Source organism: Xyrauchen texanus, chromosome 9, assembly GCF_025860055.1.
Source record: "Xyrauchen texanus isolate HMW12.3.18 chromosome 9, RBS_HiC_50CHRs, whole genome shotgun sequence".
NCBI lineage: Eukaryota > Metazoa > Chordata > Actinopteri > Cypriniformes > Catostomidae > Xyrauchen > Xyrauchen texanus.
In genome coordinates, this window is record NC_068284.1 from 17889349 (window position 1) to 18033527 (window position 144179).

At 39.8% G+C, this 144179-nt stretch overlaps 2 protein-coding genes across 3 annotated transcripts; both read right to left on the reverse strand.

The window, feature by feature from the left end:
- Nucleotides 1-10344: 10344 nt before the first annotated feature.
- Nucleotides 10345-99289, reverse strand: LOC127649261 (pre-B-cell leukemia transcription factor 1-like). Of its 2 annotated transcripts, XM_052134289.1 has the most exons (9): nt 98359-99289; nt 97043-97116; nt 33075-33319; nt 31553-31743; nt 31014-31149; nt 30617-30776; nt 27784-27893; nt 22407-22496; nt 10345-13395 (listed from the first exon to the last, which is right to left on the reverse strand). In XM_052134289.1, the coding sequence occupies exons 1-9, from the start codon at nt 98544-98546 to the stop codon at nt 13303-13305; spliced, it is 1287 nt and encodes a 428-aa protein (XP_051990249.1). In that variant the 5' UTR covers nt 98547-99289; the 3' UTR covers nt 10345-13302. The 2 variants fall into 2 exon arrangements, with proteins under 2 accessions (XP_051990249.1, XP_051990250.1); XM_052134290.1 differs by lacking the exon at nt 27784-27893 and having other exon boundaries at nt 98359-99284.
- Nucleotides 99290-140384: 41095 nt separating this feature from the next.
- Nucleotides 140385-143266, reverse strand: LOC127649259 (uncharacterized). The gene is made up of 2 exons (XM_052134283.1): nt 141286-143266; nt 140385-140539 (listed from the first exon to the last, which is right to left on the reverse strand). Exon 1 carries the CDS (start codon nt 143141-143143, stop codon nt 141614-141616), a length of 1530 nt encoding a protein of 509 aa, XP_051990243.1. The 5' UTR covers nt 143144-143266; the 3' UTR covers nt 140385-140539; nt 141286-141613.
- Nucleotides 143267-144179: the final 913 nt, after the last annotated feature.

The window sequence follows — 144179 nt, forward strand, 5'->3', positions numbered from 1 at the left end:
TTTTCTTGATCACAAACAACAGCTACTACAACACAGAGAGGTGCTTCACGAGCGTCATCTTGAGCGAATAACACTTACCCCGACAGCTGCATCTTGTTCCTCAGCTCCAGACATTGCTTCAGCCCTGGTTGCACCTGTTTCTGATCCACCGATTCCCCCTTCTCCATATCCGATGGACATCTGTCCTTTGGCTTCACCCAAGATTTATTCTGGCAATATGAGATACAACCCAAACATTTCAATACGGATCACTCGAAGATCGTTTACATTATCTCTCTTCTCACTGGAAAGGCTCTTCAATAGGGATATTACATTTGGAATCAGGGAGGCCCCATTTCACAGTCCATCAAAGCATTCACTACCCATTTCCATGAGGTTTTTGAGTCTGCCACTGGAGTCTCCTATGCCAGCAGACAACTGAGCCGTTTTCATCAAGGAAAACTGTCGGTATCTGATTACGCCTTACGAGTCAGCACGCTCGCCTCAGCCAGTCACTGGAACAAGCAAGCACTGATTACCCTTTATCGCCAGGGATTAAATAAATCTCTTCAAATCCATGTAGCCAGTGTGGATGATTCTCTCGGATTAGAATCCCTCATTCAGTTCTCCCTACGTGTAGATCGACGACTCAAACAGTGGAACTTGACTATTCTGTTCCACCTATTCCCATGCCGAAAGCTGAGGAGGAGGAGCCAAGGCAATTAGGGCAGAGGTTTGGATTAACCAGTGTGTCTGCTTCCTGACCTGGGCCCCTGTTAGTCAAAAAAAATCATTATTTAGACTATGAGCCAAATTAATAGAGAGGAGAGCGGCACCTTCCCTGGAGGGATGGAGTCCATCTCTCTTTAGTGGTCAGGTCTACCCTAAAAATCCTATGCTACTCTCTGGACACCACTCAGACATCCAGCTATTCAGTGACACTAATCTACTATAAACCTCGTCACCACAAAGAGCAGGGAGGGGGCTCGAGCATATTACAGTGTATGACATAATTTTTGCAAGTTCCTAAGTCAAAATAAATTTTTGTGGTAAGCAATAAAATTCTACAAATTATGTTGATTGTGCTTAACTTAAATTAATATTCCTTAAATGAAAATGTTTATATTAATGATTATATTCACAGACTTTTATTTTCAAAATTTTGTTTCATGAACCAAATCATGCTTTCAACTAAATTGAAGTAAACTGTGTATTCTGCTCTCCGGAGCTGGTGTGAGTGGACTGTGTGTGTGTGAACATGTTATCGTGTGTGTATATTGATGTGTGCATGTGACCCCACTGATGGGCGAGTGAGGGTAAGATGCTGATCAGGCCTGACAGGGTGTGATCATTACTGGGCCAGGCCAGCAAGGTCTCAACCCCGCTGCTGTAATGAGATCAACAGGAGTCATGGCTGCTGCCACGCTGCATGACCCTGCTCTTGCGACAGCAGTGCACTGAGATGGCTAATGTAGTGGCGTTCACCCAGGCGCCCACCACCGCTACTGCTTGTGTAGTGTGACCCCAAGCATGTAGAAAGCACATTCATGGGAAACTGACATTTGAGTGACTAAATGCGAGGTATAAATAGTATTTCCATAGAAATACTTCAAATGGAGGTCTTGGGAACATTCTTTCGTAATGGGATGTCAAGGACATCAAATAGTCACTGGCAAGTGTATTCTGTACAAATGAACAGTCAAGGTCCGTTGTATAATTGTATATATATATATATATATATATATATATATATATATATATATATATATATATATATATATTTTTTTTGAGGTCTCATTGTATAATGCTACAATAAAATTTACTATTTAACAAAATAGTAAAATGTGAGACTATTAATGCACAATTTAGTAAAGGAGCTTGAATTGAAAAGAAAGTAAACAGCATATTGTATATATAATATTTATAATTATTATATGGTACGGCCAAGATAATCTTGGCAAAGGCAGGGTGTTAAACCCCTTCATTCATGACTAAATTTACAACACAGCACAGCTTTGAGTGCCTTATTGCTTTTATAGAATATATAAAATATTAATGACACAAATTTTCATTAAAGTAATTTTATTATGCAAATTCATGAGGTGCCATACTTTCACTTGAAGATATTCCTATGTAAACATATAATGCAAAGGTTAATAGTCAGCCTCTTTGGGTGCTGTGCAGTTAAATACATAATAGCTGTAAACAGGTATTTTTCATCATAGCAGTTACTGTATTGTGTATTTTACTGTGTCTGGTATGCTGTATTGACCAATCAGCATCCAGGACCGAACTATATATTTTATTATTAAATTTAGCTTAGAACTAAAACTTTCTACACTCAAAACATTAAGTCATTACCCTTACTTAAATTAATTTGAGAGTTTTTACAAGCAATTTAATTTCTTTCATTTAGACAATTTAGTTGGATTAGGTCTAATCAATGTACTATTGTAGTTTTAATTAAACATAATTAGGTTTGGCAAACAAAATTTTCTAATGTTTAATTTAATACATTTTCTTATGTTGGTCCAACTTAATTTATTTTATTAATCATGAGTATATGCCAGGTGAGCAAGTGTTGGGACAGTGAAACAGTCAATTTGATAGCAACTACTTATAATCTAAGCAACACTTGAATTAAACATCACTTGAAAGTGAACATCCATCCTCATGTGCCAATATTCACTATAACACCATTCCAGTGAGCTACAGTACATTGGTCCTTACATTAGTTTTGTGGGGAAAGACATTGACTATATCATTTAAAGATGGCTGGTAACTGCTCAATATTTGACTGCACCAAATCTTTGTGTGAGCAGAGCTCAGATAATTCAGCAGGTTTCACAAAGAAGCCTTTGTGAGTGTCAGTAAGGGGATTACTCATCCCTCCTGTGAGTGGCTGATATGCAGAGCCCACGTGTCTGGTCCAGTCAGCCTATCTCTGGGTTTTGTACTGTCCTTTCAAACCTGAGAAGATCAGTCATGAGATGAAATGCCAAATGACACAGAGTTGACTGGGGAGGCTCCTACAGCTGCAAACAGATGAAGAGAATTAAACTGAACCAACCACAGATGTTCCTCATGCACAGTGCCCTTTATAATTTCCCAATACACAGTGCTGGATGTACTTTACTGTCAATGGCATTGAATGTATTTTACAGGTATATGGATACCGGAAAAAAAATAGCTCATAATCAGAGAGGTAACAGTGGTCATGTCACGAACCCCGCTCCTCTGCCCCATCCCCGCTTCGTCGCACACACACACTTACTCCTCAAGCTCGCACGCTCGTTCTGCCCCCTCGAGCTCGCACGCTCGTTCCGCCCCCCTCGAGCTCACGCTCGTTTTGCTCCCTCGAGCTCTCACGCTCGTTTTGCTCCCTCGAGATCTCCTGCTCGTTAGCAGGTCTCTCTCCTCGAACTCCCGAAGCCTGTCACGGCCCCAGTCTCAAAGCCTGGCACGGCCAGAGAGTCAGCGCCCATGCCCGCCACGGCCAACGAGTCAGCGCCCATGCCCTCCACGGCCAACGAGCAAGCGCCCATGCCCGCCACGTCCAACGAGCCAGCGCCCATGCCCGCCACGGTCGGCGAGCCAGCGCTTGTAGCCTCGACTGTCCCCATGGCCACGTCCCCTGTTGGCCGAGGACGCAAGAGAAGGAAGAGGGCCCCTTCTCCCCAGTCTCGTCTTGTGCTCAAGACCGCAGAGGTTCCCTCAGAGTCTTCCACGGCTCTGCCGGGTTCTGCTCCGCCCCAGAGTCTTCCACGGCTCTGCCGGGTTCTGCTCCGCCCCAGAGTCTTCCACGGCTCTGCCGGGTTCTGCTCCGCCCCCAGAGTCTTCCACGGCTCTGCCGGGTTCTGCTCCGCCCCCAGAGTCTTCCACGGCTCTGCCGGGTTCTGCTCCACACCCAGAGTCTTCCACGGCTCTGCCGGGTTCTGCTCCGCCCCCAGAGTCTTCCATGGCTCTGCCGGGTTCTGCTCGCCCCTCAGAGCCCTCGCGGCCTCCGCCTCACGAGCCTCCCAGGGCTCCTCCTCCTAAGCCTCCCAGGGCTCTTCCTCCTAAGCCTCCCAGGGCTCTTCCTCTCAATCCTCCCAGGGCTCTTCCTCTCGAGCCTCCTATGGCTCCTCCTCTCGAGCCTCCCAGAGCTCTACCTCCCAAGCCCCCCAGGGTTCTGCCTTTCAAGTCTCTTGAGCCTCCCAGAGCTCTACCCCTCGAGCCTCCCAGAGCTCCGCCTCTCAAGCCTCTCAGGGCTTCTCCTCCCGAGTCTTTCAAGGCTCCTCCTCCCAAGCCTCCCAGGGCTCCTCCTCGCGAGCCTCCCAGGGCTCCACCTCACGAGCCTCCCAAGGCTCCTCCTCCCAAGCCTCCCAGGGCTCCTCCTCTCGAGCCTCTCAGGGCTTCTCCTCTCGAGTCTTTCAGGGCTCCCCCTCCCAAGCCTCTCAGGGCTTCTCCTCTCGAGTCTTTCAGGGCTCCACCCCTCAAGCCTCTCACGGCTTCGCCTCTCGAGTCTCTCAGGGCTCCTCCCCCCCTCAAGCCTCTCAGGGCTCCGTCCCTCGAGTCTTTCATGGCTCCACCCCTCAAGCCTCTCACGGATTCGCCTCTCGAGTCTCTCAGGGCTCCTCCTCCCCTCGAGCCCCTCAGGGCTCCATCCCTCGAGTCTTTCATGGCTCCACCCCTCAAGCCTCTCACGGCTTCGCCTCTCGAGTCTCTCAGGACTCCTCCCCCTCTCAAGCCTCTCAGGGCTTCCCCTCTCGAGTCTCTCAGGGCTCCTCCTCCCCTCAAGCCTCTCAGGGCTTCGTCTCTCGAGTCTTCCAGGGCTCCTCCTCCTCCCGAGCCTCTCGGGGCTCCGTCTCTTGAGTCTTTCATGGCTCCCCCCCTCGAGCCTCTCGAGCCTTCCAGGGCCCCACCTCTAGAGCCTCTCGAGTCTTCCATGACCTTTTTCCCCGAGCCTCTCACGGCTCTACTCCCAGAGACTCCAGAGCTTCCTAGGGCTCCGCCTCCCGAGCCTCCTACGGCTCCGCCTCCCGAGCCTCCTACGGCTCCACCTCCCAAGCCCCTCACGGCTCTGCTCCCAAAGACTCCAGAGCTTTCTATGGCTCCGCCTCTCGGGCCTCCTACGGCTCTACCCCCCGAGACTACAGAGCCTGCCAGGTCGTCGCCTCGGGGACCTCCCACGGCGCCACCTCCATTGGCTCCATCTCCTGAGCTTTTCAGGCCTTCACCCCTAAAGCCTCCTTCGGCTCCACCTCCAGAGCCTTCCAGAACCCCATCTCCAGAGCTGCTTACAGTGCCGCCTCTGATGGCACCGCCTTTCACGGCTCTTCCCTGGCCCCCTGACCCTGTCCGGTGGCACCCTGACACTCTCCCTGTCCTGTGGCCTCTTCCCTGGCCTCCTGACCCTGTTCCTGTCCGGTGGTCACCTTCCAGACCCCCGGACCCAGTCCCTGTCCTCCAGTCGCCTTCCAGACCCCCTGACCCAGCCTCTGCCCTATGGCTGCCCCGTAGATCTCCCGACCACCTGCCTGTCCGCTATGTTCCCCCTGACCTTGCCTTGAAACTGCCCATTGACCCCATGGACTGTCTCATTTCCCTCTGTGCCCCTTGGACTGCCCTCAATTTTGTTTGTGTGTTTTGTGGGTTGTCTGTTCAGGGTTTTTTGTTTGTTGGGATCGCCCAGCACCACTTCCTCGCAACCGAAGCGGCCGTCAGGAGCCAGAACTGTTCTAGAGCTGGCGAAGTACAGTACGAACCTCTGCTGGCCTCTGCTCCAATCCCGCGCATGTCGTATCACACACTTCAGGTCCTGTGAGCTGGCACGCAGTACAAAACAAGGCGCAACTCCAGCTCACGAATGGTCAGCGTGCGCTTTAGCTCCAAAGCTCGGGAATCAAGATACTAAACAAGTGGCAATCCCTCGAGAGTCGTCACTGCTGCGTAGCAGGTCTCTGCTCGGGCTACACATGCTAACAAGACTCCGATGGCCAAAGACATTGGGACCACCTGCACTGGCGCTCAATCACCCCATTATTCGCTTCACCTGCACTCGACTCATCACCTTTCATTGTTTACACCTGCACCTTCACCTATAAATACCACAGCACATCACGCTTCGATGGCTGTTGGTTATTGTACTAGGTTACGCTGCAGGTGTAAACAATGCTAGGTGCTGAGTCTAGTGTTGGTGAATCCTCGATTAATGCGGTAGCTTGAGCCGAGCCCCGCTTGGTCATCATGTCTTTGCCTCATCGCTTGTCTTGTTAGTATATGTAGTCCGCGGCGAGCGACCTCACGCTCGCTAGGAGTACTCTCTCGCGGATTGCCCACTTGTTTATATCTTGAGTGCCCGAGCTTGTGACCTAACGCCACCCTGAGCCATTCGTGGCTGGATTTGCCCTTGTTTTGTACTGTTGCCATCTCACAGGACCTGAAGTGGGAGATGCACATCGACTCCATTGTGAAAGAGGCCCAGCAGAGGTTCGTGACAGTACTCGCCAGCTTAGAAGTTCAACCTGCCACCAGTGCTGCTGAAACAGTTCTACTCAGCAGTCATTGAGTCTGTCCTCTGCACTTCAATAACTGTCTGGTTTGGTGCAGCTACGAAATCAGACATCAGAAGAATACAAAGGACAGTTCGGTCTGCTGAGAGGATTATTGGTTGCCCCCTGCCCCCCCTTCAAGAACTATATACTTCCAGAGTGAGGAAAAAGGCTGGTAAAATCACTCTGGACCCCACTCACCCTGCCCAATACCTTTTTGAACTGTTGCCTTCTGGCCGGCGCTTCAGAGCTCTGAACACCAGAACCGTCAGACACAGGAACAGTTTTTTCCCCCTGGCCATCCATCTAATGAACAATTAAATTGCCCCATTGAGCAATAATTATGTGCAATACACAGTTTAATTTTAATTTTAATTTATATTATCCAACATATCCACTTCTGCCATTACTTACATTGCTCTGTACATAATATACAGGTTTTTGTTCTTTATATAACAGATTGTATTAGATTTGCACTACGTGTGTGTGTATGTGGGTATGTATGAAGGTGAGTGTATGTACGTATATGTATAATTATTTATTTTTGTGTTCTTTTTTGTTTTTAATTACCTATGTCTTGCTGCTGTTTTTGGTATTGTTTGTATTGTTGTTGACTGGAAGCTCCTGTCACCTAGACAATTTCCTTGTATGTGTAAGCATACTTGGCAATAAAGCTGATTCTGATTCTGATTCTGATTTTATTTAATAAAGCAGTTTTTCCCCGACATTGTGACTGTCTCAACTTGTGTTCGCTACAGGTCAACAGGATTTATCTCAGTCATATTATGTAGTTGTAACTTTCCAACATAAAATTACTACAATACATGAATACACAGGGGCGTAGATTCAGGAGCGCAGACACAGGGACGTACTTGCTTGTTCAAAACAAGTTATAAAAAAACAACATATAAAATAAAAACTCCATGAAACTGCACAGAACTGTCATGTCTTCAATTTTCCGTGATGCACTTTTCATAAAGACAGTAACCATATTAGCAGTGTCCTTATATATGCAAAGGGTTTGAATAGATACTTAAGGAAGAAAAATATACTCAAATACTATATAATACTATTTTGTCAGGATTTCTGTCTGATCCGTTGGTGAGTTCGTCTTTTGTCTGTGTGCTTCATGTTACCTCTTGTGTATCTATTGTTTGTTTTCATTCGCCATGTGTTCGCCTCGTGCGGGCTTCCTGGTTGAGATTGCGGGCTTATTTCCCTGATTACTTTCACCTGTTCCTTATTATCCCTTTGTTCTCTCTCCCTATTTAAACCCCTCTTGTCTACTGTCTTGAGCCAGATTGTCTCGTATTTTTCGCTATGAGCCTTTGTGCCCTGCTGAACTCTTTCAGCTCTGTCGGTCGTTTCTTGTTGTGTTTTTCGCAACCTGTCTGTTTCCCTGTTGGTGCTCTTCCCAGACTTACCCCCTCGTTTTCAGCAAGACTGCCAGATCTGTTATCCTTGTCATTCCCTCTCCAACTCCTCTGGTATTCTCCCTCTGTCATAAGCCTCTGAGGATTCCTGTGTGCCTCCAATGGCTAGCTGCCCTCTGCGGTATTCCTTCTACACTCCCTGCCATTGCCGTCCCTCAGCTCAGCCCCCTCTGTGGCATCTCTGAGTTGCTCTCTCTTCTGACCCCTGCTGGTTGGCTGATATTACTATTTAATCACAACACAAACAGTTTGTGTAGAAAGAACCTAGTTTAATTGGGTACACCCAACTAAATTAAATGAGTCATTGTAACTCAAATAAATTATTTATCTACTAAGTGAAAGTGGATGTTTGCATGCTAAATACACACTGGTTAAAAACACTACAGAGTATCACTTAGTATCTATTTGTTTGCTATGTTTAGCACAGCATTTGCAATGAAGTGAGCAATCAATTTTATGTGTGACATCTACCTGTCCTCGTCATTAGTTCAAGCTCCACTCTTCACTGTAATGGTAACCCCCTAAACTCCCACATAACAGAAACTCTACTCTTCTAAATCACAACATATCAAAACATTAAACACTACAAATATCCACCTTTATATTGATCTTGGACAATAACACATAAAATATTTAATTTTAACATCCCATGTAAAAGCATGCTGGGAAATAGAAATCTCCTGCCCAGTTTCATCAATGCTACATCAACACCACAAAAAGTATTAATGTAGTCTCAACTCAAATGGATTAAGTAAACTTCCATTTCACATATTTAAATAGATATAACGCAATGAAATCAAGCTGTGACCAAATGTTTTAGAATTGTGTTGCTTTAGTTCATTTTAATTAAGTGAAATGAACAAGCAGTAAAAATCCTTTTTGTGTGTGTTTGTTTGTGTGTGTGTGTGTGTGTGTGTGTGTGTGTGTGTGTGTGTGTGTGTGTGTGTGTGTGTGTTCCTGAAGTCAAATTTAGATCAACCATTCATACATTTGAAAATGGCGAAATTCAATTCAATGATGTTTGCATTACTTGCTTTACACACAGAACAATGTTCTGGATTAGGACAATAATCAGGATTTTCATCTACATCAGCATCAACATCAGATCTTGTGATCCTGGCTGTGTTTTTCTACAACAATCTTCTCCTGTGAAACTGAATTCAGACCTGACATTACGGAGGACAATTTCACATATAATTTCTATTAGTGTTCACATCTCTCTCATGTTTTGACAAGCACCATCCCACAGCAGGATGTGGGTGAGCGGGATGTATCGGATTGTCCCCCCGGTACAATGAGAAATAGCTGCAAGTATATGTACTGTATATATAAAACAAACTGCCAGTCCTCCCGAGGCCGAGCACCCCAAAGCTGTTCTGTGTTCAGAGGCAAAGAACCTGACAGATCTCTGAAGTTGAGGTCTGCTGTAAACCACTGACTTTGGCCCACTTTCACTCTCCGAATGAGTAGGGCTCAACCCAGGAACACAATGACATTCACTGAACACTGGGTTAAGACTTAAATACTGTGAACTTAGTATAGAGCTTTAAAAAACTTAAATTCAAATTTTCAAGCCCAGGATCAGCTTAGGAAGACGAACTTAGTATTTTTCTTCACATATTTCTTTCTGCTTAGACTTGGGTATTTTTGACCACAGCAGGACCGCTCCTTAACTATTTTAAGATGTAGTTATCCATTATATTAAAGGACTATTCTGGGTTCTATACAAGTTAACCTCAATCAACAGCTGTTGATTACCCTAAAAAAGAAATTTTTTATTTTTTTCAGAAAAAGCAAAAATCTGTGTTCCAGTGAGGCATTTACAATGGAGTGAATGGGGCCAATCTGTAAATGTTAAAATACTCACTGTATTAAAAGTATAGCCAAACTACATAAACAATATGCGTGTTAACATGGTTTTAATATTACTAACCTTTTCTGTGTAAAGTTTTAGCCAGTTTTACAACTTGGCCATGATGATGAAATGTCAACAAACCCTAAAATGACTGTAAAAATGATAACGAATAATACACAAGTTTTAATGGAAGAATAAATGGAAGTGCTTTTATTTAATTATAAATGTCATATTTCAGCCTTTAAACATTCCAGAAATTGGTCCCATTCACTTCCATTGTTAGTGCCTCACTTTAACTTTGATTTTTTAAAGAAGCTGGAATATTCCTTTAAGCAGTGGACATTAATGTGAAAATAAATTATTTTATTTTAAATTAAAGTTTTATTTTTTATTATTTTAAAATTATTAATCTGATTTATTACACACTGTTTAAAAAGAACATTTAATATGCTTTAGTTAAAACACCATGAACTGTCCTTGAAATAACAATCGCAATTTAGCTTCATTCTTGGCATATTTCAGTCTGTGATCTGTTTACCTTAATCATACTTGCAAACAAAGAAAAAACGTGTGGGGGAAAAAATACATCAGGATTTACTCAAAACAATACAGTTTTTTTATTGTAAGCAAAACACGTGCAAGAAAGTGAAATGTGATACTGTAATTATTTTACAGGGCCGTCTGTAAAATCTCTGGCAAGGAAATTATATGATATTGGACCAACATTCTGCAAAATCCATTGAAAGTCTGAGAGTTGAGTTGATTAATGGCAGATACGCACTATATAGGTGCAATATGAATCCCTACTGTATTTCTTTGACTCTATTACTTTGAAAATGGCCCCTAAACATGAATCAGAGAACAAGAAAAACCTTAAACCTTGTAAAACCTTTATAAAAAAATAAAAATAACAACAAAACAGAGAATCTCACAAAATACATACTGATGTTTATCAATAATGTTCAGTGAGCAATACAACATTTATTGATGAAAATCATGTCAATTTGTGACAAAGTTTGTGGGAATTGTGAGGGAAACCCAAACAAACATTTGGACTTCAATGCTTCATATGGTACATAATTGTGTAATCTAATAATGCATTTATAACAAGTGCAGTCAAGTCTATTTCACAAAATATATACATTTTCACAATGGCAACCATCAGCGAACAAGAGTGTTTTTATGGTGTGTGTGTGTGTGTGTGTCAAATATCATTAATCAAATAACAGATGATGTATGTTTGTATTTTCATATGGAGCTAGAATGAGTATCTTCAAACTATTACAGAAACATATTAACTGGTGTTTAAGAATGTCTTGTCTAACAAGATCAATTGTGATATTGTAATGAGAGGTGAAAAAAAGGCGAAAACACAAACATAATAAAAGGAACGAAATTTAAGGCAAAGACAATTAAATATCAGTCACATATTTCTGATTATTTTATATACCAAAGCAACTTTCAGTTTTTATATTTTGGGGTTTGATGGTGAATAGTAATGACCATTCCAAGACATTTCCCCTCAAATGTATTAAACAGGTAAAGCTCCTTACTTTTTGGCAATTGTTTAGGAATATGTTTTTGTAACACACTTGTAAGAGCACAAATTGAGGGGATATAATGTGATTTTAGACACTGTTGTCATATAACACATATACATTGGAGCAGAGATTATTCACTGGCTTCAATTCAGGTCGGTTTTTCAAAGTTTATCTGGATTTCTGGGTTCAGGGGCAATGGGTCCATTTAGACTGAACAGTTGAACAGAGTGATACCTGCATCAACACAGCATAAAGTGACTGTAGAAATGTTCAAATCATATTATCTTAATGACTTCCCCATTTAAATGGATTCTGATTCAATGCACTGCACAACAAACTTCATTACCCGGAGCCCTGACAAACAGGGATATATTTTCAACAAAAATAAATTAACTATTTAATTTTTTCAATTTTTTCCAAATAGGAAGAATAGCTTCAACAGTCATGATTTTTCAATCTAAACCGTAGCATCAGCGATACAAATTGCTCAAAAGAAATGAGAGAAATGAAATGCTTGTATGGTGTATATCTGAATTCCAACTTCCTTACAAATGCAACAGAAAACTGAGACAAGCTCATTATGTTTGAACAAGTATGAGCATGATATTTCATCTTCTTTTACAATATTTATAGAAAGGATTTTGGTTAACAGCAACACTTGGCTGTAATGTAAAATGTACAGCAAACTTGCTTGTTTCTAAAACTGTACACTCACAGTTGGCTCTCATACATGGAATTATTGGCAAAATAACAATAACTCAATACCTCATGTCCTTATGATAAAATCCACAAGGTCTTTGCTAAAGTCAACAGAAGCTGTTTACAATAAAGACAAATATCTTAAACATAATCTTAAAAAGGGAACATATTTGAGCTAATTCAACTTATTCAAAATAATAAAGAGCATCAGTGCTTGTTTTTCATAACTTGGGGTAGTAAAGGGTACCTGCCTGTATATTGAAAACAAAACAAAATATATTGCTGTTTATGTCAAATTCCTTCACTTAGGGGAGTAAGGGAATAGGGGAGCATTTGAAAGTGATCTGAAGTGAACGCGGGGAGGAAATGTCATTATAGACTATAATGACTTGATGCTTCCTCCATTTCCGAAATCAGTTATATTTTCATAGACTCGCAGACAGTGTCCTCAAAAACAAACAGAGTGAGGAAATAACTCCAAATGAATCTATGACAACACAGTTGTGTTTGGACTGCTCCCTCTTTAACTATGCATTTAATGGACAGTTTTTGACATGGTCTTTGTGGGGAAAACATAATGAGGTAATCAGTTTTCCGATTTTTTGGGGACCTCCACACACTCAATTTACTGTACACATTTTATTTTTTACAAAGATGTACTGTAAAATAAAAATCAGTTCTATCGAGCTGAATTTGTCAATGAAAATTTGTTATAATCTGAGGAAATTGTGAAAACAAAAAAGTAAATCACTAGCAATGAGCGAACAAAAATGGCAATTATGACCAAACGTACCAATAAGGAGAGCTTCCTCTTAAGCACTACATATGAACAACTGGTATCTGTTACTTTTGATTTTTTGTAGAAAGACTGCTCTTTCGCATTTCATATTCTTTTTATGTTTTTCTTTTGCTGAGAGGTAGAATGAAGCATTAAATTTTAAACACAATAACTTGATCCATCATTAACCATAGCCTCATAAGAATGAAACACTCACAGGTAAGTTAGTCATCCTGTGCCACCTAAAATACACTGAGAAAACTGTACAAACATGTTTTTTATTTGTTTCTTTTTTTTTTTTTAATTTATAATTGTTTTCTAAAATTTTGTAAAGTATCCCAAATGTTCCACGGTGGTAAGTTGGTGTTGTATGATTGTGTATGACCGTGTGGGATGTAAATCCCCATCTGTGGACAGTAGTGGATCTTTAGTGAGAGCAGTCTGGAGATCCATCGGTCTGTGATAATGATGGTGATAGTGCTGATCAGTTGGAGGTGTCAGAATGGACACTCCCAGGTCCTTCTGTGGGCGAGGTCACTGAAGAGGGTGTTGGGGCATCTTGCCAGCCACCGTTCACCTTTAAGAAAAAAGAAAAGACAAACTAAGTGCTAAGCCACCGGATATGAGCATTATAGTGTGTATATAGGGTCAGAACAACATAGTCTCATACAAATTTGTCACAAAGAAACTAAGTATCTCTTGGTGGGTGCATAACTTGTACTATTTTGTACAAATTGGCAAGAATTTGCCACTTTGTACTATTGTGGCGAATTATCGTGAGATCAGATTGGATCCGAAAACAACTTTAGTTTAAGAAGCAATAATTGTACATTTGAATTCATCTTTAGGGATCGTTTTTTGTAACCATATAAAAATGTCCAAAAAAGCCATATACATTTTTTCAATCTGAATGCTAAATCTGATAAATTGTCTAAATACTCAATCTGAAAAATAATGGCTGTTCTTTATAATTTAAAAATGACAATTAAGTAAACACACACCTTAGATTCAGAGATGCAAGCTGTGGCAAGAATCATAGAAACAAACAAACAAAACAAAACAAAAAAAAAAAACACTGCACAACTCAAAAAGCTCATTTATTAAACCTTAAACACATACCTTGTGTCTGTAGTGACCCGGGAACTCATTTAACCTCTTCAATGTACCTCTTCAATTTTTTTTAGTTGTACCCACACTTCTTTAGTATTCCTCAATCTCTCTCTTATAAATAGTATAACACAAAATAAATAAATGAAATTAAAATAATAGTAATAATGGTTTGAGTACAAAATGTGTATAGAGTCATTAGAAGCCCTAGTTATGTAATTTGTCATTTTTTTTATTTTTTTTTATTGCACTTTCATATATTATATTTTGGAAGTAAACTATAGCAAGTACAACATATGAACAGTATGATTTGACTATTATTTGGGTATACTACTAAAATTATATAAATAGTGATCTATTTAGACTCAATAAGTGTCTGAGAAAATACTGTTAAATGTATGTGTAGATTATGTGTTGATTGTGTGTTTATTGTGTGTTTTCATTTGTAGCTCAATATGTTTTTGACAGCCAGTTGCATCTCATGAAATTTCAGTTCCCCATCTGTCACTCACTCGAAGTTGTGTCGATAAGTTGATACTAGCGCCACCTCTGGCTCACCTGGTCGAGTCGCGAGAGGCTGACAAGGTACGTTTCCTTGACACCCCAATCTCCCAGGTTGGGCTGTTTGGCGACACCGTTGGAGACGTCGCCCAGCAGTTCTCAACGGTGAGGAAGCAGACGGAGGCTATACAGCACATCCTGCCCAGGCGGAGCCACAGACCTCGCACCCCGTCTGCTTGTCGCCCAGCGCATCCCCCTGCAGTGTCAGCACCAACACCAGCCCCACCACAGCCCGCCCCTAGGGGCCGGCCCCAACGCGGAGCTACCCGCAGGACCAGGGCCGTATCAAGACAGTGTGGTGCCCCTGGGCACTATACCTCAAAAGGCCCCCCAAAAAAAAAGTTCGATCACGCGCGCGCACACACAAACACACTCCAGCATTGCAATCTTGATCAGACTGTTCATTATGCGAAATAGAGCGATATGTATCGCTATTTAGTTTTATTTATTTTTATACCGTGTATTCTCCGTGTAAATTCGTGCACCGAGACGTGACGTCTGTACCGTTTCGGTTCAATACGAATAACTTACATGTACCGTCCCACCCCTAATATTTATCTTCATTAATGTCCTCTTCCTCACCCGAGTCTTCCTCGCTCCTGTCTCCCCCAAGGACAAGGAGAATATCCTCATTCGCCTGGCGGTCATCGCCGACGCCCTGACTAACATTAGCAGCTGCTGCATCTCCCCCGCTAGCAGTGCCAGCGGTGTCAGACTTAGTGCTGCTGGTGTCTGCAATTTCCGTGTTCTCCCAAAAAACTAGTGATTTAACAAAACATTTGTCGATCCCTGGAACATTTTTTATTGTAGCTAAACGTCTAGCATCCTTCTCTTTCTTTAATCTTCTTTTTGCGAAACCACTCAATTGCCGTCTGTCCATTTTGGATTTTGATTCATTTTCTGTAGTAGCCGTTAAAAAAATGACACATTTGCGCGTAATTGTTGTGGACCAACTCAACTGTGACAGATTGGGGAGGGGGGGAGTGATAGTGGTCATGTAATCTTCATTTATTTATAATTTATTATTATTATTATTATTATTGTTAAATTAGTGTTCATAAACAAGTTATGTATGGTCTTTCAAGAATTTCAAGTTAATAATATAACAATTTACGAAAAATATTTTTAAAGCTTGTGTCATGTGTTGCCCCCTAGTGGTTGTGAATGGTTGGTGCCCCTGGGCACTGGCCCAAGTGCCCTTATGGATAATCCGGCTCTGCGCAGGATGGCGACTCCCCCCGCCTCACGGCCGGCCGCCAAGAACCCCAAGAAGGCTTTGAAGCGCCCCTGGGACTCAGGAAACTGCACTACGGGAGCTGGTAAGCAAACCACTCAGTCCCCCGCTGGAGGGGTGGGTGAAGAATCCTTATTTCCTTTTGAATTTTATTTCACCACACGCCCAACAGGCTGTTTCCTCAGCCCCCGGGCTCTATTTCCGGTCTTCCGGCCACCGGTTCTCTTTGGCAGGTACAGCGCCCTGGAACCAGATCTCCTGTGGTCCACGAGGATGAAATTCTTCCTCCTCCATCCCAGGCTGTTCCGGGAGCGGTCATAAGGAGACAGGTAAATGCTTCGATGTCCCTAGCCTCAGCAGCCCGGGCTCCGCCCAGTCGCGAGGCCCCGCCCGACCAGGCGATTAAAAGAGAGAGCATGACTAAATTTACATTTATTGTTGAATGTGGTGAATTTGTACAGAAGCAATGCTAAATAATGAGGATGATTTTAGATTAGAGGTCGACCGATTAATCGGCCGATTTTTGGCATTTTTTACATAATCGGCATCGGCCAATATCCACGCATATCAAGCCGATTATTAGGCAGGCGCATCTGTGGGCAGCCTAGTGTTGTTGTGGAACACGTGTTCGACGCACACTGCCCCTTGAGTCATTTTCCAGCAGAGTGAACAGACCTCATCCAGTGCCTAAGGAAGGAGCTAAATTCCTTGGAGAAAACAGTAAGGATTAAATTTGTATAACTTCTTTAGATTTAATTAAAAACTTTTGATACGTTACTGCCAACTTCAAGAAAAAACAAACCGTGACAAACGCGATAGTTGACATGACGTTCGGCTACTTTGGATATTGATAGCGTAGTTGAAGTTGCATTATCACAGCAGAAGGGTTGCTATCATGTCACAATAAGGAAGCAAGAATTTTGCAATTACAGACAGTGAATCTGAGACTTTTATTTGTTCTGTTTGTGTGTCTTATATTTGAGAGGGTTGTCACTCAATGCAGATAAATAAGTAATAAAAATATACCAACGCAGTACATGCTATTGAAGGACTGGCTTTGGTAAGCTCGGACGTTACCGGTTCTGCTGTCGGTACTGGAGAAATTAAGAAAATACATTCTTTATTGCTATAAAGAGAAAGTTATTTTATATCGCCAGCCATTTCTATGTATAATAATATGAAACCATTTGTCTGTGATGCAATTTAGCTATTTGCAGTCAGAGAGAGAGAGAGAGAGAGAGAGAGAGAGAGAGATCTCGCTCACGCGGTGCCACAGCGAGCACAAAACGAGGGGACATTCTAAAACGCTTAACGTGAAAAACGCTTAACGTGGCTTACTATACAGTGATATTGAAAGACCCAACTCAGTACACATCATATTAATAAACCATACTATGTATAAAAAAATAAGATGAGTCCAAAATATGAACGCAACGCGTGTAATTACACCTTAAGCATTTTCCTCCCATAGAAAACCGTTATAAGAAAACGCTTAACGTGGCTTACTGTACTAAGACAGTGATATTAAAAGACCAAACTCAGTACACATCATATTAATAAACCATACTATGTATAAAAAAATAAGATGAGTCCAAAATATGAACGCAACACGTTTAATTACACGTTAAGCATTTTCTTCCCATAGAAATTTATTTTTCAGAAGAAAATGCTTAACGTGTAATTACACGCGTTTCGTTCATATTTTGGACTCATCTTATTTTTCTTAGTATAGTAAGCCACGTTAAGCGTTTTAGAATGTCCCTTCCCAGGGCGGCGCGCGCTCCGAAACACACCGCAAAGAGACAAGCAAAGTATAGGCTACTTTGGGTTTCATGCGTCTAAACGATCAACTATACACAAAAATATGTCAAAACGACCGGCTTGGAGATTCACTTAAACACAGTTTATGCCTTAAATGGATGTAGTTATGGAAATAGTTGGGGAGAAAATATGGTGCATCAGGAGCCTATTAGATCTGAACTCGGTCTTAAAGGGGAAGCAGTCTAATAAACATGTGACGATTGAGCCATTACTGCGAATCAAACAACAAAAGGCAAAGAGAAAATCACTTACAGCTCTTGAATGAATAAGTTCTGCATTAATAAGGATTAATCTATCTATGATAAACTATGCAGTGTTATTTTACAATTGATTACTTTATTAGATTTCTTTTTAGACCACACCTGAACAGTAATGTTAGTAGACCTTCCTGAAATAAAATTTATATATATATATATATATATATATATATATATATATATATATATATATAACAAAAAGAACCGTTAAGAATACCGTTAAAGTACTGGATCGATAAGCAGTTATCGGTAAGATAGTAATACCATTAAAACTTAACGATACCCACCCCTAGTTATGCCTGTGCTTCTCTTGGATGCTCTGAATATTGGATTACGTGTCTGGATTGCCCCTTAATTAAAGCTGCATTTGGATCTCAACCTTCGTGTCTCGGAGCAGTTCGTAACACCTGCTTTGTTTATTTAATATATTTGTTATACATTATTTATACAATACGTTTTTACATTATACATTTTTAATTTAAGTGTACAAGTGCAGATTGGTCAAGTGTTCAATAAATGTATTTGTTGAGAAATGTTGTCTATCTTAAGTAATTATGTGTGTTACATTTTATCTTTCAAAGAAAAGGTTCAAATAAGAGGTTAAATACAAGCACATATCGGCCAAAATAAATCGGCAGCATTAATCGGCCATCGGCCGACCCGGATTTCAAAAGATCGGTCGACCTCTATTTTAGATGCAACTTTTCAAAGTTTACTCGCTGATAGTAACTACATGCAATGCACCACATGCTGTCAGCACACTTAAACATTACAAAAAGTTGCATGTTTTAATTCATCACTTTAAAATCACCACAGCTAAAAATATTGAACTTACTAGTTTGTTGTTGGACAATTAGTGGAGCATTCTGTCCCATTTGTAGGATGTTTCTTTCTATGACTTCTGTCTGCTTGTTTCACATCCGTTGACTTCAGTCAGTCATTTAAATGCTCCCAAGTGTGGTACAGTTAGTTTTATATTTGACATTCATATATCCCTCTCTGAGGCTTGATTAGCCTGATTAGGGGCCAGGTGTGTAGCATCACGACCCGGCCCTGCCCTCCAATCTGTCACACTATTAAACTCAATGACCGTATGACCTAGAGACATTAAACCAACTGTAAAACACTCAGAATATTATTCTTTATATAGCACTTGTTTTTGGGAGTAAATGTTCAGTACTTTTTATGCAGATTCAATTATCCCTATAATTCCATTAAACTCAATGACCGTTTTACCTACAGACATTAAACCAACTGTAAAACACTCAGAATATTATTCTTTATACAAGACTTGTTTTTGGGAGTAAATGTTCAGTAATTTTATACAGATATTATAATTCTATAGTCATTGAGTTTAATAGATGGGTATTGTCGTGAATGTCAAACGAATGTCAAATATAAAACTAACTTAACCGCACTATGCTCCCAAACAGCCGATTTAAGTCACTTTTTTGATGGATATGAATCTTGTAGATCAAAGATCCTTTGTTATATTTTGGAATTTGTGTGTTTAAGCTTCAATTTCACATGAATTGAAAGTTCACGTTCAGTACGCTACACCTGACCATGCATCCACCGTCCATATTCATAGCAACAGACCAGTACCCACACAGACACAAGAGTTTTCACATTTAGGCTTACAGTATAGTTATATAGAATATCTAACATTTTTGCCACGTGTAAATAAGGCATTTCACGGTTTAGTAGAAAAACTGTATAATCGTGGCATCCCTACTTTTATTTTATTTTCTCATTTAAAAAAAAAAACACTTTATATCATCTTCACCTTCAACAACACTTGCATTTGAGACAGTGATATGACAGCTAAATTATAAATCGATAAAAAAATCATTGATGAAATCAATCATTTATCAAATAGCAGATAAAACAACAGAAATGTTTTGCCACCACATTGCAGATATCTGGGTCATTTGTGTCACTTTTGGTGGTATTTTTGCCATGAGTCCCAGTGTGCCTGCGGTGCAACCATCTAAAATGATTCACCTACAATATATTTCAGAAGATTTTTATTGATGATATGGCCCTGATGCTCTTCTAGGTACCAATATGTAATAGACCAGCTAGATAGCCTGATGTGAAATCCAAATGAGATAGACAAAAACAAATTCCCTCACTATAAACATGATTTTCATAGAATTGACTCACAAAGTGAGGCAGTAAAAAGGAAACACATTATGCCGCATATTACGAGTAATATAGAGTCATTTCCAGGAGATGATTTTGAAAGACAGATGACAGAGGAATCAATTATTACAAATTATCACATTGGCTAAAGGAATGAAAGTATAATGGGCACCTAAAATGGGGGCTGTTTCATGCCAGGGAGACAGGTTGCCTAAAGAGCACTTGGGGCATTAATAGCAATTTCAATGCCATCAGAAAAAGGACTAGAAATGGGCTTTGGCAGCCTCTTATTTTCCCAGTCTGTTATTTTAGATAGAGGCAGTCTGTAATCAAAAAAGAAAGAGCAGAGCGGAGAAGGGAAAAAAAAAACTTTTCAAATCTTCAGCTTTGGTGACACCCTATGTCTATTTCAAAGGCGTAATTACAGTGCATGAGGAAAGCTCCCCCACATAAATGCTTTATGTCTCAGGCCATCATTATCTACAACTGGAAAAAAGAGGAATAACTTATCTGAGTGGAGAAGGAAAAACATCATGTTATTTAAGACAGTGAATTTGCTGAAAAATTGAGACACTTTCTCTTGCTACATAATCAAAGCGTTATGATGCAAATGTTCAGACTGCTGAACATTTAAGGTTACAGGAGTTCTGATGAAGGATCAATGTTATCTTTTCCAAAAAAACTAATAAAATATGGTTGGTTTCATTGAAGTGAAATTAATTAATCTGAGATCAATGTATAAATCTGTTGGAAATGTGAAACTTAAAGGAATATACAAGTTAAGCTCAATCGAAAGCATTTGGGGCATAATGGTGATTACCACTTGTCCCTCCTTTTCTTAAAAAAAAAAAGCAAAAATCAAGGTTACAGGTAAAATTCATGTATTATTTGAAAGTCACTGTTGACTTTTGAAACAGTGAGTATTTTAACGTTTAAGTATTCTTTGGCCCCATTCACTTCCATTGTACTGTATTTGCCTCACTGAAATCAAGATTTGTGTGTTTTTTTTAAAGGAGGGGCAAGTCAAAATGAGTTTTTGTGGTAATCAATATAAGGTCGCAAATGCTTTTGATTGAGCATAACTTGTATTGAACATGGGATATCCCTTTAAAGGCATAATAATCTTTATTGGTAACACTTTGCAAAAAGGTTGTATGTGTTGACATTACTTAACCCAAAATGAAACCAATTATTATGTTGAACAAGACTTTTACAGCATGTATTAACAAAAACACTCGGCCACTTCTACCAGACACGTTCTGCTGTTCTCCAGAGGGGCTATTTAGAGACAGCATGTTTGTGTGTTTGTCTTTTCCCTTTTTTTTTTCCTCCTCACACTTTGCTGGCTCGCTGTCAGTGCTGTTAAGGTGGCAGATGTGTGATATGACCAATGCACTTGGATTGCTGTCCCAAATCTCCACTCAGCCCTCCCTTGAGACTGTCTGATCAATTTCCTCTACTGGCGACACGGCTTGTCACTGTGGATTTTACATGCTGGCCTCTGCTACTTGTGCACTCATTCTCTCGCTTAAACACTCCCCCCTCACCCTCCCCCACCAAGTACAAAACCGATGGTTTGAGTTATTCCTCTCTTCTGGTTAGCAGAACTGCTTTAATGATGGTCACATTTATAGTCACCTTGGTGACTGTTGCCAGGGTGCTTGTTGCCACTGACACCAGAAACATCATGCAGATTTGGAGATTTTGAATGCAACATGTTTGTCTAAAACAGAAATCACCCATTTACAAGTGTAAATTTGGTCAGTCTAATAGAGTCTTTTTTAGATTTACTTTTTAAACTTTATCACCCACACAAAAGGAGTTATTAACAAATTATTAGCTGTTCTTCCATACAGTGTTAACCCTAAAGTTGTCATAATTAATTATTAATTGAAATGTCAGGATTTAAACTCATAACTTATTTATTTTATAAATCCATAGACTTAAGGTTTGAAGTGTTAATAACTCAAACTTTTGAGTACAAAATTGAGGCATTGGGAAATAACTATAATGTCCTTGAATTATTTTATTATGTTTCTTTGTTCAAAGGGAATTCATGGGGACATTTAAATAGTTGTAATAAGGAATTTATAGAGGTTTTAGCTCTTCTGAATTGTTATTGTTATTTTGTTTCAAATATGTATTTATTTTTTTATTTTATTTTTCATGACATATCCAGGCCTGGAAATCACAATTTCAAAAATGCCTGATATCTCCAGATTTAACATGAACATGGGATCCCTGCATCTTACATTTATTAAAAGAACTTCACAACGGAAAAACTAAATAATTTTTGGTCATGTCTTATCTTGCCTATAGGGCACCTACTGTAGTGAGCAAGGACTGCCTTTAGTGACTCCTCAAATAATTAGTCATCATAAACAATTTGAGCTAAGCAACCATGTCAAGCTAATGTCACAAAATATATAAGTGGCTAGAGACAAAACACGAGTTTGGACTTACATTGATGCCCTGTGGACTGTACATTTGACTGGCAGCTAGGCTTTCACTGTATCCGCCTGTCTGACTGATAACATGGCGAAGAGTATCCACCTGCAGACAGAAAGAACACAACACAAACAAAAGACAAGCTTAGAGAATCCTGATTCAAAACAAAGACGTTTGTGCTGAGAAAAGGTCACTCTGATATCAAAAGATTATTGGCAATTGAAAAGGTCATCAAACGCTGCATGAGATGTTTGTGTTGCTGATATCAAACAAAAGACACAATTTGTTCCTAAATTGATATGAGGAAACAAACCAATCTATGGAGTGTTATTAACAAATGGCTGTGAAGATGGAAGGATTATGAATATCAAGAAATCAATGAATGTAATTCAAACCATGAAAATTTTAAGCAAAATAAAATACAAAATTAATATTAAGCACAACCTCCTAAGACTTGATATGATTATTGTGTTTTCACATTCACAGTGACCATGGCATTATCAAAATACACTAAATAAATCTGTGTAAGAGAAAGTCTCTTACATGTACAGTCTGATACCACTAGTGAAATTACTTCTGTGTTGCACTTTTTTATATTTATATTATCAGCATAACAATGTGAGAGAAGATTAAAAAACAAAACAAATATGTGATTTTTCTTTAGAATGTCGTAGTATCTGGTATCTCCCTCTTTGCACTTGAGCAGGCACTGACTCCATTCATTTGTGAAAATCCTGACGATTCATGTAATCCCAGCATGATCTGAGAATGATTCAAAGAGCATCTTGTGTTTAAATGGAAGCAATGAAATCTGATTTTTCATTTACTTATATTTGAGCATAATAGTCCACAATCATACATATTTCTGTTGCATATAATCATACATTTTACAATATATATTTTTTTTCGTTTGATATTTTTTTAAATCATAAAATGTTATCATATTTTATTTATTAAATGCGTCTCACACTTTTGCAGCTCACTGTAATTCTTGCACCACATGAACTCATTTTAAAACATTTCCTCAGGGACTCCAGCATTGAATATTCATGAGGCACCGCAAGCCTTTGGAGAAGTTGATCATATAGGAGAAAAAATATTATGAACATCGAAAGGGGACAATCCGAAGCCCCACGTGTTTAGATGCAAGAGTGCCGGGCAAGGTCAGGCAGCCATTGTGGCGGACATGACAGCATGACAGATACGCAAACCTGCTGACAAGAGCTGTATTGTTTCCAAGACTGTCTTTGATGGTCTATTCATTTGGAAGTTGACAATGGCCACGGAGCAGCGTACGACTGCTTGAGGCAAACTGTAACCTCAGTCCCTACTCAAGGTCAGAAGACTTGATGTGTCAGCCATGTCTAAACAGAAATCTACACACACCGGACACTTAGAAGAGCAGGATGGAAATGAGAGATGAACTTTGTTGTGACAAGAAAGACAGAAATATAACAAAATTACTATTTAATCATTTATGACAGACCATGTTGTTCCAACCCTGTAGTATGACTTTCTTTCTTCCAAGGAACACAAAAGAAGATATTAGGCAGGATGTTTGACCCAATCCCATTCACGTAATCAAAAAAATATGCAATGATCGTGAAAGGTGGCCAAGGCTAACATTCTGCTAAACATCTCCTTTTTTGTTCCATGGAAGCAGAGGTGGGTAGTAACATGTTACATTTACTCTGTTACATTTACTTGAGTAACTTTTTTTGAAAAATAAAATACAAATACTATTAGAGTAGGTTTAAATGTGGGTACTTTTTACTCTCACTCGAGTAAATTTCTAATGAAACTTTGTTACAATGGGCAGCATTCCTATTGTAACATTAGAGGGCTTAATTTTAATTAATGCGTAATTTATTGAGGATGACTGCGACTTTTACGACAGCGGAAGTTCACAAAGTTGCGTGCGCTTTCACAGACTGTCACTCAAGCTGAGTCTATCACTGCTGCAGCATCAAGCTCTTCAAAGTGAAACACTTTCTTTGCTCCGAACAGTGATTAAACCAAGTCAAGCGGATATTTTAATATTAAAATTGAAGCCCCAACTTGAGGTAGCACTCTGAGGTAATTCATGGCTCTAATGATAACGTGGACTTTTCTGTAATATGGTGATGGTAATTTTCTGGGTGATTCTCTAAATTTGGGCTCTTGTGATATCAGTGTTTCAGTGTGCATTTTAAAATCTGCAGCAATACATCAGTGCACTTTGTCCCACGTCCTGTATGTCATGAGCCATATTTACGCATTTACCCCGTGCCCTAGCCGGTGTACTGGAAACTATCACAGCTGGGCTGATTATATAGGGCTGATTAACTGTATTTACATTCACATTTATGCATTTTTTGCAGACGCTTTTATCCAAGGCGACTTACAGCGCACTTATTAAAGAGACAATCCCCCGGAGCAACCTGGAGTTAAGGGCCTTGCTCAAGGACACAATGGTGGTGGCTGTGGGGATCAAATCAGACACCTTCTGATTAACAGTTATGTGGTTTAGCCCACTACGCCACCACCACTCCTGTATGCTGTATAAATCCATGTAAACATCCATGTTAAGTGTAAATGCCTTTTGCTCTGCGTGTGATTGACAACTGGAGAGTGAACAGACAGCATTTCTGCACGTGGTGCCCAACGCAGGCTGCGTACTCTGCATTTAGGGAGCGGTGGTACTGTGTACAGAACTAATGATCTAAATTCTTTTGACACTGAAAACTGTAACTACACTGAACTAAGAACTAAAAGCTATGAAATAGCAAAAGTTGGCATTAATAAAACATGATCTTGTTTTGTTGATAAGAGCCCTTAAAGGTATAGTTCACCCAAAAATGCAAATTCTCTCATCATTTACTCAAACTCATGCCACCCAGATGTGTATGACTTTCTTTCATCTGCTGAACACAAATTCAGATTTTAGAAGAATTTCTCTGCTCTTTTGGTCCATATAATGCAAGTTAATTGGTTTTTAAAGCTCAAAATCACATAAACTAGCATAAAGGTAAACCAAAAGAATCCAGTGGTTAAATCAATATCTCCAGAATCTATGTGATAAGTGTGGATGAGTTTTCTTGTGTTTTTGGTGATTCACTTTCTTCTCTGCATATCACCCTCTGCTGGACTGGGAGAAGAACTTCTAGGAAAAAATAATTTAGCCTGTTGACACGCAATTCCTCCACACGCGGTAGTGATGTCACTCTGCTTAAATTTTTCCGTCTATAAATGTAATTAATGTTAACAAATTATAGATTTTTTTCAAAGGTCTAAGGATTCGACATTGATATCCGATCTCTGTTTCATGATAGCAATGCTTCAGAAACAGCAATTTAGTTAATTGTGCCAGGAGTACAAATGTAAACACGCAATATCAAAACGGGATTCATAGATTTGTTATAAAAACGGGATTGCCAGATGAATCCAGTTTGCCAAACTTGGGTCAATTGTCCATGACAAGCGTTCATTGAAAAACATCCAATTACACTTTTTTGTTTTTCCATAAAAGTGATAAATCTGAGAAATATTGATTCATGTTTACATGCAATCTCGCCTGAAAGAATTACCCTTCGTCATCGTTCTTCAACAAACTATGCAATCTGAGCAGCATTCATGTTGTAAAACTATATTATCTTATATATTAGACTCTCATAAACAAAACGAGACTGTCTCCAAAGTCTATTTTTAAAAATGCAGCATAGTTTTATTCATAATAGCCCAGCAGTGCATTCAGATTTTGTGTCGTCTTGAAAGGCGGAGCCTTAATTTTACTATGTACGCTTCCAGTGATTTTACAGAGAAAAAAGCTTGCAGGGACCTCATTTTTTGTTAGATAATCTTCAAATTTGAAACATAACTTCTTTAGACTTTTGGCTTTGAGAAAATTGTATTTCTGGGTTGTTCTGGTACTTTTATTATTGTTTATTTAATTATTGATTATAAAAACATGTTCAACACAAATTATTTCGATTACAAAAACTTCAACTTCTCTAACTTTAAAAAATAACAACATATAATAATTCTGAAACTTGGGAAATAAATCATCTTTCAAAAGATCCTACAACTGTGTCCATACTCCAAAGGGTCCAGTAAATACAACCATTTAAGTTCAGGTATGTCATTTTCATGGTTTGTGCTCAAAAAAGGGGTATGTATCAACATGTTAAATAATTATCTGTTTCTCACCCACACCTATCATATCATTTCTGAAGATATGGATTTAACCACTGGAGTTATATGGATTACTTGTATGACTCATTTATGTGCTTTTTGGAGCATCACAATTTTGGCACCCATTCACTTGCATTTTACTGGCCTACAGAGCTGAAATATTCCTCTAAACTATCACACTTTGTGTTCTGCAGAAGAAAGGAAGTCATACACATCTGGGATGGCATGAGGGTGAGTAAATGATGAGAGCATTTACATTTTTAGGTGAACTACCCCTTTAAAGTTATAGCTCAGCCACAATTCAATATTCTGTCATCATTTCCCTACCTTCATGTTGTTCCAAACCCATGTGACCCTTTGTATTGTAAAGTAAACTTATTTATTGTTCAGTAATGGGTGACCAAGGCTAACATTCTGTCTAAAATCTCCTTAATGTGTTGCATGGAAGAAAGAAAGTCATACAGGTATGGAACAACATGATGATGAATGATGACAGAATTTCCATTATTAATAATAATAATAATTCTGTAATACATGTTAAATATGTATTATGTCATGGAATGTAGGGAGCTAACAACAACTCAACACTTGAGTACTCTTTTAATTGGATACTTCTTACTCTTACTCAAGTATTTATGTTAGCCCTTTCAATTCTACATAAGTAATTATGTAAAGTAATTGTACTTTTACTTGAGTTTTGTTTTTGCCTACTCTACCCACCTCTGCATGGAAGAAAGTTGTACAAGTTTGGAACAACATGACGGTGAGTAAATGATAACAGAATTGAATGCTCCAACATTAAATTGAACAACTACAACATTTTGCACTTATGGTGCATTAATATCACACTGCAGACATTTACTTATTTTCCAAACACAACAAAACACACCAACAACTCTCTTATCTTTATGCATTTGCTTGCCGAGGAGGTTGCCAAAAAGCAAAGCTCAATTAACAAAAGTATGGCACCAAAAGTTAGAAGCACAATTCTGAGGGTTCTTTCTTTGAAATTCAATAAATATAACAAAAGAATTTAAGTAACAATTGAGCCTGGCCCACTGGGTAAACCACAGCCACCAAGATGTAATTTTGTGAGCAGACTAATCAGGACTGCCATTATGACAGCACAATGTGTGATTGGATGTGATTGGATTTAATTGAATGAAATTAGTTATTAGTTATGAAAAAGTTATCTGCCCTCTCTCCTCACAGCACTCCCTACCTGTGACTGAACGTTGGCCCCCACTTGGGCCCCCTGGTATGAGTCCCCATTTAGAGACTGCACATTCATGAACAAGTCCCCAGAGTTCATGTTAAAAGAGCCAGCAGAACCTAAGAATGAGAGAGAGGGCGAGAGAGAGAGAGAGAGAGAGAGAGAGAGAGAAAGAGAAAGGGAGAAGGAAAGATAAAGCAAGAGAGAAAGACAGATACAGGGATAGATGAAGAAAAGAAACAGTCATGCAACAGTAAGACTGAAGTAAGAAGGGTTATTAGTGCAGATAGGAGGGTAATATGCTGAAAACCATACAGGCAAAAGTCATGTCTGTTCCTAAATATAGTGAGCTGCCAACCTAAACTGTATTTAAGGCATCATAGAAAAGCTTTCTACATTAGAGCTGTTCCAAAAGCTTAAAGTTGCTGCCTTGAAATTTCCCTATTTTAAGCCAAATTTGTATACTTCTCAGACAAGGCAATGGCAGAATGCACTACGACGAACTCAGATGACTCAAGAGAAATTATGTATTTATTATATACTATAAAATTACAGTATTTACACTCCATTCAATAGCAAAAAGTATCTATAAAAAAAATTCAATTAAAATGCGCCAATGAGTGTTACCTAATTTTTATGTTTATTAGAGTATTGAGATGTTAGGATAGCAACATGCTACAACAAACTCTCCATTGGAACCAAATGTTAGTTGATTATACAGTGCGCTTTACGTAAGTAGCACTACTTTATGATGCTTATTAGAGTACCGTGCATGCATTGAACATGTAGGTAAAAAAAACAACTTTCAAAGGCTAGAGCGCTCAAATGCATGCAAGACATAGATGCACGTGGAAAACAAATGTAAAACCTAGCCTTAATTGGTAGCATTACAGATTAGCCAAATAAAAATATTTAATAAACACATACGTAGGGGGTGGGGGATGTGTAGAAGTTTGTGAAGGATGGGCATTTATATTAAAATAAATCTGTAAAGCTTTCTGTGGAATTCTTTGGGCAAAGATTATGTGTGGCCCTGCTTACAGTATAAGGTTGCATTTCAGTTAGGATGTCGCCTATGTAGACAGCAGTTAGCATGGCAGCTTACTAGGTTTTTGGAAAAGAATTCTAGTGTAGATAAATGCCACAAACATACATATAAAGTGGTAGATTAGGGCTAAATAAAAAGCTATAAAGACTAATAGTTGTTTCAAAAACAATAACAGGTAAAGAGGAAACAGAATTGTATTGATACTATAGTCACATCTAAGATGGATGCAGCAGTTACACTTCAAGTCATTTAGGATGTGCAAATTGAGTCACATAAGGAATCAAAGAATGCTATTTGTCTTTTAATGAAGGAGAGCTCCCTAGATGTTTAAGAGAGAGCAGGGCGTAACTTAATTTCTGCTTTAAAAGCCGCAGGGCACTAATCAAATTTACATGGACCTCTAATCACTTAAAGTCTATACAACAATGCTTGACCATCTCATCATAATGACATCCAGGAGGTCAGCCAGACAACAGAGGCAAAGCAAGCTGTTACCTTAGATGTGTCATGATGGTCAACTAGTTTTTCAACAAAAACTAGTCTATTAGTGAGGTTGACTATTTCATCAATGTTTTTTTCTCATACAGTATATGTATATATATATATATATATATATATTTATATATATCTTGTCTTTTGATTTTATTGGTAAAATCCTCTCAGAAACGTTGAAATTAATCCATTTGAAAGTAACGCTGCAACAGCCGTTAAAAAAAGATGAACGTCTTTAGACATTGCACCATGTATTGGCCTGTTTTTGAGCATACTGCCATGAGAGTTGCATTTTAAGATAGCATGTCAAGTTGTTGCAAAGACCTCTGGGTTCTATTTCAAATCATTATTTTGACTTGCAGAAAACTGTGTTACAGAGAGGCATTTACAATGGAAGTGAAAGGGGCCAATCCATAAACTTTAAAATCCTTACTATTTCAAATGTATAGCCTCAAGACGATATGCATGATAAAATGAATTTAGTGTGATAAAATTGCTTACTAACCTTTTATTACTAACCTAAAATTATTAGCTTCACATTTCTGAGGTTCTCAAAAATTGGCCCTATTCACTTCCATTGTAAGTAACTCACTGTAACCTTGATTTTGCTTTTTTTAAAGAAAAGGAGGGATAAGTCTATATAATTTATTATGGTAATAAATATTATGCCACAAATGCTGTCGATTGAGCTTAACTTGTATTGAACCCAGAATATTGCTTTAAATGCGCAATCTATGAAAAGCATCTATGGATAGCAAGGAACTGATGATGAGTAAGAGGTGAATTTTCAATGGTTAAAAAAACCATGAGCTATGCTGCAGAACAGGGGAGATACTGTATGTTCGAAGGTATCTCTAACAGTGTGTCAATATGGGAAAACTACAGAAAAGAGTGAATTACATGTAGACAAATCTGCTTTATAGAATTTGAGTTGGTTACATTAATGTTGCACTGTGTAATTTCTATGCCACAAGCGGCACCAAACAGAATTGCAGAGACCTGACACTGGGCAACACTGGGTCAATCAATTACCCCCCCAAATAAAAATAAAAACACACATATGAGCTGATTTGTGGTGTCATGACTGCTCATCTTCCAACTTAGAACAAAGTGAATAATTTGCGATGACTGCCACTTGTGCTGTTTGTGTGTGCTAACTATAATATAATTACATTGCAATCACTCAATTGGAGAAGGACCAAAATGGCTATACCGCAACTGATACATCCTAAAATAGGTTGAAATTAAAGAAGCAAAGGTACACAATGTGATGTTTCTGTGTAGCTTTTTTGCAACACTCACCGGCTGAATTTGGTGTGGAAGGTGAGTTGGCTTGGCTGCCATGGGTGGAGACACTAGTTGCGGTAGCTGCGGTTCTGGCTGCGTACATGTTAGCTTCTTCTTGGAATTTCCCAATGTTTTTCTTGTATCTGATCCTCTTGTTTCCAAACCAGTTGGATACCTGAGAGGGCAAAAAGTTATACTTTTATAATATTTACAACATAAACAGTAAACGATGACATGAACAATAAAAACCGAAACCTATAATGATTTCATATCAATTTAACTGTTGTGATTTGAGAGATCTTTGGTTTGTTTTTCAGGAGTTCATTGAATATTGAAATAAACACTTTACTAAATAGAAATGTAATCTGTATCATATATGTATAGTGTGTCGGCAAAGGGTTGAGTGACTCACCTGTGAGACTGTAATGGAGCATTTCTTAGCCAGCTCCTCCTTTGCTTCCTCGCTGGGGTATGGGTTGCTGAGGTGGGAGTAGAAGTACTCGTTTAAGATCTCCGTGGCCTGCTTATTGAAGTTTCTCCTTTTTCGTCTAATGGAAAATGACAGAACAGAGAGAAAAAGAGAAGGATATTAAGAAAGAGAAAGGGCAAAGCTGGCTTGATTCAGAAGCCACAGTGTTTAGAAGGTCCTTCACACTTTATCCTGGTGTGCCCATAAATATTATTTTCTTACAATCTAACAGTTCTTCTCTCCATTTATACATTGAAAATATATGAGAACATATAGCGGAGTCCAAAAGACCCAATTGGCAAGAGACCACATTGAAAATCTGGGGTTTAAAATCCCATTTAAAGATTTAGGATTTTAAAATGTATGACAAAACATTAAGAAGAAATGCAAAATACTGAAGCATTTTCACTATTTGTCTCCTTTCTCTAGTACCCCATTTTATACATACATACAGTATGCATACAGCACACACACATACAGACCTGGCATCTAGGAAGCGTGAGCGTAGGATCATGACGGCTTCGCAGGTGCTCTGCTTGAGCTGCATCTGGATGGAGCTGAACTTGCGGTGAATGATGTTCACCATACGCTCGATCTCTTTGGGGGAGATGGGCCGAGTACGAGACTGCTCCCGCAGCAGGTTCATCACATGGGTGGTGAATTCATTACATGCCTGAACATGCACAAAGGTGTGGCATATGGATCAATCTCTATGTGTACACTTCAGAAGATGCCCTCCTGGTCAAACATCCTTAGAAAAAACTACTTTGTTTATACAGCAACCATTTTGATTTTACCACATTTACAATTTGAAACATTTGCAAATTTAAATGTACAATTGTAGACCCAAATATGTGGAATATTTCTCGAATTAAGAATTATGCCAAAATGAAAATATGATAAACCAAATCACAACTGTGACAGGTGCTGTTTCACAGAGAAACCAGATGAAATGTATTCAAGTACAATTATGAACATAACGTGACTGTGGCCAAATTTTTGCACAAGGAAATGACATGCTTCATTATAAGTTTAGCTGCAGTTTCCTAGTGAAACGTGCTGCGGTGGGCGCCAAAAGCGAGTGAAATTGTTTTGTAATCAGACAAGGTTTTTAAGGTGAATATTAGTCTGTACTGAGTAAAGTGCACCTCCCTTGCCTAAAACTTTAACCTAAACTTGACCAATTGTGTTTTTAAAAAGCAAATGAAATATGAACAAAACATCTTTACCCTCTACCAACACCTAAACCTAACCAAAAGTGTTGTAAAGTGATATACGACATGAAAAGCAATTTTTTTTAAGAAACCACGTTATCTCGTGTCACTTCTTTGACAATTTCATCTCACGAGTCAGCTTACGAGCTTGATTGGTCTCAAACCATGATCTTCTAAGTCTAAAGTACAACACTATCAGGTGAGCTACCACAGAAGCTAATCATGTTGGAATATGTTTATAAATGTAGGTGTGTCTGTAATACAAGCATATAATAATATTCAATACCACAACATATCATAACAAAGCATTGTGTGAGTAATAGAGCAAAAAATAAGTGTTTATAAAATCATAATTAGCTGTTGTAGTTGTGATTTGTGTGAAAATGAACAAAACGCACAGTTGTTGTTGAGTCTCTAGTGTTAATTTCACCAGGAAACTGCAGCGAAACGTAGAATTTGGCACGTAAAAGTCAGTTTGCAAAAGTGTAGTTATATTAACGTTTACAGTGGTTTATACAAGAGTTTAATGTTCTGGATACAGCTCTTTTCATGCAGTGGTTCATTCTATGAGACTAGGTTAAAAATTGTCCCACTGTAATAGGAACAAAAATAGTTTAATAAAAGTAATGCAAAGTAGAGTTTCGTGGCAGATGTGGCAAAAAGTTCATTTTCCACCCTGTGTCGTTAGTTTTAAACATTTCAGTTTACACATGTCAGTTCGAGAATACGCAGCAGTGTCTTATGGTGTTATGACTGTAATGTAGTCCAAAATCAGCACCTGTTTTCTCACCTGCTCGTACTTCTCCAGTTCTGTGTGGTAGATCTGACGGATCTGGGACAGTTTGGCACGGTAGTCTGAGTGTTCAGCCGAGTTATCAGACCCGGCTCCACCCACTGCAGCAGCTGCAGCCGCAGCCGCAGCAGACCCACCCCCTTTCTCAGGTCCGGACACGCCCTCAGCTAGCAGCATGTTGTCCAATCGCATGAGTTGAGCATCTGGTGGCTCCTCCTCTTGAGCTCCACGGATACTCAGAACTGTGAGACAGAAAAAAGAGAATAAAAGTCTCTGAGTCTGTGCTATGCTCAGCAACACAAAACATTTGAACCTGCTTTGGCTATTTTCGTAAGCAGAGCAAAAAAGAAAGAATAAATGTCCACCAGTAATAATAGTAGTAACATAATTTAAAGTTACACTCAGTAATTTTTTCCTCATTAAAAACGTTTAACTCCTAAAGACATGAATTGAATTGTAATGCAATATATGAAGGAAATCATGACCAATCACATTAAAATGAAGACTAAAATGATATTTTATTATATATTACATATTTTAGGGTCTGCACATGGGGGCTGCCATGTTACAATCACATGACCAGCCGAATACTAGTCAAGTCAAGCAAACCTTTATTTATAGAGCACATTTAAAAAAAAAAAAAAAAACAGAAGTTGACCCACAGTGCTTTACGGATCAAAAAAATGACAGAAAGATATAAAAACAGATTGATATAAAGTTAAATATAAAACATAATAAAATAAATAAAAACTTTAAATACAGCATCATCTATTTATCCATTTCAAACTATTCAAGGATCTATTCAAAAGCTACGGAATAAAAATATGTTTTTAAAGAAGATTTAAAAATAATGAAGCTGACATCACATGGAAAGGGAGACTATGCCATAGATTATGACATATCACAGAAAAGGCACAGTCACCCTTAGATATATAGCGGCAATGAGGAATCCTCAATAGAAGTTGATCAGAAGACCTGAGCACTCTGGTGGGGGAGTAAGGGAGGAGAAGGTCACTGATATATTGGGGCATGAGACCAGATAGTGCCTTGTAGACATAAATCAGAATTTCAAAATGGACCCTGAATTTCACAGGAAGCCAGCGTAGAGATGCTAAAACAGGGGGAAATGTGATCCCTCTTTCTTGACCCTGTTAAGAGCCTGGCTGCCACATTTTGAACCAGCTGTATGTGGAATAACGCAGTTTGGGGGAGACTAATGCAAAATGAGTTACAATAGTCTAACTTTGATGAAATAAGTAAGTGAATCAGAATTTCCTAGTCTTTATGGGAAAGAAAATGTTTTATTTTACCGATAGATCTCAGGTGGGAAAAGCTACCCATGACAACAGCACTGAACTGCTTATTGAAAAGTAATGAGGAGTCAAAAACCACTCCAAGACTCCTTACATGATCTTGTACAACCAGGCCAGGTAAGGAGGACATTGATGAACCTAAATCAGAACTTTTGGCCAGCCAATGTTTAATATTTTTGAAGCAATTTAGGACATTCTCAAATAAATAATTCATGTCTACACTCAGAAACAGCAACATACAGTGATAAGATATGCTGTACTTCTGGAAGAACAGAACTCAGAGGAAGCATATACAGGGAAAATAACAAGGGTCCTAAAATCGACCCATGAGGGACACCACACTGTATTTGAGATGAAATAGAAGAAAAAATTCCTAAATTTACAGAGAACATCCTTTCTTTAAGATAAGAGGAAAACCACTGAAGGGCCATACCCTGGATGCCAACCATACACTCAAGATGATTAAGATGAACATTATGGTCGATAGTGTCAAACAGAGCATTGCGATCTAATAAAACAAAGACGACAAGTGAATCTGAATCCATGGTGAGAAAAATCATTAGTGACCTTCAACAATGAAGATTCAGTGCTGCGCAAAGGTCTGAAACCAGAATGAAATATTTCTAAAATATATTTAGATAGGAGTAGAACTACAACTCTCTCCAAAATCTTGTAAATAAAAGGCAGTTTGGAGATTGGTCTGTAACTGTTGTGTATTGCCAGATCCAAAAGTATGTAGAATTGCATGTTTAAAATTATTTTGAACAACTCCACTTGCTAAGGAGCTGTTAATTATAGCTGTTACACAGTAACTTGCTTAGTCTCAGTAACCATCCTTTTATTTTACACTTTCACCCGTTGATTAAAGTAATCATGGCTGACTGTGAATACTACATTTCTACAATACCATCTGAAACTGAAAACTATTGATTTTAGATGATACTGCATCCAACCCACTAGGTGTTAGTGTAAGTCCAAGAGGACAAAAAATAAATACATTTACTGAGTGCACCTTTAATAATAATTTCGTCAGATTATAATAATATTTTTCATGAACCAGTGAAAACTAAGTAAACATCTAATTTCTTGATGAGAGGCACGTATATTCAAATGTATAATTTGGGTAACCTCCATAATGGTAAAGTTATGCCTGTAATAAAATCAGCATAATAACATCACATTCTCTGCTTACGAGATTTCAAAGAGCTTGAGCCTTGATATATGGCCTTCATTTTAATGGAAGGAACTAAATAGTGGAACTAAAAACCAATCTTGGCAGGGTATGAGATAATAAAACCATAATTTCATTGATTTAATTATAATTTTGGATAAATAATTGTATCTGCTTCCATCAAAGCTCATTCTTGATTATGTGATCTGTATTCATTGAAGAATAAAAGAAGAAAAATGTAAGAATGACTAAATTATCGTAAAGACTTAATAAAGCCAGAGCTTCGCCAAAACAATTATACTGCACTTGCATGTCCACTGCAGTATTTTCATAGTCGTTAAACTGTCAGGATCTCTGGAAACCTCTCCAAAAAAAAACTCTTTTCAAACTTAGATTAAGTTAATTTACCATTGAACTCTGCTCTTTTAGTACTGTACAATTATCACTGTTATATTGTCTGTAGTGTTCAAAACAGAGGTGCTCAATTCTGTTCTTAGCAAATCTATTGCTAAGATGACCTGGTTCCTTGATGACCTGGTTCATTTGTGTTTGAATAGAGTTACTACTAAACTAAACTATGCAAGAAGGAAGAACAGCAGGACAGGGCAGAGCAGAGCACACCTGATGAATTACTGTCTTTTAGCCTACTCTGTGTATCTGGATGGCCACAGTTAGAACATTTAAACCTTGCTTGCTATCATAATGAAACCTTCTACATATACTGGCATATGGCTTTATTTGTACATTATATTTACAAATAAATTGTATATTATATTTCACTTTATATATATGCAAATAGACATGTTTAGATTTTAATGTCCATCAGAATGCTTCATGAAGGGTTAGCATAATAAATGTAAATTCATTTTCCAGTCAATTATGATTACTGGATAGGGATTTTTTAAATTGTAAAAACTATAAGATTGCACTCTAGCTTATATATTGTAATATAGCATAAATAAAATGTGTGTGTCTCTCTGTGTGTGTGTGTATATATATATATATATATATATATATATATATATATATATATATATATATATATAGCCGTTCATATATATATATATGAACCTGACCATGATCATGGACATTCTGCTTAAGAGGACTTTGCAGGGGGTCACACTGTAGCAAAACAAGGCAGATGGTGTAATGACAAACATTTCTATAACCATTAACTCAAGCAACCTCACTTTAAGAAACCTCTCTTTTCTTTAAATTTTTGAGTTTGAGTTTCACTAGAGAATATTTCCATTAAAGTGCTTTGATGAGTTTTTGGCTTGTCTTTATGAGGTGCTTTTTTAACACAATGAGCCGTTCTATCTTTCTGTGCCACTAGATGTCTCTCATTGTGTTCTGTTCAGCGAAGGCAGATGAACAGCCCCTTCACCAGCCATTCTGCCAGTAACAAAGAACTTCAAACAGCACACAAATCCTGAATTACAAATTATTTCCATAAACCACCATTTGTGCATTTTTCAGTATGGCTGACTAGACAATTAAGATCCACAGCAATAACAAAACAAACTTTTATTTGTTAACCCATTAATGAAAATTATGTCATGACTTTTTTTCTATAAATGTTAGGCAGTAATGTTAGTCGCAGTCACTATTCACTTTCATTGCATTTGTTTTCCATACAATGAAAGTGAAGGGTGAGTGATGCTGTTTGGAATGCATAAAGGTGAGTAAATTATGACAGAATAAATTTTTTTGGGTTAACTATCACTTTAATGCAAACCAAACCAATAGTAACTGTAAAATGTACAAATACACAGCTTATTAAATGTGTAAACCTGCAAAAACAACACATTTATGGTATGGTTTAGTATTGATTTGAAGCAATGGAATGCAAATCTTCCTTTGACACCATTGCATGGCTGATGGGGAGGTTGAGGAAACCAGTGCATTGCAAACTGTTTTCAGCAATCTAAAACCAATCAACCCAGTCTCTTTCAATCCGCATCCAATTAAACCTCAGCCCACTGCCACGCAAAATGTCAGTAGCTGTCAGAGGGCTCCAGAGGTCAAGAGTTCAGGGCGTGGGTTGAGCATCACCGCTGAGGTCAGATTTCTCCAGAGACCTCGAGCAGTACAGCAAACATCCTGCTTCATTAGCGTGTCCTTCAGCAAGCCTTCATAGTGTGATGTGTGTGTGTGTGTTTCGTAAAGTGATTATTTTCAATCTGTCATTATCTTGAAGTCCTCGCTAAAGCTCTTCAACGATGACTTCAGCCCATTCTCAACTGATGTAGCTCTGCCAAATAAAAACCTGACTGTCCAATTTCAGCCCAATCAACAATTTCACAGAAAAAAAGCACAATTGTGTATCAATACTACAACAACAGGCAGAAAGAGTTAGTCTTTTATGCCTATATAATAGAAAGAGACAGCAACGGTGGTACGTGACTAGCGTACGGCATTGGGTAAAAAAAACAACAGGCCCAGAAGTGGCCTATGTTCATCTGGAGAAGGAAATCTAATGAGGCAAATAATGATTTATTCATTTCAACCATATCCTCCAGTGCACAATTAAATGCATGAAATATATTAAATAAATACAATGAATACGGATAATCATACAATTCACTTTGCTGTTGCTTAATTACCCCAAACTGATGTAATGCACTTTATTTATTTTGATTCAGTAATGGCATGGCAATCGATTAGGCTCTAATGCTGCCAGGCCTGTGTGTGTACGTGCAGTGTTTGTGTGTGTAAGTAGTCCATGCCCAATGTGCAGCTGATGTGAACTGAGCTGAACTCAACCACCCGCAGACAAACATTAACAGTGTTCCGAGGGGCAAATCAGACTCTCTTTATGTCTCCTATCACTTTCTCTTTTCCTCCTCACTTTCTGTATCCAGAAAAAAAAACTGCTTAAACCAGCCTAAGGGAGACCAGCTTTACAATCTGAAGACTAACTTGACCAGGTAGGAAGACCAGCTAAACCAGCTGAAAAACAGCTTGGCCAGGATTGAAGACCAGCTAGATCAGCTGAAAGCCATCTTGGCCTCATTGGGAGGCCAGACACACCAGTTGAAGACCAGCTTGGTCAGGATTGGAGACCAGCTGGACAATCTAAAGACCAATTTGGCCAGGCTGGTAGACCAGCAAGACCAGATGAAGACCAGCTTAGCCAAGCTTAGAGACCAACTAATCTAATTAAAGGCGAGCTTGGCCAGCCTGGGAGATCAGTTAGACCAGCTGAAGATCAACTTGGCCAGGTTGGGAGACCAGCTAGACCAGATAAAGACCAGCTTTATTCTTTAGACAAGACTTAAATCCAAACTTCCAGCAGTTGCTTTCCTGTGCGTTTCCTTTTTCATAGCCAATTTGCCAATCAAGAAACCACGCACCTGATTGCAAGCCCTAATTTCACTCTCTTTGCTTCTACAACAACATGGTGCAAGTCTGGTGTTCCTTATAATAATCCTTAAAAAAATCTCTTTAAAATATGTGGTAGATCACAAGTCTTGTCATCCTCCTTATAAATAAAAATGCTTTAGGAGAGACACTGCGCTAACACAGGCAGGAGCTTCAGCTAGGTTTAGTCAGGGGGTTATCTTTTCAATGTCTAAAGCAAGGCTGGTATCAACTTCAGGGAATTAAGCTGGGAGTCCAAGAGTGGAATGGATTACGTTTGACAGGAGGATTTGGCCTGATTTTGTATTTGAAAGACAGACATATGGCACACAGCTCTTTAGTTCTCTTCAAAATCTCCTTGGAGAAGAATCTGAAAAATATTGTGCTGAGATGTTCAGCGTTGCAGAGTCACACTACTATCTACAGTACAAGACATTTAAGCAATAAGCAACGAGAGGCCGTCCTATATTGTGAATATATAGTCATGACTAAAGGAGACTCTGATGCGCTATAGTGCAGTCCTCGCCGCAGCAGTCCACCCAGGGTAGCATTTAGGTTTATTTGTTCTTGAGTCAGAATTACAGTGCTGTGGCTAGCGTGGATATTGAAAGCCAGAAATGGGGTAATCGTCCCACTCTGGCAAGTTTTAATTGAACAGTGACAGGAGACAAATCCCACCTCTCTTTGTACTCAACTATAATTAAGCTGTGGACGAAGAAGGGCCTATCAATGATGTTACATTGCGTTAATAGCACTGGAACAAATGTCCACACACATATGAACACTACACTGTAATATATTTAAGGCAAGGACTTTTGTATTTTAGCTATGCTGCTATTTTACAGCCAAAGTCTTTTACTCACATAACACTATTGTATGGCCTCAGAAGACGGAATATAATACACATGTTCTGTGGACCACTTTTATTAAACTGTTATGGTGCTTTTTATTTTGAATCTTGATATTTGAGTCTTTATTCAGTAATGTGGAAAATAGTGGCCAGGATATTCGTCAAAAAATCACGTTCTGTGTTCCATGGAAGGAAACATTTTAAAGGTTGTGAATTATGTAAATTATGACAAACTGTTAATTTTTGGCTGAACTATTCCATTAACTTTGACTCTTGTTGTTTATACTTACATAACTGTGACCCCGTAAAAAACCTAAACAGAGAGACAAAACAGCAAAGCCAGCCAGACAAAATAAAAAACAGAAAAAAAAGAAAAGAAAAAACAGAAATAGCAAACAAATCACACCAACAATGCTGTGTTTGCGTGTGGTAACACTGCCCGGCCCCCCTCCCAGGCCTCAACTCCCTGTGAGTGCCTTAAATGAAAGCATGTTTAATTAATGATGTTGAAGTATTCTGTCACAATTAGGAAGATGTATGGTCAAACAAGGCGCTTGTGATGGCCCTGACAAGGATGATGAAAGTTTGCCTTTCTGGACTGGCACTGGCAGCCAGTGCTGGGCCCTGGAGCCCCTCCAGATGCAGTCAATACGGTAACCTGAGACCTGAGATCCTCAGGCAGACACATGCAGTCAGCCAACAAGCATCTAATGCACCTTGTTACACCACTAAAGAGCAAAGGGTGTTTTACTGGTGCTTCACTCAGGTCTGGATTGAATGTAAGGTAAACATGATGGTAAGCTTGCTACAATTGTCTTGGCTGATATTTCTGATCATATATTGATATGGATTTGAATGTTTATTTACTGTACAATCAACTCCAGGGAGTTGTTATGGTATAACATAAAAAAATTATCATTGCAAACAACAGTTCCACCAAAATACCATAGTAACTACAAAGGAGCCAGTATATAGGCATTTTGCTTAAAACCTGATAGCTGATAATTATGTTGCCATGTCAAAGCCAACAAACTGTTCTATAGACATGGTTTAGGGTTCTTTCAAAATTCCTAAAAAAGTACAAAATTATCAAATGTAACTCCTACAGCTTTCAAGCTATATATACATTTAACAAAGACCTACAGACTGTTCTGACTAGTTTGCCAACTGGCCAAGACTATCCAAACTCCAACTGTCAAACAATTCAACTTTAGAACAAGCCAACATCAAAGTTTGTCTTGACAAACTAGTTCTAGTAATTTTAATGTAATTTTAATACAGACAATAATTGATATTAAGGATGATACCCCTTACAAAAAAAATAGAGTTCTTGCAAATTAGCCGCAAACTTGCCCAAAATTTGCCACTCATTCTTTTCACATGCAATTTAGCTTGTGATTTTCAGCAAATGTTTGCTAGAAGTTTGCAACTCTTCAGTGGTGAACCTGCAGCAAACCTTTGGCAAATATGTAAGTTTTGTCGCAAAGCTCATTTGCATGTGAAAATACTCAGTGCCGAATTTACAGCAAGTTTGAACTCTCGATTTTTGCAAGGGATTGTAAATCTGTACGTATTTGTCTTATACAAAAATCTCTACTCAAGAATTGTTCATGCTATAAAGTTACAGACAGACCTCACAGTGAAATCAGAACAGTAGGTTAACTTTTCTTAAATGTGTTTATCGAAATTTGAAAAATGTTCCGCAGTGGCCAAAGTGGTAAGTGTTTTTGGGTGTTTGGGCACGTGTGAGCTCCATTTTACAGGTGAAATATACACAGAGGGTCGCCAAAAGCGAGTTATAAAGAGAGTTGTTTTCAGCTGTACAAGTGGAGAACAAATGGAATGTCTGTGGGGGAAAAGCAACCTCCGAATCACACTCATCACTGATTATGCGAGCGCGAATACTTCCTGGTTTCAACATGGGATCCGAACACTGGTCTGCCAAATGAATAAATGTAATTGTAATTCTAAACCCAGGTCTCTCACACTGCTGAAGCAACATACTTCCGTTCACATTATTTATTGATTTTATTTCATGTGATGGCTTATTCCCAAGTTACCCACATTTATTTTAGCAACACCAACTGTAATATCTATGATATTTTGGTTATGTGATTTGATTGATTATTACGGTTACCATGGTGATTTTGATGTATTATATTTGAAAGTGATATTCCTGTTACTGTAGGCTGCAAATCAAAGAGCATTAAAGCTTTATATATATCTGGTGGCATCTATTCTGTTTCTCTTTCTCTATTTCAGTCTCTCTCTCTCCTGCTCTCTCACTTGTCTGTGTCATGGTGGGCCTGTCACCAACTCGTCCGTAAGAACAAAAGAGGGACAGCAACATGCTAATGTAACATCGCCGTCATTCATTACATGCACAGCCTGCTTACACAGCCTGAATTTCCTGAAAGAGACAGAGACTATCTATGTTACAGGCAGCATAATAACAAGCACAGTCATTCAGCACTGCTCTGTTCTCTTTGTCTGTGCTGTACAAAACTAAATATGTTGATCTGATTTAATGCATTCCATGTTACAGCCACATACTGAATGTCTCATCCTAGTACACAAATAAATATTTAGCTGGTGCATAGTTTTGCATGAAATACTTAGTCATGCTTTAGTGTATGTAAATTTAAGTTAGGAGGCTTGGATTTCACACACTATTACATGATACATAAAACATGCTTTTATGAACATACATTTTTATACTAAAACCAGAGCATCTGCTCTAAAGGTAAAGTGTGTAATTTCTGCACCACAGGTGAATTATTTAAACAGAAATGTTAGAAAATGAACATTGAAGATGTAGAGGAGTGGGGAAGAAACTGAAATGGAATGGTAGAGTACGGTGTCCTTTTAAAAAAATGAACTGGAGTACATTGCCGTGATGACAGCTGGTGGGAGCTGAGATGACAGGCGTTACATTACGCTGCTTTGGTAGCTCCTCAGCCTCTGTTGTTCCCTCTCTTGTCCCCCTTCCCCCTCTTCAAGAAGTTGGTCAGTGATGCGGGCTGAAGGGGGGCGTGCGAGGTCTGGAGCACTCAGAGCTTCACTGGCCCCCCAAGCTATGGCTAATAACCATGATAAGCATTAGCAAGCTTCCACCAGGCAGCCTGGTGCACACCACAAGACAATTTAGAGCTACAGTTCCACTTATAGTCCTTCATTAAAATAATTTGTTATTCAAAACAGGCAACCCAAAGTGGCTTCAGGCTATGAAAGCCCTGTCTTTTAGGTGCCTTGGAAAATGTACCTCACCTTCATCAGACTAAAGCTTGGCACATTAAACTAGGCGAGTTTTAATAGCCTTTGGGCTCTATTATATATCTTTCACTCGGGTATGTTGCCAGGACAGATCTCTAGATCAAGGAGAAATGGAAATGACTCATTTAATTCACTGATCATGTCACATACAACTTAGGAAAGTACAGATAAAAAGTAAAAAAAAAAAAAAAAGTAACAACACCAGTCTTTCTAGATCGGTAGTACCGACTCAATTAGTGCATTTGCGAGCATGTGATATGCGCTTCAATCTTGATGAAGTTTTGTATGTAAAATGCACTTCTTGGCAGAAACTTTAATGTAAACACAGTCGCTTAAGTCTTAAGAAATGTGTCAAAATATCAGATCTGTGCATTAGAACTTGCAGTAAATTCAAGATCATTCTTTATTATTTTTAGTAAGTTTTGGAGATATGAAAATTATTTCAGTTTAGTTTCAGTTTTTTCCAATCATTTCAGTTTTATATTTATTTCAGTTTAGGAAAAAGTTTTTGTTAACGATTATAACACCATATAAATAGCAGCATACACATGTTTTTTCCTGTGATATTGAAAATGGTGTCAAGAATCGTTAAATATTCCTGTTACTGGTATTAACTAATAAAATTGTGGTATCGTGACAAACCCTACAGTGGGCAAACCCATAAAATAACAAGCATACTCATAAAACACTAAAGTGCCACACAGCTAATAAGTGTTCATAAAAAATTATCTATATTTTATTCTTCGTATTGGAGAATAACAGATATGAATTGTATTAGTTGCTCTATGTCTGTCTCTTAAAGCACTGGAGATAGGAAATGATCCCTTTGAAAGACAGCGACAGTGATCAAAGTCAGAATTAATTATGCACGCTTGTCTCTCTCCCCCCTCCTACTCTCCAAGTGAATTTTGTTAATCTAATCGAGCCGGAGCGGAATGGTTTCCTCTCTATCATCCCTTGCATGTGTGTGGCGCCTGTTTACTAAAGGGAGAGGTGCATATGACTTAATCTTTGCTCCTTAGGGAATCCGCCAGCTCGCTGTTTATTGCCTTCCTTATGAGCATCGCATGTTAGAGAGAAATTTCTCTGTAACAACCAACCGCCAAGGAAATCAAGTCATCTTTCTCCTCGAATAAAGACCTGCAGAGTAACATTTGAAGTCTTATGCACACAAAGAAGAAAATATAGCTTTAATGCAAAACAAAACATTTAGGGCTTGTATTCCAAAAGTAAACTGGACTTAAAAGACACCATGAAATTAAAATGGAATTATGTGGCTTTTAGTCTGTGTCTTTTAGCATTTAGGTCATATAGAGGCTAGAGTTCTTGTTAACTAAATACACTTTTTTAGCAGATATACTCTTTTTATTTGGAAAACAAACCAAAAATATTGATGACTCATCTTGCACTCACTCATTTTGTCAGATAAAATGCTCTCTAGAATGAGAATGTTCTTCCACCTAGATTTATGTTCATGAGTGACATAAGCTAAAAGCTATTGGATTTACATTGGAGAAAAAAGAAAGAAAAAAACTCCACTCAACAAGAAATTTCATTGAGTCTTACAGGACCGAATTGGACCATATTTTGATGTTAACCTGCACAGGTGGGGTTGAGAGCTGAGAGGTCAGCGTGTGAGAGCAGCAACCCTGCTCTGTTGTGGCCCTTAAGAGGGTCCCTATACGAGCGACAGCATGTAAAGGGACCCCTGCTTGCTCGCCGAAGTCCCCGTGGTGTGTGTTTGCACGCGTGGCACATTTCATAAGGTTCCGCTCTTTGACTGGTGATGAGTTTATGCGAAAGTAATTAACAGTAATTAATCCTTAATTACCATAATTAGCCAAGTCGCAGTAAATTAAAGCACATCTGGAGGCATACAAAAGGGGCTCGGCAACCGAAACGGCCTGTTTTCTCTTTTGTACTGTTGTTTAGAGGACTAAGGTGTGAAACCAAAGCCATCTCACAGTATTTGGTGGCACATACCTGTTTGATCAAGACTCCTGTGTTTTTTGCTCCTGATCCCATGAGAATGAAGCTGAGGGGGGTAGAGCATGATGGCAAGGGGGAGGGATGAGGGATTCATTTCAAACTACAATAACCTCTCATCTCTATGGGAGCAAGCCCCTTAAGCTACGACACAAGGATGTGCAACATATGGCCACTCATAGACACAGAGACAATTGCCTGTGGTGTCTGGCTCCTCTGGAACATGTGTGTCTGCATCTCACATATGACACCAGGGTCTCACAGATAGCAGAAGTTCTCATCAAAATAAATCCATCTTTATGCTGTCTGAGTCATTTCAATCCCTCTATAGATAAATGCAAACAAAAGAGAGTTTTAACAACCAAGTCAGTGTTTCCTTGTCTATTGTCTTAAGCTCCATCCTAAAATTGGATACAGCATTAAACAAAGAAGGTTAGAAAGCGATTTTATAACACTAAAATCATGTTAACACGCATATTGTTTACATTTTGTGGCAATACTTTGAAACAGTGAGTATTTAAATGTTTACAGATTGGCCCCATTCACTTCCATGGTAAGTGCCACACTGTAACCCAGATTTTTGCTTTTAAGGGACGAGTCAAATTTATTTTCTGTGATAATCAACAATGTGCAACAAATGCTGTCGATTGAGATTAACCAAAGTCTTCAACTCTCCCAGGAAGCTATTTCCAGTCATGACAGTGCAGATCACATCCACTTGAAGGGGAAAAGACAGAAATCTTAAAAATGGTTGATCAAGATTATGATCAAAGAACATATTTCGAATCATCATTGAAATCAGACAACACTTGTCACATATATCCTGCTTCTTTACCTCAGATTACGCTAAAACAGCCTTCACAACCGCCCACTAAACAACAAAACCCTACAGATTTACATCTTATCCCCATCCAAGAGTTCCAACTCTGGCACAACAATTCAGAGATATTCTGCAGAACATATTCACAAACATAAAATGCGTCAACATTGCACTACCATACAATGGTCCAATCATACCATTGTTCCACATACAATCACAGTCCTTGAAATCCAGTTCAGTTTCAGCTGTGTAAGTAAAGCATTCGGTAAGAAAGAACTGGATCACTGGAGGAAGTAGCAGGAGATCCTTAAAGGAAAAGTTCACCAAAAAAATTGTATTCTGTCATCAATAACTGCCATTGCAAACTCGTATGCTACAATTATTTCCATCAAACACGAAAGGAGATTTTTTTGAACAAAGTTCACAAGGCTCTTGTCCAAACAAATGACAGCCCAGAGAAACCATAGCTGTAAAGGACCAAAACACACCATGTCTTCCGTGGTGTGCTACAAAATTAAGAAAAAATGCAGACAATTATTGAAGGAAACACTTGCATAAACTGCAGCTCTAAAATCTTATTTTCAAATACGCATTTGAACTGGTTTGTGCCATTTTTTACTCTAAAGCCCGAAACATACTATATACAAGTCTTGAGCACAGACACTTTTAGAAAAGTAAGCTTGATTTCATACATTGTTTTGTTAAAAAATGTGTCACACCCCCATTCATAACACAACGTAAGCAACGTTGTGAACTGTCCGCTTCTACAGTGAGACATGAAATATTGAGCTCAAATTGTATGGTGCTTTTATTATGTTTTTTGTACTTTTTGCAGCTTGCTGTTGAGATGTAAATTAGAACACTGGTAGAAGGCAAGAAAGTCTATTAGTGCACACGCTTGGACCCAATTTTGGCCAAGAAACAAAGAAACTGAATGCCCCCAAGGTATAGAGAGTTAGCAGAGGGCAGGTTCCAGGCATGGCTGTACAGGTAAGCCTTTTACTCCAATAACACAGAGCTAACGGGATCTCATTGCAAGTGTAAGCTCAAGAGATCTCACACTGTGAACCGGACTGGACACGTTTTATGTAAACATGAAAAATGAGAGGACCTGCCAACACCGACACAAGCACAATCTCTAATTGGACTATAGCCTATAAGCATTTTTTCTTGGTTAACATAGTTTCCTTGTACACTATAAATGTCTCAAGAGAAGGCATCTCTTTTGAATCTGACTTCTTCAAAAGAAGCATTAAAACCATTCTGAAATGGCTTGATGAGCACAGTTTTTTTTTTCTTATTAAACAGATAGTTTAGACATATTGAAAGGATGGTCCATTTTATTATTAAATAGCCAATATTTATTTACATAACAGCCCTGAATCATGATTTTCTATTTGCTAGACTATTGCAGGTGGTTTTAGAGGAAGGGACATTCTGATTCTAAAGAGCATTTGATTGGACAAAAATCTGTCAAGTGCAAGATGAGTCCTTCATATTTTGGTACATTTTCCCAGAGGAGTAACATTGTACATTTTGAATATGTCCATTCATTACGGGTTATTTTGTCAACTTTTAGGATAATACTAGTATACAGATGGTTTCAAAGCTAATATGTGGACTAAAAGTTACCATCAGTGATCTGCTGAAGAGAATGTTAAGTTACCTTGCCAAAGATTCACTACTTGAGAAAGAATATTTTTCTGCATACTTTAAACAGCCCTTCTTACATTTTGTTATTGTTATCTGTCTTTTTAAAGTGGGCTCCCATTGGAATTTTCCATTTGCAAGCTGTAATGTGTTGGCTTTGCTATGCCTGCTTTGTGCTGTAACTAAAAGTAAAACTATGTGAGCCATCAAACTTCATTACAATTTCCATCCACAAGACACCAGCCCACTAGAGACCAGTGTTTTGTGTGTGGTAAGCTGTGGGCCCTAGAGAACACAGGTCTGTGCTCAGTGCTGGTGCTGTTTGTTTCAACCTGCCAGTCGTAATTCTTGCTTTCTCCAAAATAACTAATGTCTTGCTTCATGACAAGACTCAAAATGAGAAAACTTGTCAAAATGAGAACACTTGAGTTAAGGATACACGCACGGTTGCCAAAAAAATAAATAAGACTGAAAAAAAATATATATAAAACATCTCAGAAGAAGGGAAACATTTAAATGAAAAGTATAATCCAAATTCTTATCTTCAAGAAATATTGAAGGTCTCATCCACCTTTAAAAAAAAAAAAGTCTTTAGTTACGTCACAGCCATGAATCATGATTTGCTATTGCTAGTCTCTAGAGAGTATTTGATTGGACACAAATCTGTGGGGTGAAAGATGAATCATCAGTAATATTGTTCTGTTTTCCCAGAAGAGAATGACTGAAGATTGTATACATCTGCTAAAAGATAATTTTGAAATTTTTTTGGAGTATACTGGCAAAAAGATGGTTTCAACGCTAATAGACATGGACTAAATTCAACAAAACTGGACTTTTAATTTTAGGCAATTCTAAACCAAAAGTTTTACACAACAGAACAAAATAAACCCAAAAAACATGTGATCCAATTTTTCAAATTTTCAAAGATAATTGTCACATCATGGGATTTTCTGTTCTGATTGTTTTGGGTTGGAGATTAGCGGCACAGCTAATCTTGCTAATTAGTGCTAACAGCATTACTCACTTGACTCCCCAGTGAGACGAGGACTCCTGCAGACTGTACGAGTTAAGAAGGGAATGCGGCTGAACATGCAAATGAGTCTTGCGCAGACTGAGCTTTGCAGAAATGCCGGCCTGGACAAAACATTGCGCCCCGAGGTTCACAACGCTTCAATCACTCAATCTTCCTGGCTTATATGGGCTGCATAACAGATGCACATGTGGGTCAAAGGGAACCCCTGTTGTCAATCAAAAGACAAAAGTAGAGAGAGGGAGGTCATTTGTATATGAACTCATTAGAAAAAGTAGCGGGGGGTCACTTTTATCTCCTTCTGTCCTTGAGGCGATATGTATGAAAAATGAGAGTCTACTATTGGAACACTTGATCCAAAAAGTCATTGTGGTGTTTGATGCTACAGGTAATTGGATATGTGTTGACGGAGCTACAATACAGGACACATCACAGGCTTTACAAACTAGGGATGTGCAAAATGACATATTTTCAAAATCATAGACTAATCAGTCTTAAGGAAGCACTTTTTCTGATTGGACATGTTTCTTAGGGTGCGTTTATCGAAGATGTGTTTTTGTGTTCAAAAGCAGCTAGAAGGATCACAATGGAGTGTCATGACAGGATGCTTAAAAATTGCGAGATGTGACAATGAAATCCGAATGAGTACGCAGTGGCAGCGGTTCTTTAAAAAAGTTTAATTTAAAGGCGCAACTTGTCTGAGAGGGTTTTAACGTGCAAACTGTCAAACAACCAGCAAGTTATTTAAAGCACTGCAGATAAAATATATCTATTTTTTTAAATCTAGGTAGACTAGTCAACATCACTAACCGTGTCCTTGTTGGATGACTAGTTGGCCATTGTGAACTATCCCCAATACAAAATACACAACACAAATAATAGACAATCCAGTTTTGTATAAAGTGAAACTCAGTGAAGTCCATAACTGTCAAGGAAAATCTGAGTCTCGGCTCAGGGGCTGGTCGATTGCACTAAGATCACATAAAGCATCCTCATTCTCCCTCTCTCTTTCTCTCCCTCCATTTGTCATTCTCCTCACCCGACTAGTTTGGAAGCTTTTTCCTCCACCCATCCCTCACCGAAATGCCCACCGCAAATAAGCTATGCATGAGTCAACACAAAAGGAAATTGAGCAAACGCTAGGCGTGTTTGCACGGCATCTGCTTTGAGGGATTGCAGTGTAACTAAATAGGCAGCTTTCTGTCGGTCAGCCCATCCACACCTGCCTACACAGCTGGACTGCCGCGCTCTCCTCCACGCACAAACCATTCCAAATAACTCCCAGCTGCTGAATGTATTTTTAGCCATGGCTTTTATTTTCACACCTGCGGGGAGTGTTTTCACAGTCGACTTTGGGCTTTCCCCCCTCTGGGAGCAGGCAGGTACAGTAAATGAAAACACATGTTGTTTACTCATCAAGTTTCATCAGGCCGTATGCATGAAGAACATGCTGGTCTCTGGGCTCCACAGCCAGCCAGACAAGAGCCTGATTTTTGAAGCTCTGCATTATAATCCATCCATTGGATGTGTACTAAAACTACAAAGAGATTGCACCTGCCTATAAAGCTAAGCCAAACTGGTCCAACAGGATTATAATTTGTAGTCTGCAATGTTGTTGCATTAAATTGAAATATAGGATATGGTCAAGATGTTTCTAATTGACTATACAAAGTAGTAGTGTATAACAATGCTATATGCTAATGCTATACTTATACTAATAACTTGCAACAGCTTGGGAGATATAAAAGCCATTGTGGCCATAGATGCCACCATCGTTACATTGAGGGGTTTTAAATGTGCACTCAGTTACTTTGTTTTTTATGTTTCGCTGGCCGATATGGCAGTTGTCTTTGATTTATACAGCATGGAAAAAGCATAATGTAAAGAAAAAATTTTCATTTACCGATGACATTGAAGTAATTCGCTTTTAACAGTCGGCCATGATTAATTCAACTTAACAAGCAAAACTGTCTGATAACAAGGTAGTTAGCGAGATACTGCGAGTACTATTTGGGTGGTCCTTATAAGGTGATCTCAACATGGTGGCCAAAATGACATATGACAGGAGTCTTCATCTCATGACTGTATTATATATGTATTTTAAATATATTTTTTAAAAGTACTATTCATCTCTTAAGAGGTAAATCCTTTTTAATGACCAAACAAAACTATTGAGTGCACCTTTAATGCATGCAAATCCTGTGCCATCTCTGGCAAACAGCTAACTTGACAAAATGATTTAAGCACGCCATGGTGGCATTTGGTTTGATCTGGGCCAGCACCGACATTAGCATTATAATGAATGCCGTTTTCGACAATATTGAAATAGGATTTTTGTAAGAGGGCTGCAGGCGAGAAACTGCAAGATGCTGGGGGAGTGGGAGGTTTCGCTCATCTTCTCCATCCTCACGTACAGCTGGTTAAGAGTAGAGATGGTGGGATTACATTATGAGTCTGACCTAGTTGGAAGTTGCCTCCAGAGACACAGATACTTGCTTCAGTGCCTGGGACTGGCTGTAATTTCTCCCTGCTGATGAAAAACAGAGCAAGCGAGAGAATGAGAGGGAGGGAGGTGGGCAGGCTGAGATGGGCAGACAGCCCTTGGTTCAGAGTCTCAGTGTTGACTCTGGGCCACTCTGGGACATTGCTGAGTGGGGGCGGCAGTGGTTACAAAGCATGACGGTGCTTAGGCTCAGGGGCTTTCTGAACTCCATCTCGCTCACTCAAACACAGCTCTGCTAACCTGTGCTGCTTAACTTAAGTCTGTCTTTGTTAAACTCACATAGGCTGGCACTAAAATTGGGGTTTGACCTTCATTATAGTGTATTTATTAGTAAAAGTAAGGAAAGTACAGGAGATGGTTCTTTGAAGTCTTTGAGACATGCCTTTGTGACCACATACAAATGATCAAATAAATGGGGGGTTTGAGGTCAAACGAAAGTCTATATCTAAGGGATAATATACAGTCAGCCAGTTATTACTATATGAACACACAGGAAATCGACATGATGCTTCCGAAGGTTCATGCATTATTTTTGCATCAATTCATATGTGTTTACCTTTTTGCGTGGTGCAACTGATTTGAGATATGGGTCATAGTCCCTTGGAAACCAGGAAGTAATAGTGTTCACATAAACAATGGTGAGCAGGATTTTCACACTAAAATGACATTTTTACTCAACTGACTGTTAATTTAATCACTGACTGGTTTTGGTTAAGAGGTGGCGTTCCAATATTGCAATATTTCGCTCTACTGTCACCGAATTCACCGAACAATAAAAAAAAAAAAAGAAAGAAAGAAAAAGAGATCATGTCTTGCGACACCCTGAAGGGGTTTATATTGCGTTGAAGTATCATAAGTGAGTTTGGGTTGGAGTTTGGGGCACTTTGCTGAATATCAACAATCATGAGATAAAAGTGAGTGAAAACAATATTCAGATTGCAAATCTGCAAAAAGATTTGAATGTTTTGTTCAAACCTAAGAAGAATCAAGTGAGAACAGCACTCAGAGCAGACATTACCATTAAAACCAGCACTGATTTGAAACTTTACATTAATTCCTAGATATGTATTCTTACAAGGAGTGTTTCGGGTTTAGTTAAAATCAGAATTAACAGTATTTGTGGCATAATGTAACTATGAAAAACACAGAAAATAACTTCATTTCATCGGTGAGGTTATGCACTGCTGTCCATTCTGACGACTGATTTCGATCTCACCACGGTGTTTAGTGTAAAAGCCAATCTCATTTATGTTCCACAAGTCTTGCACTGGCCCAGTACCGCGGTTACGTTTGTAAATTAGTTTGAATTCTCACTAAGGTTGCCAACCGTCCCATATAATACAGAATCATCCCGTATTTGATGGAATAAAATTGTGTTCGGTTTGAAATCCATACGGGATCTTTTACCATCTCTTACTCTTAATCTGCTGGTAGTGTTTCACAAAACAAAAGAAATGGAACTGAGAAACACCTTTTGCGTGAGTTGTGTGAGATATCGGCTGTTAAACGTGACAAGAACGCGACACTTGACAGAAGCAGCTGGGAAAAGATCAATGACAATCAGCGCATGTTTTTTGTCATGTTTTCAGTCAGAGGCAGGAGATAGCATTTGAATGCATGATAATTGTTTCTCACCACTGTGATTCCAAAAACACCAGTAATTAATGACATGACATTGTATTGCATTTCAGAGCTCATTCTGGAAGAGAGACTCAGCTAAATGATGGTAAGAATAACTGCAGCACTTTTAGTAACCTTCAAATGTGTAGTACAAGTTTAGTTAAAAAGTGTGATTTTCTTACATTTCACTTAGGTTAAACACTATTTACTGCCAAACCGCCACTGTAATCCAAGGAGAAATACACTATTTCATGTAAAGCGTTTTCTCTCCCATAAAAATCCATTATAATGGATGGTTACTTAGAACAGTACTAAGACTTGTACTGAGAGACAGTGGCCCTGGAAGACCACATTTTTTTTTACGATAAATATAAATTTTAACACATTATATACTGTTTACAATCTGAAGAGACAAATTTCAATGGAAAGCCAGTTCATTGACCTTTAAAATCATAAAAGGCTTAAGCTTAAATACAGAGATGATAATGCTTGACATAAAAATATAGTCTATCTCTATGCAGCTTCATTCTTTTGGCAATAAGTGTTTAATAAAAGCAAAGATTGATAAAAAATGTGGTTCTTCATGGTGGTTGTATTAAAGCAGTTTTCATTTTGAGTGTATGTTTTTCAGTTGTAATCATTTGCAAACAAGCTCTAGGTGGACATCTTTCGCAACCGTTGCAGAGCATCTCATGCCGGAGCCACTTGGGGAAAAAGTGCTATTGTTGTTTTCAGTGATGTGCAACAATGATGTGCAACCTGTGCGTATCTATAAACATCTATATAAAATGTTTTGGGGGTTTCATGACCCTTTAATATTTGGCTAACTGTACAGTATCCCACTTATTAACCAGCTACTTACCAAATAAGCAAGAAAATGGACATGTATTGAATTGAGTTAAAATTATTTTAATATTATAGGAGAAATAGACTCCTATAATAGTATTATAGTAGTGCTATAAGAGACATAAAACTAGCACAGTGTTGTAGATTGGTGCAAAGGACAATGTTACATTGTACAATCAAATATACAGTTTAGTGGTCATTATACAAAACTATTTGACTATACTGCAGAAATTGAGCAAACAGAATCAAGTTTCCAGATGCTGTGTAATAAAAAAACATATTAAAAGTTACTTTTCTGTTGTTTGGATTGTTTTGTTCAATGCCATGTCAAATGTCATTTAATAGATTTCATTAAACAAAACAGATAATGTTGACTCTCAGTTCATTTGAATGATAGATGCTGACAAACAGGTGCAGAATAATGAAAAGTAAAATGAAAAGAGATGTCATTCTTAAATGTAAAACATAATCATGCATCACAAATGTATTGTCTTAATTCATTCTAAAAGTATACATTTTGAATTAATATGCTGTTAAATGAAATTATGAACAAAAGAATAAACAAATAAAAGAGCCAAAGCTTATATACGTCGAATTTTTTTTTCTGCAGGTGTTCTGCTCTTGTTTTCCATCTCTTCTGTCAGAGCCAGCTAGCCTTTATCAGAAGGGCTGAGGGGAAATGTGCTCCAGCCAGATTAGCCCCTGCTCTGTGCCAAGGTTATAAACAGCCTGTTATCAGGCCTCCCAAACAGAGTAATCCACACTGTATCAGCACCCAAACATATGAGGCCACACAAAGACAGATAGACCCTGATGGACACCTAATTTTAATTGCAATGAAAACAGGATTTGAACATCCCTCCAAAAACAAGACAAAAGAGAATACTAGGGAGTATATTTTTTCCCATTTTCCATTCTTTCTTGTGCCGGCGATGTACATACACCGTGTTTCAAGATGATGCTTTTGTGTGTTGTGTTTGAAGGTCATTATTCATTTTCCTTGTTTAGCTTCTGACACATTTATTCATCTTAATTGATCTTTGTTCAACATTATATCTGGTCCCTGGGCTTTCATCTGTGTGCACCGCTGCAATATTCAATACCTATGTAATATAAGAGACTTCTAAGCTCATTTTGAGCAGCAATTGGATTAATATTCATTGGGTGGCAGTTAATTCAGTTCAGAAACATAACAGAAGACAATATAAATGCTCACGTGATGGTACACTTCATGTGAGATGAAACACCTTTTTAAATAATACAGTGCTAATTGAAAAGAGAACTGTGCATTCTGGCAAATTCTGAAATGGAAGAATGATCTTAAGTCAGTCTAAAATGGTATAGATTATTTTGAGTGAGTTTGGCCAACGGTTTATAATAGCTTTTGCAGCCATTATGGAGGACAGCCAGATTGAGTGGTAATGGCCTTGGTAGCCATGGAAACAATATCATGGTAGTAAAATGCTACATGACATCAAGAGCATGGCAAATCGATGAAAATAAACAGCATTATATCTGACTGACCATGAAATCCCAGTGTTTAGAATGCAAATTTATGAATGAATTACCTGGGCGTCGGGTTTAGCAAAGCTCTCGGATTGACAGTAGTGCAGTGCTGACGCGTCTGTCTGCCCCTGTCTGGGAAACTCATCCACTGGAGAAAGCAATAAATTCATACATTTTTATATACTGCCCACAGATTTAAAAGTCTTGTTCAATAAACTTTAAAATGTCACAGAGGGGCAATAACCGGGATCACATAAAAGACTTGGGGCTCAAAAAGCTATGCAAAAATGGCAGCGTCCCCCTCATCGAATGCAATAAATTTTTATACGTTTCAATGGGCCATAAAAAATGGTTTTGCAGGTTTGTCAACGGGGGAATAATTGCAACATTTTATTAATATTATCACATTTTCCAAAAGGCTTGTTTTGCTGTGTAAATCTGCCCTTTCACTAAACAGGAGTCACTCAGAATTGAATGTAAATCGTATTAAATGTAAATTCATTTATTATGAGGTTCAGTGGATTAACAGTACTGGCATTTTAAAGAAAGATCAGATTAAATGAAGATAAACGTGGGCATGATGTGAAAATCTCTTCAGGTTCCCAGGCTATTATACAGGATTATCACGAAGCATGGCAGGGCAAATACCAGCATTAAGATCCATGGGCATATTTAGATTTGTATACCTACAATTCTCATGTACATATGTAAATTCACTCATATTTAATTAAATAAATGTACATAACCCAACCTTGCACATACATTACCACATACACATGTACATAAGCAATTCTGTTATATGCCCTATTATTTGTATGACTATTTATACCTTTACCTTTTTTTATATTCTGTATCTCACTGTAATGTTCTGTGTGCACTTGTTTCTCCTACTAAGAACACTTAGCAATAAAGCTCATTCTGATTCTGACTCTAATACTGGCCTAAAATCAAAATAAATACTGGCCCTGTTGTATATCTTTACCAACATCACTGCAAACATGTAGAGTTCTAGTGTATAACCTAGTAAATATCAGTGCCCTTTTGTTTTTACATCATTCATAAGCAAGTGATGAACCGCAGTAAATGAGTGTAAATATATAATATGTAAAATTATAATAATATATAATTGTAAAATAAAGCATTCGAAAGAAAATATAAAAATATACTGCTGCAAAATACATTTTATTTTCTCTTCTACATTGTTATAACTCTCCTATCGCAGAGATTCCCTTCTCGGAGCACTTGTGCAGGTTGAGAGAGAGGCAAAATGCATTCTGTTTCCGTTTGACCTATGAAGGCTATCTTGTTCAAACAAAGCTAATTGTAAGTTGAGGACGCTCGGTATAGCACTGCCTAAAACAGGATGTGTCCTACCTAACAACAGACTTCATAATGAAACAAATCATCTGTCTGTATTATGATGCATTCACATCATGCCAAAATCGATATTTGTATCTATGCGCAGCCCTCTACAATGACAGGAAATCACTCCCATTAGCAACCAAATTGTGCGTTATGCAACTAAAATGTAAATATTTAGCAACTGGCTGGTACATTTTCAGATTTCACTCACCAGTGAAACTGTATAGTATAGTGGTGAAGTATTCAGCAGTGAGATACTTAAAATAAATAAATACAATTTGTTCCGTATAATGTGTGTCCAAACACAAGATCCATGCAACCCATTTGTCATTGAATAATGTCTTTTTTAATACCCTTTCTGTTCAAAAACAACCAAAACGAACATAAAGAAAATATTTATTTCTAATCACACTTAGGACAGATGAGATAAAGCTGTTCTAGTCTCTCTCGTTAACATGCGCTCATTTACAGAAATGCAGTCTTTCATAAAGAGACAGTACCGGTTTTTAACACGTGTTCAACATAAATAAATAATAGTGCTTTAATAGTAAAGTTGTGTTATTAAGCAATAAACATTTAACACAATACATTAGTGTTGTCAAAAATATCGATATTTCGATAAATATCGATACTGAAATATCTGAACGGTACCAATACTAATTTCCCTAAGTATCGATCCTAGCCGAGCTGTCACTTTCACTTCTCTCCAAAGGCGCGTTGACAAACACCACACACACTCGCACTCCTCTCATTCGCTCTGGTTAAATAGCAAAAGTGAAGTGAATGTAAAGATGGCGAGTGCATGCGGCGCCCCCGCGACCAGTTTTGTTTGATAAAGAACACAGCAGGAGTGCTATCTGGAAATATTTTTGATATGAAGCCAGACATCCCAAGTCTCCCGGAAGTTCCGGAGTCTCCCGCATATTGATAGCTTCTCCCTGATGCCCGCAATTTAGTTCAAATCTCCCGGAATCTATAGCGCACATGCGAGACAGAACATACTGCACGCATAACATAGATAGCGCGCACACAACATACATAAGCGTGCACGGCAGAGAGGGAGAGAGCGAGAGACCTTATGAAAGCTAGTCAACCCCAACCCCCCTTGACGTTTAAGTATCTTTTGTTGACATTGAGATTGGATTTGATTTGACTTGGAAATACAAAAGATTGCACTTTTTATTTACTTGCACTTTATTGGTTTTTGAATGTATGGCAATCTGAGAGGCTTTTGAACAAGTGCAATACCTCAGGACATTTTCTTCATGTAAAATATACCTCATTGTCATGTTCTAGACAGTTCTACCCTCTTAATATTGTGGCAGTTTTTTTCTCTGTGGTATCGAAAATGGTATCGAATATCGATATTTTTCAAGGTATCATATCGAAGTTAGAAATTCTAGTATCGTGACAACACTACAATACATTATCATATTTATTGTTTGAATACATGGATTTGTTCATTTGTAAAAGCTAAAATGGGACCAAAAAAAAGAAAAGAAAAAAAGAAATTTGTATTAATATTTTCGTAATGTACCTAGCTAGAAGGTCCCCTGTATAATAAACAGAATTAGCTGGGAGATAATTTCTTTCATATGCAAGCAGAAGGGACATTATAACTGAATTATACCCAGATGAATCGATATTGAATCTAAATCTAATCGAATAGAGAGCTTGTGAATCGGAATTTAATTGAGAAATCTGTATCAATACCAAGCCCTATTCATATCACTGGCATATCACCATTTTATAAAAGCAATAAGCCACACAAGTATGTGCATTACAGTGATTTTATGTTATGTCTAAGAACACCCCCTAACTGTGGTAAAATCATTGTAATCCACGGATTCTCATAGCTTATTGCTTTATTATGCAACAGCTTTGAATGCGTCCATCAAGTTTTAAGTACAAAAAGAAAACAGTCGAATGAGTTTAAGTACCTTTCATTTGAATAGTATTTAATTCACTCGATTACCCCCCAAAAATAGTCATTACCATGTGGTTATTAAAATAGATTTTTTTATTTATTTTTTTAATTTCCAGCAAAAATGTCAGTGATCTAAGATTTTGTTTAAACCATCTCTGAGCATTACAGGCCCTCATAAGATCAGTACTGCTGTTGGGATAGCCTGCCTGCCTGCTCGGCCGCTTGCCGATGTGCTTCTTCTCTGGCTGGCTGGCACACAAGCATTACTGGTGTCTGTGCATCTTCAGCCACACACGAAAAGAGTGCGTGCTGGCACTGAAGGGTTAACATCGGCTCTTCTCCATACGCGTGCTCAAACATTCAGTTCCAGCAGGCTGCTTTAAGCCATTACCTCTCGCCACACTGCCGTGCCAGCTCATATGCTGGATGGCCTCCCCCTCCCATGAGCACCCTGCTCCAGACCGTTACACAACCCAACAACCACCCCCTTCGCCCCACACGCACACACACCTCTTCCAACACCCCCCAAGTCTATATATCACATTTAACACTCTGACAGTAACAGTCTATAATGTTTCAATTCTACAAAATCACTCTGCCAACTCCAGGATAACTGAGCGCAGACTGAAGAAAATAAATAACCCCCTCAGCCAGCCACAGTCCATTTCAGAGAGAAGAAAAAAGAAAAGAAAGAAGGTGGGGAAAGGGGCAATTTTAGTGCCCATAGACTTTTCCATTTCCTGTATGAATGATTACAGCATGCTGGCAAAATGAAATGGGGTAATTAATTTGTCACTTGGTTTGTTTCGGCAAGATTTGGCATCCAGAGTCAAGCAGGTACTTGAGCGAGCGACACAGGAATGCTTCAAAGTGCAAAAAGAGTATTAAGGCAAGTGACTAAATACAAATTGAATGGTTATATAAATCAATGGACATTCACCGAATGACTGAGGAGGTGTTGGTTTAGCTATTGTTATGTGTATGTTTACACAAAGGTTGCCTACATAATAAAAATCCCCCCAAAAGTGAATGCCTATTCATACACTATTAAAGACACCAACAAAAGATGTTTTTGTTGGTTGCAGAAGAAAAACAGTTTAACCGCAAGCCTTTTGTAGAGTCTTGCATTCAAACCAGACGACACACTGTTGCGTTGTTTTTTGTTTGCGCATGCAACTTTTAATGTTGCCTACCAGTGAAGATTTACCTCAGCTAGATTCAATCATTCCAGCTGTACACGTGCTTCCACTGTTTCACATTCAAACCGAAACATTTGTTTTGCTCCACAGGAGTATTAACATAGACATATTGTCAACCGCTCCTGCTCTTAGGAGTCATTCATTTAAATTCGCCCATTTGAAACACTTCAGTTTGTCACCATTATTTATCCCCAGCACACCACCAAGTCAACAGCAACAATGGCCCTATTTTTCAAGCTAATGGTAGGGCTTGCCAGCCATTAGCTAAAAAGGCGTCTGCCTTTGAATAAGCATAAGAATAAGAATGAATTTGAATAATTAATTATACGATAAACCAGGCACGAGTAACAGTAACAGAGCTTTGGGGTTCAGGCAGTGAGTTTCTGCTATTTTTTGCAGCCCCAAGGCCAAGGGGATTTCTCATTTGAGAGCTAATCTTTGAGGATAGCAATCTCAGCCGAATTTAATGAAACAGAAGTAAAAGATAACGTCACATTGGATCACGTCAATTCCGCAGCACTTCCAGTGCCATGCTTTAAGGTGGCACTCATCCATAATGGGTAGAAATATGTGATTTTACCGTAAAGAGATTAATTCGCCTGGAGTGCTGGTTCTCCACTTCGATACGGTGTTTTATTTGCTGACTCTTGACCTGAAGGTCATAACCTGCACTCCAGCTGTCAAATCAAAGACCAGTCAACTCACAATTATGAGGGCTACACTCAAATGAGGATGTGATTCATAATCTCAATGGGAAATCCAATAACTAGCCTACAGTCATCTTTAGACATACATGCATGCACACCCTTGTAAAATCAAACATAATAGACCACCGAAGGCTTTTAGAAAAACCTTCTGTCGCCATGTTTGTGAGCTGTTCAAGACAATAATTTGAGGCCATTTCTTAAAAACAAACCAGTTTGCAGTTTTTGCATTTCAGTACAATTAAAGGAAAAGTTCAACTAAATATTACAGTTTTGTCACTGGCCCTTATGTTGTTTCCAACCCTTATGATTTTCTTGCTTCCGTTGAACACAAAATGAGATATTAAGCAGAATCTCCAAGCTGGTCTTTACAGTGAAAGTGGATAGTGACCACGGCTGTCAAGCTAGATTTTCAAGGTAAGAATTTCACTAAATGTAAAAAAAAAGCAATTGTTTGGATTCATTAGACTTAAAATAATATAATCCACAAGTAATGTGGACTACTTTTATGGTTTCTTCTTTTTAAGCTTGACAGCTCCTGGTACCCATCCACATTCTTTGAATGGAAGAGGGCAAATCGGACAGTCTGCAAAACTTCACCTTTGCTGTTCCATGGTAGAAAGAAAGTCAAAGGGGTTTGGAACAACATGATGGTGAGTAAATGAGGACAGAATTACATTTTTTGCTATTTATTGACAGTTTCACCTCCATAAAACCCTGTAAACACATTCATTTTGCTCTGCATCTCAACCAGACCTTAGTTTGTTTAAACCGAACCAAATATCCATTTACTACCTTATGCAAGAATTTATTTAATACATCATTGAACACTTCAGAGTCTATCAATCCTCCAGCGCCAGACTGTAGGTCAGTCCACACACTTTTATTTGTTTATCCTTTTCTCTTTATTATAGCACAGGACTGTATCTGCGGGTGCCAGCGCTCCATTATACATGAGCCTTCTATGTTCCATTCCTTTGCAGGGCCACACTGTCTGTATTATTTAATTAAGTCGCAGAGTCGTTACATTAATAATTGAGTGTGAGGGGACCCAGTGCAGCCTGCGGCTGTGGCGGATGGGCCTTTCCTGGTGTGGAGTGTATTAAAAAATGTGTGTATTTATGTCCTCGGGAGTCTGTCCTGGCTGCATAAAATTGAATTGGTTATATCTAATATATCCACCCCCGAAGGGAAGGGGGGAGATAGAGCGAGAGAAAGTAGAGAGAGAGAGAGAGATGGACAGCAAGAGGATGAGAACGAACGAACGCGCGCGCGCGCGTGTGTGTGTGTGTGGGGGGGGGGTGAGTAGATGAGGTGCTTCAATCCAGCCATTGGGGAATGGAAAGCTTGGCTTGGCTCTTGGATTTGGCAAGATGCACAGGGCCTTGACGTTAATGTCCCGGAATCAAATCAATGGATGTCCAAATCCTGAGTGTGTGGTGTGTATAGCCTTAAGGCTGAGACGGAAATAGAGAGAAAGACAGGGCTGAAATACAGACAGACAGAGAGAGAAACAGACAGAGAGAGAGAGAGAGAGTGCGCAAGACATATTAAGCACATTGGTTGCCGATCTCTTTGTTCTTCAGGGATGTGTGGATACGAGAAAGGCTTTGTGAGAATCAATAAGACCAAGAGGTGGATCGGGTTTTAAAAAGGATTAGCGGCAAAACAAAGCTTGCGTAAACATGTTAAAGACTCCCCGGTACGAGCACGTTCAAGAGAACAATGCTGAAATATATGATAATATGTGCATGGATTTTAATACACCAATAGCATGACGCACATCGATAGGGTGCAAAGATAACAAAACAAAACTTTCAAAGTGGCGTTTGAAAAGAAAATATCAGTTAGACCTGTCACGATTGTTTCATAATTACCTGATTATTTTGGACAACTGTGATTATTGTGCTCTTTAAATTCCAATCACATGTTGCTATAAGGGAAATTTAAGAGAAATATGATTATTGTGCTTTTTTGGTTTCAGATACAACAGTATAAACAAGTCTGTGAATTCAAAACTCTGATTTCTCATTATTTAAAAATGTGCATAAAAGTAATGAATTTAGCATACACTTATTTACTTTTTTGTATTCTTTTTAATTAATGCAACTAACACCCTGTCTACACCAGCTGCGAATGGCATGCCGCTTTGTATCGCGTCAAAAGCAAATCACAAATACAGATACAAATTATACGTTTTAACTGTTCCATTTTAAATGTTAAATGTTTTAATTAAGTGTTATGATCAAATGGTGTTTAATCAAATTGATACATACAGTTTTAATCATATAAAAATATAACATTTTATTTTATAAAAAATTGTTATTTTATTTTTGGTAAAATAAAATGTTGCACAACAGAGCTTCACAGTATTAATGAAAAAGAAATCTGATTACCTGTGGCACAAGGCTTGCATTTGTGATATTGCAGAGTAAGTGAAATGAACAAAACAGACAAACTAATTGTTAGTATTTAAATGACAATTAATTGTGAGCAAAATCTCATGACCGTGACAGGGTTTTATGCCGTTCACTCTGCGCTGCACCTTTAAGCAGCCGAGCCTCCAGGCCTCCAGACGTATGAGCTTTTAACGCTACCATTAAGGCCAAGGCCTAAATTATTGATCCACTGCCTCCATCAGCATAACGGTCACGTCCCTGGTATCACAAACTAACCAGGCCTTGCTGGGCCATTCCACAGCCGCAATCTCTCTGATCTCCAGGATAATTGGGGGGTCAGACGGAGAAGTGTGGTCCGGTGGGGGGATGGGGCAGAATGGAGTGCAGCAGGGGGTGGGAGTGGGGTGGGGGGTGTTTAATATCCCCCCTCCAAGCCTGAGATATCTCTCGAATCAAATCCGCTGGCAGTACCTAAAGATGGCATGTCTCATCCAGGCCCAAATACAGCAGATAAGGTGGCGGTAAATAAATAATAAAAGAATAATGTGAAAGGAGAAAAGGAGGATAGGAGAGCGCAGGGCAGGCGCATAAATAAAGATGTGGCGCGGCAGTGTAATGAATTCTGAAGGCCGGGATCAATAATATCAGCACTCTGACTCTACCTTATACATACACAAAGAAGAGTGAGACAGAGAAAGAGAGAGAGAGAGCCTGCTCACATCCAGCCAAACAGATAAGGCTCAAAAACTGGATGTTGAAAGAAACGTTGGAAAGAGGATTTTTGAAATTAGAATTGCTACTGAGAAGCCATGTGATTTCATATAGTGACTTTCTCAGTGCAGGCATAGACAATCCTGCTTAATGTTGAGTATTGAGGAGATGGAAAAAGAGAAAGGCAGCTTGCTACAGTGACACACACACACACTCGCACACACTGCTGATGAAGTGAACTGGTGTGGGGGCGGGGTGTCTTATCCGCAGTGGTGAGATGAGACGGAGAGAGACAAAACGAGCAGTCAGCACTGATGGGCTCCACCAGAAAGAGAGACATATAGATATATCAGATGTGTGTGAGAGAGTGTGTTAGGGCTGGATATTGCCATCTACCTCACCTCAACTACATGTGATATAACAATATATGTCACGATTCAATGCATCACAATGCATCACAATATCATAATTGGATTGCAATTTTTATAGCAACTTTTTTTTACAGCAGAAATTAGTCATTTCTGCACCAGTACCACCAATTGAAATTTATGATGGCAAAATAATGACAACAAGGTTTCCCAAAAACTCCCCCTGTTTTTTGTGGTCAGAAAATATTATGTGACTATCTGACTGCACTGAGTAATAAAACCAGTTTCCGAGTATCTACTTATTTAGATGACCAGCATCTAAAGGAAAATTAAGATATGAATGTATACATAAAAAATACTGATACTAGGATCTAAAGCAGGGTTCTCAACAGGTTTTGTTCAGGACCCAGATCAAGTTGCGACTCAACACAGTACCAAAACTGTTTATCGTACAAAAGTAACAAAAATGTTATTAAAATCATGCAGTGATATTTAATAATTACAATGATCTGCATAATAATTTTACAATTCCATAAACTTGTAATAGCAAATGGTTTCTAACTGTCTCCTGAATTTGATTGTTTCTCTTGGCAGTCAATAATTAACTGCACAAAATACATTGTGGTAAGCAATTACCTTGTTTATCCTAAATGTATTTAATGTTCCCTGGATCGTATCTTCTTCAGGGTCCCAACATTTTTTTTACCAATTAATTTCTAACTATTCCATGATTTTTCCAGTCATTCAGGTTACAGGCAATTATCACAATCAAAAAGAGCCATTTCTAGCCAATGAAATAATTTAAAGCAGAGCATAACAAGAATATCTATATATATACACACACACTCACTGAGCACTTTATTAGGAACACTATGGTCCTAATAAAGTGCCAGACATGGTCTTCTGCTGTTGTAGCCAATCCACCTCAAGGTTTGATGTGTTGAGCATTCTGAGATGCTATTCTGCTCACTACAATTGTACAGAGTGGTTACCTGAGTTACCATAGCCTTTCTGTAAGCTCGAACCAGTCTGGCAATTCTTCAAATTCAAAAAAATTTACTTCCCTCATCAACATAGGGTTTCCATTTGCAGAAATGCCAGTCACTGGATTTTTTTGGCACCATTCTGAGTAAACTCTAGAGACTGTTGTGTGGTAAAATCCCAGGAGATCAGCAGTTACAGAAATACTCAAACCAGACCGTCTTGCGCCAACAATCCTGCCATGCTCGAAATAACTTTTTTTTTACACGAGGGCATGTCACACAACCTGTCCATGTTGGCATCAATTTTTGGGCTGCGACCCACCAGATGAGAACCACTGATCCAAAGTATTGATGCAATATCGTTTGAAATAATATATCGATATATGGTAAATGGTAACCTTTTTTAACCTTTGCGATTACTGAAGCGCTTTACACTGTGTTCCAATCACACACACACACTCACACTCATACACCAGTGACGGCAGAGCTGCCATGCAAGTCACTAGCCTTCCATTGGGAGTAACATGGGGTTCAGTGTCTTGCCCAAGGACACTTGTTTGCATCTTTCAAGTACCGTATGCACCACACTAGCAATACCAACTCCAGCCCACGGTTCTGTTGCGAATCAGAACAATGAGTGTGAAGGGCTTTTCAGAGGGCCGCTGGTAATAAGAAACCTCATTATGCCGCCATGTCAACGTTATGATGATGTTACAGAAATGTTGTGAATCAACACTCCTACAAAACTCACTCAGTAGGCCTCTGCTTCGGGTTATCGAATTATGTCCAACGCCTGCCGTGTGCCTGCCGAAACCATGTAGCAGAGCATCACCTGGCCTGTGAGAATTCCTTCCCGCGTCATGGAAACAAAGCAACGCTTTTGTCGGTGGGAGGGGTTATGCTATGCAAATGAGGGTGCTGGAACTGTATCAAGGAGGCCCGGAGGCTGTGATCATTTTCTCCCACCATGCTAGCTCGGCTCCCCGATCGCTCATACAGCACCACAGCCTAATGGCAGCCCATTAACATAATTGCCAACACAACTAGTGTTCCGTGTCTGAGAGTCATTCCCTATCCTTCAGGAGAAAAATACAGAGCGAGAGAGACAGAGAGAGAGAGAGAGAGAGAGAGAGAGAGAGAGAGAGAGAGAGAAAGATGGCGAAAAGACAGAGTACAGAAAGGAGAAATAGACAGATAGAGGGATGGAAGGTGAGTCATACTGCGAACCGGTTCATTCCAATATCATATTATAAATATCTATTGTCTCGATTAGATAGGTCAGAGAGTTACTTTTGAAGCCATCCAAAGGATCTGTTTGGATGAGATGTATACGAAGATACTGAGAAAATGAAATAGAAAAAGATTTGTGAGAGGAGGACGCAGATAAAGCATAGGGGGAAAAAAGGAAAAAAGGAAAAAATTATCATAGAAAAGGAAAAAATAATTGAAAGAGGACCTTAAAGATAGAAGGAAAGCTGATTGGAGGAGGGAGCTCGATATTCAGTCAGGCAAATGTGCCAGGCACATGCAGGAGCACAGAACAACCTGCCAGGCGAAATGAAATTCCCATTATTTTTAATTAATCCCTAATTAAAATATATTACTCCACAGATTCCGCAAATCTCTCTTAATATGCAAATGCAGCCCACTGAAAGATATTTACATATCATTAATTAAAGTAGTACATTCTTTCAGTCTAACGAGCTGTGGTCCAAGTCTGCCAAAGAAAACCCACAGCAGAGAGAGAGGGAGAGAGAGAGAGGGAGGATGAGAGCAACAGTGTTCTGGATACCAACTGCAACAGGAAACAGGCAATATGGCTGCCACCTCACAAGTAAAATATAGCAACACGTACACCATTGCAAAATCCATGTTGTATACCAACTGATGTTTCGAATTTACGGTTTTGCAAAATGGTTTTTGAAAACCCATAAATGACAGTAACAACATTCTATATCCCTGCTAAAAAGACTAGCTTACACCAGCATGGAAATACACATGCTACTTCAAGCTAGTTTAAGCAAGTTTGGGGCTTATATAGTTGGTTGACCATCAGCCTTTTAAGGGAAAGATGGTTGACCAAGGTAGTCTTGCCAGTTAAGCTAGTTAAGAAATGCTGTTTATTTTGGTTCAACAGGGATTTCATGGATAGGGTGTTCCCTTGATTCATATTTTGCTTTTATGTAGGAATATTTGACACACATACACACACATCGTAACTTGCATTGGAGAAGGGGCACAATGAGTGAGACTACCAAGCAGAATTCATTAAGTTGATAACCGCAGGCTCCATTACACAACTCCAGAGCACTGTAATGACTTTGGAGGATTGGGGGAATGAAAGAAACATGGCCAAAGAGTACCATGTAGAAAAAGAAAATGAAAGGTTTGACTGAAAGAGTGGGAAAGATGGAGAGAGGGCTGGGTTGGAGGGGTTTGATACCCCCTGCGAAAACATATAGCTTCCTGGTTACTAAGCTCAGTGGCAAAAGACAGAATAAGCGTTTATAAGCTCTTGAGTTCACTGCCGTAACCTCAGCCCACCAGACAGTCTGATTTCTAAAACTGACGGATTAAGTGGCTAATTGCTAGAACAGACATAATGTGCAAGGAAACTGCTAAAATAAATCATACAAAAATTATTTTGAAACCCACTTGACAGATTTATAGATGTAATTGGTGCCGTTCAAACAGGACGTGTTGTTGCATTTCATCTACGCAAATAAAATATGTGTTGGTCTATGTACATCTGTGTCAGATGCTTTGGTCACTGAGTCATGTCTTGTTGCTTTTATATCGTCTCACACCATGAGCGCTTTTAGGCCGCTGTGTCAAGTGAAAACTTATGACCTTATGTTCATTTCTATTCCTTTGCTCTCTTTGAACCCAAACACAACTAAACAGTCCTGTCTGAACGCCCCCTTGTGGCACTTGTGAACATCCTGTTTGGCATGAACAATTATGTGCACTGGTCTACTGTGTTTTGCAAGTTCCAAATATCTAATTTTACATTCATTTATTATTTAAAAGGACCTTGCTACAGATTAAATGTTAATGTTAAAAGTTTTTTACTGTGCTATGGCATTAAGCTCAACCCAAAAAACATATCGACTCTAAAAACAGTGTTACAGGAAACCGCATTTAAATCCAACTTTAATGATTGTGCCAGCTAAAAAATGCAGTTCCTCTTAGTTGCTTAATACACCAGTCTTTAAATCTGTGACTCTTAAGCTTAGAGAAAACTTTCCACTTAGGAAGTTCCCAATGAAAATAGGGGGAGGGAATTTGTTCCGCCTCATACAGAGATGCGTCTATCAAAGCAGTGGAAAGGAGAGGCCGGTATTCAAAGTGTTCGAGTGATCTTGCACTGATCTATCGTGTGGATCTGGCTAATGATAATCATGATTCTTAATGGCAGGCCATTCATTTCATAAATCCTATCGGACTTGATCGCTAAAGAAGTTTTAAAACTATCCTTCATTAATGTTAATGGGCTTTTTTAGTGGAGGCCAGTTGTGGTTAGGTCCATATGGCAGGTTTCCCAGGCTTGTTACATTGATTCCCTCCACACTGAACCCTGATTGGCATACAGATCCATCAATCTTGACTTAGATCCGCCCAAGTGGCTTATTTCAGTCCTCCTTGGACCATATAGTGAGTGGACGGTTGACAGCTCATGAAGTGGAGATGATAACAGTTTTGAAGATTCATTGTTTTGAATGCTTGCTTATTGAATGAACCGTAATAGCTGCTATAAAATATAAGCTCCTATAACAAGAAATTGTGGTGACATTTCAGAGCAGAGCAAAATTACAAACAGTAGAAATCTACTCCAACTTACTGACTACACAGCTATTATAAAGGCAGCAGCCTTTTTAGAATCAAATTCACGTGCCATCACAGTGCAAATGTCAAAACACATAATATTGTTTATCTATCACAATTTAATCTGCACAGACAACTATTTAAAAAAAAAGATATTCATAGGTTTATTTACCTGTAATGTTTAACACATGTTTGTTTGAACTGTCCAACAGAATTGCATCAACCAATGGTGCAACATTGAGGTGGGACTACCTGTTTGGTCAAACAATGGTAAACAGACTGTTTGTGTAGAAACAGTCTATATAGAAATAGTAATTCAGTCAATAACAGTCAATATTTTATTTTATTTTATTTGGTGACGCTGAAGTATTCAGAAATGGCTGCTTTCACTAATAAAGTGCCAAGCTAAACACAATGAGCTCATAGGCATCATTTATGGGTGGGATGGGTGGGACATGTCCCTAGCCATTTTTGCCTTGGCCTATTTTGTCCATACCACTTTTTGAAGTAGCTTTCATCAAGTAAGTGTCTAATGTAGAAGAAATATTGGCAGTTCTTACGTGGGAGTTTCCATTTCTTTTGTGTAAGTATATTATAATTACTGGCGATGCGGTGCTGGAATGTGTTATTTTGAATGTTATGATGCGGGCTTGTTACAGCTGTTCAAAGTAACACTGAGTTACAGGTGACAGCGGCAGTGTTCTGTCGTGCACACAGACTGGCGCTCCACTCGTTCTGCTGTTCCACAGCTCGTGCTCTTATCCAGTTAAATTACAAAGCAAAATGCTAACAGATATGTCCATATTCATGATATACTCATGATCCACTGACGTACAGATGTAATCTGGGTTCATTAAAAGTAACTCATTGTCCTAGCGATTACATTTTTACCACCAGACCAATCAGTCACCATGCACAAGAACGTTGTTGATCCATGTATTTGTCCACAAACTGACAAAATCAATAAGGGATATGAGCAAAATAGAAGCAAGCTGAGAAATAACAAACCCTGAACCCTGAGTGGAGAGAATCTCAACATTTACTCCTACTAAACTTATTCACCATGTGCAGTTATTTTCACAGATAACTGATTTAATTTGGTGTTTTTCATTATTCCCTTTAACAAACTGCAATTAAACAAATAAGCAAGAGGTGTCAGATTAATGTCAGATATGCAATAAATACACAATATTTTTTACAGCTTATTTTCTGCATTAGTGTCTTTCTAATGGTCTTGTGGCTTTGGTACTGAGGGACATTAAGTAGTATAATCATAACATCTTCTCACTCCCTAATTAAAGGTGCATTCAGTAATTTGGGGCTAATTGAAAAAGTTATACACATTAACGAATGATTTGTGTTTTTGTGAAGAATGATCTGAACTGTACACTCAGATGAGTTGAAGACTGTATTTTTTTCTATTAAAAGTGTTTTATTATACATGGTGCAGGTCACACCTTTCAATGCGTTTCACCATGTTGAAATCACATGACCTGTGGTGTTTCACTAAACGTTGAAGAAGAGAATCCTCACGCTCATTGGCTGCCACCTATGTAGATACACTTGGCCATGCTAACTTGGCACACAGTTTTGTTGTTTGAAGAGTGGAAAGACCACAATGGAACATACTTATTTACGTGCTTTAGCAGTGGAGACAACGGAAGATCCAGTAGCTGTACTGCTGAAGAAGTAAAAAAAGGTCTGAAGCAAGAAGACAGAAAAACCGGCAAAGGGAAAAAAACGACTCGGTTACTAACGTAACCTCGGTTCCCTGAGAAGAGGGAACGACTATTGCGTAAGTAGCTTACGCTATGGGAAAACTCCGTTTCTCGAGAAATATTGAAGTCTTTATGTAAAACGCATTGCAGCTGCAAGGCAGACCGTGATGAGCGAGGCAGCTCGGTCATTGGCTGTGCTGCGGCAACTGCTCGAACCAGTGACGGGGCGACTTAGAACGTGCGACCAATGGGGGCGCGTCCCGCATTCGCGCGCTCAGAGCCTGCTAAAATTAGTATATGAGGGCTATATAATGAACGTCCCGTCATGCCAGTTCTTTTAGGTTCAATCAACTGAAACGAACTGACCAAGCACAGACACGGCAGCTTACGCAATAGTCGTTCCCTCCTCTCAGGGAACCGAGGTTACGTTAGTAACCGAGTCGTTCCCTATCGAGAGGTCTCTCCTATTGCGTAAGTAGCTTACGCTATGGGAACACCATGTAAAACGCCGTGTGTGCTGACTTCGCTCTATAAAGCCAGAGGCAGGTGCCTGAGCCTTAAAGCAAAGTGATATTCCACGAGCCGGCCAGCGGCGAGCTATATAGTGGGGTATGACAGGGCCCCTTGCCTTCAAGGTGGGGCGCTCCTTGTACAAACACAAGCACATATCTCATGTACTGAGCTTTTGTGTACTGGTACGCATAATAAACCCTCTAAGTCGGTCAGAGACGGACCTTATAAGGGAGGAGATGATGCCCAGCATATACATACTCCAGTTCATTCCACAGTCAGACTGATAGAATGTTGGAATGCAGTGAGGGGACCTGTAGGTTATAAAACCTGATAAATGTCGAAGACGAGGCCCAGCCTGCCGCCGCACAAATATCTTCAATGGGTATCCCACTCGACCATGCCCACAAGGAGGCCATGCTCCTCGTAGAGTGAGCTCTGACGCCTAAGGGGCATTGAAGGCCCTTGGCTCCATAAGCTAGCGCTATAGCATCCACTATCCAGCGCGATATTCGTTGCTTTGAGACAGCGAGACCCTTAGTTCAGCCGCCAAAGCATACGAATAATTGTTCCGTCTGTCTGAACAGGGCCGAACGTTCCAAATATACTCTGAGCGCCCTGACCGGGCAGAGTAAATTTGCATCACCTTCGTCTGCTGAGGACGATAGCGCTGCCAGAGATATCACCTGTGCTCTGAAGGGTGTAGAGAGCACCTTAGGAATATATCCGTGCTTTGGCCTAAGGACAACTCTGCAGTCGTTATGTCCAAATTCCAGGCAAGCAGCGCTTGATGACAGCACGTGCAGGTCGCCCACTCTTTTAACTGAAGCGAGTGCCAGCAAGAGCGTGGTTTTGAGCGAGAGCTGCTTGAGGTGCACGGTTCGGAGAGGTTCGAACAGGGCACCTTTGAGTGCGTCCAGGACCGTGGCCAGGTCCCAGATCGGCACCGAAGGTGGGCGAGGAGGGTTCATCCTCCTAGCGCCTCTTAGGAAACGAATGATCAGATCGTTTTTTCCTAATGAATGTCCTTTATCAGGATTGTGTGACGCCGCTATGGCAGCCACATAGACTTTGAGCGTGGAGGGTGTGCGGCCCGCCTCCAGCAGCTCCTGCAAAAAGGCGAGTACACTTGGTATCTCACACGTTTTGGGGTTCAAGCTCTTGGTATCACACCAGTCACTGAACACTTTCCACTTTTGGGCATACAAGCACCTCGTAGAGGGGGCTCGCGCCTCAGTAATGGTTTTCAGAACTCCACTGGGGAGGTTCTCGGGAACCCGTTGAGGGGCCATGCATGGAGGGCCCACAGATCGGGGCAGGGATGAAGAATCATCCCGCTGGCCTGTCCGAGGAGGTCTTGCCTCAGCGGAATCGGCCATGGGGCAGATTGCATCATCTGTACCAGCTCTGGAAACCACGTCTGGTTTTTCCAGAGTGGGGCTACCAGGAGCACTGCACATTTCACCTCCCTGATCCGACTGATGACCTGAGGCAGCATCACGATCGGGGGAAAAGCATACAAGGGGCAGCTCGGCCAAACTTGGGCGAGCGCGTCCGTGCTTTTTGAGAAGAGAGGGCAGTGCGCGTTTCCCTTGGAGGCGAAGAGGTCGACCTCTGCCTCGCCAAAGGTTCGCCATAACCACTGAACCGTCAGAGGGTGGAGAGACCATTCTCCTGGGAGAACTTTGTCTCTGGATAGCATGTCCGCTCCTTGGTTCAGGACGCTTGGCACGTGCGCTGCCCTTAGCGAGCGCAGGTGGTGTTGTGACCATAGGATGAGCTCCCTGGCCATAGAGTGCAGGGAGCTCGACCTGAGTCCACCTTGGCGATTTATATACGAAACTACCGTCATGTTGTCCGTTCGGACCAGGACGTGTTCCTTTTTGCCGTTACAGAAGCAGGGCTCTGAGAGCCAAGGCGACCGCTTTCATTTCCAGACAGTTTATGTGTAGGCGCTTTTCCGGGTTTGACCAAAAGCCGGAAACAGGCCTGCCCTCGTAAAGGGCTCCCCATCCTATTTTGGAGGCATCTGTCATGATCATTTTTCTCCGCGTATTCACGCCCAGACTCACGCCGGTTTGATACCAGTTTATGGCTTTCCAGGGCGTCAGGGCTTTTATACAGCCGTGATTCGCTCTGATCAAAAAGTGGCCCGAGCGCCACGCGTGAGTGGGGACACGGCTCTTGAGCCAGCGCTGGAGAGGACGCATGTGCAACAATCCTAGCTGGAGTACAGCTGATGCCGAGGCCATGAGGCCGAGCATTCTCTGAAATCGTTTGACGGGGGCGTGCGCGCCCGTTCTGAACGATGTTGCAAGGCGTCGAATAGAGAGCGCACGCTCTGATGAGAGTCTAGCACTATTCCCAGAAAAGAAATATTCTGGCTGGGGGATAGCATGCTCTTTGCAAAATTTATTCTCAGACCCAGGCATTGTAAATGGCTGATAGTCCAAGATCTGTGTGTCATTAACTGAACCTCTGATTGTGCTATGATTAGACAATCGTCGAGGTAATTCAGTATCCGCACTCCCCGCTGTCTCAGGGGGGAAAGTGCCGCGTCCATACATTTTGTGAATGTACGGGGGGCCAATGATAGGCCGAATGGTAGTACTGGGTACTGGTATGACTGTCCCAAGAAAGCGAATCTCAGAAAGGGCCTGTGGTGAGGCGCTATCGGGATGTGAAAGTAAGCGTCTTTCAAATCCACTGATAGAAACCAATCCCCGGGGCGAACTTGCCCGAGGATATGTTTGGTTGTTAACATTCTGAACGAGCGAATCATTAACGCTTTGTTCAGATGTCTGAGATCCAGGATGGGGCGAAGGCCACCGTCCTTTTTCGGGACAAGAAAATAGCGGCTGTAAAAACCCGCCTCGCTCAAAGAGGGAGGAACAGTTTCTATAGCGCCCTTCTCTATCAGTTTGAGCACCTCGGTGCGTAGAACATGTGACACATCTTTCCTCACTTTCGTCTCGACCACCGCTGAAAAGCGGGGTGGTCTGCGAGCGAATTGAAGTGAGTATCCGTGTTTTATTATGTTCAAAACCCATTTCGGCATGTCGGGGATCTTTTCCCAGGCTTCTACTCGCACAGATATGGGCTGAATGACGGCTGGGGGCGTGTCGCAGTGACGTATGGGCCCCGCCGGCAAATCACTTTGTGCTAACACAGAATCTACGGCTCTCAGAGGCGCAGGTGCGCGCTGAGCAGCCGTATTGAGTGCCGAGTGCAGAGGTGCGTGTGAGAGTACAGGCACATGCGCTATTTCCGAAATGCTCACAGCATGAGTCGGAGGGGTGCTTGAAACTGTATGAACAGTGTTTTGAAATGGGGGTGCATTCATCATTATGGGCACGCGCCCCACATTCATAAAGCTTTCCGCATTTAGCGGGGAGTTTCTTAGCTCACGCATTGCATCTGTGATGTTTGCGGCATAGCTGTTTGAAACTGTGTGGGTAGCTGTGTGTAGGGGTGCGTGCAATATGGCAGGCACACGCGCTACACTTATAGCACTTCCCGTTTTTACTGGGGAAGTGTTTATAACTGTGGGAACAGTGCTTGTGTGTAGTGGTGCATACATGACAATAGGCACACAATCTACATTTTTGAGACATCCAGCCTGAGCTGGGGAGGTGTTTGGCACTGTTTGGACAGTATTGATATGTGGGAATGCGTACTTTAGTGTGGACATGTGAACCCTTAGTGACACAGGCAGAAAATGACTCTTTTGGTGATTTCTGTGTGTCGCCGTGAAGACGGCGTTTGATTGCAGGTGAGCAAGTTTTTATGACTGGCCCATTGACTGCTGTATAGACATTTCCAGCCGCCTGTAAGGGGACTGGGTAATGTTTTAAATGTTTGCGAGGGAGCGGTCCGGCATTTGCGAGAAGCGTACTCCCTCTCTTTCTTCCTGCTGCTAGGAAGACTTACGAGGCTCTGTGTTCAGGGTGATTCTGGGTCGAGGGCCTCGTTGCTCCTGCGGCTTTCTTCGGCCAGCGGAACGCGAGCGGCGTCGAGCGTCCTTTTCAGGTCTGCTCTTCGGCTGGGAGACGGGCGGCTCTGCCCTGGCTCGCTGCTGCTGCTGGGGCGGTTTTTGAGATGAGCTGGAGTGCTTAGGCAGGAAGTGATGCATAGCTTGCGAATCCTTCCGCGCCTCAGTGAAGCGCTCCGTGAAATCTCTCACCGTAGGTCCGAACAGGCCGCTCGGAGTGACAGGTGCGTCAAGGAAGGGTGCCTTATCCGCGTCCTTCATCTCCGTTAGCGTTAGCCACAGATGGCGCTCAAGGACGATCAAATTAGCCATGGCCCGGCCAATGGATTGGGCGGTGGCCTTTGTGGCTCGCAGAGCTACGTCCGTAGCACTGCGCAGGTCCTTAAAAACGTCGGGTTCAGGTCCAGACTCGTCCATAGAGCGGAGAAGTTTGGCCTGAAACACTTGTAGAACCGCCATCGAATGAAGCGCTGACGCAGCTTGACCGGCGGCGGCGTATGCGCGACCGGTGAGAGCTGATGTGGTTCTGCACGGCTTCGATGGGTGAGAAGCTCTGGCCTTCCATCCAGCGGTGGAGGGTGGGCATAGATGGTTGGCCACAGTCTCCTCTAGGGGCGGAGTTGCCTCGTAGCCTCTTTCTCTCGCGCCGTCCACTGAGGAGAGCGAAGAAGAGAAAGGAGGCTTTAGGCAAGCCGAGTGCGGGGCTTTCCACGACTTTGTGAGCTCGTCGTGCACCTCAGGGAAGAAAGGAGAGGGTCTCTGTCGGGGGGCCTGCCGGCGCCCCTGCAGGAACCACTCATCCAGCCGGCTGCGGGCGGGTTCTTCCGGAGAAGACCAGTCGAGCCCGAGGTCTTCCACGGCCTTAGACAGGATACGGACGATCTCCGAGTCCATGCTGGTGCCCGCGCTCGTGTCCGCTGATGCCGATGGCGCGGGGTCGAACGAGCCCGGCCAGTCGTCGGATGCAGCGTCAAGAGAGAGGCTGTCATCCTTTCCGTCGTCGTCCCCTGATGTGCCGAACGAGACGAGACCCACCGCTTTGTTGGAGCAAAGTTTTGTTGTTTTGTCCGCCTGAATGAGTGCAGCTTCTGCGTGGTCCAGACCCAGGCAGCGAGTGCAGATGGTGTGCCGATCTCCGTCGGAAAGAGGGCCTCTGCACGAGGCGCAGGCTGAAGGCATTTGAAACAACGCCTGGAAAATAACTCTTTTACTCTTAAAAGCGTCGCGGGGGCGAACGCTTGTTCAGTAAAGGATATGCGATGTGCGCCGGATGGCGTAGCAGAAGGCTTCGAAGGCGGCTGAAGATGCCGGCATCCTCTCAGCAGTCACGCTGTAAGCTTGTCCACGGCGGCGAAAGACTCCAAAAATCCGGAGGATCCAGCGAAGAGAAGGTCATCGCTGAAGGAGATTAAATCTAAAAGAACTGGCATGACGGGACGTTCATTATATAGCCCTCATATGCTAATTTCAGCAGGCTCTGAGCGTGCGAATGCGGGACGCGCCCCCATTGGTCGCGCGTTCTAAGTCGCCCCGTCACTGGTTCGAGCAGTTGCCGCAGCACAGCCAATGACCGAGCTGCCTCGCTCATCACTGTCTGCTGTGCAGCTGCAATGCGTTTTACATAAAGACTTCAATATTTCTCGAGAAACGGAGTTTTCCCATAGCGTAAGCTACTTACGCAATAGGAGAGACCTCTCGATAGGGAACTAGAGTAAACATCGGTATGGCATATAGGTGCTAATAAGATGGAAAAATTTGATGACGGAGAAAAACCTGAGTAATGAGGCTGATGTTGCTTCTTTTTTGTTGGACAGGTAAGGAATTATTAATTGTTTAGACCACTGTCTTTTTTTTATGCGCTGCTTCGGTAGCTGTCTGGACCACTAAACAATAATTTACACCTGATTAATTATACTGAAAATCTTTAATATCCATTGTAATAAAAACAGACCTAAGACAATTAAAAAATGGCATAGTGTGGTGCCCCCCTGTATAGTATAAGTGGAATTGACAGAAAACTCCCTCGACAATATATAAGTTACAAGTTTCACTCTAACTTTTTAAAATTAAGTGTGTAGTCAACATATGTTAGTAATGGACAGTTTTCAGCTGTGTTTACAAACACAACTGGAAAGCAACGTGTAATTTTCTTTTCTATGTTATCACAGCTATAGTAAGTGCGGCCCATCTACCTCCATCTCAATGAAACAGCACTTGTCTTCATTCGTTTAGTGCCAAGTAGCTTGGCACAGCGATTGTTATGGATTTTGTGTAAACCATGATGTTGGTTTGCTTGGAGACAAAACAAGTTCTTTAAAAACAATATTCATGGACATGCTATATTTGATCATAAAAACAATTCTAATCTTTCTTTTACCATAACTTTCTGTACTACTAGACAATTTAGGTTTATTTCACGCTAAGCAGTTCTCGAATAAAAGTAATATCTGTCTTTAGAAATAACGTGAAATTTTAGAAATTAGGTCTCCAAAGATTATTGATATGAAGGACAATAATAATCTGCCCTTAACAGTAGAAGCATGTTCGCTTGATTTCTGATGTTTGTTTTTAGGAAAAGAAATTATATTATAGTAGTAATAAAACATCTTTAGAAAAACCCGACATTTTCCAGATGCAAATGATATTCCAAGGCTGGAGGGGGCAGGAATATAGATCATGCTGATCTACGTCGAAAGATGGCAGTACAGTGTCTAACACAACTGTCATATCGGTACGTAAAATACATGAAGAAGGGCAATGTGTGGTGGAGGTGGCATGGTTGAGCGCCGACTTGTGAATGGAGAGTGAGATCAGGAGATGAGATGGATGAAGGTCATCACCTGTCATTGATTGTCTCTAACAGATGTTTGATATTGCAGTGAGAGTGGAGATGGCTTTAAGAGTGAGCCGGATGCCAATGCAGGAGAGAGAGACACACACACAGCAGTGTTTATGTTTGTGCTTTTGTGTTATGCTGAAAAGAGAATTTGTGTTGAAAAAAGAAATACCCTTTTTGGGCCGTCTCCCTCTCCCTCCTTGCAGAGAGTTAAAACCTTGTTACACAATGCTAATGAGAACTAGAGACTAGACTAGAGAACTACTGAATGCCCCTTTAACTAAAACAGTCATATTTCACAAACAGCTAATAACACTCAAAATAGTTACAACCCATTAACACAGTCCAGTAAATTACTTCATTTACCATTGGAATAACAGTATTTGTTGAAAATTATCTTTGTTGTCAGGTGAATTAGGGACAACTAAACTGATGTGTACATTTCTTGCTATATAACACAACCAAGTCTTTTAGAGTCATATTCTATCTGGGTAGAAGTGCGTTTACATTCACAAAAGGTTATGCAGATAGCTGTCAAGAATCAGCTTATTCAAAAAATCTGAGAATTTAAGAATATTATGTTTACCCAAGACTTTAAATCATCAGGTTTTTCACAAAATGTGAAAAAGGTGACAAAATGTAAACATGCACACTACCCATGTGAACATTAATAAATAAACCGCCAAAACGCTGGAAAATGTGTTCAGTTTTTAAATAATTGGTTACTGCAATCTAATTACTTATTGTAAAAAATTAGTGTAATGCATACAATTTTAAATTCTTGTAATCAGATTATAGTTACTGACTTTCAAATAATTTAATTAATTTGAAGTACATTATAGGGTTATGCCTATTTCTAATATATTACTTATGTAGAATACATAAACTATGGTGCCATAACGAGTCGTTGTGAAGGAGAAATGTGAGGTGCTGAATGTATGACTTGTGTGTAACACAAACTACGTTTACATCCAAGGATTTGTGGTGAAAATTTTTTAGCGCATCAAAATATAGCTGATGAAAATGCAAATTATCGCTATAATTTCACAAGTGTCGACATATTATTTTTCCGTTAAACTCTAAGATCATAAACTCTATAACGATACTTCAAATGTCGAGAAAAATTGGTTTGGAAAAACATTTTGTTGAGAAAATTGGGATTAACGCAAAAATATAGTGTCACATGACAGAATTTACCCCAATCGTTAGCCTGTATACCGTCATGATGACGGTATACATCCTTGAAAGACAATTTATTGTAGATGACTATGGATTGATCTTAACAGCATATAATGTAGATCCAATGCTGAAAATATGACACTTCCAGTGGCACCAACACAAATATCTTGTATCATGCACATGACAAGTGCACAGAGAACAAATGAATGGCCACTGTTTGCGATTAATTTAATCGAAGTAGACATCAGTTTATTTATTAAAGTATCTTTTTTCCACACCATTCAAAATAATCGACAGCAGTCACAGAATCCACAATACAAAAAAAACATATAATTTCTGTGCACAAAGATGTTTTAAAATAAAAATAAATACTAGGAGAAAAGCATGTGTGCTTTTTTGGAACACTAACATTCTATTAAATTATTTTTTATCTTACTTTGAAAAAATGCTGCCAAAATTCCCTGTATTAAATTAAATAAATTACCAAACGAAAAAAGCATTAAATTAAAAATAGAAATGACCAAATGAAAAAATATATATTGTTAGACCTAAATATGCTTTTTTTTACACAAATTTAAATTAGCCTTTCCCTGTTCTGTAGATGAATAAAGTTTGTTCAATGCTGAGTTCACTTTCAGAAAATGAGCTTTTGAACATTTAAAAATGTTTAAATATTTTAAATCTAACTCTCTTTACCTCGGATCGCATTTTCTGAGCTTCTTCGGAAAATGTAAATTCAATTAAATTAAATTAATTTTAGATGATAATTGAGATCAGTTGGTCGTTAAAGTTGCTGGAGAAATATGTGGGACATAATGCAGTTGTGATGGCGATGCTTTAGATTGTTCAAAATAGCCAATTGAATATCAGGAATGTATCATATGTAAACCCTGATATTACACCGCATCAGTTTGTCTTTAATAGCTGTGAACAAAGCTTATACACATCGATGGATGGTCCTTACACTAAGACCAAAACTTTCCCAAAACTACTTGGTGCAGGTTGCCAGCTTGAACAGGGCAATGACGATTCACTTTTGGGTTGGAACCGAGGGCAACCTGCGATAGACACAACATCAGGACAAATATTCCAGTCCTATCAGAAGGGCAACTGCTCCCTTTTGATTGCAGTTCCTCCACTTTTATTTGTGAAATTAAAATGACAGTAAGCTGTCTAATTTCAATGAATTGTCTCAATTGTCTCAATACTCTCCTCATTTTACATGAAGCATTAGGGAGATCTGGGAGGTGAATTAGCGATGAACACACATTTCTGTATGGAAATGGCTTATGGGCAGATTTCTTTTGTGATAAACCAAAATCTATGCAACAAATTGTTTTTTTAGGCACGACGTCAGCACGCACACAATTTGTATCGATAAAAGGCTATTTAAATGGAAACAAACAGAAGACAGCAAATGTCGCAAACATTTCTTTACGCATTTTCACTTTATCAATAACAAAATAGTGCGAAAGTTGGATGGAAACTAGGCTAATGAACAAAAAGAAACAAGAATAGATATAATCTTGAATTTGTTGAGCGGAAAAGTGTTTTAGAAAGTAATTTAAAAGTAAAGTAATTAGCAATGTGATTACTTTTTCAATTAAATAATTAGTTAAGTAACCAGATTATAATTTTAGATTCACTCATTCATAGTAAATTACAGTAGTTAAAAATATCCCAGATTATCCTAATTTCCCCAAACACCCTCTCATGTTGTACACATTCCAGACACACATAAATATCTGGTAGCTCTTTGATACCACCCAACACCACACACACACACACACTGCATTTGTGGCAACAACTCCTCACACTTTACGCTGACACATTTGAATATGAAAAAGAATGTGACAGCACAATAAAAAAAAAAGATGTTATTAATAAGTCAGCATGTTACCACCATTCTGCTGAGAGTAATGGAGGGGGGCTAGTGTGTGTGAGTGTGTATGGTTAGGGTACTGTTGTGTTGGGTGAGCTGAGATCTGTGAAGACACACAAAATTTGGACAGTAAGGAGCATCGCCCTGTCAACGCGGTACACCGCACATTTGAAACGGCCCATTTAACTGCAGCACGTGCCTATCCGCTGTGCTCATTTGCATACTTCAGTGAGGCCCTGATGGATGAAGATGGATGAGAGAAAATCAACCTCGCTGAAACAACTGTTATATCAAGGTTAAACTATCCACAAAGCTCTTAACCTGTGCAGCTTTATATCCCCGCCGCCTCCACCCATATCAATTCATCAATAGCGCCTCATCGGGGAGGATTTCCGAAAGACACGCACTATGAGGTCTGGTAATAAGAAATGAAAGCAAGGTGTATGCAGATATATAGAGGCATCTTCTTACGGTGCTGTCAGGGGATACAAAGAGAAAGACAGTGGACGATGGCAACAATAGATGCCTTCTAAAGATAGGACAGGAACTTATGTAGAGAAAGATTGGGAACAGGATCTGGAAATGTTACGAGCCAGATTCGAACTTGTGATGCCCACATGAGCATCACAGCTCAATGTGTCAAAGCACACTCAAAGGCAATTTGTCTGATGAAAAGTTCCTATTTTGTGTGTGGGTGTATGAAAGGAAAAAATGTGTGCAGTATTATTCCTAGGGCTGTCAATTGAACGTGTTTATTCGATGCGATTCAATATAAACCAAAAAATATTGTGAAAGAATTTAAACGCATCATTAACACAAATTAACTTTTAATTGAATGAATCCCCCTTTGTAATTCTCTTATCAGGAATTTTGTAAAAGTTGAACTACCTTTCACTTGACAATGTCATAAAAACACAGTGCTCATGGCGTAAGGTGCTGAAAAAAACAAGACGCAGTGAAATGACCAAAGACTGTCCAACAAATGTGTAAATAGGCCAACAAATAAAAAAAATGCCCAGACAGAATGTTTGTATGCATCCTGAGTGAACAGCCCCAAAGTCTACCTCACACAGATGGACAACATTGCAAAATGGATTGCGGTGGACCGTATGCCAGTGATAAGCTCGTGCTGAATGATATGGAATACAATATATAGACTCCTAAAGTCACTTTTGGTCTATTCCAGGAGTCGGTCTGGTCACCAATCACTAGCATTGTATGAACCTACAGAGCTGCGATATTCTTCTAAAAATCTTTGTTTGTGTTCTGCAGAAGAAAGAAAGTCATACACAATTTGGATGGCTTGAGGGCGAGTAAATAATACGAATTTTCATTTTTGGGTGAATGCTCTCTTTAACTGGCATAAAATGTAACTAATATAATTAAATTATTTAATCAGTTGTCAGACCTGATTATTACAAAACGTTTTTTTTTTACTTAGTTTTGATGCTATTCTATTTAATCCTTTTCACACTGTCAGTGTGTCAAAATCCTTAGAATCGGATGTTGTGGATATGCTGGGAAAAGACAATCATGCTCTTTCTGTAGCTTTGCCATTAAAGCAACAAACGTGAAGAAAGGACATCTAAGCCTTTCATTGTAGAGCACAGAACCTCAGCCTCCACAAAGACAGTCAGTAGGGTAAAGTACACAATGTCACCAGCTGGTCTGATGACACAACCCTCCAATGAGGGCTATCTGGTCGATAAGGACTCAATGGTGGAGGTTTGGCATCAGGTCGAGGTAAACTCTACTGCACATGCCTTGACATTTCACTGTTCCTTTTTCTGGCAGAAGGCTTGAAATGCAATATATCACTAGAACAGCCTTCTTCCTCCCCAGCTCCCCAAATGCATACAAATACACACACACCTGCCATCCGTGTTTCCGCCTGTGCTCTTAGCAACGGAAGACCCAGAAAAGACCTGCTAAAAGTAGTTATGTAGGACAACGGAGCACAATGCTGATTATGCGAAAGGCAGGAAAGGAAAATGACAGTCATTAATAGGATTCCAGGAGTTAACTGTCCATAACTAACACTGCCAAAGGCGAGCTGGCAAACAGAAGGTATTAAGAGTGTGTATGTGGGTATTCAGAGAAGAGTGAACAAACATCGTACAAGCAGTTCTCAGTTTAGAAATAAACTATAATAGCAAACACGGAATTAGCCGAAAGATGTGAGACCTGTGTCCTCAAGGTCAGCCACTATTGAGTATTTGGTGTTTAGCTTACAGGAAATAATTACCACCTACAAAATTACACGAGAAGTCTTACAGTTCAGTTTTAGAATCACCCCATATTACCTTAGAATAAATTCATTCTTCATCTAGCGTATTTTAAAGGGGAAGCCCATTGAGCTATTACAAGACCTTGAATTTCTTGCAACATGAGGGGTTCTGTGTTTCCCATCGATTAAGCTTCCTTCAGTGTTCAGGGCAGAGCGTGTCATGGTCCTTCAGTGTGTGTGTGTGGTGTTGCCAGGCGGTTGGGCAAGCACTGACCCTTGCTTAAGCTCCTGCTCTTCACCCCGCTATGCTAAAAGCTACCTACGCTCTTACTGGCAACCATGTCGGGAAGTGATCCAAATCCACCTCCACATGCTACAGAGCACACTCTGCTCCTCTGCTGCCGGGCCAACATTTGGTCACATTTGAACACAAATGCACATCTTCTGCACCAATGTAAGGGGCTTTTAAGCTAAAGTGTGTTATTTCTTTATGCTGAAATACTTTATCTTTACTTAATGAGGTAAAGTAATTTATATGTTGATTCCCACGAAAAAGTGTTTGTTATAGCATCCCGATCAGCCCAACATAACAACATTGGCTAAACCAACAACATAAGTATGGGGCAGGAAAAAAGTTTTTACTACCAATTGAAGATTGAGAGAGTGTTCTGGAAACATTGCGTTTGATAAAATTTTTGTGATGAGTCATTATTTTTGTAGTTTCTGTGAAGCTAGTGGCCCCAAAATTACAAACTGGAGCTTTAAAGCGATTGTTCACCAAAAAATGAAAATTCTCTCATCATTTACTCACCCTCATCCCATCACAGATGTGTATGACTTTCTTTCTTCTGCAAAACACAAAGATTTTTGGAAGAATATCTCAGCTCTGTCGTTCCTTACAATGCAAGTGAATGGTGGCAAGACCTTTTAAGCTCCAAAAATCACATACAAACAGCATAAATTTAATCCATAAGACTCCAGTGGTTAAATCCATATCTTCATAAATGAGAAGATTGGTGTGAGTGAGAAACAATTATTACTATAAATCTCTACTTTCACTTTCACATTCTGAAAGTGAAAGTGGAGATTTATAGTAAAAAATTAATTAACTATTGACCTGTTTTTCACCCACACTTATATAGCTTCTAAATACATATATTAATCGACTACAGTCAATTTGATTATTTTTATGCTGCCTTTATGTGATTTTTTGGGGCTTGAATGTTTTGGTCACCATTCACTTGCATTGTATGGACCCACAGAGCTGAGATATTCTTCTAAAAATCTTTGTTTGTTTTCAGCAGAAAACAAAGTCATATATATCTGGGATGGCATGAGGGTGAATAAATGATGAAAAATGTATAGTTTTTGGGTGAACTATTTTTAACTTTGGCATAGCATATCCATATAAAATCTCATACATTTGTTTTAAATATCATGGAAATTGTAATGAAATGTCATTTTTACATATAAAGAAAGAGTAAATCTAAATGTCTCTTCCTTCATCTGCAAAACTGCCAATCAGATGTAGACACAGGGATGGTGGCTCAATTCATCATTTTTCTCCCTTACTCTCACGAAGAGAAAATATGTGTACTCGTGTATGTGTTCACCAAGGGGGTTACACAGGCTCATAGCCCCCTTTTGTTTCTCACGGTAGCACCAGCTTCATTAGCATATATTAGAATACTTCACGGCAAAAGAGCAACTCATAGCTATGCGTTACCTTCACGTAATGACACACGTCCTCCCGCACACTCCGACTCCATCTCCTTGCCCGCTGTAACATCTAACTCCCCACTGATTAAAGAGAGTGGAGGGAATCTTTAGCACAACCACACCATGCCAATAGCATTACATTAATCTACATCAGAAACATTCATTACATGCTAAACCACTTAGCCAACATGACTCTTCCCTAGCATACTCTGTACCTCACATCATTTGGTATATGGAATGAATATGAAATATCTTTTGAGACATTGCCTTGAGTAAAATACTAAAACATGGCTGAGGCAACACTAAAACTGTATGGTGAAATCTAGCAAAGGTAGAAGATATCTGTGTCATTTTATTACTCTTATACCTACTATCTATGAAATGAAAACACGATGTCATTTTATAAAACGGATGGTTCAGATTCTAAATTCTGATTGAATGAGCCGCATTCAAAGCAGTTGTAAAATTACTATTAAAGGAATATTCCGGGTTCAATATAAGTTAAGCTCAATCGACAGCATTTACGGCATAATGTTGATTACCACAAAAAAAATTCAGACTCATACCTCCTTTTTTTTAAAAAAAAGCAGAAATCGAGGTTAAAGTGAGGCACTTAAAATGGAAGTGAATGGGGCAAATTTTTGGAGAGTTTAAAGGCAGATATGTGCAACTTATAATTTTATTTAACTTATATTAATTCTTTATTTAAAACGTAAGTATTATTTGAGCTGTAAAGTAGTTTAAATCGTAATTTTTACAGTCATTTTAGGGTTTGTTGACATTACATCGTTATGGCAAAGACATGGTAAAATTGGCTATAACTTTATACAGAAAAGGTTCATAAGCAATTTTATCGCACTAAAATCATATTAACATGCATATTATTAACGTCTTGTAGCTATACTTTTGAAACAGAGAGTATATTAAGATTGGCTCCATTCACTTCCATTGTAAGATTTTATTTAGGAAAAGGAGGGATAAGACAAAATAAATTTTTGTGGTAATCAATATTATGCCGCAAATGCTGTCGATTGAGCTTAACTAGTATTGGAACCGGAATATTCCTTTAAATCATGGGCTGCAAGATTATGACAAAAATCATATTGAATAATCATTGCCATTGATAGTAATTGCAACTTTTTCGATTGAAATATTAGAGGGACAACTGCATGCCATATTCTTTATTTAGGCTACGCATCCAAAACAAGCTAAGAATTTAGGATAATCTGTGAATCATTGAGACCACTTGTCATTACTAAACACGGTTGATTTCATGCATTTTGATTTTCATGCACTTAACGGACATGTCTTCAGTTACAATGCTCAAAAAAACAAAACAAAAAAACATCTGTGGGTTGTTAAAAATGCACCCATTACTGTGGTACTATTGCTATAACATGACCTCTCATGGCTTATTGCTATATTTGGGGCTCTAAATCAAATGTAGAGAGTGTGCTAGTTCACAAAAATAGTCTGTGTGTGTGGGTTCCTCTACGTTTCACTGAACACGGGATCCGACAGAGAATAAATGTTGATCAGTGTTGATTCCATCCAATGAGCGTGTGTCGACTGACAGTGTTCCTAAGCTGCAGTGAAAGGTGGCCATTAATCTTGGTCTGGTTTCAGTAGCATATATTAATTTGTGTCATTTTTACTAAGTCGAGTCGTGAAGGGGTGCTCACCAGTCTGTGTTTGACTGCTCACAGCAGCAGAGAGAGATGGGGTTATGGCTGCGGGGGAAACGGAGGTGGGTGGGGGGTCTTTTATGTATTGTGCTGCTACCACTGTCACGGCTGTCTTCAAAATCAAACAGCGGATGCAGGAGAATGGCAATTCGCGGCCATTGAATTAAACTAAATGAGCTCCTGGTGTGTTGGTATGGCAACCATAGTTGGAAACGGCCCCTCCTTTTACACTTAAGGCATGTAAGGAAATTAATGAATTGAAATGTGTTTGTAACTGTGAGGATTTTGACTGGGTGGAAATGGCAGCAAGCCGTCTGAGCCCTAATGCTGTTATATGGACCACAGCCATTGACTGCACCACTAAGGGGCTGGAGTCTGACTCCACAGACACAATAACAGCATCTGCAGAGCCTTTTACTGTAATTTAGTTTTTTACATTGGGCTACAAACTGCACCATGGACTAATATCAGAGAAAAAAAGAGCTCCATCGCATCTGTAAGCAAATTTCCTCTCTAAAGCAATTTTTAATCCAATAAGTGAGTAGATGTTTTCGCTGTAATGGCTCTGAATATGATATCTGTCAGACAACTACGAACAAAGCTCAGTTTGCAGAATGGCTGGTACTGATGCAGCAGATATCCAAACTGAACAGCGCTGTGATGCTTTTATGCACTTTAGATGCAGTCATATCTTCTGCAAGGAAATATTAAATGACCATTTCTATCACTGCCCTTCACACTAAAACAAACAATCCATATTGTAAGTCAATTCATACAAATATGAGGAATGACTTATCCCTTAATATCTGAAGAGGTTGACAAAAATGTAATATGTTCACTGCTCATATGTTCCAGGAATAACATTTGGGATGCCACAAACTAGAGTCCTCACCATGAGTCATTTCATGTGTTGTGATGCCCTTCAAAACTCACAACAACACACTCAGAGGGAAGGGGAGAAATAAAAGTTTGGAGAACTAGATTAAATTAAATTAAAACTGAAGCAGGAAGACATAAGCATCATCTCACATACTAAAACACTACTGAAATAGTAGTTAACACCATTAAAACATTATTTTAATACCATTTATTCCAGCGCAAGGGCTTATGGGTATTCTACACAGCCGCAAAACTTAAAGCCAAAGTTAAAAGAACGTAAATATTGGAGTTATGATTCCAAAATGTGACATTTCAAGTCCTGTTTAATTAGGATGACTTACATTTTTTTATTAATTACAACTTTAGTATTTAGACAGTAATGTTAACTTAATTAAAACTAGTAAGAATTGTAAATAATCTTAACTCAACTATGTTTTTTTTATTATTTTAGATAACTATTAGTGTTTACAGTAGTGTCACTACTTCGTAAGTAACTCCTTAACACAATTTGCATCTATCTTAATGACACGTTGCTCAGCAGAGTCTCTGACTGAACAACTATACTTGCGGTTACATCTAAGGCAAGGCAAGAGTTCCACTGAAACCTTCGCCATGTCAATAATTATTCCATAGAATGAGGGTTCTGGTTCCTTTATTGACCGTCCACGGGAGAAAATCGCCTCCTACACAAAAAGCACTCCTCCACTATTCACTCGGGCAACCTGTTATCATACCTAATTAGAGATTCCCACCTCCGTTATACATTTCTGTAATTAGGCTCTTAAAACATGATTAACATGTCTCAATTACGCCAGTCATCATTTGCATAATTTATAAGGAGCTCTAATTGCGAGTGAGTTTAGACTTGAAGCTGCGTAATAACAGAAACACACAGGAAACATTATGCTGCTACTGAGGCATGTCCGTTCCAACGGCCCTAAGTATGATTAGCAATCACGTTCCAAAAAAAAACAGGAGGAGAGACTGCCTTCATGTAGCTGCAGCAAACACTGAAATATTTCTCAGCAATTCACCACGAGAGTCGTTAGATATCTTGCCAGCTCACAAATCATGCGCCACACAATGAACAAATGAGTTAAGGAATGAAGCCCAAACTTTATTAAGCACGCGTTGCAAACACTACAAAACAATAAAATAAAGGTAAAGGAACATTGCGAATACATATTTGAAAATTACAGCACTGCAAACGTGAATAATAAAAATGCAGTACGAGAGTAATTTATCAAAATACACCCTTACAAAACTTTCTCTGTTTACTTGCACCTCTATCCTGTAAATACAATATTAATATAAGAAAGAAAGACAGATATTTCACAGTTGAGGCTTGTTAAAGGTAATTGATCACTAAGGTTGAGACAAGGGTATAGATGCATGAGGTTTTAACACTTACTTGACATGAGATACAAGCAAGGACATTGTTGTTAGTGTGTGCACGTGTCAGGTTAGATGACAGCAGATAGAACTCCCAACATGTCCAGTAGCATCCTGCTATTAGGTTGTTCACATTACATACTTTATGTTCTCTGTTGTGACATGCTATATTCCATCTAAATCTCATCTTTTTTTTTTTTATTAAGTGTGTATAGCTTTTTTATTTTAGCATTCTGTAACATATAATATTAATTATAATAATTAACATATTATATTAATTGTAAGAGTACATTAAATATTTCACCTTTTAAAACCTAATTTGGCACTCCGCAGGACCATTTAAAATGAGCAAGTGAAGGCAAAAGTGTGTTAACCTTGTGTGACCCCGTGTACACAAGTGTGGACGTTGTATTTTGGCTTCTCTATATGCAACACATCATTTAATTTCATTTAAACAGACTGAACTCAGTTCAGAAGACTGTGCTGTCAGTAAAGGGTTAAACTTTAGACGGAAGGAGTCATGTGACAAAACAACATGGTGCCGATCACAGCAGAGTTTGTCTTTAGGGGAAACGGCAATAAAACTACATCTAGTAAGAAACCTAATTATGTTTTTACATTGAAACCTGTTTGAGTCAAAAGATTAGAGTCTATAGTTTCATCCAATATGACATTTTAGAAATTTTAGCGATTTATTGCGAAATGCCACGCTGCTAAACACAATGTACACAAATGTGTACAATAGCACTTCATTAGAAATCCTATATTTACACTGCATTTTTACATTGAGAAAAATATTGCATTCAGAGGCTTTATATAGAGTTTTAATTTTATTTTAACATGGTTGGCATTGATTGGACGATGCTGGACGCTACTTGTATCAAAATGACTGATTGGTAAAATGCGTCAGCACTGGCTATAACTTGATTGTTTGACAGTCCAAAGAGAGAACAATGAGATTTGGTGTAAAAAAAAAAAAAAGAAAACAATAATAATAATAATAATAAAAAAAGATCTGACTTTCTATAGTTTGGTATAATTTAACATTTCAAAATGTAGTCCCACTGTAAACATATGTGGACATCAGTTTTTAGGAACCTACAATATAATTTTTTTTTTTGTTGCATGTTTATTAGGTGCTACTAGTTACAAATCAAAAAGGGAAATGGAAATGCCAACGTGATTTCATGAGAACTCGTACTCTTACGTAAAGTTTGGTTCTAGCAAACGTACGTTCTCTTATGTTTGCCTTGACACCGAAACTTACAAAATTGACAGCATGTAAACGTCATCATTTTACTTATTAACACCTATAGAAACTTACACATTTTTATGTGCACTGTTTGAATTAATATTGAATAATTCATCAAATTAATCAGTTAAATACATTTAATTTATAATCAATGAGATTAGTTAAATGGCATCCCATTTATTTAATGAAGTTGACATTATAATATGACATTTTAACGGTTTGATTTAGTTCTGTGTGTTTCTGCTGCCCTATACAACATTTTAAAGGATTATATCACTTTATCGAAGACTACACTTTAAAAAGTTAAAATGAATAAAAACTCTGTAATCATTTATCATTTATTAAACATTTAATTGTATTTTTGTTTGCCATGGGACACAAAGGGCATTTTCAGAATATGCCTAAAAACTAAATAAACCACCAAAAGCACCATAAAACAATAATACAAATTAATCCATAGCTATATCCAAATCTTCAGACTGCTTTCTGTGAAGAACAGACCCAAAATGAAGCCTTTTATTCAACGATCTCAGTCTCCATCTGCCACAGCGCTGCCACACCATCGTTGTAACCATCAACCCGCGTTGGTTTCTTTTTCAAAATTAAAAAACTGCCGCCTTAAGCATTACGACCAGTGGTTTTACGGCAGTGATGTCAAATGCTCACTGGCTCTCAAGTGCCTAGTAACTGTTTGCAACATGCCATATTCTGTCATTTTCGAATGAGAAATGACAGCGCCGTTCTGGAGTGCATCAGGAGAAGATTTAAAGCGATTAATAATTTAAATTCTACTCTCCACCTCACACAAAGCTATTGTTTGCCATCAGGGAGCACATCAGATGGAGCGCATCACCCTTTGGACTACTTTTGTATTGAATTTTGCAATTTTTCGGAATAAATTATTGTGATTACATTTATCTGCCTGATATGTGTTTTAGATTGTTTAGGTTAGGTTTAGGAGTAGGTGTAGGATTAGTGGCTGTAAAATACAGTACTGTGCAAAAGTTTTAGGCACTTGTGAAATTGTTGCATAGTGAGGATGTCTTCAGAAATAATGCTATAAATATTTTTTATTTCAAATAATTTTCATTTATAAATTAGCATCATACAAAGTTCAGTATGCTTAAAAAAAAGTTAAATCAATATTCGGTGTGACCACCTTTGCCTTTAAACAGCATAAATTCTCCTAGGTACATCTGCACACAGTTTTTCTTGGTTGTTGGCAGATAGGATGTTCCAAAAATTGGCAGCAGTTCTTCAATCTATTTAGGCTGTCTCAATTGCTTCTGTTTCTTCATGTAATCCCAGACTGACACGATATTCAGTGGGGGGCTTTGTGGGTGCCATGACATCTGTTGCAGGGCTACATGTTCTTCTATTCTATTTGCAAAAGTAATGTTTGGAAGTCTAAAATTTATATTTCCTATTGACACTAAAGCTGAAGATACAAATAACAACAAATGCTTTTGTGACACATCGTATGTGCCTAAGACTTTTGCACAGTACTGTATATATAAATGAATATATTTTAACAAAAATGATTGCTACTGTATATTCATCTACATGTTACATGTTTTTATATTGTTGGAATGTGTTTAGAGGTTGCGGTAGGGTTAAGGGATCTAAAATATCTATAAAACAGTATAAATGTACAAATATTTTTATAACGATTAACATATTCAAATAGAGTTGTAATGGATTTGTCAATATTTTCAGCTTCTAAAGCTGTAAATATGTAAACAATTTTACAGTTTAGATGTTTTCAAATGTCAATATTGTACATTTTAATGTCTATGCAAATATTAAAATATAAATAGCTATGCATATTAATGAGATCAGGACACAGCACACAGCAGTCACTCTCAAATCTCAAGAGGTTAAAAATAGTGAAAAACTTACATGACCTAACATATACACTTTTGCTTATACATTCATATACATTATAACCTAAAATGTTGATGTTGATTTTTTTTTTTTAAATAATAATTTGAGGCCTCAACTTTTTCCAAAATGTATAATTTTGAAAGGCACCTTTAATGAACTGCTTATTCACTGAGCCCCCAAGCACAGGAAACATTCCACTCCGTATCACATTTAACACTGCCCAATGATTTAAATCCCTGTGGGTTCATGCCAAGTTTAAAATTTGTTCTAAAGTGAAGTTTATTTTTTAAAGCTCAGTTCATGATAGGGAAAATGTATAGTGATGTATTTCCATGTGAAACAGGCCTGATGAAGGCCCAAAGGGTAAAGCGGACCACAGGTCTTAAACCTGATACTCACAAATATCAAGTTAATGTCAACCTTTCCATACATGACTATCTACATGTGCCAGTTCACTGAATTCACACACACACACACACACACACACACATACACACAGGCAGCACATTTCCAAGAATTCACAAAATACAATAATTTAAATCCCAGAATTTACATTGGACCCAACATAGTACCAAAACTGTATATCATACAAAAGTAAACAAAAATGTCCTTAAAATCAAATGTTCTAATATTACCATGTCATTTTGTGAATAAATACAGCAGAAGTGTGATTTTCCACTCTAACACATGAAAATATTGTATTAGCATTATATAATCCATTAGTACATTACCCAAATGACTGATGAATTTGTGCCAAAACGTCATCAAGTTTGATTGGACATACATCCTTTGACAGCAATGACAAAATATATGGTTTACTACCGGTATTTGTCCTCCCTTTTAAAAGTTGATAAGCCTATTTATTTAGCTTTATTGTATTTCAACTATGCACTATTATATGGTAAGTTGCATTATTTACATTTAGCATCGTTTTCTTCCATGTCTGCAACCCTATCAGAACAAACCTGTGAACCACTGTTGGGTCACGACCCACAGTTGACAACAACTGCTTTTAATAATCCTCCCTTGTGGGTCTAAAGCAGTCTTGTTTAAAAGCCCCCACCCCGGCATCATGTCCTGTTCCGTGAGCCGCATTACAGTGCCATTCTTGTTTATACTCACACACCGGTCTGTGCCGTGTAAGCGTGGTCAGGCCCTGTGTAAAAATACACAACAAGGTCAGGAGTTCAGGCCTGCTCTGTCTGCTGCTGGCACATAGGACTGCGCCGCTTGTCAGCTGCTTGCCAGAGGAGGGCTAATCACCACAACGTCCTCTTGCACTGCTGTCAACACACCAATGGCACTAACACACCACTGACGTCGCACCACGCAACACGTGGTGCATGCCGGGCAACTCGCAGCCATGTCAATCTCGGCTAGATGGCCATAGGTTATGAAGAATTACAAAAGCCATTTCCCCCAACATGTCTGCATGTTGAAATATATTAGCACATGGAGAATTATTATTCCTGTCGAAGAAACTGTTATTTCTGAATTGGAATAATGAGTTGTGCTTAAAGCAGTTGGGTGAGGTGCCCTAGGTGACAACACAGTTTATCCAATCCTCCACAGTTTTTGTAAAGCAAGGTTATTGTGAGCTGGAAAAGTTAAAAAGTAGTGCCACTGTTTCATTGAGAAAAGCTCTCTGCTGCTCAGTGACCTCCACAGTCTGTTTTGAAAGCTGAGACACCACAGTTCCACAGCACGCTATGCCATTTCAACAAAACACACCGGCTACAGATTTAATAACCTCACTTTTCTGTAATCCACTTGGGACTCCACGGCTGCAACAATGTAAAACCATGAAAGAAGCTGACTCTTTATAAAAAAAAATAAATTAAAACAAATTAAAAAGGGCCTGATAAAAATGGAGGCTGCTCTCGTCTGGGCGCTCTGCACTCAGCACATTTGCAGTAAATGTCACATCGGAGGTTTGAGCCATTTTCTCCGTTGCGGTGGTGGATTTTTAGTGCTGTCTGTCTGTGCAGTGTGAAATTACACCCTCACATTAAAAAGAGACGAAAGTGAACTGAGGTACAGCACAGGGCTAATTCTGCAGGAGTGCATGTGGGTTTTAAATGTACATGGACCTTTAAAATCAAACCATCAATGCCCAGGTTCATTTATTTTCAGTGTTTGCTAAACCCTCTTGCCTAAAGCAGCAAAACAGTATCTGTCCAAACCCTACCACATATAAGAACTGTGTTTCAAAAGTGAAAAATGACACCCAAAGACTAAAATCTATTTACTTTCTTTCTATTTTTGGAGTTGTTTTTCTTAAGTTACAATCAATCTGCTATCAATAGCATCCTCTTTAAAAGCATCAAAAGCAGCTAACATTTCTTTTTTGTGAAAGTTGGGTGCTTCAGAACTCAATTCCCAGGCCTATGGCACTAAAATAGCCTACAGTAGTTTGCAAAGTGCTGTTTCTGAATATTTGACACTTTAAATAAAACAAATACATTGGTAACACTACAATTAGGTTCTGTTTGTTAACATTAGTACATGCATTAGTCATCATGAAAAACAATTTAAAAAATATAGCATTAATTAATCTGGGATAAAGGAATATACCAACTTTATTACAAATTAAGATCAGTTGACAGCATTTGTGGCATAATGTAGATTACCACAAAAAAGTATTTTGGCTCACCCCTCCTTTTCTTTAAAAAAAAGCAGAAATCTGGTTACAGTGAGGCACTTACAACGGAAGTGAATGGGACCAATTTTTGGAGGGTTTAAAGGCAGAAATGTGCAACTTGTAATTTTATAAAATGACTTTCTTTTTTAATGTATGTATTATTTGAGCTGTAAAGTTGTTTAAATCGTAATTTTACAGTCAGTTTTAGGGTTTTCAGTTTTGTTGCCATATCATCGTCATGGCAACAAAGTTGTAAAATTGGCTATATCTTTATACAGAAAAGGTTAGTAAGTGATTTTGTCACACTAAAATCATGTTAACATGAATATTGTTTATGTCTTGAGGCTATACTTTTGAAACAGTGAGTATTTTAACGTTTACAAATTGGTCCCATTCACTTCCATTGTAAGTGCCTCACTGTAACACAGTGCTTTTGTTTTTTAACAGAAAAGGAGGAGCAAGACAAAATACATTTTTGTGGTAATCAAGATTATGCTACTATTGCTGTAGATTGAGCTTAATTAGTATTGAACCCGGAATATTCCTATAAAGTTCCTTTAAGAAATTAGTTGTTCACTGTTAATTTGGTAACACTTTTCAATAAGGTTCCATCTGTTTACTTTAGTTAATGCATTAGGTATCATGAACTTACAATAAACAATATATATTTTTTACAGCATTTATAAATCTTTGCAAATGTTAGTTAATTAAAATACAATAGCTCATTGTTAGTTCATAGCACATTAACTAATGTTAACATATACAACTTTTGATTTTAACAATGTATTACTATATGTTGAAATGAACATTAACAAAGATGAATAAGTGCTGTAATAAATTATTGTTTATTAGTTCATGTTAACTACTGTTAATGAATACAACCTTATTGTAAAGTGTTACTAATATATTTATAGTGAAAACATATTGTCTTCCTCTCACTTTCAACAACTAGATAATTCTGTTTGAATGTAATCTTCTGAACAAAAGACTAGAAATAAGCTTATGTTAATATTTGTATACAAACACTGATCAAATGTACGCAAGTTTGATTTGGATGATCCGATGCTCCTAATGAAGTCCTGAGAGAGACAGGCAACTGCGGCACAACTGAGGAAGTGAAGATGAGCTCCCCCTCCAACAAAAACAACACCAGGGCTGCGTTCAAGTACAAACAAAAGCTCTACATGAGGTGGGGGGTAGCATCTTGCATTGTGCACTGGTGTATGAAGAGAATAATATAGACAAAACAAAGACAGTCCCACAACAAACAAACAACTAATTCACACACAGGAGAGTGACATCACAATAAGCCTTCACAACTGTAATTCGACAAAAAAGCCTGTCAGTTTCAGGTGCTAACTACACTATCTTTAAAACCTAACATTTCTAATAACGTCTTTGAAATGCCCTGAACCTAACGGGGTTCCTCTAGCCACTCAAAAGCCCTGCAGGCTCCTCGTTGCCAGGAACTGTGGGAAGAGAAGCAGGAGCAAAAAGCCAGGAAGAGGTCCAAGTCACTTTGTTCTTCATCTTGGAAACGAACTCTGAATGAACCCAGGCAGTTCAAAAGATCCAGGCATAACTCTTTTCCCTCCTTGGAGAACCTTGCTAAACAAGAGCAGGAAAAAATAAAGCCAGACACATCATAGTGCCATGAGGCCCCTCTGATCCCTGACATGGTGGCCCATCTAAGCCCTCTTCATCCGGTCCGAATTTCACTGAGGAGGGGAGTAACTTCTCCACTGTAGCGCCTTTCAGACACTGTGGCAGAGAGCCAACATAAGCTTCCAAGTAATAAAATCTCTGTAAATTACACTTTACAGAGCTAATTAGTAGGAAGATATGGTGCCATTTTACTTGGTCATTTGTTGTTGTTTCCCATTGAAAAGCTTCACTCTGGGACGAAAGCATAATCAAAACAGCATGTTCATTTCACCTTAATGGATAGGGGTTCTGGTGTTTTTTTAAATTGCATTTAATGTCTGATGTTTTCAATGATTGCCTGACGCTCATAGCTATATTTTGTGCAACCAAAACTTTCAAACGTATCCATTCATTTAAGCATCTGCATCTAGCCAGAGTGTACAGCAAAAAATTGTAAGTTGTAATGAGTTGAGTTTATAAAACTCAGATGGGCATTATCAAAACCATGAGGCAGAACGTTTTAAACATTCAGATGTTATGAAGAAAAACCAAACAGTTAAAATTGCAATACAATGAGTACAATGACATAATAAAATCATACATTCCAAACTGAAGCCACTGATATTCTCATAGGCTATAAAAGTACTAAACACAAGAGTAAAATAACTTGAAAAAGCAACATCAATAACATTCAGTGCAGCATAACCCAATCCTTGATACTCTGCGATGCACAATGCTGTATTAAGAAATGCACTGCTGCTCAGCTGTGCAAATGATAACCGTAGCACCCAAAATAATGATAGCTATCTATTTGAGGAACTGGAATGCTCTGTCTAAATCACTGGATATTTGAATTGCATGAATTTTAGTGTTATTATTATAATATCAGAAATTTTCAGAACTGACAGCACGCAGTTTTGACTCTAATTGCGAATTCTCCTATATCTAAATATCTAATAACGCACATTCTCATAAGACGCACAGTACATCACACTATTAAAAAGCTCTGTGCCAAAAAATCCAACATTCAGCTTAATGTGATAACTTGAACAAAGGAGAGTATGAGTACATACTTGCAAGTTTCCCCTTCTCCTCTCTATGTAAAACTTTAACCCACCTGTTTTTTCTTTTATTTCACATAGGACGTTGAAAAGAGCCGGCTTCATTCTGTGACAATTCAGTGCATGTTTCCTAAAAATACAAACAGAAAATAAATACCATGCCATCACTATGCGTGACCTGTCAAAGCTGTCAAAATACAGACATTAGGCTTAGAAAGAATGTCTGCTGTTGGATGCAGAAGTGTTTTTGAGTGTTTTACAGATGGCATTTAATAGACAACTGGCAAATGGCTCTAAATTGTGCAACACTCCTTGGAAGCGATGCACATGTAAAATAAACATGGAAACTATTTTACAATCTTTAATCCACATTATGCAGCATGAAATGTAATAGAAATGTGTAATTATCATCACACAGTCTTCTACTTAAGTTGAATGGGAACCTTAATTTAAAAACAGTGACTAAACTAAATTGCGACTTAATATCAAAAACAGCAAAAATGTAAAACAGATTAGCGTAACAGCATTTCAAGGCAGGGGGGGGTAGTGTATAATTTTTTTTTTTTTATTATATTTTTTTTTTTGCATTTATTCTTGAAAAAGAAGGGGTGGGGGGGATTTTAAAAACTCCTGTGTTTCCAGAATTACCGGATTTACAGGGTCAAGGGCATGTTCAACACTACAGATAGTCACATACAGTTTTTAATAGCCTATCCTACTGTCTTATTGCTTACTGTCAGTCCATGGGTTACATTACATAGAAAATAAAACATTGATGTGAAAACAAAATTAACAATATTCCTTAAAGAAGCTGAAGTAGGCTACAGTACCTGCTACATTTAATTGTATAAGAAATTAATGGACCTATATATAAATACCAATTTGTTTCTATGTATACAAACTCAGAAGCATGTTTTGCCTTAGCTAAGTGCTTGCTTGAGGTCCAATAGCTGGATCCACTTTCTGCATACAGTAAGTCTATGTGGCACTGAATCAATGCGTTTTCTCATTTGTAACCTGCGAGATCCAGAGCGATTGGAAATCGAAACGGTGCATCTGGAAGAAGACAGCTCAGATTGTGCAGAGCGACGCTTCGATGCAACATTTTTAAATTTGTATTATTATTATTATGCCAAAAAAAAAAAAAAATACAGTGTTGTATTTTTACGCGTGAATAAAAGTTTCGAAGAAGACGCGAAAGGGAAAGTTATTATTATTTTGTAAGCGAGCTTGCGCGGCGCGTAAATAAGACGTTTGGAAATATCAACCAGCTGACTTGTTAACACTGTCGATGTGTTTCATTACAGTGCTTTGTGAAGTAAATAATAATAACAATAATTAAGATGGCATGCATATATTGTGAAATGTATACCTCGCCTGTGCTTCGTCCAGACTTTGGTCGGTAATGGTCATGATTTGTTGTAATATGTCTCCAATGTCCTGTTTTCTTCCCTCGCCGTCCGCTCCTCCCGTGCCATCCTGCATATGTTGCGCCAGGCCGGGGTGTACGGTCATGCCCACCCCATGAGAAGAGTGCGTCAACCGGGGCTGATCATCCATCCTTGCCGTTGTTCACTAGACTCTGCACACTTTTTGTCTTCTTGCCTAATAGAAGGAATATCTCAGAAAATGTCTTCAGAAACCCCCTTGAACTCTCTCCGTCACTCCCCCTTTTCTTTCTTGATATCTGGAGCGCGTTTACAACATGAAGAGGGAGAGAAGGGAGAAATGGCAAAGCTCTCTCTCTCTCTCTCTCTCTCTCTCTCTCTCTCTCTCTCTCTCTCTCTCTCTCTCACACACACACACACACACACACACACAGCTGGTTTGGGTGAAATCTGATCTGGAGAGTTGCTTTAAGATCAAGCAGCTCCTGCTCTTGCCTCCAAAGCCAACAGGACCCAACTTTGTGTAAGGGCTGCTCTAATCCGGAGTAATCTGCGACACTGACGCGTAACTCCTTGTTCCCTTTGACAGCTTTACGATTGAAACAGGTTTAAGGCATGCTTTGAAGGCGTTAAATGTGGGGAGAGATGTGCTTTTGTTTCGCACAGGTCTGCTGGCAACACTGACACATAACGGGAAGCACCGCCCACCAACGCTGATACCATCGATGAGGCTCCGCCCTCTGTCTGTGATTGGAGGAGAACGCGCTGTTGCTCCCGCCTCAGTTCTTCCGCGATACGTCAATCATATTCCAGAGGACTCGGAAGGTGGGTCGCCGTAATAAGCTTTAAGATGTGGCGTTAGCGCTGGGACTGGACAGGGTGGTAACACAGTGACGGATAGTGGTTGAACATGAAAATAAATAATGGTGCTTGGCGCGAAGGCTCTTCCTCCGCTCTTCCCCTCTTGAACCAGGACGGGACCACCATTTTACCTCAGTCTGTCAATAAATTAAGTCATTTAAGATGTGCGTCACTTGGTTTTCATTTGACTGTGATCAGTTATGTGTTTGACTGGGCTTGTAAAGCGATTTCTGAAGCATTTAAAGTGCCAGTGTTACATAAATTACATTAGGTAAATATTATACAAGCCTGGCTCCACGGGGATCACCCAAATCACGAGCCTGATGTGATATTATAGCCTACTGTATGTGACCCTTCTTCTTTATGAAACCACACACACTATATATATATATGTATATATATATATATATATATATATATATATATATATATATATATATATATATATATATATATATATATATATATATATATATATAAGTTTCTAATCTAATTAGTTGTCCTTACTTTTTGATTTGTATGCTTTTCCTAAGAAAATACTTATTTGTCTATAGTAAACTGAACTTAAGAATTTAATTCCAGTTACATACATGTTAAAATAAGTATCATGGTTTTTATTGAATTGAGTAAATTGGATTATAGCATGTCTTATACAGCATAAGGTAAGTTATAACTGGTATGTTTGCTATATGTCGCTTAGGATCTTCTGTAAAGTACAATTGAGTAAAGAAGAATGCCTTAAATTTAACAGGCTCCAATTTCACCAGAGGTAACACTAATCACCCTAATTGTGACTTTACACAACTGTCAACCAGCTACAACAAAACAACAACAATAGTCATAAGAATTAAAACTGTATACATTTAAATAACAATTATAATTTTCACAAGTTCCCTTGTTTTGATCAAATAAACACAATTTCTTCAAGCACAAGTGCTTATGGGTATTCTACACAGCTGCTGTTTTGTAGTTGATCATTTTGAATTAGTAGTACTCAAAGCCAAAATTTAAAGAACGTAAATATTTGAGTTATGATTTCAAGTACTGTATAATTAGGATCACCTGATTGTTTTTATTAATGACAACTTTAGGGTTTAGAGATAAACTAAGAATAGTAAAAAAAAAATAAAGCTTAAGTTGTCAACTTTTTTTTTAAATTATATATATATTTTTTTTATTTCAAATAACTACTAGTATTTACAGAGTATATACTGCTGAAAGACACCAGGGCCATTCAAAGTATATCGTAAAATGTATCATACAGGCAGTTTGCTCATTCTTGAGGTCTATTTAACAGTATTACATTTACTGGCTATTGACATGGAGCTCAGAATGTGGCAGAAATGTCACGCTCTGGCTGCAGGTGCAGAGAAAAAGACCAATAAAGAAAGTGTTAGAGGCCGTTTCTGATGCCTGAGTACCCATCAATGGAGCAAACATTCCAGGAGTGATGTCTCATCACAGTGCTCAACATATGAGGTGTGTTACCCTCCATTATGTTCCTTATGAGAAATGACACCACTTTTTATGCCGGCCTACTTAAGAGGCAACTGCTGACATACTGATTGTACGGGTAATATCTCAACTTTTTTTATTTTATACAAAATAATCAATTTCTGAGAGCAAGGGATATGTAGAATGTAGAAATCATTCAAAGTATTATGACTAGAGATACTATATTGAGAGCTCATTTCAGTTCAATTCAGGGCTGTTTTAAAAATGCTGTTTGGATTGGAAAATGATGAATGCTTCATTAAGCATAAAGCCCCTTGTCGAGATAACAAGTGCAAAATTAAAATTTATGGAACATAAATGTGAATGTTAATTGCATTTTATTTCATTCTGTAGAGTTCAATAATAATAGTTAAATAAAGTAAAGTAAAATCTTTTAAATGAACTGACAGACCATCCAAATCTCTAACAATAGGAACACCTTGATGTTGCTGTGAATCATGACAAAAAAGTAATCTGAACTCTTGGCAAAAATAAATTTTTTACACCTAGGTAGAAGTTAAATCGATCCATCAGACTTCTCATTAGATAAAAAAAGAAGGAACTAGTTAATGATACAAGGAATTGGCCCTGCTCCTGTGATAGTATCTGAAGGTTGCTGGGTTGGAACAGATGTAGAGGCTAAGTGACCTACCTCTGTGAAACCAGACATCAATGATTGTCTGACCTATTCACATAAAGCCCACAGTCAGAACAGCCTCTACAACATCAAGTACTATAGACCTTATTTACACTAGCACCGTCTTTAAAGCTGAAGTATGTAATTTCTGCGGCACTAGTGCCACCAAACTAATATTGCAAAAATAAACAAAGCTTTCAAAGCAGCTTTCTGAATATGCCGTTGTTTAAATAATCAGATAATCCCGCCCACAACTCTTGCAATTGGTCGAGTAACATTATTGGGAGGGGTCTAAGTGGGTCTCTCAAAACAAACAAAGGAGTTTTTATAGCACCACAGTGACACAGCATTTTTCAGTTTTGAGAAAATTAGCCTATGAATTGTTTACTTAGTTATCTCTGCATATTAAGCTGGAGTAGAAGAAAGTATTTTAACACCGAAAAAGTTACATACTTAAGCTTTCACCTCCTGAGACCCAAACATGATGGCTGTGTGCATTTTCCAATTACCTTTTAGATTTGTAACTAGAAAAACTGCAACATATGTGGACAGCAGAACTAAGTTTTAACCAAGCTATAGAAGGTCAGATTTTTTTAAAAATGTTTTTATTATGTTTTCAGATGTGTTGGTTATACATGATTTTGAGACATTACAGTCATTACATCAGAAATTAGCATAAATAATTCTGATTCAAAATAATGTCCAGCATCATCCAATCACTGCAATCATGTTCACATAAAATAATATATTATAAATTCTGAATCTATGAATCCATTGTCTCATGTCTGCCAAACATGTTGTGTGGTCCAAACTTCATCTGCAGCCTGAAACGGAACTTTTGATTTTAGGAATGAATGCACTTAGATGCATAGAGAGCTATAGGATCAGGGCTCCAGACTAAAAAAGTGAAAAACATTAAGGAGCCAAATTATTGTTTTTATTCACTAAATCACAGATTGCTGTTCAGAAACAAGATAGACAGCCGAAGAAATGGAAGACAGCTGATAACCCATTAATCGAAGGTTTAATAAACAGAATATATTGTTGAGAAGATATGTTTGCATTCCCTTTTCTCTCAAATATTCACAACCCTTTCATAATTTATACAAATATAAGAGATAAAAGATTTGTTTATTTAGTACTGCCCTTCAGAATCTACATTACGCATATTTACATATAGTATGCAAATAGTAGTGTGTTGCCTTCTTGAGCATCAATGAATGTTTGCACCTTGTGTAATAGTTGTGTACAAGTCCCTCAATTGCCCTGTGTCAAAAGCTTGATCTCATATTGTTACGAATGGGCAGCGAAGGCAGACGAGGAGATGTGGATCCAAGTGCAGTTCAACTTTTGAGGAACAAACAAGGCAGGTACATGAAAAACACAGGAACAAAGGAAACACCCTCGATGGGGAAATGAACACAAGACTGAGGAAAACGGGCAGGGAACACACACCAGGCTAACAACATTCAATGATAGACAGTGACTAACCAAACAGACAGGGTATAAATACGTGGACATGGGAAGACAGGAACCAATGAACAAACAGAACTCAAACAAGATAACTAGGTGATTAACAGAAGCAAAATGGCAAATAAACGAGGGCAGGTGCAAACAATGAACGGTGAACACGAAAGCTAACAAAGAGACTATGGAGTTACACAAGGGACAAAAGTGAAAACTAAGGAATGCAAAAGTGACAAAAATGGCAAACAAAAGGGCAACAGTGAAACAAGACAGGTAACCCTAACATAGCCCCCCTCAAGGATCGAATTCCAGACGATCAACAGTAACAGAACAAAAAAAAACATGAAGAACAAATGTCCATTGACTGGGGGGAAGCTTGTGGTGGGCAGACAGACCAAGGGGAGCAAAGAAGGGCAGACAGGCAGTCCAGGGGGCAACAAGGGGCAGACAGACAGTCCAGGGGGCAACAAGGGGCAGACAGGCAGTCCAGGGGGCAACAAGGGGCAGACAGGCAGTCCAGGGGGCAACAAAGGGAAGGCAGGAAGTCCAGGGGGGCACAATGGGCAGGCAGGATGTCCAAGGGGGCACAGAGGGCAAGGGCAGTTTCAGGTGGTCTGGGAGCTGGCCACAGGGCAAGGGTAGGTTCAGGAGGCCTGGGAGCTGGCCACAGGGCAGGGACAGGTTCAGGTGGTCTGGGGGCTGGCCACAGGGCAAGGATAGGTTCAGGAGGTCTGGGAGCTGGCCACAGGGCAAGGATGGGTTCAGGAGGCCTGGGAGCTGGCTACGGGACAAGGATAGGTTCAGGAGGCCTGGGAGCTGGCCACAGGGCAAGGACAGGTTTGGTGAACCTGGGAGGAGGCCGCTGGACAGGGACTGGGTCAGGGGGCCTGGGAAGAGGCCGCAGGACCGGGACCGGGTCAGGAGGCCTGGGAGGAGGCCACAGGACTGGACAGGTCGAGGAGGCCTGGGAGACGGCCACAAGACGGGGACAGGTCGAGGAGTCCTGGGAGGTGGCCTTTGGACAGGGACAGGTCTAGGTGGTCTGGGAGATGGCCGTAGAAGGCTCGGGAGGCAGAGCCGTAGGAGGCTCGGGGAGAAGAGTCGTAGGGCGCTCTAGAGGCGGAGCCCTAGAAAGCTCTGGAGTCTCTGGGAGCAGAGCCGTAGGAGGCTCAGGAGTCTCTGGGGCGGAGCCGTAGGAGGCTCGGGAGTCTCTGGGGCGGAGCCGTAGGAGGCTCGGGAGTCTCTGGGGGCGGAGCCGTAGGAGGCTCGGGAGTCTCTGGGGGCAGAGCCGTAGGAGGCTCGGGAGGCGGAGCCGTAGGGGGCTCGGGAGGCGGAGCCGAAGGAGGCTCGAGAGGTGGAGCCGTAGGAGGCTCGAGAGGCGGAGCCCTAGAAAGCTCTGGAGTCTCTGGGGCAGAGCCGTAGGAGGCTCAGGAGGCGGAGCCGTAAAGGCTCGAGAGGCAGAGCCGTAGAAGGCTCGAGAGGCGGAGCCCTAGAAAGCTCTGGAGTCTCTGGGAGCAGAGCCGTAGGAGGCTCGGGAGGCGGAGCCGTAGGAGCCTCTGGAGGTGGAGCCGTAGGAGGCTCTGGAGGTGGAGCCGTAGGAGGCTCAGGGAGTAGGGCCGTGGAAGACTCGAGAGGCTTGAGAGGCGGAGCCCTGGAAGGCCCGAGAGGCTTGAGAGGCGGAGCCCTGGGAGGCTCGAGAGGAGGAGCCCTGGAAGGCTCGAGAGGCTTGAGAGGTGGAGCCCTGGGAGGCTCGAGAGGAGGAGCCCTGGAAGGCTCGAGAGGAGGAGCCCTCGGAGGCTCGAGAGGAGGAGCCCTGGGAGGCTCGAGAGACTTGAGAGACTTGAAAGGCTGAGCCCGGGAAGACTCGGGAGGCGGAGCTCTGGGAAGCTCGAGAGGAGCCCTGGAAGACTCGGTAGGCGGAGCTCTGGAAAGCTCGGGAGGCGGAGCTCTGGAAAGCGGTCGAGGCTACAGGCGCTGGCTCAGGGACGGTCGAGGCTACAGGCGCTGGCTCAGGGACGGTCGAGGCTACAGGCACTGGCTCAGGGACGGTCGAGGCTACAGGCGCTGGCTCAGGGACGGTCGAGGCTACAGGCGCTGGCTCAGGGACGGTCGAGGCTACAGGCGCTGGCTCGGGGACGGTCGAGGCTACAGGTGCTGGCTCGGGGACGGTCGAGGCTACAGGCGCTGGCTCGGGGACGGTCGAGGCTACTGACGCTGGCTCTTGGACGGTCCTGGCTACTGGCGCTGGCTCTTGGACGGTCCTGGCTACTGGCGCTGGCTCTTGGACGGTCGAGGCGACAGGCACTGGCTCACTGACTTCTGAGGCGACAGGCACTGGCTCGCTGACTTCTGAGGCGACAGGCTTGCTCACAGTGACATGCGTTGGCGCAGGCTCGCTCACAGTGACATGCATAGGCGCTGGCTCGCTCACAGTGACATGCGTAGGCGCTGGCTCGCTCACCGTGGAAGGCGTGGGCACAGGCTCGCTGACCGTGGAAGGCGTGGGCACAGGCTCGAAGACTGGGGCAGGCGTGGACCGGAAGGCGGAAGCCCGTCTTCTCTCCCTCCTCCGGGCAGACGAAGAGGGCCGTGCTGGCTCGTGGAAGGTGACTGACGTGAGGGTGACCTCGTTGATAGGTGGAGTTGGTGTTACAGGGGGTGCCGGGGGTGGCTGGAGAGACACCACTGTGGACGGTGAGGCAGGGTCCTTCTCAGCAACGCCCACTGCGAGCGGTGAGGCGCACACCAGTAGGGTCGCCACCAGGAAGTCGCGGAGGGTCCAGTCACGCGTTGCCTGTGGCAGCCGCTCCTTCAGTGCGGGGTGTAGATTGCCCCTGAAGAAGACCACCAGAGAGTAGTCCGGGAAATCAGAAATACTCGCCAGCTCAAGGAAGTCGCGGATGTGGTCCTCTATAGGGCGGTCCTCTTGTTGTAAGCAGAGCAGGTGGTAGTTTGCTTGCTGAACCGCTGGATCCATAGTTGGTCTATCGTTCTGTTACGATTGGGCAGCGAAGGCAGACGAGGAGATGCGGATCCAAGTGCAGTTCAACTTGTATTGAGAAACAAACAAGGCAGGTACATGGAAAACAAAGGAAAAACCCTCGATGGGGAAATGAACACAAGACTGAGGAAAACGGGCAGGGAACACACACCAGGCTAACAACATTCAACGATAGACAGTGACTAACCAAACAGACAGGGTATAAATACGTGGACATGGGAAGACAGGAACCAAAGAACAAACAGATCTCAAACAAGATAACTAGGTGATTAACAGAAGCAAAATGGCAAATAAACGAGGGCAGGTGCAAACAATGAACGGTGAACACGAAAGCTAACAAAGAGACTATGGAGTTACACAAGGGACAAAAGTGAAAACTAAGGAATGCAAAAGTGACAAAAATGGCAAACAAAAGGGCAACAGTGAAACAAGACAGGTAACCCTAACACACACACATATATATATATATATATATATATATATATATATATATATATATATATGGCAGTGATACCACCATACTGTATGTTAGTATTTAAACAGGGGTGTAAGAGTATCTGCCATAACGCTATTTGCACTTAGTGCAAAGAAGATGCTTTTTGGTGCTTTTTACACTTAGTGAAAATAGCCTCTGCCGAAAAATCTATTTTTTCTAGATATTTCAGTAGACAAAAATTGCACACATTAAAGAAAACTGATGTCCAGTCTGAATTTACAATGAGCTTCATGCAGCAAATAACACACTTACAGACATTTGACATTCTCTTGTAGATGCTTGAACTCTTGTGGTTTGAATTTAGAGTAGTTCAGTTTTCCTGACCGATCAGCACTTCTGTATTCCCAATGGTGAGAGGAGCACATTGTGCTGCCGCTGAACACTTTTCTAGCTCACTCGTTTCATTCATATTTATGCCAGCTCATCTAAATTGTCCACTCTAATAACGTGTGATCTGCATATTCCCACTTATATCAAGCACATTCATCTCTTTTTTAAAGCTTTGGGAACATTTAAATGGTTTAAATAGTTGTGTGAAGTGGGCCTGAATAGTCAAATAAATTCTTAGGGAATTGAATATTAGCAAACTTTGCTTTACCTTCACACGCTCGCCATTGGCAATCTTCAATGACAGTGGAAAGAAAAGATGATGAAAGGGAAAGACTGAAGGTTATGATGTCATGATAAGAAGAGGCTATACAATGACAAGAGAGTTGGCGCTATTGGCATGTTATAAAATTTCACAGTGTATTTTATTGTGTACAAAATTCCAGAAGCTCTGGGTTTTATGTTCAAAATAACTCTTTGGGAATTGATCTGCATCAATCATTTATGATAATTACATAAGACATTAGATTTCCATCACCTTCCTCATACCACAGTGTAACAGAAGCTGAGTAAAGCAGCTCATCACATGTGTATTGATCACTGTTGCATAGTGAGTGTGGACTAGATTGAGAAGACATTGCTGCAAGCGTCAAGTAAATCTCTCAGGGGTAGTTTGAGATTAAATATTCAGTTGTTTGGGGCACAGTATCCCCCAAGCATGTATAAAAGGCAGTGTGAAATAGAGAGACCTGGATACAGCTTGAGTCCGCATCCGCATAAGTGCAAACCTAAAAAACCTCTCCATCTAGCAGACTTGAGACGAGGATAGTGGAATTAAACTTTCATTGAGCTTTAAATGGGTTACAGGCCTGCAGCTGATTCAGCAGTTTGCTCTTTGCTAAAGCTTTATGGATGAGAAGAAATATACTTGTTCACTTAGCATTGCATCAGTGAGTAAAAAGTGCTTTTTTTATTATCAGTTATTACCTAGTAGTTATGTTATAAATATTCAAACACACAAACCCCACTGACTGATTTTAAACTTGATTGAAGAAGGAACACTGTTATGTCTGGTTATTTCATATGCAAAATGCTTTTTTCCACTGTAAACTGCTGAAACGTTGGTTACTTGGTAACTTTAACTCATCTAAATGCGCCTTTTCCGAACGTTTCTCCCAAGCTCCCCCAACAAGGCTGTCAGTTTCCTGGGCCATTGTGAGGACACACGCCATGCAGCTTCTCCTGACCATGGGAAAGAGGGAGCGGGACCTGTCATAAAGCATTCTCATTTACGGCTGCAGGGTGGATGCCTGGAGGAATAGATAGAAAAAAAGATACATTGAGAGAAAACGAGAGAGAGAGAGAGAGAGAGAGAGAGAGAGAGAGAGAGAATACAACTGTAAATGTCAAGAGATGCTACTGGAAGGCCACTCAGCACCTCCCACTCTCTCATGCGAAAAGGCCACTTAGAGCAGTGGGCAGAAAGCAGGCTAAGTTTATGTGCTGACCTGCACATAACATTTAAATCACCTGGTTTTGTGCTGTGAAATGTGGTAACCTATGATTTTTCTTTATTTATTTTTTTACATACATTTTGTTTTTCGCAAATTTTTCTGCTTCAGTTGTTGTGGTGTTGATTCACATTGTTTCTAGATTATTGTGCTGAGTGATCAGATGCATTTTTAACAATTGCAAAAAAAAAAAAAAAATTATCTTTATCACAAAAACCCAAATTTCACAGTTTTTTGGCCCTGGCACAAAATTACCAGCTAACATAATTTCACTAATCATATCAGCAGCACCTGGAAAAGTGTGATCGAGTACTAGTCAGGTGAAATCACTCTTATCAATCTGATTGGATTATAAGAGCAGACTGTTTGCTATAAAAGGAGGGAAGAAGTGCTTTCAATAATTGTGTTCTTGTTATCAATGGTTACCTCTAAAGAAAGACGTGCAGTCATCATCGATTTGCATCAAAATGGCCTCACATGCAAGGAAATTGCTGCAAAGAATATTGAACCTGAAAGAACCATTTACCAGATCATCAAGAACTTCAAGGAGAGAGGTTCAACTGCAGTGAAGAAGGCTTCAGGACGTCTCAGAGTGTCCAGCAAGTGCCAGGACTATCTCCTCCTGAGGAGTCAGCTACAGAATCGTGTCACCACCAGTGCAGAGCTTGCTCAATACTTCGCGCCTGTTGCCGCATACTGATACTTGCGTGAAGCTAAATATGGCCGTTAGAGGTAAAGGTTTGGATTTAGGGAGGTGGTTATATAGAAGATTTTTTTTAAGTAAAAAAATTGACACCTTAGTGAAATAAGTTGAAAAATTGTTGCATAATAATACATGCCATAAATGATGTTTTACCAATCATTTTATTTATTTTACATGAAAATAATAGTTAATTAAATCCTAAGAAATGGAGGAATCAAATAGTTCTGCATGGCATTTATTATTATAATAATATATACTGTTTATTTATAAATATTATTATAATAATTAACTCGCTGCTCCCAATAACGCACAGATGATGAGAAGTGAAATAAACATATTTAGATCAGAAACAAAATCCCTCAAAAAGAAATAATAATTTTTGAATTATTTTATTTAAAATAGTAAAGGTAAATATGCTGTTGAGTGATCTATTAAGAACAAAGTGTCTGAAACATTCTTTGTAACAGAGGAATAAAATGGTGTTCTTTTATCATTTACAGATTTACCTGCTCCTGTACGTCTTGTAAAGACAAACAAACTGTGGTTGCTCGCTTTACATAACAATCCGACAATCTCTTCTTATCCAAGTGAGCTGTTTGTTATAAGCTCTCAGTAGATGGCGGTAATTCACTATTGTTGTTTGTGATCTGCCATTACAAAAGAAGACGATACTGCCTGATTCTGATCAGCAGACGGAAATATGCTGAAAGATTGTTGGACGTTTTGATCGTCTGACATTTTGATCGTCTGACGTTTTGATCGTCGGATGTAAAAGTTTGGCTTCCTTCTACACAATAAGGAAGGCTATTAGTTATAATCTGTCCAACATAATGTAGCATTTTGTCATGCTACACCACTACTTGCTGAAAAAAGTAGTTTGCTACTGGAAAAGCTACTCTGTTTAAAAGCAGCTGAGCTACTGTCAAGCTACTGAAAAATGTAGTTAAGTTAGTAGCATCACTACATGTAGTTAGCTACTCCCCAACACTGCCATTTACGAACACTTCATGTAAGTAGCTTTTGTTACTACACATTTGTCTGTAGGTACAACAAATTTACCAGATATGTTCTAGGAAAATAAAGGTACTGTAAAATAAAGTGCTACTACATTTATTTTTTCTGTGATCCGCACCTTATATTTGGTTCAAATAAACTTGTTTGAACAACATGACTTCTCAGACCATGACATTCAAGGCTTCTTTTTCATCATTCACTTTTTAAGTGTAAGGAAGATAAAACTATTAACGAATGCAGGATTTTCAGTGTTGTTTCAGTAGCTGTTCATTTTCTAGACTTATTTGCATTAATGAAATGGCTGTTTCTTGTCACAGTATGTTGTCTTTTATTCCCCCTCCCTTTCTTTGTACCATCTCTAAAATCCCTGTGCGACTCCTCGCGGGAGTGCTTTTGGAAAATCTGACTGTCATTGACAACAAGACAAATGAATCGCAGCGTCAGGCCCATGTGACTTCAACGATGACAGATTAAAAAGAACTGTCCCTCCGTCAACAGGCATACTTCAGTTTTGATTTAATAAATCTGAATAAAATATTTCTCTGCTCTCATCGTAAGGAGTGGTGCCCTATCTTTCCGTTTCCAGTGAGTGTGTGCTTGCGATGAGTGGCTGAGGTGGACAGTGAAGACAGCTAACCATAATTCCACCTGGTCATCAAATGCCAGACTGTCTTTGTGTATGTTTTCATAAGAGTGAATGGGAGAGAGCGTCACCAGTGGAATTATGAGAGTCACCAGTGTGAAGGTCTAACGAAGTGGTGGAATGTCATATTCTGGGTTTACTGGCTGCTGATTAATAAGTAGCAAAATTTTACGCCAAGCTAAGACGTTATAACCTACTGAGAACCCTAAATCTATAAATGTGAACACATATACTGTACTGGGTTAAGCTAAAAAAAAAAACACAAAATGAAATTAAAGAAACAAGAATCTGCACTGCTTGCCCAATTATTAGGCAAATTGTAATCCTTCAGGCTTAATTTTATTGTTGAACAAACACAATGCTCTCAGTCAATCCAAAATATTATTGGACCTCAATCCTGAATGTTTAACAAAGAAAAAGTGAGTTTTCTCTTTCTCAGGGGGATATATAAGTGTACACAATTATTAGGCAACTATTAGTGTGCACAATTGTTAGGCAACTAAATTACCAAAATAATTTTTCCCAACTCAATAATTTTTTCTCCATTTTTAGAGTAGGTGCAACAAATAAGTAACACAAATAATAATAATGTTGGCCATTCAGAAATATTCAGTGACCAATATAGCCACCCTTCTTTTCAATAACTGCCATGAGCCTTCCATCCATTGAGTCTGTCAGTTTCTTGATCTGTTCACGAACAACTTTCGCTGAAGCAGCAACCACAGCCTCCCAAATGCTGTTCAAAGTGGTGTATTGTCTTCCCTCACCGTAAATCTCACATTTGAGAAGGGCCCACAAGTTCTCAGTAGATTCTGAGTTGGGCATCTTTGAGGCCTTTGCTGGCTAGCCAAGCAGTGGAGTACTTAGATGCATGTGATGGAGCATTGTCCTGCATAAAGATCATGGCCTTCTTGAATGCTGAGTACTTCTTCCTGTACCACTGCTTGAAGAAAGTACTTTCATAAACTGGCAGTAGGTTTAGGAGATGAGTTTCAGTCCATCTTCAACTCAAAAATGTCCAGCTACCTCATCTTTAATGATAGCAGCTCATACCAGTACCCCTCCTCCACCTTGCTGGCACCTGGCTCGAAGTGGTGCCCTGTGTCCATTAGTGATCCTGCCACGGGCCCATCCATCTGGTCCATCAAGAGTCACTCTCATTTCATCTGTCCATGAAACCTTTGAAAAATCTGTCTTCAGGTATTTCTTTGCTCAATCTTGATGCATCAACTAATGAATATATTCAGTGGTAGTTGTGTTTCAGCCTTCTTGACCTTGGCCATGTCTCTGAGCACTTGGCACCTTGTACTTCTGGACACTCCAGGTAGGTTGCAGTTCTGGAATATGGTAGCATTAGAGAATAATGGGTTCCTGGTAGCTTCACGTTTATTTCTTATCAAGTCTTTTGGAGTTAATTTGCGTCTTTTCTTCTCCATGTGTTTTCTGCGCCCCAGTTGACTATTCGCAACAAAACATTTGATTGTCCGGTGGACACGCATCAATAGTTTTGCTATTTCAAGAGTGTTGCATCCGTCTGAAAGATATTTTACGATATTTGACTTTTCAGTATCATTGAAATCTCTTTTTTGGCCCATTTTACCTGAGGTAATGAAGCTGCCTAATAATTATGCACACCTTGATATAAGGTGTTAGTCACTTTCGCCACACCCTCCCTCATTACACAAACACATACCACCTGAAAATTATTGAATCCAATAAGCATTCAAGTTTATATGGTTTGGAGTTGGAAAATGTGCATGGAAATATTGATAAGATCTCACTTGCCTACTAATTGGGCAGACAGTGTATATTTTGCTTAAAGAAAATAAAACCTATTTTTTTCCATGCATTGTTTTGCATTGTGACATTATTTTCATGACAATTAAATCACATGACTGCACCTATTCTTAATGTTGTAATGCTACTGTAGTGCAAAATAGGACATATTTTAAATTGTAAAGCAATTATACACCATGCTAGTATTAGTTGCACTGCTTTCAAATTATACTACATAAAATAATTATATTACAGTAATTAAAATGTACTTTTACTACACTATTCTACCATCATTTAGAAAAAAAAATTATGCATTAGACTAATGAGAATGTAATGAGAAGCACCATGGGGTATAATGGGAATTATTAAAATGTTTGATGCATTACATTAAAGAGAATTTGGGGAGAAACATGCTTAATTGTCATTAAAATAATGTACAAAAAATCTTAATTGTCTTAAAAACAGGCTTCATTTTCTTTGTGCAAAATATAATTCCTTAGTTTACATGAGATTCACTTAATTACACATTAATTAGAATGCATGTTGTGGAATACTGTGGACATTTGTAGGCAGGGAAATTACACAGACTTTAAATAAGTGACATTTGTGTGAAAAAAGGTACAAAATTGCTTAGACAACTTGATGTCCAAAACATATAACATCGGTCTCAATGATTTTTCCATAAACTGAATTTATTTATTGCAAAGACCTTCTTTAATTGCCGTAACTAATGACCTTTTAGACTGAAAAACTAAGTAACAGTGAAACCTAACAGGCGTATTGTTAAATAGGTGTAAATGGCGCTGGAACAATGGGGAGCTCCACACAAAGTGAAAGGATCCCCTGGAATCTGTGGCCCAAAAGGAGGATAATATATGTGAACATCTGGTGTGTGCAGAGGGCTGCCAGGACAAGACAAAGCCACGTGTCCAGGCATGGATGCACACACACGGTCCCCCGTGACACACACATGGACACCTCACCTGGCCAGCCTCAGGAAAGAGGAATAAAGACTCTGAGAACAATGAATCTCATAAAGAACTGGCTGGTACTAAAAAAGCAAAGGATAAAAGAGAAAATACATTGAGAAAATAAAGAAAGAAAGAAAGAAAGAAAGAAAGAAAGAAAGAAAGAAAGAAAGAAAGAAAGAAAGAATAACACATCATGCCTACAGGGAAAAGAGTATATAGTGGCTGATGGAAAGGGATTCCGCATCTAAATGTGACAAATCTTTATGCTCAAAGGCTTAGCAAATGAATATGCATGAGAGAATAAAATTATATGCCTTTAAGCAGGGCACTTACTCTGTGTGTTCACCCTCAGATGATTTTCAAAGGTATTGCTGAATATGAAGACAATATACTGCAGAATCAAATAGCAAATATGGTCATATAAAAAGAGCCCGTAGCCAAGTATAAATGTCTTGACACCATTCAATTCCATGCTGTCTGGAGCCTAAGATGGTTGAGGCAATGCAAAAAAGAGATTAGATATTTGTAATCACAATCCATTAAATTCATGTACAGTTTTACCAACATCTGGCCCCCTACAAAAAATATTCCTCAGATTCAATACTACATGTACATAGAATTTGATATTGCATATTTATGTAGTTCCTGGCCTAACTGGTGAGCTATAGTACAAATAACACCAAGGCTATTGGGTTTAAATCCCAGGGAACACACATATTGATAAAATGTAGGCATTGAATACAATACACAATACATACACATGTCGATTTGGATAAAAGTATATGGTAAATGCCATAAATGTGATTTATTTTTATTGTGTGTTGCGCCATATCAAGCAATTCAAAATGTAAAGGCATATGCTATTAAGGTAAATTCTATAGGAATCTTCATATATATGATTATGGATGCACAAGACTGTATATCAGCAAAATATTGGCCTATATGAAAGTTTGTTTTTAAATTAGGCATATATAGGAAACAGATTTATCAGGGATTCAAAATGGTATACTCTTTCTCTATGCAAACGTACTAAACAGACACTAAACATACTTAAACACACTAAATATTACTAAACATCTTCTGTGTATAACATTTTTTTTGCTGCTTGATGTAACTTAAAGCATAAACATTTTCCAATCAGAGCTTTGGTATGAACACTGGAAATAAACAAAAAAACAGGTTTAAGAAAAATTTGGTGGGGAAAATCCCACACTATCCCAACCCCTAGATCCAGCCCTGTCGCCATCATACTGGTTATTGGCCATAACATAACGCTAATTATCAGCTATTGGTATCAGACAAATTTCTATATCAATGCATCCTTATATAGGACGCAAGACATTCACTGTTGAACTATTATAGTTCCTAGGTACATGGAATGATGGATGGTTGATCCAAATGGGGTCTGGCAGTGGTGGCCATCATGCACAACCATGTTTGTTTTAGATTGAGGGGAGAGGCTTTTGATGACCGGAATCTTGCTCTAATGGAATGCATAGAGTAATGCAAGGTACACTATAAAATGTTTTAGCCTCAGGTGAGGGTTAGAGAATATCTAGGTCCTTGGCAGCTAAACACAGACATGCAGTGGGGGAGGAGAAATTAGAGATGAACGAGCCATCAAATATTGAAGAAATGTCAGATGAAAACAAGGAGCATCATTTCAAAAAGGCAGGAAATGTGCAGTGCAATCAGCATGGAGATTGTTGAGGAAGAGCACATAATTATGTGTCTTGTGAAAAACTGGTTGACAAAGAGTGTCTCTCAATCAGCTCAGAAGTCAGGGCACTGACCAGGTTCAGAGGTGGGTAGAGTAGCCAAAAACTGTAATCAAGTAAAAGTAAAGGTATTAATGTTAATAATTAACCTTATTTACTCTTAACTGTGTAAGAGTAAAAAGTATCAAATTAAAAGAATACTCAAGTAACAAGTAACTAGTTACTTCCAATTGGATTGGATTTTTATTATTAACACCTTGTGTGTATAAATCATGTGCCTATGTGATCATTTATACACTCTGTTAAAGTGATTGTTTAAAAATGAAAATTATGATATCATTTATTCACACTCATGTTCTAAACAAGTATGACTTGGACACAATTTTAAACAGAATTGTAGCCACAGTCACCTTTCACTTCCATTTATTTGTCATTTTTGAAAGTGAATGGTGAAGGAGGATGTCAGTCCCTAACATTCTGCCTAACATCTTGTTTTTGGTTCCAGAGAAGACGAAGACACAAAGGTTTGTAACAACGAGAGTGTCTAAATGATGACAGAATATTATCATTAATCATACCTAAAATAATTTCTGCAGAGCTACGTTCCCACTAGAAGCCTGTGGTCAGCTAATGAGCGGTGCCTTGTACCAATGAGACACCAAATCACTTTCCCGAACATTCGGTTTCACTGTACCTCTTTGGTGGAATGACCTTACCAATTACATCCGTGAAGCAGAGTCAATCAAAAAATGGCTAAAAACACATCTTTTCCATGAGCACTTAACCATGCAGTCATAAAAAAAGCCAAAAATATTTATATAATATATACACTGATCAGCCACAGCATTGAAACCACCTGCCTAATATTGTGTAGGTCCCACTTGTGCTGCCAAAAACAGCACCAACCTACATCTCAGAATAGCATCTGCCTGATTCCAGCCTTGCTGAAAGACCCCCCCCCACCCCCCCGATCATCACGATCCTCCACCTAGTTGATGGAGATCTGGAGAGGCCTTCAAGCCAGAGTGTCTCGCACCCACTGTGAAATTTGGTGGAGTATCTGTGATGATCTGGGGGTGTTTCAGCAAGGCTGGAATCGAGCAAATTCGTCTTTGTAACGGATGCACGAATCAAGCCACGTACAAGGTTATCCTGGAAGAAAACTTGCTTCCTTCTGCTCTGACAATGTTCCCCAACTCTGAGGATTGTTTTTTCCAGCAGGACAATGCTCCATGCCACACAGCCAGATCAATCAAGGTGTGGATGGAGGACCATCAGATCAACACCCTGTCATGGCCAGCCCAATCTCCAGATCTGAACCCCATTGAAAACCTCTCATCAAGAGGAAGATGGATTGCCACAAGCCATCAAACAAAGCCGAGCTGCTTGAATTTTTGCACCAGAAGTGGCATTAAGTCACCAAACAGCAATGTGAAAGACTGGTAGAGAGCATGCCAAGACGCATGAAAGCTGTGATTGAAAATCAGGGTTATTCCACCAAATATTGATTTCTGAACTCTTCCTAAGTTAAAACATTAGTATTGTGTTGTTTAAAAATGAATGTGAACTTGTTTTCTTTGCATTATTTGAGGTCTAAAAACACTGCATCTTTTTTTTTATTTTGACCAGTTGTCATTTTCTGTATATAAATGCTCTAAATGACCATTTTATTTACTTGGAATTTGGCAGAAATGTTGTCAGTACTTTATAGAATGAAATGAAAATAAAACATTTTACTCAAACACATACATATAAATAGTACATCCAGAGAAACTGATCATTTTGCAGTGGTCTCTTAATTTTTTTCAGAGCTGTATATATTCTTTTTACACTCTAATCTGTCTGGGATACTACTATTCTGATGCTAGTGAAACTTTGTAATGCAGCACTTTTCATACTGCTGCTGCCTTAAGATGAATCGCTTGTTATGTATTATTCTCTTTTGTAAGTCACTTTGGATAAAAGCATCAACAAAATGAATAAATGTCAAATGATTTTTTTTTTATTTATGGGCGAATTCACACTTTAAGGATGCTTGACAGATCGGGTCTGAAAATTAGAAGAAAAGTTTGGAAACGTTCAACGCAACTTTTACAGAAATAAATGAAACAATGACTCACAGGCTCAACTATATTATTATGTATTATATATATTTTTAGTTATGAATCAAAGGTAGATGTGGAAAATTAATGTCTAATGTTGCTATTTCACAACTTTTTAAAAAATGCATTGCATTCATATAGTTTAGTATATTATGTGGTTTACAGTATACTGCATGCACTGACAAAATAATTTAGATCATTAGTGTACAATAAAAAGTGAAGTTGTACCTTATCTCTGTGTTAATAGACGCCTTAGGCTTATTTTAGTTCAGAGCTCGTTTCTGTTGTCCTTAAGAAAAACGCAATGCACGTGTGCATGTGATAAACAGAGTTGACGCAAATCTCATCATCAGCAGAGTGCTCGAGTACTGACAGCCTGATTTTTCTAACCGTGCATCTTTGAAAGCGCAGACTGGGCATGCACCTAGAATTATCTGCACAAATTAGTGGATCCACAAGGTGGCAATACTCACATTTGAGCCATTGCTGTCACAAAGGAACACCAGAAGAAGACATAATCACTGGTAAATTACAGTAGACGAAGGTAAAAATAACAACAGTAGATCACGTGTGTGAGGAGGTCAGGAGATACATACATTTGTAAAACTCGAGTCTGAAGGAATAAGACACCTTTATGGGTCTAATCTCCTGAAGAGAAATTATCCAGTGTCTCATAGCAGTCGTAGGGCGCATGTGCCAAACGCCTGTATATGCACACACCATCAAATGGAGTCAACATTGACAGGCTCACATTTGACTGTACGCAGATGCTGAGCATTCGTGTCAAAATCGAAGTATACTTTGGGCTTTACGCTCAATCGAAAGCATTTTCACAATTTTTGGCTTTCAGCAGGTAAATACTCTTTTTATGTGGGCAGACTGCTCATTTCTGTGATGCAAAGAGGAAAAATAACTTGCTCACAATATCACAATTTATTTTAAATGAGAGGGGCGAGCAGAATGGAGAACTAAGCTGTCCAGAATATGCCGCCCCTGAAGCCCCTAAGAACACTGCCGCCCTGTGCGACTGCCAGAATACACCACTGCTCGAAACAAATAGATTAATTTAGTTTATAGTTAAATTTTAAAGTTTAATTTGAGTAAATTAACTGATTATTCATTGTACAATGTACTGTAAACATTTTCAAGTTAACTACTGTAATGGCATAAAAACAGTTTGAAGGAAAAATTGGTGAGCAAGTAAGTTAAAGGAAATTTATTTACAGCAACATACCTGAAAAATATCTTTTTATGGCACAAAACTTTTTGAAGGTAACTCTATAGCCTACTTAAACAAGAATGTGCATCAGTATGGTATATTTGGGAATCTCGTTGACAATGTGTTTGCTAAGCGCTCTGCGTCTGCGTACTTGTTGCATAAATTATATTTCTATAAGTCTCTCAAGTCACCAGAGGATTAGTGCAAGAAATTAGAATCTTTTTTTCTATCAAAGAATGAAATTAATTTGCTACCAAAATGTGTAAAAAAGGACACCTTATTAGAGCTGATAGAGGTAAACAACATTTCTAGTGGACAAATTCATGTCCACAATATACTGGTTCACAGCATACGGAGCTAGGAAGTGAGATGAGACGCCCAAAAAATACTTCATTAAAAGAACTAATTCTGGAGTGTTCAGATATAGTTTACATTCATGGGAATGTTTCACAGCCACGGAATAAACTCAAGAACTAACCTGATGTTCGAACCATGTCTCATTTCTCTCTCTTTCTCTCACTCTATCCCCCTCCCCCTCCACAGAGTGATGTTTCAATCAGCCCTTGATTAACACCTGAGGTCAGTGTTTGTCCAGTGAAATTATTTATTTGATTTACGGTGCCACAAAACAGCAAACACCTAGCACGCTGCCTTCTCTGCTGGAAGTTTTCATCCCTTACACGCAGCTACATTTAATAACCTAGTAATGATGAGGCCAGGTCCCTGTTTGTATAATTTTTCTTCCTTAATATAAAAGAGAGAGAAAAACAAAAATATGAAGAATGGGACAGGGACGTCATTCACCATTTTTTTTTTAATAAGGTGGCACCAGTGGCAGTCCTAGCATAAGATAAAAGGGAAAAAAATACCTTTAAACAACTCAATAGAGCTTTATGCACATAAGATGTTACATAAATGTTAGTCCAAGTGTATGATTTTCATTTTGCCTACATATACAGGAAACAGTATATACCTATACAGTATATTGTCATTGTATTGAAAAAAAACATCTTTAACATTGTGACAACAGTGTTGGGTAGTAGTGGACTACATGTCATGTGGATTATGTAATCATTTTACAAAAATCAACTACTTGATATTTGATAAATGTTGTGTAAATGTGTGCCATTTTGGATTGTATGTTTACATATTAGATATACCAGACCTAGTCCTTAAAATACAATAATATTTAGAACAACTAACCATAAAAAGCACTAAACCAAAAAAATCCTATAAACAATCCAAAGGTAAACAGATTAGATTACCTAAAAAGTGTAATCTAAAAGATTAATTTACCATGTTACTTAGCGGTGTAATCAGTAATAGATTACATGATAATAATAACATGATAATAATACTTATTATAATTGTACATTTTGATAATAACTCCTTTTGTGTTCCATTTGGGAAAAAGTTGAGTTTTGAGTGATATATTAGGGTGGGTAGATGATGATAGAATTTTGGTTTAAAGGGCACCAATTATGGAATTTAGAAAATTACCTTTCATGTAGTGTGTAACATAGATTTAAGTGAACAAAAACATCCTGCAAAGTTTTATATATGAAAGTTCACCGTAAAAAAAGTTATTGTCTCTCAGAAGTAGGAGTCAACTCTGAGTCAATGTAATGAATCGTTTTTCCAATGAGTCATTTTCCTTTTCGTTGTGACGTCAAGACGAAAAATGATCAAATTGGCCGCACCCACTCATTGCGCGCGCTGCGCACAGACACCAGGGAAAACTTGAAAACATCATGTCGACAAGACGCTGTGTTCTGAAGTGCGTATCAGAAGTGATCTTTTTTTCACTGCCCAGGGACGAGCATGTGAAGAATCAGTGGCTAGAGTTTATATTTACAACTATACCACACAAGTATAGCCCGAACCTTGTGCTGTGTTCGCGTCATTTTAATGACGATTGCTTTACGAACATGAATGCTTTCAAGTGTTGATTCCCGAGCCGGTTGATACTGAAGGAAGGTTCAGTACTAAGTTTATTTGGATCAGCTTCCTCCGACGAATCACAACCTGTAAGTATTATTAATAATTGCTGCTTTTATGTGTTTTTTAGCATGCTTAATAAGTATTTGTGTGTGTTGTGTAAGTTACGCTCAGCGCAGCTTCTAGGTCTGAATGTCATTTTCAAAAAAATGTCATTTTTTTTTAAATATGTGAAATGTTTGTCGATGTTATTGCAGTTGTCATAAAGAATAGAGCAATAACTTGTAGTAATGCAGTGCTTTACCAATATGTTTATGCGTTGGGCTAACGCAAACAATAACTGATTGGGTGTTTACCAACGAAGTTTGGGCTATGATCGCTAACATAAATCAACTCAAATTCCTTCTCTTATTTTGATTTTTTTACTACAAAGCGGTGATGGGCGTTCCGTTTCTGACAATCTCTGCACAGAGTATACCAATCACAACTGACTGGGTCATCTGACCAATCACCGCAGATTAGCGTCACGCAAAGGAGGGGTTTGGAAAAATGAGTCGTTGAACGAATCATTTGGGAGTCGGTGAGCAAATCAGGTAAACATAAATGCATATTATAAGACAACAAAAGTGTTTTTTGTCATTGTATGCATGTAAAACTGTTGTTGGGGACTCCAAAAACAATACTAGGAACATTTTAAATGCCATAATAGGTGCCCTTTAAAGTAAATGAGCTGGGGAATGTACGACTCCATTGGAATGACCAAATTTTGAAATGTAGACCCATTTGCCCCTATAAATGGGTGATTTCAGCCCCAATGTTTTATACAATTTTTTTATCTATATATATATATGTAAATAATTGTATTTTTTTATACTGCATTTAAAATTTCACTTGGCTCAAACATCTGTGGAGGTACATGTCTTGAAATGGCATGATACTTCTGGAATGAAGAAAAGAGAAGGAGAAAGAAGCTAAAGGAGCTCGAACAAAACGTCTCCAGTCAGGAAGGAGTTAAGTCCATAAAGATGTACCTCAGCCCTGACCCTTCACACTGCAAGGTATCCCCTGCGTGGAATTCTTATTCCCCACCAAACTGACAAAGTGTTTTTAATCTTTTCTTCCTCTCTCTCCTGGAGATTGGGGAAACAAAAATCAATACTCGCTGGCAGGCGATCTAGCAAGCGAGTGAATTACAGGGGCCGCACTCCAGCCACAACTGCATGGAGGGAGGCCTTGGAGGCGAGGGACCTTGGGAGTTGCGTTTGAGGTGCAGGGGTCAGTGGTTCAGCCCAGGTCCGCAGTCTGAGGAGCGCCATATTTACTGCAACAGCTCGCCATAATGAAAAATAACTCCAGGAGAGCAGGAGAGGAAGAAAGAGTGTGAGAAAGAACATCTGAGTAAGGAAGAGGAGATGGTGGTGATGGGAGGGGGTAATTTTATGTCTGTTAGCAAGCGCTCAAACAAAAGCCAGGGAAGAGAGAATTGGTATGGGCAGAGGGTGGGCAATTACACATAAACACACACTCTGACAGTACGTATAGCTTAGTGGATGTCTGTTCATCTTACTAAATCCCACCACTGCTCATACTAAAGTGCTATTGTTCTGAGAAGTAGTGAGTCTTTGAATTTAGCTTTTAAATGATCTAACTGACATGCTAGATGTATTGCTGAATAGAATGAAACCCTCATGAAATGGTGCTGATATTAACAAACTAGACAATGAACCATTAATGAATAACCTTTTAAAAAGGCTCAGTTTAAAAAAATATAACAGCATTAATGGGAGAGTTCAGCCAAAAATGTTAATTCTCTCATCATTTATTCACCCTCATGCTATCATAAATTTGTATGAATTTATTTCTTCTGCAGAACACAAACTAAGATTTTGAGAAGAATATCTCAGCTCTGTAGGTGTGACGCACACAAGAAGAGATAGTCACAATGCTGGATAAAACTGCTTTATTCGCAGACAGGCAAAAGTACAAAGGGGCAAATCCAGACAAGCGTAGTTAGAGGGAAGCGTAAAGTCGAAGCCGGGAGATCAGAATAACAAAGACAAACACGAGAGTAGGTAAACTGGGGAAAGCTAGCGAAACACTAGAGTTGGCAAAGCGAAGAGGTAAACTTAACAATAACCAACAACTGTGGGGAGAAAGGGTAGGGTATAAATAGAGGAAATGAACAGTGCAGGTGAAACTAATATTCCGGTGATTGGGAGCGAGTGTGAGAGCTAGAGGGGGCGGAGTGAACTTGGGGATTAGAGTTCGTTACAGTAGGTCCATACAATGCAAGTGAACATGAAACATTCAAGTTTTAAGTCAAGTCATTTGTATTTGTATGGCACATTTCACAACACACATAGTTTTAAACTCTAAAAATCACACAATGGCAGCATAAAAGTAATCCACTTGACTCAAGTGGTTAAATCTACTGTATGTCTTCAGAAGAGATATGATGGGTGTGGGTGAGAAACAGGCCAATATTTAAGTACTTTTTACTATAAATCTACACTTTTACTTTCACACTGAAAGTGGTAGTGAAATTGGAGATTTGTAGTAAAAAAGGATTGAAATATTGATCTGTGAAGTGGCTGAATTTTTTCAGAAGACATTTACTAAACCACAGGAATCGTGTGGATTACTTTTATGCTGCCTTTATGTGATTTTTGGAGCTTCAAAGTTCTGGTCACCATTTACTTGCTTTGAAAGGACAAACAGAGCTGAAATATTCTTCTAAAAGTCTTTGTTTGTGTTCAGCAGAAGACAGAAAGTAATACACATCTGGGATGGCATGAGGGTGAATAAATGATGAGAGAATTGTAATTTTTGGCTAAACTATTCCTTTCAATGATATTACTGTGTGTTGTTAGCACAAATGAAACTATTCAGAATATGTTCCTCTGTATATCGCATGAGTTTGCCAAATTTTTAATACGCAAAAATGCTATTTAACAAAATATAAAGCGCTTACAATTGTAAAGCTAAATTTGGATGTTTTTCACAATCAATAAGCTGCCTGGCACCTGTCGATTTTTTTCTTTCTCTGTTAATTATCCACTCGACCCTGGCAACTACTGTTAGCAAATCATAGAAATTCAAATTGTTTTTAAAACGAAATCTGCTTTCTTTTTCATGCTGTTGTGCGTATATAATTTCATACTGTAATAAGAGATAAAAAATACACCAGTTTAAATAAATCTGTGCATTGCAACTATATTCTTTACTTTTAGCTAGCACGTTTAGAAAAGTTGTGTTGTATGAGCTGTTGGTTTATAAACGATTGACAATGATATCTTTACATTTTCTGGACATTTATAAACAATTTCAAATATGCTTGAACAAGCCAGAATAGCAAGAACATACTAATATATCCGCTGCCATTCCCAATGTGCTCATTCTTGACCAACAAGGGCAAGCTACATATTACCAATTTGCCAAATGAAGCCTTTGTTATTTTCTCTATATAAAATAAGTACCTCATTTAAGTAAACACTCATTCTGTGTTGATGGGGAGATTGTTTCAGGAAGCTATTGCAAATATGTCAGATTACTCAATTATCCCTCCACCCGACAGCTGGCAGGCAAACAATTAGGACTGTGAGGATGATAATGATGATGATGTTCAACTGAATCTATAATGCCTTTGATTTTTAAAACTATCTCTGCAGTGACCCCAGGCTTGTAAGCCTACAACAAGGCTTTGTCTAGCACAAACTGTCAATGGCAAATGCAAAGTTGGTGCAGGCAAAGAGCTATGTAGGGATAACAGGCAATTTATTTAATTGCAATCGTGCAATTTTAATTATGTCTCTCATTCGAAGGCATGGATCCAGTATTTAGGCTACTCTAGAGTTTCTAGCACTGTTTCCATTTAGGAGCGGATTTAGACATGGCAACATGGACAGCCACACAGGGTAGCCACACAAAAAGATGTTGCCCTGAAGTCCACCAGCCATCCCATCTCCAAACACCCACAACCCCCATCCCCCCGTCAACAACTTTATTTAGCAGGGGGCTGAAGGGGCACCTTACAAGCTCGAACTAATACTGGTTCCATTGAACATTTGGGAGCCTAGCTGTAGATTTATTTTCAACCAGGGGGTCTAACCAAACTTCCAAGGTGGCTTCAAAATAAATTGCAATTATTTATAATAAGTTATATTAACATGGGGGTAATCTTTCAAAAAGTTTAAAAACTTTGCATTTGGGGGTGGTGCTTTTACACTTGGTCACTGCATGCATTTTTAATGATGGGATAGCTATCCCATCATGAAAAGACCAAGTGTAAATGCTCTCAAAGATGTATTCAAGATGGATCAATGGATCCATGTGACTTGGACCTTTGGTTTTAAGTTTTTATGAACCAAATCAAGTGCAGCATTATTTCAGTGTCTGACATTAGCATCATCACTGAAGTGGAATTCATTATTTGCACATAGCACAGGATATTAGCCTCTTGAGACCTGAGTGTGACTGCTGTGTGTCTTTTCCATTACCATTTTTATTTGTAACTAGTAGCCCCTAATAAACATTAAAAAAAAAAAAAAATATATATATATATATATATATATATATATATATATATATATATATATATATATATATATGTATATTTAAATTTAAAAAGATATCGAATTGTTTATTATGTTTCCAGGAGTGTTGGTTATTCATGTTTTTGAGACACTACAGACATTACATCAGAAATTAGAATCAATAATTCTGATTCAAAGTAAAGGCTGTCTGCACTGGTCTCAGAACAGTTTGAAATGCACCTTGTTTTCCTCCAAACTCCAAATACAGCCTCTGAAAGTAACATTTTCCAGCTTTTGGATGCATCCATAGATTCTCAATGTGATAATGCACAGTGAGTTAAAATAGCATATTTACATATTTTTATAAAAAAATGTGCCTGTAGTCCTTGTGTTATGAATCAGACGGGGGCAGACGAGGAGTGAGGATCTAAATGCAGCTTTTTAATGAAAAAAGGTGAACCGGGTAACACAAAATATCAAAACAATACAGGAAACAAACAAAACATCCACGAGGGGAAAACAAAGTATAAACATGAGAAACATCCACGGAGAACACGGGCAGGAGAAACATCGAGGACAACAATAACATTCAACAACCGACAATGAAAGAACAAACAACAGGGCTTAAATACACAGGGATGATGAGTAAATTAAACACAGGTGGAAACAATGACACTGGCAGTGATGAGGGCAGGGGATTATGGGAAGTGTAGTTCGGGACAGGTGACAGGGGAGAAACATAGAGCAGATAACGGGGAATCGTGACACCTTGTAAGTGTTCATTGTGTTTAACAGTGTGCCGTTTCGCGATAAATCAGTGACATTTTTAAAATGGCGTATCGAATGAAATTAGAGACTCTACTCTTTTGACTCAAATAGGTTTTAAAGTAAATAATTAATGATTTTTTTTTTTTTACCAGATGCAGTTTTGTTGCTGTTTTTCCCACATACAAACTCAGCTGAGATCAACGCCATGTTGTTTTGTTACATGACTCGGCGCATCGAAAGTTTAACCCTTTAATAACAGCTGAGTCTCCTGAACTGAGATCAGTCAATTTAAATAAAATTAAATATGCATAGCCTATAGCAAAGCCAAAACGTAATGTCCAAAAATATGGACTTGGGGTCTCAGGAGGCTAAATTGTAAATGGAATAAAGTGTAAATGGAATGTGCATACCAAGTTGGAGAAGTAATTCGATTTATCAACACATGAATTGACTAAGTGTAAATAATTGCCCTTTGTCAATATAAAAAGTAATGGTTTAAACAAATCGATAGTTGTGGAGTGAAATCCTGTTGTTCACAGAGATGACCCCCATTGGGGTTTCGACTTCAAAATAACAAGCTTCTAATGGGCAACTTGTCAGAGAGAGCCTTTGCACTTCTGTGGTTTGTGTTTGTTAAAAATTTGATGTTGCACCTCAGCACTTATCTGAATACTCTGCGTAACTAAATGACCTGAACTCTGGGCCACCACTGCTGAAGGGCTTTCTCTTTTCTGACTCTGATTTGCATTAGCATATTAGAGTGTGTTTTCTGGGAAAATTAGCTATAGAAATTAATTCAGGATTAATTGGTGGCTTTATATCGTTAGGACAATCTAATTTGGGGAATGATGGAATTGTTTAGACTCCCTTTTGCATAATTGTATTGCGGTGAATAGCTGTCATTATCGTCTCTTTAGCGGTGTCTGAGGACCCCCTCTTCCTGGCCTCTACCTCGTAAAGAGCCATCATGTGTTCCGTCAGTGCTTTGCTAACCCCTGAAACATAGCGCAGAGCCAGAGACGAGCATGCGGCTAAAAGCACAGCAGTGATTAACTCTCATAAAACCATTAATGCGAATTCAATACTGTTCATGGGATAGCTCGCAGTCTATCCCATCTGACACAGAGCATATACTGTACCTGTAAGTGCTGAAAAAAGGAGAAAATGGATTTTGCATGGGCAAAAATGGATGCATTGTTTTGTATGTGGGTAGTTGACATGAAATGCTTTTGGAAGTTGACATTTTCTGCGGTGTGAGATGCTATTCTCCATCTAAAACAGTATTGGGTTAATTCTTATATAATTATTATGCATGCAGTTTTTATTACCTCCTATTAATTAAGAGACTACATGGAATATTTGTCAAACTGCAGGAGCATTTAAAATGAGCAAGTGAAGGCAAAAGTGTGTTAAAAGTGGGGAAAATTTTTAATTAATGGTTACAGGCACTTACCCTTCTATATACACATGTGAATGTTAACCTAAAATCACATTATATGCCTATATCAACTATCTAGAGTATGTGCCAATTTGTATATTTATGATGTTCATCATTTTATAGCATTTCAAATATAAGTTCTCATAAGACAAATGTGCTAAAGTAGCAGCCTAATGTGCAATGTGCATTTCATTATTACTGTAGTCTTACATCCATGCTGTAGCAGGTTTGATTGGCAGGGGCTTTTGACAGTAGCCTAATTATCTGCCTAACAACCAGCTTCATTATACACTATAAGGCTAACAATAGTATCAATTTAAATTTTTCAATTTCTCATCCATCGACTTAGAAATGAACCTCTCAAGTACTAGTAATAATTTGCAGAAGATGCTTGTAAAAACAGATGTTTAAAAAAAATTATTATAGGGAGATATACCCAAAAATTAAATATCTGTTATTGTTTACTCAAACTCATGTTGTTCAAAACCTGTATGACTTTCTTTCTTCTGAGGAACACAAAAGACAGAATGTTAGAGACAGAAAGACTCCATTAACTTTCATTTCTTTCTTTCATACAATACCATTTTTTCCCACACAGATCTCTTTTTGTGTTCCATGGAAGATAGAGAGACATACTGGTTTGGAACAATATGAGGGTGTGTAAATCTTAACAGAATTTTCAGTTTTGGGTGAACTTTCCCTATACATACTCAAAATGATGATGATAGATTAGTGTGAATGGTCATTATGTATGGACAAATATGCTGTTCTTCAGCACATACTAATGTGTTACTGGGTTTTACCACTTTACACTGTTCACAGTACTGCTGCATTAAGGTATCCATTAACAGTGATCGCTGATGGAATAGGGAGGTCACTAGAGTATCAGTTGATTCACTGTTGTCAGCACCCACAATTCTTGTCTGCCTAAACTGCTTGGTAACTATGGCAACAAGTCTAGAGGGCCCACCACTGTCTCACATGTGGTTAAAGGAATTGGGGATATTTTTTACACAGCTAGAATGAATGTGTCACAAAGAAAGAATGAAATGATACACAGGCAAAGATCGATTTAAAATCACAAAGCACTTTTCAAATTTTATGGTCTCATAACTTTTTTTTTTCACTCACACTAAATGTTGATGACTAAACCCTCGGTTTAAGATCCTCTTTGTGTATCTCTCATTTAGACCTTGGGAGCTGTATCATCAGTGATGTGAAGTCTGAAAACATTATTATTATTCAAGCACATTGCTTTATGTTCTTATCCTGCGGGTCATTCAAAGTTGTAAACAACAATGGTTAGAGAAATGTACAGTAATTCAATGTGCTAATGCCAGGCAGCACAGAGTTCAGAAAAAGACCCATTGTGAGTGTGTGTGTGTGGGGGGGGGGGAGGTTTATGTGGTTTACGAGGGCAATTTTTTAAGGTTAAAAGGGTAAGGGTAATTACAAGGGTATTATGCTATAAAAGTGGTTTATGAGGACATTTCTACTGTCCCCATAATCTACATAGCTTAAAAAACATATTAACAATGTTTTATTAAAAATGAAAAAAAAAAATGTGTGTGTGTGTGTGTGTGACAAGAATGTGTGGCTACCTAAAGCACAAAATTCAAAAGGCATGCATAACCTATTGTTTGAAATTAGTGTTTTCATTTATAACTTTAAAGACTCAAATAAATCAAAATCAAAGTTTTGTGAATATGGGCCAACAACATTGACTACTCACACTGCCCTTACTCATTTTGTCAATCAATTAGCACAATCAAATGCTCCCTTAAACAACAATGTCCCTCTCCTTAATACTGTTTCTGACTTGCGAAACAAGTAGGAAATAATGTTCATGGCTGTGACATAAACTAAAGCTGTTTACAAAAAAAAAGTACTCCACTAGAGTAGTATGTCCCAATCTACAGTATTCATGAAGCGGTAAGCAAGAAATACCCGGATAACCTACTATTTCCTATTTCCTATCCGTAAGTGCGCATCGACTGGTCACTTAATGATCCACTAATCCCTTGGGAGCTGAGGTGATGTCATGTTCAAAACACTGGATTTAAAGGAAAGGTGAGTCGGATGGCTCTTCTCAACTGTAAATGCTATATATAACAAGATAACTGTTCCCTGTGCTTAAATGGTGATTGTTTGATAAAACCAGAGCAGACAGTTTTCATGTTTGTTGTTATTATGTCATATATTCAGGTCATGAGATGATGCAAACATCCCCGTATGAAGTATGACCAAAATTTTAAGTCAAAAAATGTAAGTTAAGTAATTTATATTTGCATAGCGCTTTTCACAACACACATCATTTCAAAGCAGCTTTACTGAAAAATCATGCATTAACAGAAAATGAAACTGTAATATCTATTAAGTCTTAGAGTCATCATTGTGTAATTTTAAATTGTGTATAAAAATAAATAATTAAATATGAATTGTATTTAAAACCCCAGTGAGCAAGCCGAAGGCAACTGTGGCAAGGAATACAAAACTCCATAAGATGTTGGTTAATAGAGAAAAATAACTTACTGTAGGGGCCAGTTCCCCTCTGGCTGAAAAGCATGAATATAATGCCAATATTACTTATGTATTGTGCAAGTCATGGTTAAAAATTATTAAACTAAGTAAGTGTTAAGGGAGAGTGTTTAAACAAAGATTTTATATGAACTGTAAGATTAATGACATATCAAGTCCATCCTGGATTAACTGCAGAAGTTAACATTGATGCATTGTCCTTTTGTTAGTTGGCTGATGAAGGCTTTTGTTGGCAATTAATTGATAATCTATGTATTCCATTACAGGAGTGTTGTCCATCATTAAACCAAAGTGATGCAGGCAGAGATGAGTGAGGTGCATCGCAGTTCACCGGCTAGTCATTTCGGTGAGGTCTATCCTAAATCCAAGGTTCAGGCATTGGCATATGAATTAATACATGTCTTATGGCTGGAGTTGGCATCAGTTCATCCTCTGAAGTCCATCGTAATAGACTGAAATGATGTCTGGCTGACACCGGCTACATTCAATTGTCATCACTCGTAGACACATAGCAGTGGAGTCCGACACCAAGCAGGAACGGAGCTGGATCTGGCTGGTTCTGATGACCTCGGGATAGGAATAAAAATAGAATAATATTAGTATGATCATATTTCTTGGTTCTAGCCAGCAATCTGGCTGCTACATTTTAAACCAATTGAAGTTTATTTATTGAACTTCTGGACATCCTCCCAGTAATGAATTACAATAATCTAGTCCTAAAGTCATGAACGCATGAATTCGTTTTTCCGCATCAGCAATAGAGAGCATGTGTCATAACGTAGCAATAGTTCTGAGGTGGAATAATGCTGTTCCACAAACATTGGAGATTTGATTTTCAAAGGACAGATTGGTATCAAATAGAACACCTAATTTCTTTGCTGTAGAAGATGATGTACATCCATCATGAATCAAATACAATTTTAGCAGCATACTTTTAGAGGTTTTTGGTCCAATAGTTTGTACCTCTGTTTTATCTTTGAATTGAATAGAAGGAAATTTCTGGCCATCCAATCACACAATTTCATTTATACACTCTGCCATTTTGGAGAATTGTGAAATTTCGTCGGGTTTCGAAGAAATATAAATTTGGATATCATCGGCATAACAGTTGAAGCTTATTACATGATTCTTGATAATATCTCCCAGGGGAAGCATATATAAGTAAAAAAAACTGATCCCTGTGGCACTCCATACTTTTGTTTGATTTGATAATTCTTCTTTTTCAAAGACAAAGTGGTAGCAGTCTGCTAAAGTGGACCTAAACCATTCTAATGCAAGTCCACTAATGAAAACCTAATTCTCATAATTCTGGCAATTCAAGAGAATGTTGTGATCTATGGTGTCAAATGCAGCTCTGAGATCTAAAAGCACGTGAAATGCAGCCGTGATCAGATGATAGGAAAAAGTCATTTGTAACTCCGATAAGTGCAGTTTCTGTCCTGTTGTGCGGACTAAATCCTGTAGAAATAGTTGCGAGGACACTACCTTTACTAGTATTTTGGACATAAATGGGAGATTTGAAATCGGTCTATAATTAGCCAATTCTCCAGGATCAAGTTGTGGCTTGTATTCTTTCATTTGCTCTCCATTTTTTTAACTACTCTCTTAAGGGCACGAGTGTGAACATTGTACCATAGTGCAGGGCTTTTTTCTTAAATTTTCTTTAATCGAAGGGGGGCAACACTATCAAGAGTGCTGGAGAAGACTGAATTTACATTTTCTGTAATTACATCAAGTTCTTCTAGACTTTGCGGCTTACTGAGTATTTGAGATAGATCTAGTGAAGCTATCTTTAGTGGTCAAAAGAATAGTTGCACCTGAAAGATAGTGTGGTGTAGATTGAGCAACATTATCTGATCATAGCATACAAGAGACGAGGTAATTATCTGAGCTGTCATCGCTCTGCGGCAGAATATCTATAGGAAAAACATCAACTCTATATGACAGGATTAAATCTAGTGTATGATTATGGCGATGAGTTGGTCCTGTAACCTTTTTTCCAAGAGAGTTGAAAACATCGATAAATACTAATCCCAAAATTGTCATTATCTATGTGAATGTTGAAGTCACCAACAATTAAATCTCTATCCACAGTAACTACTAGATCTGATTCACCAAGGAAATGATCTATATACTGTAGCAAGGGTAAAAATACCTTTTTATTTGTATCTAATGGTGTCACAATATTAGTTCAAAAGACTTAAACTTATATCCTGTCCTCTGAGTAACACCAAAAACTTCACTGTAAATTGTAGCAACACCTCCTCCTCGACCCTTCAGACAAGGCTCATGTTTATAACATAAACCTGAGGGAGTAGATTAATTTACAGTAATATATCTTGTTTAAGCCAGGTTTCAGTCAAACAGAGTGCATCCAAACTATGATCTATAATAATTTAATTTACAATTAGTGCATTGGTTGAAAGAGATCTAATGTTTAGTAGCCTTACCTTTATATGATGTTTGTCTTAATTTTTTGGTTGTTGTTGTTGTTATTTTCATGTTTTACCTTAATAAATCTTTAGTCCCTATGTGATATCTAGGTGATACTGTCTCTATGTGTTGTAGTTTATGTGACCTGTGTGACGTCTCAAGGTAGCTAGCAGACTTACGGATTAGCCAGTTTGTCTGCTTCCTGACCTGGGCCCCGGTTAGTCAAACACTATTTCACTCACCGGGGCATCTTTAGAAACTACCATTACTGTGTACTGGTCGGCGCTGTACTGTCTCTTACTGTGTCTATTGTCCTGTTCATTGTTAGTCATTTATTGTACTGTCCCGTACTTTTTGCACACGTTTGCACGTGCACTTTATATAGGTATGTTATTTAGTCTGTGTAGTCTCATGTGGTTCTGGGTTTGTCCTATGTTGTTTTATGTAGCACCATGGTCCTGGAGGAATGTTGTCTCGTTTCGCTGTGTAGTGTACTAACTGTATATGGTTGAAACGACAAAAAAAACCACTTGACTTGACACTTGACTTGAAAATGAAAATAAGACAAGACAGGGTATTTCATTAGGTTTTTATAAGGTGACAAATAAATTGCACAGTGACAAAATATTGATGACTTAGATTGAAGCGTACATGTATTTTAGGTCCCTGCCAGTCCACACATGGTGAAGAGCAGAGGAGAAAAGAATGAGAAAAGGAGGGTAGGAGAAAACAGAAAAGGATATGGAGAGAGTAAGGCAGAGAGAGAGTGAAGGAGCTCTCCTTTGGGAGTTACAGACATTAGGACTCATCAGCTTGACATACGAATCATTCTCTCATGTAAACATAAATATGAGAGTGTGTTCCTGAAGTAGCAGCAATTTCTGTTGCTAGGCTACGTTGCATTAAGCACTGTTGCTGTCCCTGTTCATTTCGCTCCAGGGATTTCAAAGAAAGCAAAAGAACCTGCCACCTAAAATGAACATTTTCTCCAACTCTGCAGCCTTAAAAAGCTCATAAACATGGCTCTAAATGAATCAATATTAGGTTCAAAAAATAGTTCCGTTGTTGCATGTTACTCAACACTGTATTACAAGTAGAAATAACTAAAAACTTTGTGAGTGCAAAAACACCCAACTGGGAGTGGCGAGGTAGTAGGAGGCACATAATTTAAGCCCTAATGTTTTAATATCTAAGAAATATCTGAATATTTTGCATTAAGAACAAAAACACATGATACCTAAACCAAGCCGATCAGTCTATCGGTTTCTATTACCTTACCAGATTCAAGTCATACAGCCATAAGAATGAGGAAGTGTAATTGTTTTCATGACCAAAAAAACAAACTAAAAAACACATCTATTACATGTAGTTCCCCTTCTGTCGCTCTCTCCACGTTGTGTCAGAGAAGCGACACTGGGGTCTCTCTTGAGCGCCGATATTCACCTCTGGACTATGAAAAAAGGCCAATGAGAGTTGGCAACCAGTATTTGCATGTCCGCCCCGGACATCACGGGTATTTAAGCGGCGCAAATACGGGAGTTCATTCAGAAAATTTCTTCGGAGCCGATGGTCGTGTCTGCAACTGCTGTGTGTACACACCGAGTTCCTGTTATCCCTCTGCTGCATGCTGTTGGATTCTAGGCGCACAACAGCGGCTTTCTCCTGTTTGCACGGCTGTGCATTCCTGCCCCTGGGCGCATCGACAGTGTAGATTTAAAAACTCTCACGAGTTTTTCCCTAAAAGAGTGATTTTATTTAAAAGAGTAATTTCCTCTAAAAGAGCAAAACACAGCGGCGTTGAACGTCCTTTTATGGACGCGTCTTTACACAGGGGCGGTTGTTCCTGGATGCGGTAGAGTGCTCTCCGCTTCCGACGGCCACAGGCGCTGTCTCGTGTGTCTGGGTAGCGATCACACCGAGGCTGTGTTTGTGGATGGTTCATGTTCTCACTGCGAGAACATGACCATGACAACGTTGCCGACCCTCTTGCGATGGAAGCCGATGAGCTTGCCGCGGCATCGGAGGGCGGGTTATCTGATGCTGAGGACTCCCCTGGGCTGCCGCTTTCGGGCCTGCACGCCCAGGCTGAGGCCGACGTACAGATGACGGACATGCTTTCCCGGGCAGCCGATAGCGTGGGCTTGGATTGGAACCCTCCATCCTCCCCACAACCATCATGGCTCGACGACTGGTTCCTGGGGTCTGGGCGCCGCTCACAGCCTCACCGCCCCCCGGTCCTGTTTTTCCCGGAAGTGCATGACGAGCTGACGTCTTCGTGGAGAGCACCCCTCTCCACTCGTCACATCGCCACAGGCTCGTCCGCCCTCGCCACCCTCGATGGCGAAGTGCGCCATGGGTACGAGGCAATTCCCCAGGTGGATAGGGCGGTTGCGATCCATCTATGCCCCGGTACCCCTACCACCTGGCGAGGTCGCCCCATACTCCCTTCCCGGACCTGTAGAGCAACCTCCTCGCTGACAGCGAAGGCCTACAGCGCCACCGGACGCGCCGCTTCCGCCCTGCATGCCATGGCTCTCCTGCAGGTCCACCAAGCCAAGGCAGTATGCGACATGCACGGGGATGGTCCTGATCCCGACACGCTGCAGGAACTGCGCTCAGCGACCGACCTCGCCCTGAGAACGACGAAGGTCACAGCGCAAGCGCTCGGGCAGGCGATGGCCACGCTAGTGGTCCAGGAACGTCAACTGTGGCTGAACATGGTCGAGATGCGTGAAGCTGACAAGACTCGCTTCCTCAACGCCCCTGTCTCCCAGTTCGGCCTCTTCGGCGACACCGTCGAGGACTTTGCTCAGCAGTTTTCCATGGTGAAGAAGCAGACGGAGGCCATCTCTCACATCATGCCTCGCCGCAAGCCTGCCGCCACGGCCCATGCCCCGTCTGCTCGCCGAGGGCGTCCTCCCGCGGCCAGAAGGCAAGCCCCTGCTCCGCCTCAACCCGGGCCCAGCTCTCAGCCCCAGTGTCGAGCAAACCGCGGGAAGCACACACCCCCTGTCTCACGGACCCCCTCGAGGACCCGGAAGGCTCCCAGGCGCTCCTGAGACAACGTATCCAGAGCCCAATACGTTAGCTCCGGAGGTGGTAAGACCGCTCCGTCCCCCGGTGGAGGGCCGGGAGGAGAATCCTTTGTTTTTTCATTTGCCGCACCCTTTAACAGGGGCTGCGGTACCCAAATTCTCAATAAAAGAGCTATTTCCTTTGTCTCTAGGGCACATGGCCCGCAAATGCCGTTCTCACGGCACTCTGCTTTCAGGCCTCAACAGTCCCGGCTCCATGGACGCGGTGTCCCCGCCTTCAGCACCACGACTGTTTCCCAGCCGGCCGGTTCAGACGAGTCCAGAGGACGCCAACACCAGACCTCCTCCTCAGTCACGAACCCGCCCCCCGCCGGGTGCACGGAGCAAGGTAAGTGCTTTGAGTTTATTCTCAGCACCAGAGCCTCGGGACGCCACGTTGCCTCCCGACGCCGCGTTACCTGTTCCGCACCGCTGCGAAGCCCCGCCGGGTACGTCCAAAAAACCTGTCCCCTTGGTGCCCCTAGCACGGAGTTTAGAGGCATGGCTTTCACTGCCCAACCCGTACTGCTGGCTGCACCGGACCATTCGACTCGGTTACGCAATTCAGTTTGCCAGGTCTCCGCTCCCCCTTCGTGGGCATACATTTTTCCGCAGTACATGGCCAACATGCCCTCTCCCTGCGCGAAGAAATCACCTCCCTCTTATTAAAGGACGCGATAGAGCCTGTCCCTCCAACCGAAACGAAGAAGAGTTTCTACAGCCCTTACTTCGTTGTACCCAAGAAAGGCGGTGGCTTACGACCAATCTTGGACCTGCGAGTTCTCAATCGGAACTTGTCCAAACTCCCGTTCAAAATGCTCACCCAGAAACAAATTCTATCTGGCGGCCGGCATCTAGATTGGTTTGCAGCGGTAGACCTGAAGGACGCGTACTTCCATGTCTCAATTCGCCCTAGACACCGCCCCTTCCTAAGGTTCGCGTTCGACGGCCAGGCGTATCAGTACAAAGTCCTCCCCTTCGGCCTGTCTCTGTCCCCTTGCGTCTTCACGAAAGTCGCAGAGGCAGCTCTTGCCCCGCTCCGAGAAGCCAGCATATGCATACTCAATTACCTCGACGACTGGCTCATACTGGCCCACTCCCGAGAGTTACTATGCGCACACAGAGACCAGGTGCTCAGCCACCTCAGCCGTTTGGGGTTTCAGGTCAACTGGGAAAAGAGCAAGCTCTCCCCGGTCCAGAGCATCTCTTTTCTAGGTCTGGAGTTAGACTCAGTCCCAATGACAGCACGTCTCTCCAACGAGCGTGCTCAGTCAGTGCTGAAATGCCTCGCTTCCTTCAAGCCAGGCACCGTGGTCCCGCTAAAACGTTTCCAACAGCTCCTGGGGCATATGGTATCCTCCGCGGCGGCCGCGCCGCTGGGGTTGATGAATATGAGACCATTTCAGCACTGGCTCCGGGCTCGAGTCCCGAGACGAGCATGGCGCTGTGGCACGCACAACATAAAAGTTACCTCTGCCTGCCGCCAAACCTTCAAACCCTGGACAGACCTCTGCTTCCTAAGGGCAGGAGTACCCTTGCAGCAGGTGTCCCGACGCGTTCTGGTCACAACCGACGCCTACAAATTGGGTTGGGGCGCGGTATGCAACGGGCACGCAGCCGCAGGCCGGTGGAACCGAGGCCCGCTGTGCTGGCACATCAACTGCCTAGAGCTGCTGGCTGTTTTTCTAGCCCTGCAGAAGTTTCTTCCATTAATTCGGAACAAACACGTCCTAGTCAGGACAGACAGCACCACGGTCATAGCCTACATAAACCGCCAAGGCGGAGTACGCTCCCTCCACATGTCACAGCTCGCCCGTCGTCTCCTCCTTTGGAGTCAGCAGCGACTGGAGTCACTGCGCGCCACTCACATCCCCGGCAACCTCAATGTGATAGCGGACGCGTTGTCAAGACAAAGCTTGCCTGGCGGAGAGTGGAGGCTCCACCCCCAGTCAGTCCAGCTGATTTGGGACCGGTTCGGCAAGGCTCAGGTAGACCTGTTTGCCTCCCAAGAAACCTCCCACTGCCCGCTCTGGTATGCCCGAACAGAGGCACCCCTCGGGGCAGACGCGTTGGCACACAGCTGGCCTGGCGGGGCTGCGCAAGTACGCATTCCCCCAGTGAGCCTTCTTGCACAGGTGCTATGCAAGGTCAGGGAGGACGAGGAGCAAGTCATTCTGGTAGCCCCTTACTGGCCTACCCGGACTTGGTTTTCGGACCTCACGCTCCTCACGACAGCCCCTCCCTGGCGAATTCCCCTGAGGAAGGACCTTCTTTCTCAGGGACGGGGCACGCTCTGGCACCCGCACCCAGACCTCTGGAACCTCCACGTCTGGCCCTTGGGCCGGGATCGCGGAAGATCTAGCCGGCCTACCACCGACCGTCATAGATACAATCAATCAAGCCAGAGCCCCCTCTACCAGGCATCTCTACGCTCTGAAGTGGCATCTGTTCACGGACTAGTGTTCTTCCCGAGCCGAAGACCCACAGAAGTGCGCAGTTAGGTCAGTGCTCGTGTTTCTTCAGGAGAGGCTGGAGAGGAGGCTGTCCCCCTCCAAGGTTCCTACCACGCCCTTCAGGGATCAGGTAGTGAACCTGCAAGCGCTGCCCCGGGAGGAGGCAGACCCAGCCCTTTCACTGCTGTGTCCAGTACGTGCTTTACGTATTTATCTGGACCGCACACAGAGCACCAGACGCTCTGAGCAGCTCTTTGTCTGCTTTGGGGGACAGCAGAAAGGGAAAGCTGTCTCCAAGCAGAGACTCGCCCACTGGGTTGTCGACGCCATTTCCCTGGCTTATCACACCCAGGCCGTGCCCCCCCCTTGCGGGTCCGAGCTCACTCCACCAGGAGTGTTGCGTCCTCATGGGCACTGGCTAGGGGCACTGCCCTAGCAGACATTTGTAGAGCAGCGGGCTGGGCAACACCTAACACTTTTGTGAGATTCTACAATCTCCGAGTTGAGTCAGTATCGTCCCGTGTTTGCTCAGGTACAGAGCCCGTAGAACTCGGTGGCACGCCCACGATCTGACCGGGTGAATCGCTTGCACCTAGCGCCCTTCCCCCTAACCAGGGGAAACAGTGCGCCTTCATTCCCAGGAGATCTCAGGTTTGGGACACTGGTCGATTCCTCCCTAGCCCTCGTGGGTCGCAGTTCAGCCGGAGGAACTCGCTGACCCAAACCACTGCGTGGTACCGCAAGCTACCCTGTACTGGTATAGGTGCTCCACAGGTAAGGCCTCCTTCGGACTCCCCTGTGTGTAACACCACGGTTCTGTCCCCTCTGGCGAGCTGACTCCGTGTTTCCCTTAGGCAGTCATGGCTGCCTCGGCTGCCGTGCTGTATGTTCCCCCTCTATGAGGCTGGATCCACCACGCACCGACTTTTCCACATAGGCCCTAAGCAGGCCTCTGATGGTTTTGCCACTTAAACTTGCCTCCCCTCTCGGGTAGGTGTGGCCTCCGCAGGGTCTTCTCCGCCCTGGATAAGGGCTAAGACCCCCTTCCCTCAATGCGTGTAAGGGCCCGGCCTTAGTTGCTCTATGCGAGAAACATAGAGAGAAAAGAGGCCCGGCCAGGCTTGGCCCATTCCCAGGTTGGCGGCCAGCACCTTGTTCCCCTCCAGGGTAACGATAAGGAATCCTGATGGCTTAAATGGGGCATTTGCTACATGGCAAATACCTTAGTAACAAAAAAACGCAACAACCAACAGCATATATAAAAACAAATCAAAAGTCTGTAACACTGCAAATTGCATCATGTATTCATGCCTCAGTGCATGCTGGGAATTCAAATACGTGAGGGTGATGTGCGTATTTCTCTTAGCTTTTTTTTATTTCACCTGAATGTTTTTTCTACGCCCCTTTAATTGTTAAAATTTATGTTATTATATGGTTATTACATAGTAATTATTATTTTTGGAAAAATACATCTTTATAATCTATAAAATAAATAAAATATAGTATTTCAAATACAATATATAAAAACAGTTAAGATGGGGTCCAAGAACAACATGGTAATATACAGTTAGTGTGTTGGTGTATTCCATGCCGTAAGGCAGAGAAGCAGCAATCAAAGTTTATTCATTTTTTGTTGAGTTATGTTTTCTCTTTGTCTCTTCTCTGTCTCTCATTTCTGTCTTTCTCAGCTCGGGGCTTCAGGGATATCCATTATGCTGGGCTTGCACACTTCTTTATTCATGGGTTTGGACCTCTCATACAATTTCATGAACCTGGCCTGTGAGAGTAACCTTATTTCAGCTCTACTCATAAGCGCGGCCGCTGTATGGCAGCACGCATTAAAGTAAAACTTCAAAGATTCGCTGGCTGTACAGTGAACATATCTGTCTGTTTCTCAGAGTTATGAGTGAGTAACACTACAGAGACAGTTGAGGAATTACAGGCAAGCAAACACCAAGCACTTTTCATCACTACATGTTCACCGTTTATTGAATTCACCCTTTGTTCTTTAATGTGTTGAATTGAGGTTGAGATTAAAGATAATCAAATTATTTTGATAATGCTGTTTTGAACATACAGGTCTGAGTGCATTTAATAAATGCATAGAGCAGCACTGCAGCGATGCTTCAGTGCAATTTAAGCACTATGAAATTCTATATCCCAGTGTTGAATGTTGAATCTGATGTGCTGCGATAGGCATCCATCTTTTTATGTGCTCCACATCACATTAGGTGAGGACGTGAAATGAGAGGCATTTTTTTAAAACCACATAACCATGGCACAACAGCTCAGAATATAATTTTCTCCAAAATCTTGTTGTAATCAATAAAGGCAATCCACAAGCCCATGAATTCCATGAAGGACATTTTTGCAAGGATCTTGTGATTCCTAAATTTATAGTAGAACATTTAGGCAAGTTCTTCAGCTTGAAATCTAGCATCATGTAATCACATACTGCATAGAACACCTTACATTCCTAAATTGTAAGCCAGTAAATAATACTCTGAGAGATCCATAGGCACAAAGCTTTTTGCAGCTGCCATGAGATAAACAAACTCCTCATTCTGTGGATGTGTTCATGTTCTTCCTTACTACTGTAACTGTTGCTCAAGGTGATCTCATTCATAGTTGTAGGCATTTGTATATAAAATGTACACAAATATTTGTGTACATTTGTATAGACACTGAAACGTATCGACATATGGACATCCTCTTTAGATTGGTCAAAACTGGAATTGCTGAAACCTTTACGATGTGATCCTCTGCAGATGAATGACTGTGTTCAACACTCCAACACAATCCCATGGTTGGAACCTCATTTCTATCAGTAAGACTCGCAGACTTGAGTGAAATTTAAGATGACATTTATTACAGAAAACAGAAATGTAATGTCTCCTTTTGGTGTAAGCCCCGTCTGGCAGTCGAAAGAAGTTGTACTCGGAACCATCATATCCTGCCGGAGACAGGAGGCAGGGGGCGAGGTGCCTACTCCCATGCTGGACAGGACTCAACTGGTGGTGGTGGGGTGGTGGAGGTTGCCGTGTTAGTACACTGAAACAGCAATGAGATAGATTGTGACTTATAAAGCATTGGCTTACATGTGATTGGCTAGGAATTACCCAGTTAATGGTACAGTGAGATACAGCTGCTAGTCTTCCCACTAGAACTAGGCTGCGCTTACATTTATTAGTAAATAATTGAAATTAGTTTGAGAAAGACATTTTAATGGCAAATTTATAAATTAAATCCAAATGAGAATATTATAAGAAGTCAAATGCTGAATCTAATCATCATCAAAACTCAACAAGTATGAAACACACAAGTGTGAAAGTAAGTGAAACACTGTTGAAGTTATGGTGTAAAATGTATTTTACATTGCATAATTAATACATTTACTGACTTGTTTGTGTGCTCAAATATGTGTATTGTAAATACTCTAATTATATATTCTTAAAATAATTGTTTAGGAAATAAAATAATACAAATGCAAACGGGGCAACAACAAAAAAAACCTTGGTGTCCCCTTTAAAAATTGCTCTTGTGAATTGTTGTTTATTGCTCAAAACTCCTGATGTTTACTCCAATATGCTTCAAAGGAGAGTGAAACTATCAAAAACAATACACAAATAAAGTGCTTTTAGTAAACAAAATACAAAATATATACACAATATAAAGGCTAACAGAGCAGAGTTACCGGTTGAGCAATTGGTGTATAAAACAACACTTAATTATTACCAATATAGCATAGAAAATAAATAAAATATTCTCAATTTACACATTTTACAATGATTACTTACTGACAATGCTTTCGAAGTCATAAACATTAAAGAAAAACTGGAGCAGCAGTCACATGAAGCTTAATGCTTGAGAGAGCTGAGCAAACTGAAACTAAAATGGCTGCTCCCTTGCTTAGTCAGGTAATTTTTCAAAATTAGAGTCCCAAGTAAAAACCTAAAACGCTTAATCCAATTAACATAACACTCCCCGCCTGACATCTATAAAGATGTCATCTATAACCATCTGTTTAAAGGAGTTTTCTTATTTTCTAAGCAGGAGAATGACTTCAGATACAGGCCTCAAGAAAGTTTTGCTGGACCCTTCTTTAGTCACTTTAAGTTCAACTTTTCAAACCTTTCCATCTTGACCAGGGAAAACACTTGTGACAAGTGCCATAGGCCATTCATTTCGGGCTACTTTATTGTCCTTAAGTAGTACTATGTCACCCCCCTGGATGTTTGGGTATGGATCCTGCCATTTGTGACGAACTTGCAGTGTTTGCAGATATTCCTGTTTCCAGCGACACCAGAATTGGTTGGCTAGGCTCTGTACTTGCCGCCATTGGCGTTTGTAGATGTCCTTTTCGGAGAAGTTTCCTGCTGGAGGTGGAGAACCTGCTTTTTGTGTTAAGAGCATTGCAGGGGTAAGTATCAAGGGTGAGTCTGCATCCATAGAAACAGGTACTAGAGGTCTACTGTTAATAATGGCTGTCACTTCTGCCATAAGTGTACAAAGCACTTCATCAGAGAGGTTAGAGTGTCCTTCCCGCATCAGCATTGAGTCAAGAATTCTACGAGCCAGACCAATCATCCGCTCCCATACGCCTCCCATATGGGAGGAGTGTGGTGGGTTGAAAACCCATGTGCATCCTTCGTTATTGTTGTATCTTTGCACCTTTGTTTCCTTAATCACTTTGTGGAATTCAAGCTTGTTGCAAGCGCCAATGAAATTAGTTCCACAATCAGAGTGCAGTTGTTTTGCAGGGCCACGGATCGCGAAAAACCTGCGAAGTGCATTGATACAACTCGAAGAGTCCATAGACATAATGACTTCAATGTGAACTGCACGGGTGCTCATGCAGGTGAAAAGCACCGCCCAGCATTTACTGTGAGCTTGACCTCCTCTTGCGCTGCGAGCTACCACTGTCCAAGGGCCAAAGACATCTAATACAGTGTAAGTAAACGGTGGTGACACACTTAGTCGTTCTGGTGGCAAGTCTGACATTTTCTGCATTTCTAGTTTACCACGAAGTTTACGACAGGTTACACATGCATGAAGAATACTGCTTATGCATCTCTTGCCTCCAATAAGCCATAATCCAGCAGCACGAATGGCCCCCTCTGTAAATATGCGGCCTTGGTGCTCGACGCATTCATGGTAGTGCCTTATGAGTAATGCAGAAACGTGATGCTTGCCAGGTAATATGACTGGGTTTTTTTCTGGGTAGCTTAAATCTGCCAGTTTTAATCTGCCTCCGACTCTGAGTAGGCCGTCCTCATCTAAGAAAGGATTCAGTTTTGAGAGTGGAACTTTGCTGCTTATGTTTCCTCCCATAGAGAGTGTTTTAATCTCCTTACCGAATGATTCCTTTTGCACAGAGCGGATTATCACATTCTTGGCTCTTAACAGCTCACTTACATTGTGTGCTTTTGAACAAAGATGCCAACCGCTGCATGTATCGGATTCATTGGTGGATCTAGAAGAGCAAGCTACATGGATGAGCGATGCAATGGCTCTTTGTAAGGATTTCCAATAGGAGAATCTCTGAAACCTGTCAGAGGTGAGTTGTTTATCCTTCATTTCTGAGATGCAAGCTGTCACCATTGGCCTGATTTCTGTATCTGAATCTGGGTCCACAAGCGCAAAGTTATCTGTCATAATGAAGTCATCTCCATGTGGCTTATGCAGGAATGCCGGACCTGTAAACCAGTTAGATTTCACGAGTTGAGATGCATGGATGGATCTAGAAGCAATGTCAGCAGGATTGTGCTCTGTGGGTATGTATCGCCACTGCTTTGGTTCTGAAAATTGTCTGATTCTCTGTACCCTGTTGTGGACATAGGCGTAGAAAGCGTTTAGTTTCAGTTATAGATGTAGCCAAGTACAATTTTGCTATCACAGTAGAAGGTAATAGCGTCCGTTTTGAAGTCAATCTCTTGAACAATGAGTTCTGCTACCTCCACTGCTAAGACTGCTGCACAAAGCTCTAATCGGGGTATGGTAGGCTGGTTTTTTGGCATCAGTTTTGCTTTTCCTAAGATGAAGCCAATGCTGATCTGTCCATCTCCATCTACTGCCCTAAGATATGCTACAGCTCCTATGGCTTTTGTCGACGCATCAGAGAAAACACAGATTTCTTTGTGATTTGCTTTTGAATGAGAGTTGGGTGTGTAAGGACGAGGAATGTGAAGGTGTTGCAAGTCCTTCAATGAATGTCTCCATGATTCCCACTCACCGCGTTTCTCTTGTGGCAGTAGTTCATCCCAGTCTGTTCCTTCAATGGATAGCTCTCTGAGTAAAAACCTCCCCTGTATAGTGACAGGAGCCACAAGACCGAGAGGATCAAAGAGACTATTGATTACCGATAGGACACCACGGCGTGTGAATGGTTTGTCGTTGACTGATACTTTGAATGTAAAAGTGTCAGTCGTAGTTTCCCAATTCAGACAAAGGCTGCGTTGTGTAGGCATAGTTGTTCCATTGAGATCGCGGTCTTTGATGTCCTTTGCGTGATCTTCAGTTGGGAATGCTTTGAGTACTTGTAGACTGTTGGATACAAACTTGTGCAGCCGCAGGTTTGATTCAGAGAGGGATGCTTGTGTTCTCTTTAGTAGGTCTATTGCTTCCTCTTCAGCTGGCAAGGAAATTAGTGCGTCATCCACATAGAATCCACGTTCCACAAAGTGTCTGGTGT

What these genes read in the sequence shown, in the direction of transcription:
- LOC127649259 (XM_052134283.1), bottom strand. Translation starts at nt 143,143, where the DNA reads ATGACAGATAACTTTGCGCTTGTGGACCCAGATTCAGATACAGAAATC.
- LOC127649261 (XM_052134289.1), bottom strand. Translation starts at nt 98,546, where the DNA reads ATGGATGATCAGCCCCGGTTGACGCACTCTTCTCATGGGGTGGGCATG. An exon ending in TGAAATAAAAGAAAAAACAG is followed by an intron (nt 33,320 to 97,042) that starts GTGGGTTAAAGT and finishes TCTGTCTCACAG; the next exon opens with TTCTGAGTATCCGTGGAGCT. An exon ending in TTCCACACCAAATTCAGCCG is followed by an intron (nt 27,894 to 30,616) that starts GTGAGTGTTGCA and finishes TCTCATTCTTAG; the next exon opens with GTTCTGCTGGCTCTTTTAAC.